This window comes from Coccinella septempunctata, chromosome 5 (genome assembly GCF_907165205.1).
Source record: "Coccinella septempunctata chromosome 5, icCocSept1.1, whole genome shotgun sequence".
Classification (NCBI taxonomy): Eukaryota; Metazoa; Arthropoda; class Insecta; order Coleoptera; family Coccinellidae; genus Coccinella; species Coccinella septempunctata.
The window spans coordinates 23,731,784-23,853,993 of record NC_058193.1 but is presented as its reverse complement, the minus strand read 5'-3'; the positions used below and the strand labels follow the sequence as shown (position 1 = coordinate 23,853,993).

Here is a 122,210-nt window from a genome sequence, read left to right as displayed (position 1 = left end):
TTGGAAGTTCTAAGCAGAAACATCTAGCATTTTAATTCACCATTCATTCCTGAGGCGGCTATAAGTATGAAAAATTGGGAAACGTTACGAAATATTAGAATCTTGAGTAACTTTGCAACAGAAGATAATTGGATCATACTATATACAACTTTTTCGTTACAACATTTCTTCACAGATGCTCGAAACAAAACTAGGTGACCCCTTTTTTTTATTTTTGCCAGTAACTCTTTCGTAGTTACACCCCCTGAATTTCGCCCCTAAAAATAGTCTTGGTGGTAGGAAACCGAAAACCACCACCTCGTGGTTCGACGGCTTTTTTGTTCATATTTTGAGTGATGATAACCACCATCACTCTAGTCTAGTTCGATGTAGATCGTTAAGTTTATTGATTTTCATATCAATGGATGTTATGAATCTGAAATTAATTGCGTTTATTATTTGTATGCTTTAATCCAAGAAGGCTTTATCCATTCTATGATTTCGGAACCTATAAAGTGTGTCCTGAAATTGATACAACAAAATATAGTAACAGATTCTCCAGACAAAATTAGGAGACATCTATTTTTGATTTTTGCTTAATGTTACCCCTAAAAATAGTCTTTTTTTATCTCAGAATCCGGTCCTACGAAAATTGATGAATTTGGTACACAGTAGTTTTTTTATATGAGAAATCTCATAGTCCTTCCTTTATTGGCGATGGACCTCTCTTTTTCCTCATTGGGAAGGTCGGACACCAGTGATTAACATGTAGAAATCTGTACCAATCTGGAGATGCTTTTAATCGCATTTTTGAATTTTTCTCAAAAATGTTTCATAAAAAAATTTCAAGGGACAAGAAAGTTTCTCAATTGAATGGTCTTTCTAACGGTTTAAAAATTTTCCAGAAATTGAAATAAGTACTCCGTTAATGTAGCCTGTTAAAAAGTGTCCATCGCCAAAATAGATAGCAAAATGAGATATCGCATATGATAAAACTTGAGTGTACCGAGGGCCGAAAATCAGGAGGCTGTAACTCCACTTGTCTAAAATCCGAAAAAGAGGCCTCGAAAAATCTGGCTAAAGAGAAACCATATTATACAGGGTCACTGTTTGCATCGTACAAATATTCTTACAGTATATTCTTGAGGTCAAAAGAAACCCTTTTTTTCAACACCATTTTTTCCGATTCAGCCCTGATAAAAAGATATAGCAATTTCAAGTTTTCGTTATTAGATGTGCCACCCCTGGAAAAACAAAATTACCTTCATTTTGCAAATTTCACAGATACTTTTCAATTTTTGAACATCAAATTACTCGAGAAAATGTGAAGAATACTTTTACTTTACAAAACATTCAAAGATTCATATGATAGCGTCCAACCAAGTTTCAAGAGTTAGTTCTTTGAATTTTTGCTATTTTTTGGTACGTTATGGTCATAATGAGAAAACTGGTTAACACAAGATGTTTCGAAAAAGGTACATCAAATACATAAATGAAATAATATATACCGAAATTCATTTCATTCGATGAAACCGAAAACTAGAAATAAAATCACCATTTTTTATGGTTTTTCAACAGCCTGTATCTTTCAAACCGAGCCGATTCGGAAAAAATGGTGAAGGAAAAAAGTGTTTCTTTCGACAAAAGAATCTACTGTTAAAATATTTGTACGAGTGAAAAACTCACCCTTTATAATGTTATCAAAAATCAAACTCAGATGTGATTCCTTATCTTAGTCGCCTGCATCAACAAACTAAATTACACTGGTCGCCAAGTTCAGGTAGTAGGACGGTGTTCGTCAGTAGATATATCAAATTTATATCAATAATCGAATAGCCGTGGAAATGAAAAACGAGTTTTGCAAACTGTTGTTAAACGCTCCCTATAAAGTCATAATTGTAAGATGAGTTCAATGAAAGTGCAAGAATTTATAAAAAAAGTGAATATTTACGGTTAATTGAATTCATTTTTGAAAAATTGAAGAATGAAAAACGGATCAAATTATACTCATCCAAATTCGAATACAATTCCTATAAAAAACAATATACCTACCTACATAGTTTCCTACTTATTCAGATACCAGAAACTGAATCAGAGATTAAAGTTAAAATAAAATGAAATAATCTAACAATAATGAGATGAAATAAATGAACAAAGAGCAACTGAATACAAAAGTGATGCAACTAGACGACATAATCTCTTGCACAGATTTGAATGCGAAATGGTTGAAGTACACCTATATACGGTCTTCTAAAAAAAGCGCTTTTAGAATACCCATATACTGATGAGTTTCAATCAATCACGATATTCAGTTGACCCAGATCGGTTTGAAAAGAACGGAAACTGGATGAAAGTGCAATGTAGTGCAAGTTCCAACACAGGTAGCATCGTATCGAATATCAACCCCTTGCCCCAATTACCTGTTCATTGTGAGCGGAGGGTTGTCCTACTTAAATCGAAGATATTGGCGTTATCCGAAATGTACAATACGTGTGGCGGCTTATCTTTTCCAGCGAATCAATAAATTCCGGCGAAAATTTCAATGAGAATATGGTATGGTTAAATGGGCGGTGAATTCTTTGAGATAGGGTCACACGGACACTTTTTCTTCTCGGGTGGTTGAAATCCGAAAAGCCTATACAACAGGATCGATTGATAAATGAGAGGTATTGGAGCGAAAGATTCCAACAGAATGTTCCTCAATGTCTGTAGAAAAAATATATTATAAACCGATAAGGGTAGGTAGAGCAAATGTGAATTATTGAAAACATGTTTGCTCAAAATTTTAATTCATTATTTCGATAATAATTTAGCACAAAACAACGAAACAAGAACAAAGCCTACGCCTACGTAGTATTGGAGTTAATAGAGAATACAAATTTGAAAATTTGAAACTTCAATAATTTCGAACACGAAAACCTCTCATATCCTTTTTTGTCCTCAAAACTACAGTAACTAGACTCTCGAAACTCTCGAAACCTTCTTCATCCACTATTGTGAGTAGAATTCGGTAACATTATGAAAAACTTAATTTCTTTTTCAGATTTCCAAATATGAAATAAGGTTGTATTTTTTTATATAAACTATTGTTCGTGCTGTCGTCTTCAAATTGGAATAAATCACAATATTCAAAAATATATAACCATATAACCAAAATTTACCAAATGTTGAATTTCTAGTGAAGTGTAGATACTTTAAGAAAAAAACTTGGAAAAATCCGAAATTTAACACCCTATATCCCGAAAACGAATTGTTTATGAGTCTATTTTTTTAAATTACCCAAGGAATTTCCTCTTTTCGTTTGTACCTCCAATTTGGGAACACTCTGTATTATACAGGGTGGGCAAAATTCGTTGTCTACTGGGGGGATCTCGAGAACTATAACGGCTAGAAGAAAACGGATAACACATTCTTTAGCTCTTTTTTCATGACTAATCCAAATCTGAAAACAGAGTCGGACTATCATTTTAAGATTTTGAGTTATAAACAAAAATTGAGATTTTTGACGATTCCGAAATGTTCTCATAACTTTTTTGTCTTTGAAGTTACAGATCTGAAACTTGAACCTTCTTAGGCACTTTCATTCGTAGAATCTACAGAAAAAAATTTTTTTTTACTATTCAAAAATAACAAATTCAATAAAAGTTTGCATTTAAAAAAATGAAAGTTCACCTAATGATTCGAAATGAAAAAATATTTTGAGCTCATCAGTGGATTCTACGTTAAAAAGTGCCTGTAGAAGGTTCAAGTTTCAGATTTGTACTTCAAAGACAAAAAAGTTATGAGAACTTTAGGAAATTGTCAAACTCAAAAACGAAGCATCGTAGGAGTCTGCGGTTTTCACCATTCTTTGTATCTCAGAAAAGAGCTAGGAAATGTGCCATCCGTTTTCTTCTAGCTGCTATAGTTCTCGAGATCCTCTCAGTAGACAACGAATTCTGCCCACCCTGTACAGGTTTAGTCTTTGACTCGAACAAATATTTTAACATTAGATTCTTGAGATCGAAAGAAACACTTTTTCTTTTACCATTTTTTCCGATTCTGCCCTGATAAAAAGATATACGGCCGGTTTCATAATCAAACCTAAAGTCGCTCTAATTTTAAAGCTTCCTTTAACCCTACTAAAAATGACACTAAAGGAAGCTTAAAGTGACTTTAAATTTGATTATGAAACTGGACGTTAGACATTTAAATTTTTCAGATTGAAGCTGTGCCACCCCTGCATAAACAAAATTATCTTCAGAATAACTAGCTAAATCTGTGATACTACACATCTGTGATCTGTGGATCTACAGAATTTTATTCAAAAGTACCCAATTTTTTAAATTTGACACATACTTTTTAATTTTTGAACATCAAATTACTCGAATATTACATTATACGAGAAAGTATGAAGAATACTTTTATTTTACAAAACGTTAATATATCCATTAAATAGCGTCCAACTTAGCTTTAAGACTAAGTTTTTTGAATTTTTGGTATTTTTATGGTACCTAATGGTCATAATGATGAAACAGGAAGATGTGGGTGTTCAAAAAAGATTAATAAAATAAATGAAAAACTATATAGGTACCGAAATTCATTTCATTCGATAAAACCGTTTGTGAGATTTTTTATGGTTTTCAACAGCCTGTATCTTTTAAACCGAACTGATTCGGAAGAAGTGGTACAGGAAATAAGTGTTTCTTTTGACTTCAAGAATCCACTGTCAAAATATTTGTATGAATCAAAGACTCCTCCAGTGCTATATACCATCGACTAAAAAAAGTAGATGAGGAATGAGAGAACCTTCACAATGAACTTCTTTTCCAAGTAAACGAATAGATAGAATCACATACCGTAAAATGAAATATGTAAAAGTAAGAAATTCGCCAACTGAGTTACCCCTTTTTTTTTCAAGTACGCCTAGTTTTCTATCAAGAAATTGTAGCTAGTCATCAAGCATTCGATGTGCTTGATGTGCCTTTGAACCAACAAGTTCAACTTTAATTAATACTTATTCCTGCAATAGAAATCAGAGAGATAAATACTTAAGCCTCAATAGGAAGCTTGTGAATTTCATACAGTTCATTGATGGACCTTTTATTTTTTATTTCAGGAATTTAGCTGAAAAATAATGCAGACCAGGTTACTTGAAGCGCTCTTTAATATTTTTCTTTCTCTCAAATCAAATCACTTTTATTTAATCCTGAAGAATGTGTATAAGAAGGGATCTTCGTGTCAAAGCACTTTTTCACAAATCTCACCCCTCCAACCTACGGAATACTACACGTACTATACTAGCAACCCGAAACTACCGATATTTTTACGATCAACTTCACGAACAAAAAATGAATGCCTTTTGGATGAACAAAAGATCAGCAAGGTTCGACCACCTGACGCCGAAGAATGGCTGACTTCATGAATCGAATTTTATTTGTTGTAGTAATAGAGCTCGTAGTAAATTGTTAGTCCATCATGCTTTTTCGGGGTGCTTGAGGGGTGGGCCGGGAAGGCCTCTCCATGAATGGACACTCGAAATGAAAAGGCGAAAAGAGAGCGTAAGGAGAGTATGAGAGTAAGGATCTTTGTCTGCGATTTTCGGGGTCTTCAAACGTGATTTTGTGCGAGGCAGGAAGTGGCTTATTATTGACTATTTCCAATACTCGAAGTTATTCTTGAATAACAATGATGCAGAGAGTACTCAGGAGACGGTCGGTATCCATCATTTCAGGGAATTCGAATGGTTTTACAGTAGAAGTGTGTTGGAAGGCTTCTGAAACCATTGAATTCGAGTGGAGGTAAACTTATGCACGGTTCATTCATGAGTGCACTCGAGTTGTTCATATCGATGCTAAGAAAATACACTTCGGTTGGTTGGATGAAATTTTTTTTATATTTCTGGATTTGCTGATTCCAGTGAAGAATAATTTCAGAAGAAAATACTGAGAATGTGAAAATAATTTTATATTTATGAGAAATACTTTTTCCAAAAAAGCAGAGGCTTTCGATACAACGCAGTTTACATTATAGAAGATGGTCTAGAAAATATGTACACTGCTTTCTAGAGCTGATAGTACGTCCAAAAATAAGATTACTTCTTTATGTAGGTACACATTTATCTAAAACTTGAAATAAAATAAAATAAAAATAATAAAAAAGGGATAACCACCCTTTGAAGCAGTAAATTAAAAATCTTATTTTGTTAACTGTTAAGTGTTAACTTTCTTATTATTCAGTTTAAAAAAATTATATAAGCTTATTTCTGGACTTATCAGCTAGAAATTAATGTAGGGGGAGTCTGGGAGACTTGCTCAGGAAGGAGACTTGAACCACCTCAAATATTTCAATCCAAATTTCTCGCTACCGGTATCGTAAATAGCTTTGGCGTTACTCGTAACAAGGCACAACTAGTGGCGGCTCCATTTTGGCCGCCATCAGAACAGTTCGGGAGTGAGAGGGTTGAACGTGATTTTGTTGTTAGGAAGTAGGAAATTGAATAACTTTTGTTTGTTACACTGTCTGAAAAGTTTAATAGGTGCTTGGTGTTATTTATTCTTATTGTTTTCATTGATTAATATTTTTTTTACAAACGATGAGCCTTTTTAATAAGAGTTGAAAAAGTTTCAAGAAAACATCTGTTGATAAGATTAAAAGGGAGTGAGGGAGACCCATGTTTGGGTGACATAATCAGTAGTCCAAGTTTCCCTCACTGAGCTTACATAATAGTTTGCTTCAGAAAAAGGAAATTGAATAGTAGAAATGAATATAAAAAATATACTAAGGTTTAAAAAGGTAAAAAACATCTCGGAAATAAGTGAGAGTGATTCTGAAATAGAAAATATGTATTTCATACGCTGATAGATCTTACGATGGAAACCTTGACATAGGCAATCATTGGTCTTTGGAAATTGTTTTCTGATAAACAAACTTATGGTCAAGTCTCTCTCGCCCCCTGTTCAACTCTCCCATGGGTTAGGGAAACATGAGCCAATTTTCGTTTCCTAAAAAAAGAACTGCTGTACTCAAAATCTTCATCTCACCATCACTTTACTATTATCTATCGTAACCTATTTGGCCATGATATCTTCACGCAGAAAAATGAGTTGATACCATTTACAGATACAACTTAGGGGGCTTCAGAGTGAAAAGGGGTTCAACTCTCCCGGACTCCCCATACATATTTCCGGATCTACAATATAGAATGAAAAATTCAAAATTTTTTTTAGTGATAATCTTTCCGATGTGTGCTTAAACATCACTCATATTAATGATATTCTTCTTTCTTCATTGATCTATCTGATGTTTAAGGTAGGAAAGAGTTACTTGGGTGGCTGATTTCATCGAGTTAATCTCACTTTTTACATTATTCAGTTTCACGAAGACGGAATCACGGTACATCGCTCTTCATGTCAAACAAGTAAGCAAAAGAAATTACTGCAGCAAGTGAAGTGGAAAGAAGTACGACTGGGTGGCTTTCAGAAGTATCGTGTGCTATTTTCAATTTCTGATGAATTAAGGGCTATTCCATTTTATAAGTTGAGAATATTTCGAAGAAGAAATATACAATCTTCCTGTCATCATTCACATGCATAGCACCCGCCTATATAAATTCCCACAAATGGAATGCATATGGGGACATATGAAAAAAATTGAAATAAATTTTGAGTTAAATTTTTTATAGTCTTTTTTCGGAGCTGTGCCACATCTTTGAGCAAAAGCCTGAATAACGAACTGATATAGTTGAAAAATAGAAAATACCACGCGAGAGGTAATATAAGGAATATTGAATAGTTTTCAGTTATTCCTGAATTTCAACGTAATTTCATATCACTATGAAAATTTTTGCAGTTACAGGATGTCTGTAAACAAATGCGAAGGACCTAAGGACATGATTCCTCGATGAAAATAAGCAGGGGTAGTTCCTATAAATTTTTTTCGAAATCCACCTCTCTTCCAATTTTTTTTTCGAAAATCTATCCCACGAAAACAATTTTTGGGGGGACATCATAAAGGGTTGTTATTTTCAACCCCTAATAATAAAATTATGAGATCTGAAAAAATTGTGTGAGTAACATCTACTTTAGTACTTAATATTATGTATAGTTTTATGACTCAGTGTTTTTTAGAACCCGTAAAAAAAATTAATTAAAAACTGTCAACTCGTCATCGCCTTCCAAAGGCTGTATCTTGGAAGGGAGGTCGATCACGAAAAAATTTATAGGAACTACCCTTGCTGATTTTCATCGAGAAATCATCTCCTAAGTCCCTTGCATCTGTTTACAGACGCCCTGTATAAAGGATTGAATCGCCGATGTCACCCCGCAGCTATTTTTATCGAAATATGATGAAAAACCGTCGAAAAATGATTGTAAAGACAAGTTCTATAGACAATAAAGATCAACTTTAGTCTCCTCATAAAAAAACAACTAAATTGGAAAAAAAGAGACATCAACACGTCCTTTTACTTCAATTTGAAAAAAAAAAACAAAACTCTATATACAATACAGGATGTTTCCAAATTAGACGTGAACCTTGGAGGAGCTGTTAGTATCACTCATTTGCTGTCGTTTAAGCCATATTTATTGATAACCAAAAATCATCAATTTCCGAGATATTTGAGTTCTTGTGTTTTTCAAAAAATTTCTTACCTTACTTAATTTTTCGTCAATTTTTGTTACGTTGACCAAGTTTGATTATAATTTTGGATTATTTTCAACAGCAAAAGATATGATACGTATGACAAAAGCTGAAACGAAACTAGTGACTGCATTCTAACGAAAACTTTTTTAGGGAATGAAGAAGGAATTTGGCAAGTTTGTAAAATAATTTTTTCATACATGAATTGTGGAATTCGAAAGTTGCAGGCAGATTGATATTAGAAATTGATTTTTCTTTTCTTCATATACCTACCAAATTTTGAATCATACTATTATAATTTATAATTCTTTTTCAATTTCTAATACATGATAGTTTTGCTTTTTTCATACGTATCATATCATTTTCTAATGAAAATAATCCAAGATTATAATCAAACTTGGTCAACGTAGAAACAATTGACGAAAAATTAAGTAAGTTGAGCAAATGAGTGATAGTAGCACCTCCTCCAAGGTTCACGTCTAATTCGGAAACAGCCTGTATATTCAAAAAATTAAAAGCGTAAATTCAGAACTAGTTGAATGGAGATTCTTGAGGTATGTATTACTTCCCCTGAAAATGCGCGATTACTGGCAATACCTAATACAATAATTATTTTCTCCTACAAAAGGGGTTGTATTCTTTGGAATGAACTTCTCGAATATTCAAGAAACCATAACAGACCTTCGTCCATTCAATTTTTCAAACAGGACTTACCCGAGGAGAGTTCATGTGAGAGTACCAATTTCCTGTAGGTCCTCATTTATTTTCCTTCTGCGGACGCTATAAAATATCAGATGGACATCATTAGGGTATATCATGTAACAATAACATACCTTTTAACCATTGTCGATTTGTGTTTAAGCGCCTCTATACCGCCCTTCCGGTCAGTTGTAGTAGTAAACCATTCTATCAGATTTCGATGATTCCCATTCATTATTTCAACTACTGGTTCTTTGGAAAAATAACGAGAAACCAAAGAAGAGCGTGACAGATCGGAAGAGTGCGATGGGACGTGACTTCTTTAGAGTCGCTGGACTAGAATACAGTCGAAAATAATGGATGATTCTGAAAACTAGCATGGATATGAGAATTCTCAAAAGAGGATACTAATATACAGGATTATTCCAAAAAAGCTGGTCAAAAGTTTAAATATAGTGAGAGAGAGAATTTGTACATTCTCTAGTTTTCATTTTTATACAGGATCAAATGAAATTAAATTCAGGCCATAGATTCAAGATTGTGTGAAAATAGGGTGGAGAGAGTCAGGGAATAAAAATAATCCCAAATTTTCGAAACATTTGATTTTTGCTGTTATGGAATTATGAAATTTAAGGATTTGAAACGAATATTCAAAAATAGAGTTCTCGGTTCAAGGACGTTAATTAAAAATCAGTCCCAATTTGTGGAAATTAAATCCGGCATTTTACCTCCATTTCTTGGAAAGTTCCTATCATATCTGAATAACTGCTTTGTGTATGTTTTAGTGTATGAATTAGTTCCTTTTTCTAGACATGGCATCTAAAAATCAAAGATGAGTGAGTGATTTTGCAGAAATTCAAAAAATGCTTACGTATATCACCTCGCAAACAGTGATATTGCGACTTAAATCAAAATTATTGATGAGCCGTTCTAATGTTATAAATACATACCTAAAACCCTATACGAAAAAGACTATCCCATATCACGTCGAAAATATCAATCATTCCTAAAGCTTATTCGTCACTGATCTCAAAATACATAAAAAATAAAATTCGAATTCAATAAGCCAAATAATTTATAAGAATAAAAAAAAGAGTTGGCAAAAAACCTATCCTTGGCCAGATCATCCTCGGTAAAAAAGATCTATATATTTATGGAACAAAAATCTAGGGTTGCCTATTTAGAAACCGTCCACCACAAGTAGAGAGTGCATGACAAACTCTCCAATGAAAAGTGGCAAACATAATTTAAAATAAACATTGACCTGTTCGAGCATTATTCCAAAAACTATTGAATGTCGAACATATGAATTTTTACTCCCTCCTTATATGCCTGATTGAGAAAAATTATCCAATTCTATTCCTCTCATTCATATTTTTATATGAATATCATGACATGTTTGAATCAAATCCGAATTTTCACTATAATAATTCATCCTTACTGTGAAATTATTCTGTCATCGTAACACTCTTATCATATCAACTGTTATTATATTATGTTAACCACTTATTGATCATTATTCAGAACATAATACAGGGTTTTTAAAAATGATCTAACATCCCAATGGGCGTCAATTATGACATCTATTCAAAAACATTTATAGGAGCACAGGATAATTCATTTACATATCTATATAAAAAGGCAAAATTTACAAATTATTCAATACAAAGATTTGTAAATTTCGGCGTTTCTTTGACAGTCTAAATTTTTGTTTTGTTTCAGAAAGATGATGAGATAAAGCTTTGAATATTATTCGAATGGTTTAAAAACGTTGGAACCGATCGACTGAGAAAATCCTTCAAAGTAGGAATAAATAAACCTTTCTGTGAACTATGCTGCTTCTCTGTGTTCATCGGAAAAGCGCAATCCCTAAACAAGGTACCACGTTTTTGCAGCATATTTTGTAAGTCGAAATATTCAAATCCTTCCTTTCGAAGTGACCAGATGGGTGAGAAAAATCCTCCACCCTTTCACACCTTCTGAAGATTATACCGGTCTCCCGTTGTGAGATGATACCTCTAATCTTCCACTGTGAAGATATTCTATGCATTCAGGATCCATGAATCTCCATTGAATTTCGGAATTTTACAACGTCTCGCCGCTCTTTTTGCGTCGGTCGGTGTGATTTCTGAAGACGTTTCGCACCTGATTGGGCGGTATTTTTTGTGATATTTACCTCCGCTTCAGTTCACCTCTGTAGGTGAGGATTAGAAATGTGTACAACGATTTGTCAGAGGGCTGGTCTAGCATTTCGAAAACTTAAGGTGGCTCTCTTAGTGTCATGTATGATGAGCAAGCGTAAGATTGATATTGATCTCGATGGGACTTATAAAGCAGTATTTAATGAGGACTGGAATTTCAGAATAGTTATTTATTGCGAGTAAGTTATATGAGCTACGTATCATATAGTTTGAATAAAGTGCGTTGGTCGGTTTGTAAACTTAGAAATTAATCAACGTAGAGAAAAACTAAATGTCACCATAAAAACAAAACTTTACCAAATAAGGGCGAAAGTTTTTAGGTAGTGGTTCCTTATCGAAATTAAAGGGGTCTTTAATGTAAACTAAAAGTTTTAGTCCTTCCTCTGGAAAATAACACCTTTTAAAAAATGAGTAAACAAAAATATCATTATTTTTTTATTGGGACTGCTGGACATTTAAAGGAATTGCATTATGTGGACATGTTTTACGCCAAAAAAGGCGCTCTATGAATATTTTTTTCAATTTTGTTGTTATTTTTCAAAGGGGTAAAACATGCACCTACTTCATATTCTTAATTCAAAAATATGTGTTGCATACGAGGATATATTGAAAAATTCTAAGCCTACTATAGAACGAAACAAAATTTCAATGTCAAAATATTTTATTACTCAACATATTCTCCTCTTACTTAATTGGATACATTTATTACAGCGAACCTGCAACGTCGCTAGACCTTTAAAAAAAATGTTTCTTTTTGCTCTGCAAACCAAACCTCCACAGCTTCATTACCTCCTCGTTGGAAGAAATTTTACGACATTTTAAACTTCTTTTCAGTTGAGGAAAGAGATGATAGACGGATGGAGCCAAATCTGGTGAATAAGGGGAGTGTTCTAGTAATTCCAATCATAAACCACGAATTTTTTGCATGGCAGTATGAGATTTGTGTGCAGGAGCGTTGTCCTGCAAAAACAAAACACCTTTGGATAGCTTTCCGCGTCTTTTCTCTTTAATTTTTTTCCGTAGAGTGGTCAGTAATGTCGAATAGTAATTTTCGGTTATTGTTCTACCCTTATCCTAAAAATCAATCATGATTACTCCATAGCCATCCCAAAAAACTAAAGCAAGAACTTTTCCAGCAGAGTTTTGGACACGAAACTTCTTAGGACTTGGAGAACCAGAGTGTCGCCATTCCATCGATTATTGTTCTGTTTCTGGATCGTAAAAATGTACCCAAGTCTCATCCATAGTAACAATTCGGTCTACATCGTTTTCAAATCGAGTACAGATCGAACGCGATGCTTCTACCGTTACACGCTTTTGGTCAACATTCAAACATTTGGGTATTCATTTTGCAGCAATTTTTCTTATGTCCAAATTGACATGAACTATATGATGAACGCGTTCGTATGAAATATTCCGAGTGCTTCAGATATCCGTTTTAGCCCAATTCGACGATCATGTCATGAACTGCATCGATATTTTCGGGCCCTGACACAGAAACCGGCCTTCCCGATCGGTCATAATCTTCAATGGAAAATTCACCTCTTTTGAAGCTTGCAGTCCAATTTTTCACGGTCGCATACGAAGGATATTGATCACCAAGGGTATTAAGCTTATCTTCGTAAATCTGCTTACCTCTTAACCCTTTTAAATACAAAAGTTGTCTTCCTTCAATGTTTTTGATGAACAAACTTATGGTCAAGTCTCTCTCATCCCGTGTTCAACTCTCCCATGGGTTAGGGAGACATGAGCCAATTTTTGGCTCCTAAAAATATAATTTCTGTACTTAAAATGTTCATCTCGCCATCACTCAACTATTATCTATCGTTACCTATTTGAGCATGTTGTCTTCACGCAAAAAAATGAGTTGCTACCATTTGCAGATACAACTTAAGAGGCTTCAGAGTGAAAAGAGGTTCAACTCTACCGGACTCCCCATATAGGTGCTCGCTTGTCCTGCAAAAACAAAACACCTTTGGATAGCTTTCCGCGTCTTTTCTCTTTAATTTTTTCCCGTAGAGTGGTCAGTAATGTCGAATAGTAATCTTCGGTTATTGTTCTGCTCTTATCCTAAAAATCAATTATGATTACTCCATAGCAATCCCAAAAAACTAAAGCAAGAACCTTTCCAGCAGATTTTTGGACACGAAACTTCTTAGGTCTTGGAGAACCAGAGTGTCGCCATTCCATCGATTGTTGCTTTGTTTCTCGATCGTAGAAATGTACCCAAGTCTCATTCATAGTAACAATTCGGTTTAAGAAGTCTACATCGTTTTCAAATCGAGCACAGATCGAACGCGATGCTTCTACCCTTGCACGCTTTTGGTCAACATTCAAACATTTGGGTATCCATTTTGCAGCAATTTTTCTCATGTCCAAATTGACATGAACTATATGATGAACGCGTTCGTATGAAATATTTCGAGTGCTTCAGATATCCGTTTTAGTCCAATTCGACGATCAAGTCATGAGCTGCATCGATATTTTCGGGCCCTGACACAGAAACTGGCCTTCCCGAACGGTCATAATCTTCAATGGAAAATTCACCTCTTTTAAAGCTTGCAGTCCAATTTTTCACGGTCGCATACGAAGGACATTGATCACCAAGGGTATTAAGCATATCTTCGTAAATATGCTTACTTCTTAACCCTTTAAAATACAAAAGTTGTCTTCCTTCAATGTTTTTAATGATAAACAAACTTATGGTCAAGCCTCTCCCATCTCGTGTTCAACTCTCCCATGGGTTAGGGAGACATGAGCCAATTTTCGGCTCCTAAAAAGATAAGTTCTGTACTTAAAATGTTCATTTCGCCATCACTCTACTATTATCTATCGTTACCTATTTGGGCTTGATATCTTCACGCAAAAAAATGAATTGCTACCATTTACAGATACAACTTAAGGGGCTTCAGAGTGAAAAGAGGTTCAACTCTCCCGGACTCCCCATGTAGGTGCTCGCTGGAGTATATTGGTCCGAGGAGTTGGCAGGCTGACCTCAAATAATGCCGAATGCCTGATCACCATTCTTGGTACAATAATTTTTGGCTCGGGATAGCAGGAACGGACAGTCTATCCCACAGCTGACGAGCTTCCTAACGAACTTTGCGCTCTGTCGTGATAGAAGAGTCGATATTCTCAGATACCTGCTTGTTTTTCTAAACAAGACATACATATTTCTGGAAATATATTCACAAGTCGAAGAATCACCCTGTATAATAAAAATAAGGTTGCCTAAGGAAGCGAGGGTTGAAATGCCCTCCCCTTAAAAATAACCGATATTCAAATTCCTTCAAACTCAGTCGCTCCTCCACGCGCGCTTGATACCCATACGAAAAAGCACAACCGACTATATCCTTGATTCTTTGATGGAATTCCACCCGTCACAAAAAGAGGAAAAAAAATCGTTATGCTCAACCGATACCTGATGTATTAGACCGCGTCAATTCCATACATGTCTAGTCTTCTTTTACAATTTAAAGAAGACCAACGAACATCTCTTGAAAGCACAGGAAATGGGTGGATCGCGCCCGTAATACGAGAAGAAAACAAGTGAATGTTCCACTTACATTTTCTTTTCGGTTTATATTCCCAGAGGAAAGATACCCGGGGAAGGTCGATTTTTTAAACTTTTATGCATGGGAAATTATTTTCCCACAAGAAGGGTTCGAAGGAGTTGACAGGTTTCAAGAGAAAGTAGAAGCCGTCGAAGCACCACAGAAAGTCAGTTTTTTTTGTTATATGTTCAATATTTCCCATCACCACGATAAAGTGTGTAAAAATGAAGCCAAACGGCTATTTTTTTTCTATTCAAAAGAGGCAATAAATAAGTTCGTTCTGGAAAATCCATACCAAGAATTTTAATTGGTTTTTCGACTATATTAGGAATTAAACTGAATATTTTCAGAATTAAACTTATTTTCTGAGATATAGGTAAAGGGTGTAAATGTTGATGTGATTTCTTGTAAAAAAATAATTTGGGTCCTTCATAAAAAACTTTTAGCAGTCCCTACTTAGGAACACCTCCCTAAAGATATCATTTTATTTTATTTTTCTCAGAAACAAGAAGCTCACAGAAATGAATTTGTGCAGACATTCTAAGGGAGCGAGAAAAATCGGCAAAAAATTTGGGTTGTGTTTCCCTATGTCAGCATGATATCTATAAAGAAATTTTTGTTCAAAGGTATACCTAATATTAATAAGGAAAGCAGTTTCTTGTGTGTGACACAAATTTTGTACCTCTTGGAGGAACCTAAATTTTTTATTGCCCTCTCGCTCCCATTTAGGGTGTTTCCTAATTTAGGGGGGTGATTTTTGAGCCCATTTTAAGAAAAAAAAACTTTATATGAACATTTATCCTAATCGTCTTTTTGAGATACAGGGTGGTAAAATTTCTAAAAAAAATCATTTATTATTGATATCTACCTTACCACTTCAGATATTATAATGAAAAATAATTTTTATTTCGCGAAAAATATGTGGCGTACCAACAATGTTTGCCAAAATAGGTAGGTAAAATTACGTACGAACGCCACTGCTAAAAATTAAAAAAAAAGTGAGACATTAAGAAAGATTTGAAGTGGAATTGTAGATATTAATATAAATGATTAATTCTTGAATACTTTACCACCCTTTATCACAAAAGGTCAGACGTTTAGGACATACATATGTTCTTATAGACTTTTTTTAAAAGCGGGCTCAAAAATCAACCAGATAAATATTGTCATTCAATTAGGAAAGACAATGTGTAATGTCTGCGGAATTTTATTTCTGTCAGTTTTCTGACTTCTAAGAAAAAAATTAAAAATTGTTTCTCAGGTGCCATCTTTAGGAAGCTGTAGGTAAGCAGGGGCTACTCAAAAAAAATGATATGAAAGATCCACCCTATTTTTCTGACAAGTAATGAACCCTCAAGTAAACGAAGTTATAAAATCAGATCATTTACTTAAGGTTGGTTAATTACTCACCCTCAAGTAAATGATCTGAAGTTCATTTACACTTCCAGAAAAACCCTGATGATGGCCTGCTCATGGGGAAAACGGTTTTGGTTATAATGAAGAACACACTGAGGTACCCCTTTTCCATTTTCATCTAAAATAAAGTAGGCACATACCTCGTACAAATTGAGCAGAAAATTTGTCGAAATTGTTTAGAGATACGAAAAAATTTCAACAGTTCAAAAAGTTTTCAACTCAAACCGGTAATGCATTTTGGATTTTTTTTTGGCATGTCCGATTATGCTACACCTTTTGCTCCAATTCGATCCAAATAATATGTCAAAAACTGCAGGAGCTAGAAAGAAAAAACTGAAATAATACATCCCTGTACCTCCGTAACTTAGAATTTATGTTCATTTAGCATTTGTGCTCAAATTAAATTTTTGGCTCGAAATTAGTCAGGAAATATGGGTACTTCTAAAATTTTGCCATCTGAAACACCCTATATAAAGTCTCCTTTATTTGGAATATTCTAAGAGACATTTGAGTCAACATTTAATAATTTAGATTGGAATAAAAAGATTATCCTGAAGTTTATTGTAGATTCGCTTACACCTAATTTATAAACGAATGATGAAGATATCAAAAAAGAATGAAGATATCAAGCTCTTGAACCTTAAAAATTTTGATTCAATTTCATAGCTATTTCAGTCCACTTATAATGTGCTGTATAGAGTTTCAATGGAGTGAAAGCGAATTGTAGAATCCCAATATAAACCGATTCTGACTTCATCTCATACCTTCAAAGGTCCTTTATTCGCATATTTCTATTATTCGCGACAAAGGAATCCAACCAAACGTCAACATATACAGAGTCTGGCGTTGCCATTTTTTCCACTCCATCTCCACTTATATCAAGAATGAGCGATCTTTAAAGGAGACTATTAATTTTTCTAAAGGACCATATTTTAAAGCAATTTGACCATATTAAAGGCAATTGGTTCGAAATCTAAAGGATCCAAGTTTGAAGGAAACATCTGGCCAGGACTATATATCACTTCGGCTAAACGACGAAAAATCTTTTACTAATTGTTCATGGCCAAACCCGACCTTTTGTCCATTCATGGGACCGTCTTTCCGAACCCATCCACCGTCTTCAATGAGCTGTGCTGCTGCCCTTTTTGTCATTTGCTCACGCAACCGTAAACTATATGACTGCATGCCAGAAGAAACGCGTGGTTAGGGGACAGTGTCGACTCGTCAGCAATTCAAGATTGAACAGTAGCAACATAATGGAAGCACAAACAGGAGCAGGAAACAGAATTGAGAAGCCAATTGATCCCTTCCTGAAAAACTCTTTTCCACTTTCCAAGTCATGCGGAAGATGGTGGCTAGTTCTAGCATACAAATATTGAAAATGGAAAATTTTTATCCTTTTCAGTTAAAAAATTTAAACTTCAAGATTTTCTATACTTTGTTTTATACATATTTTGGGGACTCCATGCCCTTTGAGATTTTTCAATCCTTCATTTTTTTATATGTAATGTAACATACAATATACATACTTAATACCTGAAGGGCTCTTAGTCCAAGGGAAAGTTTTCAACTTCTTGAGAAGTTCATACAATCAAGCGTATATGAAAATTTTGAAGCGTGAGAACACTGAAGAGGGGAGAAGCGAACGTACTGAGGGATAATATTACTTGAAGAATTTAGTAACTGACTGAAAAGGAGGCACACAAAAATCTACAAAACAGAACTAATTTCGACATAATTGAAAATGGCAATTTCTCAATTTTTATTCATAACTCAAAATCTAGGAATGATAAGCCGATTATGTTTTCAGATTTGGATTAATGAGGAAAAAAGAGCTTTATAATGTGTCATTCGTTTTCTTCTAGCTGCTATTGTTCTCGAGATCTCCTCAGTAGACAACGAATTTTGTCCACCCTGTACACATTTTCTTTGCAAATAACAAAACAGAAATCGATTCAAATCAAATGATATTTCTTTAAATATATACAGGATCTTTATAATTGATTGTAACATCGCAACTGGATTTAAATCATTCTTTGCTAGTTGCATTTCTATACCTACTAACAAATATGGAATATGATTGAATTTCGTAATCGACAGTCATTGAAATTTTGATATTCTGAATTTTAGTAAAATTTCGTGAATATAATGAAATTTGAATTGAATTTATTCAGACGGTAAAACATATTTTTTTGAATTTTTTTTTGTCGAATAGCTCCATTTTGATTTTTATCAGGGTGTTTTCTTAGTGAGAACAAAGACAGTGCTTGATTTTAATTTTGATGTGCGTAGATGTTGTTGATTGATGACTGATGGTAGCTTTTGATGTATGTTCGAAATCTGTTAAAGAAGCTCAAATTTATAGAGATAAATTGTACCGTACTGTTATGTATGTTATTGTCATCTTTGGTGTTTTTTAGGCCTGATGAAGTGGATGAAAGTCTGCGAAACGTAGCCAAATATATTTTAAGAGTTCTTTGGCGTTTGTCCTTGTTCCCACTAAAAAAACCCCCTTTTTGGTTCAACCGTGGAGGACACAATAACCAACTACCAACTTACTTTCGATTTATATCATCATATTTCGTCATATTTGGCAGAACTTAATAAAAATGTTTTAATTACGCTGATTGCAGATTTCAAGATAGGGATGATGAATTAGTTTCATCACTGATGTTATGTAATCTAAAATAATATTTTCCGAATCATTTTCTGAAAAATTGAATCTAAAATTAATATTCACGAATGGATTCAAATGAAACAAAATTTCCTCAAACATTAATCTGTACCAAATTCATCATATAAGGACCTTTTCACTTTGGAAAACTACTCCTTCAATTTTTTACCATATTGTGAAAAAGGTGGAGTATTAAAAATATGTATTTAAATCTTCATAACACCACTACTTTCTCTTAAAAAATAATAATTTCGTCAACATACAAGAAATCTGTGAATGGAATCTATGGTGGACAAAATGAGCCACAGTTAATTTCCTCCATGAATAAAGTAATTACTACTTAATTTAGAACACTAAATTAACTGTGGTATGGGGTACCCGCCGCTCTTTAAATTCCTACGTCCCTGGATCCATGTCATAACAATTGAAGATGTCATGCTGATCAACAAGAAAAGATGAACAGGTATTGATGAAGCCGCATTGGTGGTAGTAGTGGAGGGGTGGAAGGTCTTAAGAGCACGCTGTATATAGAAAATTTGACATTCAGCTCTCAAAGTGCGACTAGATCAGTTGTCGAAAAATCATCGGAGTTCGATAATTATTAGTGCTTTCGATAGTTATTGGAAAACGTTTTCGAAAATGAAGAGTGTGATTACACATACTACTGCTATAATTTCGGAGAGCAGAAAGGTAGGCACAAAATATTTTTTTTACTTCATTCAAAAAAAAATTAAAAAAAAAAAATGTTAATTCAACATTTGGAATACTGCTTAGATGTCACCCTATCGGAAAATGTTAAACATAAATAAAGAACTAAAAACATCTCTTTATGAAATAAAAAATCATTTCACACTAAACATGATTCAAAAAGCAACATTCAAAAAATGTCATCGTTGATATCAAGATATGCAAGAAAGTTCGTTAATAAATATCTGCCAGATGAATTTCGCACATTACTTATTTCACACAATTCTCATTTTATTTGGTACAAAAATACAGGTGCCCCAAAAATTAGGACGAACTTTTTTTTAAATTGTAGTAAAATAATCCTATCGATACATACATGTACATATATATATATATATATCATATAAAATATGTATATCAGTATATTCTTTCTGAGATACAAAATATCTAAATGAAGAAGAAACTGTCACTTGAATCATTACCGTGAAAAAGTAGATATATCTTGAGATTTCAAAAATTCCTTATCAAAAAATAGGGTTGTACATATAATGTTTAGAGCAGCCCTGCTGAGATACAGCTCCCTAAAGATGCACCTAAGAAGCAATTCTTAATTTTTTTTAGAAACTAAAAAAATGGCAGAAATGAAATTTAGCAAACAAAAAATTTTGATTGTGTTTCCCTATAATATTAGCATGATATCCGCCTACTTGATTCGAAGATAATTCCTGCCTATGCGTCTTACTCTATACGCACCTGTTACAATTACATATTTGTTTTTTAAAAACCGTTACTTTTAGCAAGAAATTAGAGGCCTTATTTGTTCAAAATGAATAAAGCTTTCAAAAAATTTTTTCAATTTGAAATTGCTTCTCAGGTGCCATCTTTAAAAAACTGCAAGCAAGGGCTGCTCTAAAAATTTATATGAAAGACCCACACCATTTTTTGACAAGGAATCACTCCACAAATATTTTCGAAACTATTCATAATATGCACCCTCACACATTAGTGGATCATCATTTCATTTCCTGTATAAAATTTAGTTAAGTTACGACGAGGCGAATAGATGTGTGAAAAAACTAGGAAAAAAATATGGATTAAATCAAGCGAACATTATTGTTGTTTAACTATGAACGATGTATTTATTCTTTAATCACAAAATGATAATCACACTTCTTTTTTTTTCCAGATAAGAAAACCATTGATGGAGAAAAAACGTCGAGCAAGGATAAACGACAGCCTTGAAACCCTGAAACAAATACTCCTGGACTCGAAAACCCTAGTCAGGGAAGGGGCCTGCAAGAAAAGCGGACAACGAACTGCGAAACTGGAAAAGGCGGATATTCTGGAAATGACTGTACGTTACCTGCAGCACCTCCACCAAAAGGTCAACTCAATACAAGATCAAACCAAGCCGAAACAACAAGAATACGTAGTCAGATCAGCAGCAGACAGTTCTACCGAAAACATCAAGTTAGGATTAACTCTCATACCTACAAAGCTCAAAAGTGGAGAGGTGGTTTTTGTTGTTCCCTCTACAGATCTCAAAGAAACGAAAACACACAATACGAATAACGAGGGTTATGCAATGAAAATTGAGGATAAAGTCTGGAGACCTTGGTGACCATCCAAAGCATACAATTGAAACGAACTGGCTGTGATTTTTGTACAAATTGTAAATATGTTGTTAATAAATTGAATTTTTATTTTTCATTTCATAAGTGGTCGTACTTAATTTGAGATTATTTTCTTCCATGTTATTCTTGAGATTAAGATTGAGCAAATATTGGTTGAAGATCGAAAAACTGTTATATCTACTATGGTTTTCAGACCAATCTTGCAAATTTAGGACTTACTGAACTGACCTTGTGTGGGGGTTCAACTGTGCAGTTTTAAAACTTCTCGGTTCAGTTTGTGTCTAGCAAGGGTATATAGCCGTTATATGTTCCTGGTATAATTTTTCTAAATGATTGAGGAGATATTCTTGTAGAAAATTCTAGACACTCATGCGATTGTCCTGTGGCCAAAAATCTCAGGGTAGCAATTAATCTTTCGTGTGGAGATGTTGCAGTTTTCATGACTGTATCTTTTTTCAGAATCAAAAGTAGAAACCAACGATAGTAATTTTTCGCTGCACTAGCGAATAATTGAGAAAATCTAATTCTTCCCTTATAAATTTAGTTTGTGGATCTGCTCGAATCCATGAAACAAACCGAAGGATTGAACAATTGATGAACTGCACCTGTGTGTACATCTTAACCCACAGTTGAATCTGGCAGTTATAACTATGCCGTTAAAACTGACAGTATGTGAGTGGCCGCCCTTATTGACTTAATACGTCCAATTGAAATTGTGATATACATAAGATGTACTTGCCGCTTCCCTCTCATCATTTTCCAAATATCCTAGATAGGCGGGATAGCTTCTCACTAGGGTAGCCACCCTAGGCTCTATGATATATACCCCGCGTGTATCTAACTTGGAATGAATGAAGTAAATCAAACACACAGCTCTTTTTTGCAAATATGCTCAAATTGGTTGTTTTGAATTACGCTCGTTTTGATAAAAGAATATATGTCCCAAATTTGCATAATATATGCTTAACGACGTAGTTTCAATAGTAAAAGGAACATACGAGAGCACCTTATGCGATTTAACTCAAAAGAGCCTCAGTATTATTGAACAATGGAGCTTGTCAGTGGAGCTAAACATTAACCCAATCAAAGCCACAGTAATCCCATTTAATCGGAATTGGAAATTTCCAACTTTCCTGGCAGGGCACAGGAATAGTTTCTTCGCTGTGCTGTGCTAGGCTACGCTGCCCTCGATGTGCGGCTAGACTTACACCAAATAAAGAAAAGGGTATGGAACGTATAGTGAGAATCAACCTCAAATTGGTCCTGAAAGTCTTCCAAAAAATTCTCTACGAAATGGTATTTCTGTTGATACTTTGTGTAATTTTTACCCTGCGACAGCTGCAAAAGAAGGCTCGTGAACAACAATCAAGGATCTATACAGCCTATATGGACTTAAGTAAGGCCTTCGACTCGGTGAATCGGAGAGCGCTATGGAAAATCATGAGACGCCTTGGAGAATACCTACCCGAAAAATTCTTAGCAGTGTGTAAAAGCCTCCATACCAACAACACCGCTAGAATACAACATAATGGCTCTACAACCGACCATTTCTCAACCAACTCTGAAATAAAACAAGGATGCGTGTTAGCGCCTTTACTGTTCAATATTTTCGTTATAGCTGTCTCGATAATTGCTGACATGTGTATGCCTGCAAGAGGGGTTGGAATAAAATTCAGATTTGATGGAGGCCTGTTTAACCTGAAGTGCCTCAGAGCAAAAACCCGTACAGAGTTTATCACGTAACTTCAATATGCAGACGACTGCGCACTTATCGCTAGCAGCCCAGAGGATCTACAGATAATGTTATGGACACCTATAAACATATATAAGAAGCTTTAGGCCCCAAACTCAATATTGACAAAACTAAAATCCTGGTAAGTCCGCCAGAAAACCTTCAAATAGATATCAGCCTGGAGGATAAAACTCCAAAAAAGGTCGAGCAGTTCAAATACTTGGGAAGCTTCATAAATACTAGGTATAACCTGGACACGGAAATACACAACCGTATCAATTCGGCATCACAGACATTCTGGAAGCTAAAGAACAGAGTGTTGCAAAATCACGACCTCAATCTGAAGATCAAGACAGCCTCCCAACGCTCCTTTACGGAAGCGAAAGCTGGACTCCCTACAGGCGACACATTAAACAGCTTGAACACAACAACGTCAACTGAGACAAATAATGCACATCAGTTCCACAAAGTTTCATATGTGTAGAAGTCTTGCAGCGCGCGAGTTTTACAACAATTGAGACTCAAGTAACGAGAGCCCGACTCAGATGGAGCGACCACATTCTGAGGATGCAAGACTCAAGACTCCCCAAAATAGATCTGTACGGCGAATTCACCGAAGAAGTTCGAAAACCAGAAGGCCAGTATAAGCGGTTCAAGGATATACTGCATCAATCCCTAAAATCAGTTAATGCCAATCATAACTGGGAACAACTAGCGTTGATGGGCAGATCACAGTGGCGGTCTTTGGTCCACAGTTATAATGGAGACTCGACGAGAAGAATACAGCGGCGGCCAGATCTGGTTGGTGACTATCCATGCTCAGAGTGTTGAAGGATCTGTAGGTCACGGTTGGGTCTCTTCAGTCACAGGAGGCCACACAGTCGCAAGTAGCCCTAAGAAATTATAATTTTGTTAGCACCGATAATTCGGCTTTTTTAGTCGATTTGTAGCTTTATTCTCGGTAACGAGATTTAGCAATAAAAAATGAATGAATGAATTGTGGGATGGTAGTTTGCTGGTTGATTTTCAATCACCTAATGTTATACATCTTAACTCTAGAACACCCTTGTATGTAGAATTTCTGTTTGAAACACTTTCTTTGATGCATAATTTAAAAAAAATCACCCTTGTGCACAGAGTGTGAATGAGGGACATGTGACATTTCCCTCATGGGTTTAGGTAGATTCGAGCCAGGGAGGAGTTGGCCCGCCCACAACTCTCGGTGGCTCTTGCTCGATTTCAATAATCGATTTAATTTCCAAGGAAGCCAGCAAAGAACTACACTGAGTTTCTCAAATCAATACCAAAAAAAATCTTGGCGTTTTGATCGAACTTTCTCAGAACAGTTTATGTTACTCCATATAACTTTCAATTCATTAAATTCTCATTATTATTATTCGAGTAGAAATCAACATCAAAAACCTTTGTGAATAAAGTGGGTTCAGGCTTTTATTCCCGATATTCTCATTAAAGAATTCGTTTCAATTGAACACCATCGTTTAGCATAATGATGAAAGCGGGTCCGAGAAAATTCACCCCTATCCAATCGGGGATGAAATCCTCAATGCACCCCCATTTCTCCAAATGTTGGGCAACGTAGCGCGCACGTGACACCATGTCCCACTCCGCCAATTGAATGCTGACGTCACTAGAAGGATACTTTTAATGAAGCCGGGAGTTGACCAGCGAGGAAGAGCATCATCCTCTTCGCATTTCCCCCACGTGGGTAACCGTTAGTGCTGTGAAAGAATGCAATAACATTTAACCTTCAAATAATAATCGACAATAATTATTCAACTTAGGCAAACTCCGATTGAAAGTGATATTTTACTTTTCTCAATTGATACTATTGGAAAGGGCGCCAAACTTTGAAAGTTTTGGAGGTAAGTGGATCCAGTGCAACATTATGCAAAATGATTGAATATATTGACACAAATTAATCAAAAATATTCATTTCGTAGATTGATTTGAATTTTAACAGTTTTATTCATAATGTGATAACAAGAAAAATTACCAGGACAAGGGAAATTACCAGAACAAGACAAAACTGCTGATGTTAAATTTTTTTAACTTTTTTTTAATCGAATGTGACGAAATAGAAAAGAAAAATTTTCGGAATTTATTTATCGGTGTGAAAGCAGGTGGAAATAAGAATTCTTCCTATACCCTTATCATTATGCTGATTTAATCAATAAAACTTTCGAATTCAAATCAATTCAAGAAAATTTTTTCAAATTTCGATTAATTATTTAATTTTCGAATGTTAGAAATACTATACAATACTATATGATGAAGTGAAGTGAAATATAAAAATATTTTAATGGAATATGTAGGAGTCAAACATCCACTTCCTTGAAAATTATAGGTTTTCACTTTCAAAATCTGAACCACGAGTAATGGATAATAATAAAAATCAGTTTGTAGAAAAAACTGTTTATGAAAAATAATGCAAAGCTTCTAACGCGAACCATATTTTTTTAAACAAATTTCAATTGCAATATAGGTATCATCCTGTCTAGTGTTTTTAGATGTTGCAAAATCAGAGGAGCCCATAACAAGTTCAAAAAAAAATCTCTGTACCGAAGCACCAAACAAGAATATTTTTCAATCAATATTTGAAATACATAGGTATCCATAAATTGACTTTGTATGTTTAAATTTCTCTTCTTTTCGCCCCTGCTTAGATACGACTCCTCCAAAATGGCAGCTGAAAAGCAATTTTCAATTTTTTCATAGTAACCAGAAAATTGACAGAAATGGATTTGAGCGTTCATTATGGAAGCGAGAAGGTAATCGAAATGAATTTTGGTAGTTTCCCCCTAAAATTGCAAGGGATACCAAAAACCACCCCTAAAATTTGTTTTGCTTTTTTCGTTAAAAATGTAATTTTTGATAGCTTTATTCATTTCGAACAAATAATGTCTCTTGTATAATTTCTTGGTAAAAGTAATGATTTTTGAGAAAAAAAATTAATTCATTTACAGGTACGTATCGTGAGTCCTAAAGGCTGGAATTATCTTCGTACTTAAATTTACCTAGTAGGAGGATATCATGCTGACATTACAGAGGAACACCAAAATTTTTTATTGCCTATTTGCTCCCTGTATAATAATTTCATTTCTATCAGTTTTCTGGTTCATATGAACAAAATCAAAAAATTGCTTTACAGGTGCCATCTTCAGACAGCTGTTTCAAGCTAGGAGCTCCTCAAAAACAAATAAAAATCCATGGATTTTTATGTCAGGTCTTTCATATATGCATATATGAAAGACCCCCACTATTTTTTGACAAGGAATCACAAAAAATTTAAGGGGTGGTTCAATCACGAAACGAAGAATTTAAGAGGTGATTCAATCATCCATATTAGAAATCTGAAAAATTTTGTATTTTCTTCAAGTTAGTGGAAGCGTAGTTTCCCGGCTCGTCCATCCATATCGAGAAACTGGAAACGTGATCGAAAGACCGAGAAGTTGACGCTCAAGATCTACCACTCCAGCACAAGATCGGTTTCTGTGTCTAATCGTAGAGAGCCTTTCAGCACTCGTCGACTCATGGAACAGCGGCTTTTGAACGTTTCTGTCACTGTGGTGTAATCGACATCGATTGGAATTGGGCCAATGAACACGTGAATTTAAACTATAATGTGGAGGTCTGTTATTGTTCACAGATGAGTCGAAATATGAACAGTTTTCGGCGTCTTCGGGTGTGGACCTATCCTCTGGTGATATCGTAGATCCTTTCATCCGTTCAGAGACGATACAGTTACTGTTTGGGGAGACATACCGTCTGTTCCGATATTCCTGAACAGTACTGTCAGTAATTCAGAGACGATGCCTATTGGCCCAGTCGTTCGAGTTCTATTATTATTCGATTGCTGGCCAGTAAAACCAGCAATATCGGAACCATTGAACTCTGAAAGAACTGGAATGGCCTCTTAGGTACCGAAATACGACGAAAACTGTGTCCAACTGAAACGGAAGATGTAGAGCAACCCATCTCTTTCTAATGGTTCGGCAACCAATCGAATAACCGCATCAGACGTCGGACGCAGCAGGCGTCTCGCTTCAAACGCCCCGGGTTGTTTTTGTTTACATCGATATAAACCAATTGTCAGAGCGCAGAGAGAGATAGATTGCTCTACATCTTCCCTTTCAGTCTTCCTCAGTTTGCCTGCATCGAGATGCCATTCCAGTTCTTTTAGAGTTCAATGATCGGAACAGGCCCATAATCGTTGGTCCTGGATGGTATCATGAATGCGCAGATTTACATAAAGCAAGTGATGGGAATATTATTCGTTTTTGTTGTTGCTATTAGGCATTTTTTTTCATTTTTGGACAATAATGCGCCACTCCATCGTGGAAGAATTCTAGTGAAGCTCTGGAAATTCATGGTATTCCGCATTTGGCCCTGCTACCTCGGTTACCAAACCTCAATCCCATTGAGCACGTTTGAGATCCTCTGCAATTATGAGCTTTTACTGCAATTGAATAGAGAAATTGATCTAAAGTATGCAAAAGCGGTGTCAGGCAATGTTGATATTCGGGGAGGCCATTCTCTTCACTTAACTTTTTAAGTGAGAGAACTGATGCTGATGCGGTGTGAAATTTATAGAGAAATGAGCGAAAGAAATGCTTATAAGCATATAGATTCTTCTATTCTTCATATTTAATTTATGGATGAATAAAAATGGAAACTTAAGAAACATTTTCAAAATTTCTGAACTTCCTTAACTTTTGTTGAAATGTATATTCATCATCAAGGACGGCAGTTTCATGAAATGAGAATTATAATGAATAAGAACTATGAGAAGATTTTTTTATGAAACTACGGAATACTTCAATCTTACAATGTCTCTCAACCTCGCTCTCAACCTTCATACAATGTTATACATGTATGTATTAATTCCCAATGGAAAACCTAGAAGTTACTCATGTTTCATCAGACCTCCATTTTCAGATTTGTTTTCGTAATTTCACGTAGAAAAACAATTTTCTGGAGGAAATTCGAAAATTTGAAATTCAAACAACGCAGAATTTTATCAGGAATCAATTTTCATAATGAAATATAGGGTTACCCATTTGAAAAACGAAAGTTGGTGTCATTTCCGGTGATACCGGCAGTCCTACGACTCTCAAACAATTCACAAGGAGTCATCTAACCAGTCAAAGCTTACCTAGGAAATAGCAAACGTGAATTTCCTTCCCAAAAATATTTCAACGAATGGAATTCGTAAGATGTCTGTACAATATAGGTAAAAATTATTTTATGTGTTTAAGTTTATCACGAGTTTCCAGCAGTAGATAATAAATTTCATGAATTATTCTATTTGATCGTTATAAGAATGTTAAAATAGTTATTTTTGTATCTAGTGCGAGAAATGCTACTTTGGTGATCGAGAACTGATTTTTTTTAACGAGGCGCAGCCGAGTTAAAAAAATAGTCGAGATCACCAAAGTATTTCGCGCATGAGATGCAAACAAAATTTTTTCTACAAACGTCAAAAATATTATTCCAAAATAAGTAACATGCTTAGCTTAATATGGAAAAGAGTATTGAAATTTCAGGATCAAGTGCCGTCACCTCTACGGTAGTTGCTTGCAAATCAAAAATGGATAGTCTTATCCAACTCCTAAATCTACGATATCACGAGCTGAATCTGAGTTATCTGGTTTAGGAATACCTAATTATGGGTTAGTGCACTGGCTGCACCATTAATGTTAACATTGTGAATAATAAATAAAATTAGGTAGTGTTAAATTTTCTCACAATTTGAAAGCCTTAATTATTGTTATACATTAATAAATGAATGATTTCTTGGATTTTTGCTTGATTGAGGAACATAAAGGTTAAGATATAAAAATCCCATATAGTTTACATGCAGTGTGCGAAGTAAGTATTTCGCACACTACTTCGCGCACCGTGTCATGGTAACGAAGGAAAATGAAAAAAAGGGTCACTTCGCATATTGTTGTCAATGCGCGAACCTTGTCATTTTTTGACGTTTATAGAAAAATGATATGTTTTCCTCTCGAAAAGTTGTCCGCTTTTTTCTTCGGTGTAGCACATTGTATATATTTGTTGATGAAAATGATCCTCTGGACTAGAATTACTCTTTCCAATGGATGACGAGGTCTTTCTCACGTAGGCGTAGGTGCAATTCACCGATGCAGTCGCGTTCGTCTTGTTTTTGATTAGGAATGTAGGTAATTAGGGGGATGAATCATAATAGTAATAAAAGTCTGATTATTTCGACGAAATATACATTGTCTTTTTCTGCAGATATTACAGGAAGGTTTTCAGGAATGAGAGCACCATTTGAAACTGAATTAATTTTTAAGTATATGGACCTCGAATAATTTTTGAAAATCTGTGCAGAATGTGTGTGGGTTTATTTAAATAAACACATCTCTTCCTGCTTCATTCATAACGAGACTAATCTCACGTACCTTTAATAATTCATTCGCAACTACAGTCCACTGAGACTAGTTCCTTGTGTAGAATACACATTACACACAAACGAGCTACTTAATTTCCCACCCAGTATTTTCATCGAAATCTCACAACCATTTTATTTTATTGATCTATATAATACGTTTTAATTCAAAGTTCTTCAACTCGTGATTCACTTTATTTCGAGCTACTTCAAACTAAAAAAAATGGAAATATTTAAGCACAACGTAAACCCAGTTTTTGGTGTGTCCTTCAACTGCTATTGATTTTTTCTCATCAATTTTTAAATTTTTATTAAATTAATTTATATCAGGGTTACTTTTTTCTCCAGGGTTCCAAAATAAACTTATTTATATTCTAGTCTTATATAGTCGTTATCATGTCGTCTGAAAATGTGATAGTGTGCAAAACAAATAACAAACCATTGGACGATAGTTCCTGATGCGCATTCACTATGTAAGGCAATACAATTGTTTCAAGCGAATGATACATATAAATGATCAAGAGCAAGGATATCTATATTTGAATTGCATAAAAATGATTATCATTCAAGTCTATTCAAGCAGAAAGGTCAAGTTCACGACAGCTGATTATATTGACCCCTTAATGATTTTCCATGGGTTTTACCAAATTTCTAGTTGGAATTTCCGTTTCTTTTTTCACGTTTACTCGAATATAACTCGTAGTTAAACTGAAACTTTGAAGCGAAAACATGACACGATTCTTGAACAAAGTTAGCCAACTATACATGTCTACATGACAACTTTTACACGTTTCTGAATTTGTTCGGATCTGTTGGAAGAAACATCACTCTATTAGGACATCGTTCTTAAAGAATTGGGCATATTTGGATCACAAGAACTTAAGTTTTTCTTGCATAATTCTCTCTAATTAGTGATATAAGTTGAATTACTATTTTGTCAGAAGCAATTTTTTGTAACAGTTGTGATTAATGGATGATATCTAAACAATCTGAATGAGTTATTGAATTCGTTCGGAAGCCTTAATCAGAGAAAAAAAATCTTGGGGAAATTCAGGCTTTATTCGAAAATTAAAATTCTTTAAATTCTTGTTCATATTGTTTTTGTTATCGTTATTAAATCATTCTTCATTAGGATGAAGAACAGTGGCAATCCAGAATTATTGAACTCTTTTTTATTATTGGAGTATTTCAAGAAAATCTCTAATGTTGTCGAATGTTTATAAATATAACAAATTGTCCACTTTTTAATTTTCAGATGAAATTATCAAAGAAGCATTAGTGTCCAGCTATTCGATCCACAAGTTTGATTTTATTATCATATGGAATTTTGTTGTCGATTTGTCATAATTTTTCTGATCAAAATCAAAAGACTGATAATAGTCAAATTGCTTAATTGAAAGCTAAAAGTTCCTGAGGAGATATGGATGAGAATGACAATTTTGGTGTCGATATTCCCTGTTAATTCAAAAGTTTTTCACTCAAATAATTGGCAAATAAGCATTATTTTCTCATAGGTAAATATCCTACTGCACACCTTTAATCATCATGGAAAAATTAAAAAAATATATTGTATTTCCTGGGCAGCTCCTTCGAAAATGATTGGAGAGTCCATGGAAAATAATTTCTAATCAAAAACCTCTAGGTAATATTGAAATATTATTGTTTATTCAAGCAAAGATAATGGATTATCCAAGAAATATACGAACTATTCAAAGATGACCAAAAAATTTGATTAGCACTGGAATTGGAATTCCAGGAAAAAGGATGAATTTCCATCCAGACTGAGATGAAATAAGTGGTCAAAAACAAAAACAATAACTGATGGAAATATTGACCTATATAATTCTCGCTTTTCTACCGTTTCACAATATTGCCGGCCGTAAAGATAAAATGAAAGTTAAACTTGAACACTTCGTTCTAGGTCATGCCGCGTGCTTGCACACTATCCTGTCTAGTATGACTGTGCATCTCGCGAAGTTAGCAGATAGAAGTGATAAATTTAGCCTTTCTAGTTAATTTTCGGACGAGAATGAGCGAATAATCACAGTATCAAATGAACACTGATGTGATACTTTTGGATTAAACTAAGGAATAATTTATGAACATACAGTAAGAAAGTAAACTTTACTTAAAACGCATTTACTCTCATTCATTACAACAGATTCTCAGACTCTATTGAATACCGTTTGTGTATGTTGTGAATAATTGGACAATTTCGTTTTCTTGCTCGTCAAGGTTAACAAATTGTAAGTTGAGTAAGGCAAAAACTGAATGTATCCTTCTTTACCTATTGGAACTATGAAGTTAATTGTTTATAGGAATTTTCAAACTTCATGCACTGAAAATGAACTTTATTTTGGATCAATGTTCGTTTCAATGAAAGGAAGAAATACCATCGAAGACATTTGCGAAAAATAAGTACCTATATACATATACCTAATAAGGGATGAATTATAAAAACGTAACGCACAAAATTTATATCTTCGGTTGGTATTCACTATCTTGTAGAAAAATTCTTGAAAAGGTCGATTTTTACATTTTTTAACATTAAATTACGCAGTTTTTCATGTATATAGCTGAGGATTTTGCCTTGCACCTTCTATGAGGGGTAGAATTTTTTTTATTGTGAACCCTAACTTTTTTACCAGAAATAGAGATTGACTTTTTTGTTGCCGAGGATGGTTTTTCCATTTTAATTTTTTAATAAAATCAAGGATTGAACTTATTTTGAGGTCAATAACATCACTAGGAATGATTGATCTTCTTAAGTGTTATCGAAACTATCAACATAATTAGTGAATGAAAAACATATCAGTTACAGTCCTCAATCATTCATTTTTATTTCAGATAATTCACCAATTACTACTACTCTACAAATAAGCCATAATTTCTACAAAATATAGTAAATATAGAAAACGTGAATTTTGTGCGTTACTAGTTCTTACTTTGTGAAGAAACATCAGCACGCAATATTTCTCGGAACAGAATTTTCGAGAATTTCAGGTTACTGAACAAAGATTGAAATGCTTAAAACCCATAACCCACTTCTTGACTATACTCGTTGGAGTTTAGAAACAGATGACATACAAGCAAATTTATGTGGAATCTCTCATCAGTAACTCAGTATTTCACAGAAACGTTTGCCCATTGAAAATTCACATTCATCAATCGAAAGAATGTTGTTTCACTGTCATAATAGTTTTGTTCGCAAAAGTGCGAAAGTTTAATTCATTTAAATTTTTCTGCTTTTACTTCTGATATCAGGTATTATATTCCGTTGTTGTCTACTTTTTGCGACAAATATATTGGAATGAAGGGTAGGTAATTCAGTATCCATAGATATATGTTGGTCATGAACACTTTCCTTCTGAAAATACTAAACGAATCCATAAAAGTTTGGTTGCGTGCCATGAAAAAGATCTCCGTTGTCTTAGCTGTTATGTTTGGAGCTCACATCCCCTAGCTTTACCAAAATCAATTGTTTCTTCATCCATTAACCTACATTGGCTCATTTCCATTGAAATCTGAGTTCGGTTGGTATTCATTTTTTATGATTAATCAGCGAAAAGTCATTAGGGGAATTTATACAATACACGAATCCACGAGTGTCCAATTTGGAACTGTAGATATAATAGCAGTCATATTTCATTGCATTAGAATTCGAACAAGCTATATATACTCTATAACATTAGCAGTTCTATACCTACCCAAATAGAATAAATTCATCAAAATGATTTTTTGTGGTAATAAGTAGTCTTACGTCAAGATAACGATAACAATTCCAATAATTTCCATCAACTTTCAATCTGGAAAAAATTAATAAGTCAGTTGTAGGACATCATCAGCATAACGGCAGATCTCATAATGCCTGGAATAAAGAAAAATCGATCGGCTATCACATACAATAGAATCCAAACCATTGTATCGCATCGGAATGGCCCCTACGTAATTTTCACCCCACCATTATCTAGAGAGTTTTTTATGTAGATGTAGGTTGTATTGCTGAAAAAATTGTGTTTCCAACATTCCAACCCATTGCCGTTTTACGGAAGGATGTAGTACCCTTGCTCTGGATGGATTCATATGTATTTGATATGGTGGCACCAGCAGGAAACATTTTTCGCAATCTACAATTTCACTGTTCCGGTTCCCCCACCACTGTAGCCATAACTCCTTGTATATTCTCTCAAATTCTCCTTTCGCCGAGATATATTTGATATAGGTATCTTGTCTTATCTATAAAATATCTATTCCCCCTTGTTTCCTTGATGTTTGGAATCATGCACGCTGCAGGAAAGGTGCAGCGCTTTCAAAGAGCTAATAACTATCTGACCCTCTATTGTGTAGTTCTTCCCCCTCCTTTTTTTGTTCATATGAGATAGGTGTGAAAAAACTTTTTTCACTTTTTAGATTATGAAATTGAAAGGGGAAGATATTTGGATGTAATCTTTCACTACTCTGAAGTCTCTATACAAAAAATAATGTCTTATGACTATACTGTTTGTGTAAGGGGTTACCGCCCCTTAAAACCACCCTCTCGTGAGATGCAAATGATGAAACCTCATTTTACGAAAAAAGGTACCAAAACTCTAACCAAGACCGTTTCCAGAATAACATGCTTCAACATGGTCATTCTGTTGCCAAAAAATCAAGTTGAAAAAATTATTCCTTCTGTGATGATATTTCTAATGTCATTGTAATAGGCTTGTTCGTAGAGTGGTTCACAACGGTTGTAAACTGTACAGATCAAGCGCAAGTGGATTTTCGCTACCCTAAAATGGAATTGCGCTTGCTCTATACAGTTCACAACCGTTGCAAACCACTCTACGAACAAACCTAATAAATCAATCTTCCTAATAAAATAAGCTATCCACTTTTGGTTCAAGATTTTCAAATAAAATATTATTTGTAGTTTGTAGTACTTACCCATCGATTCTGCTCTCTCATAAAAAATGCTCGTATTAGTCTTATTCTCTATTTTAATATTCGAATACATTTTTGAATGAAAACTTAAAGATAAGGATGAAACTTTAATTTCTGGAAGCAAATATAAACTGAAAAATTAACGCCATGCGGAAAATTATTGAAATTCTGGAAAAAGCACCTCCCCGAGCAAACCTACGACCCCATTATGATGGTTGGACAGACGCTTTTTCCAGAACTCAAGAACTGTTTGCATGCCGTTAATTTTTTAGTTGAAAAATTATCATCAAATATACACGTACTATCATTATATCGAATAATAAATAGCTTCAAACTCTGGGTGATGAATTTTCTTCTTTTTATTAATTACCTCAATAACGAAACCGAGGACGAAACTCATATTTTTGAAGTTTTCAAAACGATCAAAAAGACAGTCCAAAATGAAATATCTTCTTTGCTAGAACTCCGTATCAAGTTTCTGCGTTTGATTTGATTTGATTTGGGGACTATTTCAGAGGAATGCCCTAGGTTTTCCTATAAATTACAATTTTAAGAATTAATTTGTTGGAATGAGTTGGGATTTCCACGACATCGGCAGAAGCATGAATTAATAATATCTCATATCCAGTGTCCAATATAAATATTGGTATTTTCATTCGAAGCCAATGACAAAACAGGAAGTGGGATAGACAGAAATTCTGGAATACAGTTGGGAAAGATTATATTATATACCTACTCGAAAAGATAATTTGTTCTATTGAAATGAATGAATGTTTTACTTTGGGGGTGTTCCGAAATTGGGTTAAAAAAATATAATGGCATATTCTACTTAAGAAATAGGTCGAAAACTTGAAATAAACGAGCAGAAACCGCAGAGTTTCCAAAACACTCCAGAAGTATATTCCTTGAGAGAGTAATTTTTATTTTATTCGAACATGATGGTGGTGAGTGAGTGAAAATTTGTACATATTCCTCAAATTTCACATTTCTAGTTCGATCTAAATTTATTTTCACCCGCAAGTTTATTATTGATCTTGTTTAAAGTATAATTCTTATATGAAAAGTCCCAATTCCTGAACATATGTGCTGCTTTTTTTCTACCGAGCATTTAAATCTTTAATTCAATTAATTTCACATCGTGCTTCAATTTCAGATGTGTCCTTTCAATGGTCTAACTCAAATCTTATTGCTCATCTTGGCCATTATTCTGATCAACACTGTCGTAATAAATGCCCTGTCCATCAAATTCGAAAATGAGTCTGTTACAGTACACATGGATGAGACCATAAGCGTGCCATATACTATACTCAAAGGTAATTCCAATAGTCTGATCATATTTTGTAACTGAACTGAACTGAACAACGTTATTCTAGACACGGCAGACGAATATGAAGATGATGGGACATACTTACTGCAGTTGAAATCGAATGATGGCAATATAGCAACTATAGATCAAGAAATATATGTTACTTACAACGAACTACCTAAGTATGCTTCAATGAATGTAACTGGAGTATTTTTAGGTGATGAAATCCGTACCCTGAAATCGTAAAAAAATCTAATATTTCATGTTTTTTCAGGAAAAACCTCAGTTTCTTGCAGAAATGTTAAAAAGAACAAAACGTTAGATGGAGCGTTAGATGTAATTGTTATAAGAAAGCATCGTTTAATAGACACAATTTTCACAGTGTCAGTGGCTACTTTAGTCAGTATTATTTATATAAACTTTGGATGTTTTTTAAACTGGGGTGAACTGAAGAGAAATTTGAAAAGACCCGTGGGTCCTGTGATAGGATTGTGTAGCCAGTTTATATTCATGCCCTTGGTAAGTTATGTATGTCTATAATCTACGTTAGTAAGAAGTCTATATTCTACGTTGGTGAGAATTTTATATCCAACTACATAATTTAAATGTAGTCGATTTAGGTATAATTTTGGACCACTTTCATATTCATTTTTTGTGTTGGTAATTTGGGATAAAAATTAGTTGTAATTTATGATCTTAAGATTTTATATGCGATCTTATAGTTATGAGTTATAATCGTTTATAAAGAATAACCTGTTCAGTGTACGTACCTACTCGTTTTTTTTTCACTACATTTTATCAATACAAAAATATTTGAAAAATATAAATAATAAATAAAAAATATTAAATGCATATTTAATTAACGAAAGCTTTCATATTCTTTATCGAAATATATAGTTTTAAATAGTCTCAGTTAAAAATATTTCCAAAATGATTGAATTTTTAATTAATAATTATGTATATTCTTTAAATTTTCAGTTAAGTTATGGACTCGGAAGAGTTTTGTTTCCTGAGAGCCCCGAAATGCAACTAGGAATGTTTTTCACAGGAGTAGCTCCATCTGGGGGAGCCTCCAATATTTGGACCTTAGTGCTAGATGGAAATGTAGATCTTTCCATAACAGTGACTAGTTTGGGCAATTTCGTAGCGCTCCTTATGATGCCGTTATGGATATTCAGTTTGGGCAAACTGATATTTAACCAAGCGAAACTGGTTGTACCGTATCGACACATTGCCACTTCTGCTTTTGGATTAATCATACCATTAGCAATTGGATATTTGCTGACTAGATACTGCAAAAACTTGGCTTCATTCTTGGCTAGGATTTTGAAAGGATTGTCCTCACTTCTGTTACTGTTTATTATTGTATTTGCTACTGTGACAAATTTGTACTTATTCAAGATTTTCTCATGGAAGGTGAGTATACAGAATTGACTCATCAACTATCACTAGTCTTTACTTTCATCATCATTATAAACTTCACTTCGGTAGCCAAAACTAAAGGTTCTATATTTTGAGTATCTACGTTTTGATTGGTACGGATTTGAAGATTATCGTCTTCTTTAGAACTGGCACAATGGTGGTAGCAAGAACTAATGAACGCATTATTTTAGCGATTGTGCGTAAAGGTACTCCTAAAGGCAAAAATGAAAAAGCTTCACCAACCAACGCATTTTCTCAATGGTCTAGCTATCAATGTAGGGAAATTTATTGTGATTTTTTTTTAACAAGCCATCTTCAAAATATAACGACGTCCGGTAGGATCATTTAAAATGTTAATGTCATGAAGCAAAAAAGTCAACACCAAAACATTTCTTATATGTATTCAAAAGTACGCAGTGTTTTTTACGCTTCAACCAAATACATATTGAAAAGGACGACTAACGATAGCTATTTCCCTAGGATTATTCCATAGATTATTCAGGGTAACAATAAAGAAATGTTCATTATACCATGTGTAATGCGAATCAATGTCTACTACCGAGACAATTATGTTAAAATTTTTCAGATCGTTGTAGCAGGGATGGCCTTACCATATTTAGGTTTCACAGCAGCATTCATTCTATCCAAAATATTGAGACAAGCAGATCCAGACTGCCTAGCAATAGCTATCGAGACTGGTATACAAAATACTGGGATAGCTATATTTTTATTAAGGTTCTCATTGACACAGCCAGCAGCAGACTTAACGACAGGTATGCATAAGATGAAGCAGTAGGGCTACTATAACTACCAACTAGTACTTAAATACTTTACTCAATAACATGTATCATTGAAGTGATTTTGAACCAACCAGATTTTACAGCAGCACTTACTGAATATTCGTTGTTACCTAGTAAGAAAGGTATTTACTTATAATGCTACTTTCACACTATCGGATTTTTACCGTAGGTTTTTTTCCGTACGCTACGCATATCCCCGAAAGTATCAGGTTGCAAAAATGAACCTGAACACGTGTATATGATCCCAATATATCAATGTAATTCCGGGAAAAACCAAATGGTGTAAAAGGAGGGTTGAAAATATAGATCATAATGTGCTACGCTGGAATAATCTAGTATTGTTCAGCTCGATGAGCTAAATTTCACCCTCTAATTCAGACCGAAGTAAAAAATTGATTGCTTATTTCTTACCTTCCAGTGTGCCCTGTAGCAGTTTCTATGATGACTCCTATTCCATTAGTAGGGATCTACATTTATAAGAAAATTCAAGCGAGGTATGTTTTCACAGATAATATTCACTTCAGTGGAAATTAATTGTTGATAATAGCAAATACATTTCAGGATACGAGGCCCTTCCAAGCACATGAACAATAATGAGGGTATTCTTAGAAATACGGAAGAACCAGAATGCTACACAATCACTAGGCAAGAGGAAGAAAGACCTGAAACCTGAGAAGGCGTTCATTCCATTGAATCAGTACGAATGAGTATTATTATTGAATGTTGATTTTCAATGAATTTTTATTTAAGTGGTTGATTGTTTTAAACAGAAAGAATTTCAATTGTTGACTTGATTCGCAATTACAGTGAATGTTCAATTTTTAATTTTTTTTTCGTAATTTGTTGGACCTCATCATAAAGTTAAAACTATTTATTCATGATGGTTTCTTCATCGAAAAAACTCTGTGGCAGAAGTTTTTCCACATGGGTCTGGTAGCAAAGTTGCTATATATGATATATCAATTTATAACTTATATTTGATATACATTAAGTAATGTTTTGAAAAAAACAAGTTGCCATTGAGAATTTGTTTCGAAAGAAATGGAAAAGTAGGTAATGGGGCCAAAACGTTTCTAAGCATGTAGAGCCTCAGAAATTGTAAATCCGCCACTGCGCACAAAATATACAAAGGATCAATAATAAGCTCATTTTCGATGCATCCGATTTATTGAATATTGTTTGTATAATCTATCGGAGTAAATACATATAAAACGGTCATGTTGCAAGTATATGGTACTCGAAAACTTCCACTTCTTTTGATAAGTTATAAAATCTATAAGAACTAACTAACGGTATCAAAAGTAATAAAGGCTAAGCTCTCGAAAAATTACATCTTCATCAATTTGCTACCTACTTCTAAACAAATAAATTAAAAATTAATTAAGGCTTCCGCTTTTTTCACTTAAAAATTAAATCTAGAGTTAAATAAGTATTCATCAATGTTACTCAACAGGTTGACTTTCTCCATTCTCCTTTATTCCAAGTGAAAGTTTCTTGGTTATATCGTTATTGTAAAGGGTCTGTAGCGGGACATGAAGAAGCTCGATAATTCGCAGCAATTCTTTTTCTACATCAGAAATAAATCATTAGAATGATTTGCAATCGATTTTGTTAGAGAATTTCTCACCATTTTCTATATTGATTATACCATGCCTAATCAAGAAATCAAGAACAACAGGAGCACTGGTAGTTTTGAAATTTGAAGAACAAATTCTATCTATAGCATCTGCTGCCGGTAGGAGCTCAAATTCATCCACTTCGCCATCTGAGTTTATTGGCTTGAAATCTAAGGGTAGCTCGATTTCAAAAACAAATACTGTATTAGGAAAGAGGCCTCTCTGGGATTCATAAAAAAATCTAGAACACAAGAAGGTGCAACATCTAATGAATAATTATTGGAATATACAAAATGACCGGAATAGTTATTTTCTCAGGACAATTTACGCATGAGCAGTGATATAATGACGACATTATTTGGTATACGATTTTTTCCTCCATTTCCTTCCACTAATTTCACTTCCTAAAATATCAATTTCCTGAACAAGTGGTGAAAAAACACTTTCCGTCAATAACCGGGAAGAAATTTACTCTACTGCACTAGTGCAAAAAAGTGACACTTTCAAAAGTAAAATGGGTGCGGTGAAGTACATAAAAACGCACGGGAACAAAAAGAATGACATTCGCAATGCAACTGGCATAATGATTTTTGCCTATTCATAATTTTGTCCAATTAATATTCAGCAATTAGCGTAAATATGTATTGTTTCCAATTTTTTGCAGATATAAAAACATCTTTCATATCGAGCAATACCAAATAAACAGCCACTTAAATACACTGCTCAACAATAGATAGGAATCAATTCATTTCAGGAATATTCGCTCTTCAAGAAGTTAATTTTGTTCAAATACCAAAGTATTAGTGGATATTCTTTTTTTTTCAGAAGAGAAAAAAGAATGAAAAGTTTCATAAAAAAAATGAAAATAACAGAAAACAACAAATTAAATAAATAGAACATTGAAAATCTCGGTAAAGCTAGTACTTGGTTGGTCAACGAGCTCGTCTCAAGCATTGTACCCTTCTAGGAATACTTGCGATGAAAATTTTGGAACAAATTGGTACAAATATTCAGCAAAGCGTAAGAAAGATGCTCCAGATTGTTGATCGATTGTTTTGAGTTGGACAATTGTCTAGCTCTAGACACTCTATCCAGTCATGCTCAATGGAATTAACGTAGGTATAGCGAGATGCCCAGTCCATCCTTTCAATATCATGAGCTTTCTGACCAAGACGAGTCCTATCCCAATTAAAATGAGATTTTCGCCAATAGCTGCTGCAAGCGGCAATTCTCGCTGAGCTGAGAATACTCTTCCTGTGTTCGCCATATGATTTGGTCAAGTTGCACAGGAGCCAAATGATATTTCTTTCATTCTTTCAATTATTGTCAATTGAAATGGTCATGTACTCAAACAGGAGAAAAAAAGATTTAACAACAAATGCAACATGGTTTTTTATGCTACCATCTGCAGTCTACTACAACTAGTCGATTTCAGAGAGCGAGAGCTATAATAAAATAAAAAATAGGACATAAACAATTTAAAATATATCCCAGTTTTTCCTAAAAAACACATGTTTAACAGATGTTCAAGATAACTTAACAATAGACACGAATGCAGAGAAATTGATATATGATCCCTATCAACTGCTGAGCAGTGTATGTATATACATATAAATGGATGAAAATTATTTATTCGTCTAAACTTCGAAAGAAAAATACTCACGATACTGAACCAGCACTAACTAAATTCTTCATTAATTCTCTAGAAACTGAAGCCTCTTCTTGAGATTCCTTGAGTGCCGTTTCTAATATTCCATGACCAACCGACAGTCCTCCTCCAACCATATTATCCCAATAACCTGTGACATAAGCAATCTATAAATTTTCCATATACCATCTAAATCAAAAATCAAGATCCCCCAGATGAATTTCCAAGCAAATAATAAATTGGTCACAAAGTCCTCATTTTTCATATTTCAATACTGAATTATTGTTAAAACCATACTTCTCCCATATTATGAACTTTTTCGTATTAAAAACATTTCAAGGAATAATATTTTTTTCGTCTAAAACTAAAATACATTTACTTTAACGTGTTATCAAATTTATCTATTGCTAGATGTATGTGGAAAATGGTTTTCCAATGGTGTCAAATTAAGTTCTTTTAGAATTGTTGATGAAATTTATAGAATTTTGTCGTATTCTAGCTCTTTCTACGATGCATGAATTAGGAATCTACAATATTTTCTCAATAAAAAGGTCCCACAAGACGATTTCAGAAGATAAACTCAGATCTTTGACGTCTATATCTCACGCATAAGATTTTTCATTGTGCGAATGATTTTTTCACTTCAAGGTTGGATCGATTACATTTTCGACCTTTTCTAGTATACCTGCCGATTTTGCACTTCTGAAATGACAGAACTGCTGTTTTAGCAAATGCAAATATCAATAAAAAATTGAATTTGAAAGTGAATTTTACAAAGTTTTCTTCAACTTTTATTCTTAAATTCTAATATGTAGATTAGCTCTTACCTGGCCAAGTTTGCTTATCTGCAGCCCTTTTTTGAAACCAAATGCATATACCCAACGTTGGGTGTTTCACATAGCCGGTGATATCAACACCATAATTCATTATTCCAAATAAGCAAGTGGCACATCGGTCCATCTGGAGTAAACTGCTAGAGCTAAAGTGTCTCTTAACTTCATAACACTGGAATTAAAATTTAAAAAACAATTGGCAAAACCATAGAATTTGAAAACTATTTGAAAAATGGAAAACTCCATATTCCATGTTTTTCCATATTTCATCAAATGAATCAAATTATATTCTTTGCAGTGATTTCGAGAAGTAACGAATAAATTAATTATTGTTGAAACGTTGATTTGTTTTAAGAAACGGGACTTCAAGACATACAACCCATATCTGTGACGTCATCGATAATTTTTTTAAATGGCAACACCCAATTTTGACCCTGCCAATTGAATGAATTGAGCGTGTCATTTTACGTACTAACACATTGTCCAAAATTATGGTTGCCCAACAGTTGCCTTAGCCATAGCCTTCTAAAGAATCTATAGACGGTTGTGCCTTGGCGGCCATAATGGTTTGTATTATTGTCAGATAAATACATAAAATCGATAACGTAACAGATATGGGTCGTATGTCAAAAAAGGCATTTGTAAAACAAAAATAATGAATTTATTCGTTACTTTCCTAAAGCACTCTGTCATTTAGGCCGGGTACTTTCACCTTCGAATAAATTTTATTCAACCAATAATGACATACCAACAATCGATCTATGACAAATAAACTCTTCTAATTAAGTTTCAATGACAGATTTATTCGATGAATAACACTATCTGAAAGTGAAAAGACTGCATTTTTACTATTCTTACGAATAAGACTTAATAAATGCGAATAAATTTATTTATTCGCACGTGAAAGTACCGGGCCTTAGTCGAATTAGCTTGATAAGATATATACCTACAGATGAAAATAATTTTTGGTTTTTGTGTGACGAATTCCCATGAGCGAGTCTTTTATTTGTCACAGAAGATACATAGAAATCAAACATTTCTTCGTAAACGGCCAATTAAAAAAAATTCAAGATGGCGGAGTTATCATCCCCGAAGTCCAACGCGATTCTATAATGGCCCGTCCCAATGAACTTGACTCGAAGTTCAAAGTGAATATGAAGTATTTTTATATTAAAGTGTAAATCTAGCGAAATTTCCAAACATACTTGTTATAAAAGTTATGAATTCACGAAAATTTGCTCAATCTGAATATCAATTTTAATTGTTATTATTTTCATCTATATTCAAAAAACGAAGATGCCAATATTTTAAATCATATGGTTGATTCAGTCATAGCGAGATAAAGTGTTTCTACTATCTTTCCGATAATTTAGGCGATCCAGGTTTGTATTAGGATCTATTAAAAAATCTATCATTTTTCTAGGTCATTTTGAGAAAGTTCTGTATAAATGAAACGGTCATCTTGGCCTGTTTTACTTTCTGTGAGAAAAAAAAACACGCATTTGAAAACACTCTGTAATGATGTTAATGGACCATTTCGGAAGAAACTGGCAACATCATAAATAAAACAGACACTCATGAATATAGTTTGTTATAAATAATTGTATGTTGTTTTTACATACACCTAAAAAATTCAATATTGAAAAAAAAATTGAATCTAGTACTAAGTATATCAAATACTGATTATTCATGTAGATTCTCAGCACCATAGGTGTTTAAATGTCTCATCAAACTTATAGTTGATAGTTCAAACATAGAGTGTTTTTGATTTAAAAGATCAAATCATTGTCCATTGAAAACTAAAATGAAAAATAATTGCACATATTCTTGGAGACGTAGTCGTTTTGAAAAATGTCGGAAGTCGGAATCCAAATCAAAACTTGACGCATAAATGAATGTTAGGTACATTATACTTGCGTCCACTGGTTTGCTGAAGCTCTGCTAGCCGTACTGACACATATCTAATGGCCTAGCCCTACAGGAAAGAACAAAAGCAGCCATGATACTATGTCATACATTGGAAATATATGACGTTAAAAATAAGGCTATTTTCACACTTCATGTACATGTATGAAAACATTCAAAAATAAAAAGTAAAAGAGCTACTTGAAGAATTCAAGGAATATATTATTTTATTTTAATGAAAAAAGACAACAGCTTAGATACAGTAGCAAAGAGAGTCACACAGTTAAATAAATCTCAAGGTCAAAAATATAAATAAAACTATTCGAAAAATACTCTCTTAAAAATTGAATGTACAAAACAATTTACAATAAACACAATAGCTGTTTATTAGCAGAGTGGTTCAGAACGGTCACATACAAGCACAGTACCTTGTTAAAAATTGGCAAACGGTATCTGCGCCAGTTCCGTCAGTTTTGACCTATTCTGAACCACACTAAGGCTGATATATAACAACAAAAAATTACATTTTCCTTATGTATTCCCATTGGTTCAGACTTACTTGTTGTGGATTCATGACAAAATTACAGTATACTTCTTTCATTTTAAGAAACAGAAATTCGATATAAAAATCTAGTTGATCTATTGAATAGTATTAATACATTTGACGACAATTCAACCAATAATTCTTAAATTTGTGTTCTTCAATGAATATCGTTTGTGACCCCAAACATTCTACATCAAAAATCAATATTAAATTACACTAGGCTAAATACTGAACACCATAGATATATCAAAAGTTTTTTTTGATTTTAATAATTTTGAAAGAAAATTAAATTTTTCATCTTTTTTTCAATATTAACAAAAGATTTTAGGTTTCCAAGTTTGTGTTGAATTCTTTGAGATGTATGAAATAAAAATTTAGTCCTTTAATAAAGGAATAGCATATAAGCTCTGAACTACAGCAAAGTGAAATGGACAGTTTGAGTTATTCTTATACCTAAGAAATTACAACTTGAGGCTTTCTTCTAGGTGATTTGATATTTCAATAATGAAATTACTTATATTATGTTTATGAGTCCACTTTAATAACGGTGTATTAATTTTAATGACAATATGTCATGTTAAAAAAAAATTTCGAATTGCTGATGCTTCAAAAAAATTCTTTCAACAACAAAATACAATTCCATATTCAACATTGTTTTAAATGGTAGAATTATAAAATTTATATAAATATATTATACAATGAAATGATTAAGTAATAGATTATTCACTCATTGAATCATGATTGTACATATTCAAATTTCATGATTATCATCAAATTTGTACTTGTTTGTCAATAACAAATAAAAAAGTATCATTAAAAAGTAGATATTTTGTACTTTGAATAGAAAACTCATCAATCACAGTAACAGTACATCGAATAGTTCAGTATCTTCTGTGACTTTTGTACTTCACAATATTGAATAAGAGTTTTCAAATTTGAGTATTTATCTCGCACTGAATGAGGACATGTTTCAGAAACATCAGCAATATTCAATAAAATTTAGAAAACTTCATTCTAGAGCGGAGTATCTAAACAGATGATTTTCTTATACTAACCATTTTCACTTCAATGAACTATTGATAGAGAAGATCAATCATACCACGATTCAAGTGTTTCTTCACTTTCACATTTAACACTTTCAAAGTCATAAAGTTTGTTGCTTCAGAATAGTTAACTGACCTTTAACTGTGTGGAACGTTGGCCTATTATCAGGGTTCAAATCCCAAGCCTGCCTCATCATTTCGTAAACTTCAGGAGGGCAACCTTCTGGAGCTTCCATTTTATATCCCTTTTCGACGTGTTTTACCACATCAACGAGGGGTATTCTCGGATAAGGAACCCTACCAAAAGAATATATCTCCCATAGTAATATACCAAAACTCCACATGTCAGACTTGTTTGAGAATTTGTTATATTTAAGAGCTTCCGGCGCGGTCCACTTGATAGGTAGTTTTGCAGATTCAGAACCCGCATAAAAATCTACCCTGGCGAGACCGAAATCCGAAACTTTCGCCATTCCATTCTCTGCAATCAACACATTCCTCGCTGCTAAATCCCTGTGAACCACATGCATCTTCTCGAGATACTCCATGCCTGCACTTGTGTCGGTGGCGAAGTTTATCTGATCTCTTTTGGTAACGTGTAATCTTCCTCTTGACCTCAAATAGTCGACTAAATTTCCTTTGCTCATAAATTCGGTAACTAAATATAAGAGATCTTTTTTCCGTACAATACCTAACAAATTGACGAGATTTTCGTGGTGTAGAGATTTCATAAGTATTGCCTCAGCCTCGCTGGAATCTTTCAAAACTTTCACCGCAACTTTATTCTTTTTCCATTTTCCTAACATGACCTCGCCGAATTCACCTTTTCCAATAGACTCGCAAATTTCTAACTCTTGTTCGGGAATTATACATAAATCGTCCACGTGTAGTGGCTTGACGAGTTGTGTGCACAGTCCATCGGCATCCATTTTATAATGTTGTATTAACTTTTCTAGGTTATCGAAAAATTCTTCATCGTCAATAGTGTGCTTTCCATCTTGAGTTTTAATTCTATAATGTTCTACCTTATTCTGGAAACATACACATAGTGTGTAGTCCCCTGGAAAGTTGGTGGACTCTCTTATGAGGAATAAGCCATCAGTTCGTGGATGTAACACCCGTTCAGCTTCTTCTCTAGAGATTTTACCATGGAACCATGGCATGTGGCTATATTTGGGATTGAGTCTCAGGGGGGTTATCAGGCAATTAGTATTCACATCACGTCTATCGTGCAAATCTTCATTTTTGATGTTCATGTTATTTTCGGTTCTTAACAGTAAGTTGGTGTCATGCATGAGATTATTATCCATTTTATTGATTGGAATCTCACCAGGAGCTATCCAGGGGGCGTCTTCGCTACGGGTTAGAGGGGACGTATCGCTTTGTAAGTTTTTTTTTATTCCTCGGGCAGGAACCATAGGTGGGATGCTTTCCGGGGCCGGTTCCCATTGCTGGCCACCCTCAGGTTGTCGGTACTGGTCAAAAATGTAGGGTTTGTACCTCTGTGTAAACGAAGAGTTATGACTTGTCATATCTCACGCGCTCTTTAACACGTTTATCTGCAAATACGAATGAAAAAACTATATTGGAACGTGTTCGATTAAAATTTCAAATATTAAATTACTGAATTTAATCATTAGGATATAAAGCCTTTCACCCAGCAATAATTAAGGGAATTTCCAATTTCTGGATATAACTGCACTGTTCAGGATCCTCATTATCAATGGAATAATTCGAGGAAATTGAAATTAATTAGTTGAATCAATATCACCGATATTGTAAAACAAATATGACCGGTTTCCGACACAAAATTGACGTATGCACAGTACACCAGTTTGAATACAAATATACTACGAGCCATCAGCGTGGATTGAATTTCCATATTTTCATGACCTCAAGAAAAGAAAATACTCAGACTGATCGTTGGTTTTTGAAAATTTGCCTTGTCATATAGTGAATTACGACTCTTTAATTTTGTGAAGAAAAATTGAAAACGTTGATTAAAAAAATGTTACACTCAACGTTTTCTCGAAATCATAGATCTATTTAATGCATATGCCTATTTACTATTTGAAGGATGGCAAATTTCTAATGAAAATCGACCTATCCGAGCCACTGTCTCTTCAGGACGTCCTAGGAAAAACTGATTTCAATAATTATTGCCCAAATTCGTGAAAGAGAGAGAAGTATTCGTAAATTTTTCCAATATTTGATTAATTATTGATGGGTTGGCCCAAATGAAATCTAGTTTTATATTCAGGTATGTTAGTAAAATAAGGATTCTTAAATCAACAGAAGAACCTGTTAGAAGACACCCCCTGGATTCGCATTCTCAATAGATATATCAACTATTGTTTTCAAATAAATCAACTGTTATATACAATATAAGTGTATTCAGATATATTACAAACGAAATGGTAATGTGAAATATGTTTTAGTGTAAGTAATGTCAGATAGTTAATGAACAGGCAACTCAATATGACGTAATACATAAGGATTGCTGCTTAATCCCAACATATCAATGCAAAAAGGTGAAGGAAATGGCTGATAGCAGGGTATATAATGTATATTCAACAATATGATAAAAAAAAGGAAAGCATCTTAAGGGAATGACTGATAGCAGGGTATAATGTATCTTCAACAATATGATGATCAACAGAAGGAAATCTTTTTAGTTTAACTAGTTTTTCATTACTCGATAATTTACTTTCTAGCCATTGTTTGATTGTAGTTCTCCCGACAAAGATAAAATAAATTATCGAAAGCTCAAGTCAAGAAAAAACAGTGAAACTAAATGTTGGCTTCCTATTATTTGAACATCACATTAATACCAAATCAGCAAAGAATTAGTAATCGTATATTGCAACAATCATAAGAATGATACATATTCAAGTAGATGTAGAAAGTTTATGACGTGGAAAATTGCATCCAGCACTTTGGCACATAAGCATAGAGGAAATGAAATCTTGAGCATGAAGCTCCTCACATGATTGATTATATTCTTGTAGAATTTTTATTCCATTTCAAACTATATATTTTATCAACAAGTATTTCATTTCAATGAATAAAACACAGAAATTTTCCAGCAATATTTGGTAACCAGGTATTTAAACTTTGTTTTGATGTCGATAATTTAATTTTTTTTATTTCAGTTTAGTAATGTTGAACTATTAGCACAAGAGATCCACCTTTTCGGCCGATTTGCCTTAAAAACTCTTTTCATAAATACCGAGACCAAAAAGACAACTCTTTGCTCTATGAGTCGAATCGGTAATACCGACCCCTGTCAGTAATCGACGCTGACGTCACTTTTGTCAAACTTCAATTTCAAGAAGGAATAGAAAAGAGGCGCAATAGGAGTTCGGAAATACTCAGATCCCTTCGTTATCGCCACAAGCCACGTCACACTAGCACGCAATGGCGTAGCTGTCAAAAAGTTACTCGGTGCCGTGCAATAAATTTAATTATCATTCACTAACTCGACTAACTATTGAAAGCCTCTCAAGCACTTCCAGTGATTCATTCATAACATAAAAACGTTTTGGCACAAAAGTTGAAGTTATTATAAATTATCTTCTTTATAACTGTCTATGATGCATCGGTGCTAACGGACCAAGTTCTACAATTGAGCTGGACGTTGCCCCCTTCTACGTCATGACCCTTCCAATCGGTTTTGAACCGAATTTCAACTTCTTTTCTATATCTTCTTGGTCAAACTGATCTAAATTTGTACAGATTTGGTTTTGGTAAACGAAATCTTAATTTTCTCAGGCTTTTTTGGTTTTTTCCGATCTGGCTCTAGGGTTTAGAGTGTGACCTTGGCAGGGTCTGATTATTAAACTTTCGCTTGGTTTCTTTCCCAGCCCTCGAGTCGCAGCGGTTTGGGTAATTAGAGCATTTTCCGAATCCTCTTAATCAGCTGATTCTTCTCCCACTCGGTGCTTACGAAGTTACTATATACCGACAGAGTTATCTTAAGCATTGAACGCACTTAATTTTGGATTTTGTGAGGTATATTATTGTCAGAACTGTTCCATTTGTAACGTCAGTTCGATTCAATGAACTTAGAAGGATGCAACTGATCATAATAATATGTCCTGTGTTTCCACATGATCATTACAATATAAATAGTTGCTTTGGCAGAGTTCATGGAACATTGAAAATCACTCTTCGCTGGAAAAATCATGGAAGGACGATAAAAAATCATGTTTTTTCCTCTAACGTAGTCAATTAATTTAATTCAGTACATAAAAAAAATCACATCACCTTGATAATAATTACCGAATGGTTCCCAGGTATATGTTACGTACCTTCAATAATTTGTACTAGTTTACTTTTGCGTCGAAATTACATTCTGTTTACCAATCGACCGAATAGTAAAGTTAATATAACGATCATTCTGGTAAATAAAAATAATTCATCCAACATCCTCTTACCTGAAGTAACATTGTTACTTCACCCACGTCGTACAACATTAGCAATCAATTTTTCTAATAAATAACATTCAAATCGAAATAATTGTTCTCACCTAATAATTCGGTACATGCCGATGAAATCTTGCGATGTAACATGAACCTTGACAACTTATGAATAATTCAAAAATCACCGAAGCAAAACTCCAGCACAACAGTAACTATTCATCATAACGAACAATCGAGCATACCACATGCATCATCAAAATTTGTGCGGCCATATTATATTCATGCAAGTACTATCGCTACCGTGAAAATAAAAGGTCCGAATTTGAATTTGGTTGAAACGGGAAACGAGCAAATGCCTAGCGAAACGCGGTCTATCGTTCGTCTGGCTGATACAGATACGGTACAAAATAATAGTAGAATGGGTGCTTTAAAAAGACGGAATTAGAAAATTGTCGAACTTGTTCGAGTTTCGCGTTTTATTTCGCGTTACGAATGGAAAATGAGTCATATAAGTTGTATACATACAATACACGTTGTATTCACTGTATCCAAACAATGGTGTGAATTATTTGAAATTTGAACGGAAAAACACCACAACAGAAGTGTTTTCTGGGATTATGATCAATTAAGAAAGAAATCTGAAGTTGGGAATAGTTAATTGGGAACCCATTGTTGAGAGATGCATCTCAGTTTGAATGGCATAAACAAAAAGAAAGTATACAGATTCCTGCAACAGTGTTGCATATCCCTCTTAAGGAAACAGAAATCTCTTGATATTGAATAAATTGATTTGTTTTTTCTCCAGAAAAAAACCTACGTGCTTCAATAACTGCCTGGCATCTTCTGTACATACTTTCCGCACCAAGTTACTGAGAAAACCCTGCTCAATTTGTTTTCAAATTTGTGGGAAAAGATATCGGAGAGTTGAAGAGTTATGGTCAGTGGACTAGTGGGCATCATGGACTCTTTGTAATTTATCACAAGCGTTTGGATTTAGGTCGGGGGATCTTGGTTTCCTCTAGCAGCTATCACCTGGTGGAATCTATATGACTGTCCATTATCATCAGTAAATAGTAATCACTCTTCATCTAGCTAGTGTACCTGCTCCATTGCCCACTTGAATCTTTGACGCTTGTGATCACGAATTGATTCCAACACCCAATATTTTCCAGAAATAAGCTCTTTCCTGAATATTTTAATTGGTATACACAGGATGTTTTCAAAGTTGAGGCTTTTTTTTCGACAGAAAGTCAAAATAAGTCGTTTAACCAAAAATTGTCTACATAAAATATCCAAGACGGCCGAGATACAACCCCTAGAAGTTCGACAAAATTTCATTGAATTTCAAGTGTGGGACATAAACATATGGCTGGACAAAGAATGGTTCAGTACCAAGTTCATCGGATTAGATGCATCAGGTCACTTTTGAGAGAATCATAATTGTTGTATCGTGCAATTTAGGGTGAAAAAAATGTAGAAAACTGAGGCAGTCTCTTAAAAGTGCTAGTGTTAGTTATGTTGAAAAAGTACTATGATATTTCCCCATTTCATCCCATTTTTACGACGATTGTTATAGAATGTTCGAACAAGTAGATTGTGATGCCCATTGTAAAAAAATTCGTGAATAATTTAGACGAGATTGGTGAGATTTTGAAGTATTATTTTATTTTTTACACTTGTGTCCTGAGTCTCTTCTGTCAGTTGGTATCGAAATGAGCCAATTCATAAAATCATGAAGTTACTAAAAAATAATGAGAACAATTAGGCAATCCTAAGTTTCCATTTTTATTACCACGTAAATATCGAACGAGCCAATATCCTAAACGAAATGGTCTAATCAGGAGATAAGTTTTTTCCCACTGCTTTGCTTTGATAATGCAGCTAACAAACGGTCTGGGGTCGTATTAGGATCTATTTCAGTAATCATTTTCAATTTTTTTTTCAACCATGTCATTTTTAAAATTCATTCGCTTCATTTTGACCAGTTCTACTTTCTGTTGAAAAAAGGGCTCACCTTCAAATACACCCTGTAATACTTATTAAACGGGAATACGAATACGTATATCATTTCAGGTAATTTATGTTAAATAATGGAACGCTCATTTGTATGTGCATAGATGACTCATATTACCTAACCGATTACTGTGGAACATTGATTTTGTTCCATCCGAAGTGATATTCAAACTACCATTTAATATTCTCACCGGAAATAACGAAGCTATGGGATTCCATATCAGGAAGTGTCATACTACACCAAGCACATAACGCATCAACCAAAGTGGACATACTAATAACCTAACATATAACATTTTTGCATACATCCTAATTTTCCTCCTCAGAATTTTCTCTTGGATATTCCCAGCAGTTTGGAAAGGAATATGTGAGGTATAGTGTGCATACTTCCTTTCATTTACACTAAACAATATTTTATGTAGACGGAAGGATATCCCAGATATCACAAGGATTAAGCTCTGTTGCAGAACTTTTCCGGTTTCAGGGTGACCATGACCATAGATATTTTTCTTCGAATTTTTTCGTAGTTTCTTCAGTATCAGGCCTGTAGATGACAATATCTTTTAGCATCCATTGTCTCCTAGTTTGTTCCTCGAGATCTTTGTATTTTGAAATATTTTCAATGTGCCTATCTATGCTCCATTCACTTTTATAAAAGCAGTCGGTTGGTCATGGAATAAGCAGCCGTCCTCGCAACGCTTCTTTACGGAAGCGAAAGCTGGACGTCATACATGCGACATAAAACAGCTTGAACTAACGCAACAACGTCATCTAAGACAGAAAATGCACATCAGATGGTTCCACGAAGTTTCGAATGCAGAAGTCTTGCAACGCGCGAGTTGTACAACAATTGAGACTCAAGTAACGAGGGCCCAACCCAGATGGAGCGGTCACATTCTAAGGATGCAAGACACAAGACTCTCCAAAATAGCTCTGTATGGCGAATACCCAGAGGGAGCCCGAAAACCAGGAGGCCAGTATAAGCGGTTTAAGGATATACTACATCAATCCCTAAAATCAGTTAATGCCAATCATAACTGGGAACAACTAGCTTTGGACAGGTCACAGTGGAGGTCATTGGTACACAGTTATAATGGAGACTCGAGAAGGATACAGCGGCGGCCAGATCTGGTTGGTGACTTTCCATGCCCTGAGTGTGGAAGGATCTACAGGTCTCGGTTGGGTCTCTTCAGTCACAGGAGGGCACACAGTCGCAATTAGCTCTAAGAAATTACAAGTCTGCTCGCACCTTAATTTTTTTTCTTTTTGTGGATTTAGTCCCGGTAACGGGATACAGCAATGATGATGATGAATTTTCTTAAGTTTTTGTAACTAGAATGGGGTAAGGTTGGTATACTTGGAATTGCGTTAATGCCAAAACGACGTTGCCACAACCATTGATCAACTCCAATTTTTTTACGCAGCAAAAATGCTTGCCAAAAAGCTATTCTGAATTGAAATCTGCCCGTTCTTATGGTATCGAACATATTCGATGTTAGAGCTTCAATCGATAATCATTTTTCAATACAGAATAACTGCAATAAGGAACCTTTCTTGACCTTAGAAGTTGGTATTCCATTGCCAATTCTTGGTGTAAGCAATATGTCTATCCTGGCACTCCGTGCTTGCGAACTCCTGTCATCCCCTGCTAATGCCATAACGACAGCTATCGTCCGCCACTGATGTATCCTTGGCGATATATTTCATATAATGGTTAAAATCACTTGATCCTGGATGGCAATGATGAAGCCTTCTGTCTTGGGAAACAACTTTCCGGAAGTCAACTAGTAGTTGACGCAAATATGTCGATGTACCTATAATCATGGTATGCAAGGTATGCCAATCAGTTTCTGATCTTTATTATTATCATTAGGTATGTTGAGAATCATCTGTAAACCGGCTAAACCAGGTGACATAGGTTTTTCTTTGCTGAGCGTTCTACCACACACAAAAAATCTGAGCGAAAAGAAAGGACCTCAGAAGAAGAAGCAACTCTTCGAAATAAGCCTTTCAATAACTAACAATTATTGTCGAACCATTGTTCTCCATGTAGGATGTTGTTAATTTTTATCAGCGACAATGCGGTTAAAATCTAAATCCTAAAATGAACAGTTTTCTATTATATCCGTGAAAGAAATGCTCTTTCCGCCTCAGATACTATAGATAGGAATATCAATGGCGTGAAGTAGATAGAATGTCAAGTTCGCGTTGAAGTAAAATCAATAGAATCTTTCTCGCCAGATAATTCCATGTGTGAAAAGTGGGACAACGCAAAAGAATTCACAGATTCTTCGAAACATACTGCTTCATTCATTCAAGATTATGCGACAATCTAATACTTTCGGTTAACATTTCCGGCAATGAACCTTTTAGTTTATTGGTTGAATAAATATCTTCTGAATTCTTGAAAATGAAGAAACGAAATATAATAGTTATTTATACAAAGTGAGTTAAATGATTTATCCATGAGAAAAAAACTTTAACCCACCAGCCCGAAGGGAGAGTAGATTTATTTCTTCGAATAAATAAACATTTATAACTCACGTGTTGTATACAAAATTTTATTTCATTTCAATTAGGATTCGAATTTCCCGAGAGTTATGTTATTTAAGAAATTACATGAAAGGTGTCACTTATATTGATTGATGCTAGAGAACTATTCAATCCATAGCAACAAGATGACGTTTATCCGCACACAATGCAGGAAAGTAGCTTAACCCATAATAACCTAGTGTTACACATACCTATGTAACGCAAATTTCACTGGCAACTCTATTTTATTTCTCAGTAACTGTAGCTATTAGCTCCATATTATTAGCGTTACATATATGTAACACAAATTTTCTCAAAAACTATACATTTTTCAAACAATAATTGAGTTGTTTTTGTCTTGTAAACTCCAATAAAGGGGTTTTATTCAATTAGAATAATCATAGAAACTCAGGTTATTAAGGGTTAAATCCAATATTCGCATATTAATCGATATTCGAATTCAAGTCTGTTCGAATAGTGATCAATTTTTCATTTGCGATTTTTTTCTATTCCCATTCTATTTCATATCCCGGAAATCATTATTATTCATATACGCCGTGCAATGAAAATAAGAGTATAGGATTCATGTTACCGAAATATTTCCGTTACAACCGACCGTTTTTAATTAAGTTAAATATAACATTCTCTTTGTGCAATCCCCGCCTTTCGAAAACTAATTTTATATGCTCTAATTAAACAGGACGAACAGAAAAACATCAACGAATGGTAACTAAAAGCGTATTCTTTAATTGAGAGTAAAGTTAATTTGTTGCAGATTTTAACTTGAAATGTACAAAATATGTAAAATCAGTATCCTCTATCTATATAGTCTTCATGATACTTTGCGTTTGGTATTGAAATACTGTTTATGGAGACTATTTACTCCACAAAGTCTATATAATGCGAAGAATTTTGTCAAAAATTTTATGATATTAGGTCTATCGATACATTTGCATTCATAGTGTATTGTAAATTGCGTACAGTGTACCTACTATACTGAACTGCAATCACACTACATTGCACTGGATTATCCGTGCAGTCAAGAGCAGAAAGCTCTGACCAGAGTAGTGTGACACTCTGTTCGATACTGCTCTAGGTCAATTTCAAATGTTATGTCATGTTTAAAAATATTGATAAAGATAAAATAATAGATAATATTATTTTAGGAATGATCTTATGTATGTAGATTAAGTCCATAGAACAAACTACAACAAAGTGGATAAAATAATTTAACTACACTTTGCCTAAAATGAAATTGTAAAATGTTCAGTTCACATGAAATAAAACTGTCTGAATCCTTGCTCTAGGGAATTCATCAAACTTTTAGCCTCCGATGATGACTCGGTTCCCAGGAAAGACTGTGTATACTGTAAAAGGACACTTCCCTCGAAGTCAATGTAGTTTAGTGGATGACAGGAAATAATTTTGAACTTTACAGTGCTACACGATTTTACAACGAACAGAGTGTAGTGTAGCAACGAGTGTAGCATCGAAAAGACCTGTTATTTCAATATTTGTATGTTTGTTGTATGTGTTCACTAGTGAGAGTTGTTCAATTGTTAAGCGTGGCTTAAACAAACCGTAGAGAACGTTTTGAGGAATTCAATCGCGTAATTGGAGATAAGTAGTGCTTCTTCACTACCTTAAGGAGGTGATAAAATGAATTTCGACTTAATCGACTTTCAAATAAGTTTTTTAGCTCCTCATCTAAAAAACGGCAGTAACAGGAAAAAATGACGACATCATTGACATGATCGAACCGACACATTTATGTCAGAAACATAAAAGAGTGGTGTAGAAGCAGTTACACCATTTCATACATACATATATTTGAAGACCCATAAGCTTTAGTTAAAAATAAAACTTTTTGACGGCTGGCGCATCATGAGAGTTTTCAGTGTTTTTCCACTATAAACTATCTGGAAAAGGTATGGACGTCTATTATATTTCAAACGAAGAAATAGAATAGAAATAGAATAGGAATTTAGCATGTGTTAAAGGAATTGCAAAGGGAAAAATTGTTTGTCAAGAAACGAAATTTCTACCTGATATAGTTTGGTAGATACAATATAACCCACAATAACCATTTCCATTTGAAATATTATCCATATTATGTGTAGTTTTTCAGGTTGAAATAATAAAATTACAAAGAAAAGATGTATCCACATTAACAAAAACACAATATATTTGAAGAAGTATAAAATTTTGCGAAAAACCGAAGTCTGAATGTTTCAATAACAGCTTGGCATTTTTTCTGCGTGCTTTCCATTAAGTTATTGCTCAGTTTGTTGCCAAGGCTTTTGTGAAAGATCTCGAAACTGTTGAACCGTTTCCGGCTGTGGTATGTGGCCATCAGAGGCTCTTTGTTATTGATCCCAAGCGTGCTCGATTGGATTTAGGTCAGGGGATCTTGGAGGTAATGCTAGACTTGGAATATCCTGGTTTTCTTTAGGAGTAATCACATAGTGGGATTTACGTAGCAGTGCATCATCCAGAACAAGTAAATTATGGACTTTTTGTACAGAGCAGTAGTTTCTTCGTATAAGTGGATGTTTCGATACTCGTGCTCGTCGACACTCAGTAAAATGGCCATATCTAGGCTTGTCACTTCACTGCGAATCTTATTTTTGTCGCTTGTGTTCGCGATCTTCTTAACAAGCGCCTCAATGTTAAACTGACTTCATAGAGACATATTCTGACTGCGCTTAGGGAAATTGAAATAACTGCGGCATCTCCAAGACGTTAACTGTAAGTGCTGAGAGGCTGTCTTCTCACCGAAGTCAAAAAATTGACTTATATTTGCACATATAAGTGTGCAAATATAAGTCCACACAAATACATGTCCAACACAAGTGTATTTATTGAAAACGGAATAGACTGTTAAAAAGCGAATTTCTGACACACATGGACACTCGATAAAACTTGTTTCGCAACGAAGAGGTTCCTATAATCTTTATTAGTTTATGTTCACGATCAAATTTAAAGTCCCTTCAAGCTTAAAACTTTCTTCAGTGTCATTCGTGGTAGGTGTGAAAAAAAAACTTTAAAATTAAAGGGACTTAAAGTTTGATCATGAGACTGGACGTAATTGAGAAAAAAAAAAGGAGATGTTACGAAAAATGTGCAACTTCCCTAATTTTTTGTGAGCAATGAATTTTCGGGTAATGAAAACGATTATTATGGCCAATCGGAAGTTGGATTTTCCTTACTGTAATGACCTTAGTCACCGAGGAAGTCTCTATTCATATCAGTGAATAATTATAGTTGGACTTCCTTCTTAAAATGCCGATCGGCGTAAATGAATCGAGTATTCTGAAATTTTCCACTCACCCGAATAAAAACACCAATTAAAACGATCGCTTCCTACATTTCGATGTAGTAAATTTCAAATATCAACATAAAACTCATTGCAACATGTTGAGGTTCTGCGCTTGGAAATTCTTCTAAATTAGCCTTCATTTGATAGGTACACAGTAACGAGTAGAAGGAAAAATATCAACCGTACCGTTCATTCCGCAATCTCCGTCATAAAACTATCGAAATGTCAATAAAACCATAATAATGTACAGCTTTCTACGCGAGCCACATCCGAATAAGTTCCCATTAAATTTGAAGTATACGTACACATATTACCATGCATCTCTATAAGACATGCTTCGCTAAATTCGAGGAGGAAGAGACTAATTGAACAAATAACTGTTAGAATTATCAGCAGTCTAATGCTCACAGAACAGAAACATTTAGGAACGAAGAAGAAAAGACGTTTTAACATATAGGGTTGTAGGCAAACCTGCTATAATATTGAAACTAGTGATTAAATAAGTCATGACCGTTCTGAATATCATAAAACTTCTATCTCACATTCTGGAGCATTTTTGGCCTCGCTATTTATTTAATTCATTCTATTTAATTTTTTTTTAAGGCAAATCGGACAAAAAAGATGATTCTCCTGGCCTGCTAGTAATTTGCTTCTACTGTAAGACATCTCACAATGTAGTTGTGGAACAATTCAATTATCAAGCAGTCACAATTTATCAACAAAAAAATTACTCAACCGAGTAATTAAATTTTAGCGAGAGTTTTTCCGCATTTGCTTTCCAAAACCTCTTAATTAAGAGATCGCATAATTTCAAGAAGATGATCCATTCATAAAAGGGAGATATTTCAAATTTGTTTCATGCTCATCTGTTTACATTTTTTAAGTGAATGCATTCCTTTCTTTATATTAATCATAATGATGTTTAAACTGCACCAATCCACAAAACACACTAACAATAGTTGACATGAAGTCTGCAATTCTTTGAACAACTTTTCGCTTATCACGATTGAAAAAGTATCATCAGCCCCAACACAAATCCCTGTGGTACGCCCAAATTGTCAACTGCGACAAACATAGTCAAAAATCCTCTCAATGTTGTAAGGAAAGGCCATCGAAAAGTAGTCCATGAACAAACTCAACGAAAAATAAAGCGGATATTTATTTCGAATGTCATTCTGAACAAAGTTCCAGCTCAAATATTTTTCTCTTGAGATCTATCGGACGATAAGCTACGCGAATTTCAAATACATACCACACACCACGAGGAATTGAAATATGTAGGTACCTATTCGTTTTTATCACAAGCTGTAGTCGAGCAATTGACGTCTGAACTACTGATAAACGAAAGGAAATTATGCAATTTGTTTATAGCAATTCCACGCCGCCAATAGAATTCTGATTAATTTTTGTCATTAGAAACGAAAACAGAATCGTGTATTAATTAGCTACTTGGACAGCTCAAAATTCGCTAAATCCAGGAAGTATAAGGAGAAACAATGTGGAATGTATACTATTCACAAAAACACAAATCAAGTTCACAACTAGTTCTTGACTCTAAAATATAAAATGAAAAACATATTAAAGGTCCTTTCGTTTGCATAAAAAGTGTAGCACTTTTTTACACTCGATTTGATTTACACTAGTGTAGAGGAAGTGTAGTTTATTTACACATAGTCAAAAGGAGATGTGGATAAACTACACCTCCTCTACACTGGTGTAAATTCAATAAGCAAACGAATACACAAATCGAGTGTAGGAAAGTGCTATACTTGTTATGCCAACGAAAGGACCTATGGATATGTAAACTTTTCCATAAAATACCCTGGATTTTCAATCACACTTCTCTGAATCGACCCTAGCAAGATATTTCCCCTACGACGAATTCAAATCAAATCGTGTATAAAAACAGAAGAAGGAACAATTGCCGGAAAGGGGAAACAACCAAGACACGCATAGGGCCGCTTATTTAAATTGTAATAGGTGTAAAAGGAGTGTATTTCCATGTAAACCAAACATAGAATTAAGTGCAAGAAATGCATTAGCTGATTGATTCATGGTCCCTTCAGGTGTTGATAATTTACAAGCATTAAGAAACAGAAAATGTGATTATGCAGCTCGTAGGTTCGACATATTGTGGGAAATTATGGAGAGGATCGCGAAACAAAAAACTTATAATGTTCTGAGACTTGACCCTAATTTTCAAGCAGGGGAATCGAAAAATTGAGACGAAATACTATCAGACTTCGAAGACGAGAAAGCAGATTGTAAAATTTGCTTTTTTTCGTTTTGTGCCTTGATTTGGCAAACATATTATAATGGTATATTTCTCTCTTACAGTTCAGTTAGGGTGGCAATGATGCAAAGATCAGGGGAAAATGTTAGAAGACGAAGAATACTTGGAATACAGCTGATGGGTTCACTCAAATTGCAGCATTATTTTTAAGTACTCTAAATCTGAGAGTTAGCCAACTGCTAACTGCCTTTCACAAATATGATACATTTAATCGAGTAATACTTCACTCTGTATATTAAATTGCTGTAGTAAAAACTCCTTTTACCATGTGAGCCAAAATTTGTTAGAGAAAGAATTCAAAGTTGAGGCAACAACAAAATTAAGCTAATTATTCAATAAAATAATTGATATTTCTTTAAGTTACTTCATTTGATAGCTGATGAAGTAGAAAAAAGGAAAATCTTCGATAGAATACAGAGGCTAGCCTGTGTTTGCAGCCCAGGAGCTTTGAGAACCTGCCCAGCCATTTCACATCTCACACTCATGAAGAATTCTAAGAATATCCAGGGAAGCTATGAATAATGAGGGAATCAGGTATCTCTGACCAGGTATATCCCATCAGCGAATCTTCCTGGTGACAAGAAGATGATAAATAGTAGAAACAAGTAGATTGGAAAAAGAAATCCACTTCCCAAATTTTCATTAAATGGTAAACAGAGGTATCTTAAATGCAAGCCGCTGTCCAAGCGTCTTTCAGGCATAAATATTCGAAATCGAAAGATGTGTGGAGATGAACCTAGTAAGAAACTATCATAAATGTTACTTTTACATTCTGAACGTCAGGCTGCAATTAAAGAATTGAGCTCTCATGTCATCGATTCTAAGATGGTATGGGGGTGTCAAGAAACTAAACGAAATAGGCAAGAATAACAAGGTCTGTTTAGCCTGGGTTCCAGATCCCTCGGGTATCAAAGAGGCCAATCCATTTGCCAGGAAAGAAGCACAAACCCCTTTGATTGGCCTTGTGTTCGAGGCCAGGAAAAAGAAAAAGCACTTCCAGATCATCTAAAAAGTGTCTGATGTAGAATATGCTTCAACTTCTTACTAGATTACTTACAGAGCACTGCCGCCTCAAGCTAATGATAATCGGTCTAGCTCTAGCAGAAACTGACATGTGATTTTATGGGGAAGAGGAAGAAACTCCAAACTAGAGGGAGAGATCTAGCTCTATGAGCTTGCTTGTGTGCTACAATAGACCGCTTGGTCGCAGTGGCAGGTTTGGGTTTATCCGTCCAACACACCCAGCAATCAGTAATCAGTAACTCCAAACAATCTGGTATCACAATGCTTTGGACAAGAAAGTTGACAACTTGAAATCATCCCAGACACCGGAGTTCATAAGAAGTCTAGAACTTGAGAGTGAGCAGTAGCTTATGTAGTAGCGAGAACAGCTCTGAAGGGGGGCACAATAGATTTTGGATCGCAGTGCAAAAGATCTACTTCATTTGTTAGATGATACAAATGCAGTGTCTGCAGAGAGATTTGTCATTTCTCTTTCTAAATAAGAATCTTCAACCTACCAGGTTAGGGCATGTTGAGTCTTGGAGATAAGTGAAACTATTAATTGTTAAACATTGTACTAAAATAAGGATTATACAAGTTAACACCCAAACTTGACAGAAATAACCCCTAATTGTGATTTTCAGCCCTTCAAATCTGTTTATCTGGGAGATCAATTGTAAATATCATTATCAAAATAAATGTTACCGAATTTTATTCAATTTCATATAATTCCAGAGTGGAATTACTGAGGGAATTACAATGCCAGACTAATTTTCATTGTGATCTACAGAGAAATTTTTTATGCCCATAAAGTATCAACTTCAATATTATCAAAATGAAAAGGTACAAAAGTAACAAATGAAATCAATAATATATACAGTCTGACCATATCAATTTTTTCAAACATCACATCAATGAAAATTATTCATAATGTACTAAGCCACTAGCTGTCCAAGCTAATTTGAATTGCTCTCATAAATTTTATCGCAGGTGAGTTTTATCAACGGGAATAAAGAAGGGAACACTTAGGCTGCAATACACACAAGGTGAAAAAGTTTGAGAACAGGCATTAAAATTGAAGGACTCAAAACTGAATATGAAAGTGGCTGTTAATTCAATGTAGCCTTAAATGCCTCTTGTTAAAAGCTATCTGTACTGAACATGAATACATAATACAAATGAATGGAATATGCAAAGGATAACCTTTTAGGTAACTAACCCTGTGCTATCAATAAAATCAGACTGTACTATAAAATCATTCTATTCCTTTTTAATTTTTATGAACAAATATAATAATGGTTTTTGAAAGGACTATGGAAACCAATCCATTGATTAAACAATCAAAAATAGTCATTATTGGAATATTCACAGTATCCAAAAACATGTAGAAGCATATAAAATGGGTCGATTAGTACTTGCTCAAATGATTTCGAAGGGAAAAACACAGGAACAAATAATTTTCACATTTAATGATGAATAGATTCATGCCAGGGTTTCAAAAGGTGGTGTACTAATTACAAGTGCTCAGCTATGGTATGAGTAAACAAATGTTTTCTCTAATGAAAGTGAAACTACAGTACAAAACAATTTGCATAACTCCACAAACCTCATTCAAACAAGTAGAACAAGATTTCTACCAACATTCAAGAGTCAATGAAAATACTCACTTCATTTCTCCATCCCTTTAAAGTAACAAATTTCTGATCACTATGTAACTTTCTCAGAACTTCATCCACTTTGATTGTTCTTTCTTCATAATTTCTGAATGCTGGATTAAGCTCCACATATTCGGATGTTACAGAGAATACCTATGGAATAACCTTCACTTAGCATATTTATTAGGAAGCATCACTTGTGAGAAAAATACCTCAGGAAAGTTTAGTAATTGCTGCAACACGTCGGGGCGAATTAAACCAACTTGAATTCCTTCAACAATGAATGGTTTGCATTCTCCAGTTGCTAGTCCTAAAAACACAACAATTTTTGCAAAAGCATTTTCGCATCTGACAAGTTTTAGGGTGGGTGACTATCAGATCAATAAGGCCAAAACAACACCAATCACTGAATAGCAGTTTCCATCAAACAATAAAATTACTACGGCACTCTCAGTTTTAGGAAAGTGAAATTATGCACCTTTTAAGTAAAAACAATTGAATTTTTTTGCCAGCAATAACAATTTGGACATATTTGATACACTCGTTTGACGAGTCCGATGACACTGACATTTTTTGATTGCGCCGTCGCTAAATTATTCAATCCCACTTGCATTCTTGCGCAGAAAAACAATGCATTTCCAATTTGCGTCTTTTCGTTTAGGATTTGCAATTTGCACCTATTTGCAGTTAATAATAGATTGAGTTTTAATATAAAGATTTGCTAACAAAAGTTGCTTTGATGATTTTTGAATTTCAAATAAATGAAATCATAGAATTTTGACAAATCGCAAAAAAAAAGAATAGGTACTGAACTTGAAATTTAACTTTAACTTATCTTTTGCAAACATCAATATAGATATAAAAATGAATTTGGTCATGAAATGAACCTATGTAAGTTGAATAAGAAACTCAGAATGAAAGCATTCATGTTTAAGTTTTCCTTCGACTTTTTCTATTGTCATATGTCAAACGTCAAAAAAGATGAGAAATTCTATGGTCCATGTCAAATCGTCTTCTGTTGACGTGTAAATTTGTAGTTTTAAATATTTATTCTGGATTATTCTTGTTAATTGAAAATGGGATCCTTTAAAAGGGATAAAAAAGAAGAGGAAGATGGTATTGATTGAAAATAATATCAAATTTTCCTCTGCTTATGCATGGTTAATTTTCTAGGTGGCGGAAATCCTTTCCAAAATGTTGAAAAGACTACAGTATTACAAGAAGCGAGAGCTTTTAATGATACCACCTTAAATCATCGAAAATGTACCCATATCCTTACAAAATTACTTTATTTGTTGAATCAGGTCAGATTCCTTTACTTTTTATCAGCCCGACTTTTTCACATGCAGATATATTCATATATGACATATAGTATGTAATAACTTTTGATAGCATATCTATCTTACAGGGCGAACAACTCGGTACAAAAGAAGCTACCGATGTTTTTTTTGCTATGACAAAACTTTTTCAATCAAAAGATGTAATTCTCAGACGCTTAGTTTACCTAGGTATTAAAGAGCTCAGTTCGATTGCTGATGATGTTATTATAGTTACTTCAAGTTTAACAAAAGATATGACAGGAAAGGAAGATCTGTATAGGGCTGCAGCTATAAGAGCTCTTTGCAGTATAACAGATGGTGCAATGCTTCAAGCCATAGAAAGATATATGAAACAAGCTATTGTTGATAGAAATTCGGCAGTAAGTTCTGCTGCCTTAGTCAGTTCTTTACATTTAACTAAATTAGCTCCAGAAGTGGTGAAAAGATGGGTAAATGAAGCCCAAGAAGCTGTTAACAGTGATAAGTAAGTGTTTCAAGATGCATTCTTTGTAAGAAATTAAAATAAATATATTTTAGTATTATGGTTCAGTATCATGCACTTGGATTGTTGTATCATATAAGAAAGTCAGATCGTTTGGCTGTCACTAAATTGGTGGCAAAGCTGACCCGTATGAGTTTAAAATCTCCCTATGCGGTTTGTATGTTGGTGAGTTATTTAGAAAATTCATGGGGGTCAAATATTTTTGACTTTATGTAATTTCCAGATTCGTATTACCGCAAAGCTCATAGAGGAAGAGGATTCTGGTAGTGACTCTCCTCTCTTTGAATTTTTAGAGTCCTGTTTAAGGCATAAATCAGAAATGGTAGTTTATGAAGCCGCTCATGCTATAGTTAATTTGAAACGTACAACAAGTAGGGAACTAGCCCCTGCTATCACTGTACTTCAAATCAACTGTGGTTCGCCTAAACCTACAGTTAGATTTGCTGCTGTACGTACATTGAATCAAGTGGCCATAACTCATCCAGCTGCAGTAACTGCTTGCAATATGGATTTGGAAAATCTGATCACTGATTCTAATAGGTCCATTGCTACACTTGCGATAACTACACTTCTCAAAACAGGTTTGTTTAGGAATATTTGTTGTAGTAATTGAATTTGCATTTAAAACAAAATGTATCAAATTTTTATTCCTTCAACTATTCTGAAGTATCAACAATATGATGGAATTCTCCTTTCCCAGGAGCTGAATCTTCTGTTGAAAGACTTATGAAACAAATAGCTACTTTTGTCTCCGAAATAAGTGACGAATTCAAAGTTGTTGTTGTGCAAGCCATCAGAGCATTAGCATTGAAATTTCCTAGAAAGCATAGCTCTTTGATGAACTTCTTATCTGCAATGTTGAGAGATGAAGGAGGCCTCGAATATAAGGCATCAATTGCTGATACTATAATTACTATCATTGAAGACAACCCTGATGCTAAAGAAACAGGGCTTGCACATCTTTGTGAGTTCATTGAAGATTGTGAGCACACTTCATTAGCTGTGAGGATTCTGCATTTGTTAGGAAAAGAAGGCCCCAAAACCAAACAACCTTCAAGGTAACTGAAAAAGCTTGAACACTATTACTGCTATTGATAATTTGAATCATTGCAGTAAGGAATAATATCCCAATTTTCAATTTATGTTTTGAGATATGATGATTCACTATATAAAAAATTCCCTTTAGGTATATTCGTTTCATCTACAATCGTGTCATTTTGGAAAATCCAACAGTGAGAGCAGCTGCAGTTTCAGCAATGGCTCAGTTTGGTGCCACTTGTCCTGATTTATTAGAAAATATTCAGGTTCTATTAGCTCGGTGTCAAATGGACTCTGATGATGAGGTTAGAGATAGAGCTACTTACTATAGCCACATTTTGAGGCAACAAGATAAGAGTCTTTATAACAATTATGTACTGGATACACTTCAGGTAGGGAGACTGGATTTTTACCTTATGTCGAAGAGTTTTGTTATATTTGGGAATTTCCATAGGTATCAGTCCCATCTCTAGAAAGATGCCTTAAAGAATACATCCAAGGAAATAATGAAGAACCATTCGACATCAAAACAGTACCGATTGCTTCAATACCTGCTCAAGAAGAAAAAGAAACCAAACAGAAAACAGACGGTATGCTTCATACTACAGGGCCAATCAAACCAGCCCCTGTATCGCGAGAAGAAAACTACACAGAAAAATTGTCAGCCATACCAGGAATTCAAGCAATCGGTCCTCTTTTCAAAAGTTCAGAAGTGGTCGAACTTACGGAATCTGAAACTGAGTATTATGTCAGATGTATCAAGCATTGCTTTATGCACCATATGGTGCTGCAGTTTGATTGTCTGAATACACTGAGCGATCAACTTTTGGAGAACGTGAAGGTACAATTGGATCCCAGCGAGGGATATGAGATTGTCGGTGAAATAGCTTGCCCTAGGCTGCCATATAACGAAACTGGAACATGTTATGTGGTGCTCAAATTTCCAGAAAATGATTTGCCAAATTCCATTGGAACATTTGGTGCCGTTTTGAAATTCATTGTGAAAGATTGTGACCCTACCACAGGTCTCCCAGACAGTGACGGAGGTGAGTTTTTTTGAATTTCAACAGAGATCATCTACTAAATCCAGTTTTTTGTCGAACAAAAACGCCTAAATTACCGATTTTGTATGGAATGTGGCAGCATCGCAATTTTTTTGCGAAAAAAATATTTCCTCTTTCATAACCTGAATTGAAATTTGTTTGAAAAATCCCCATACCTGATGAGCAAATAATTATTCAAAACGAACCCAAAATTCTGGTGCATTCCATCGATTCTGGACAAAATCCATAGGATTTGTCACAAAATTTTACGTCGACGGATTCGAAAATGCGAGCTTTATCGGACCCACAAAAAAAATTCTAATAACTCAAACACATTTTTTTGATTTCCTCCAAAATCAATAGGTTTCTTTACATTGTGGATGCCATATCCCTGCCGAAATTTAATTTGGTTTGATAGCTTCAAATTTGTGACTTGTAGTGTGTCCACAACAATGCATTACACACAGATGAACTGAATTTTTGACGGAATTTTTTATGTCCTGTGAAACGGATTTCTGAATATTTTTTTTATCGAAGGGGGGCGCATGACAAGCTATGCGGTAGGTGGCGTTTGTAAACAAGGAGGTTGTCAGTTTATGGATAAATGATGGATGATTTAAGAAAATTCAACGCCAGTTTCATTATCAATTTTAAAGTTAATTCATTTTTATTCCTACCAAAAAATATACTGAAGGAGCTTTTAAATCAATGAGAATTTTTCAAGTTGAAATTTGCATTCACGAATAGGATAGTTTTGAGAAACTGAATATCCTCTGATACTTTCTGTACATTTATCAGAAATCAATGTTTTAAATTTTGTATAGAATTATATTTTTCGCTTTTCTTCTGAAGGCTATGATGAAGAATATATGTTGGAAGATCTTGAAATTACACTTGGAGATCAAATACAAAGGGTGAACAAGGTGAGCTGGAATACAGCATGGGAAGAAGCTGATCAAAGCTTTGTTGAAATGGAAGATACTTATTCCCTCAGTTCCATGAATACTTTAGATGAAGCGGTAAAGAATATTATTCAGTTTCTTGGGTTACAACCAGCGGAAAGAACAGATAAAGTACCAGAAGGAAAAACCACTCACACTTTGCTGCTGGCAGGTAATTACAATGCTTTATATCTATTAGGCAATAAAAAAACTTGCAGGATTTGTGAAAAGGAGAAGGAAATTGACGAACAAATAAAGCTGCTTTCCAGACAGGTGCGCGATTCCCCAAGGCTTGATGAATTGCAGCTTCACGCGCCAAAGCTTAACTGTCAAATTAAACTAACCCAACTCTCATGTATGTGAGCAAATATAACAAGTTTAGGATTCCACAGCTGGCAGAATTTCGGAAAAAGGGGAAGGGTCATACCAATGAGTAACAACAAGAGATTCCAATTCACAAGGCAAGACCTCATTCACAGAAATTCAACCTTGAATGCAGAGGCACTAACTCTCACACATTCGATGAGCTATTCCTGACATGGGTGACCAATCAGGGGGCTTACATAGACAGAACTCAAGGTCGTTGACAGGCGTTCTACCCAAATTCATGAGTGAAAATTCTTGTTATTACTCTTTGGTCTGACTCTCCACATATTGGTACAGCTTAATAAACAAATGTGTTTATTAAGCTATTGGTACGGCGAAATTAGGAATGGTGCTCTCCCAGGACCATCCAACTGATGACTGAAATGTGCAAAACCCCTAGGGAGACTGCTAGATTTATAAGGAGATTGATGATCTCCTTAGAAGCTGATCGAACAATAGATTCAACTTGGTCGCACTTCTGAAAGGCTGAACTCTGGCCATTCGACCCATTGCACACTGGATCATCTTGGTTACACTGTCACCTTCTTTTCATGGTGTCTCCATGTCATTAAACATATTTATATTTATTTTCAGGAGTATTCAGAGGTGGTTATGATATACTTGTAAAAGCCAAATTAGCTTTGGCAGATGGAGTTAACATGCAACTCAAGGTGAAATCCACACAAGAAGATGTAGCTGACCTCATTATTTCAGCTGTTGGTTAATTACATTTTACTATTGTTAGGTATTAGTATAATATCGAAAATTTTATTATAAATATTCTATGTTCAACTGTATATCCAAAATAAAGTGATAACAATTTCCTCTTTCTTTGAATTGAAATTTTTATAAAAAAGGGTCTGAAGCACTGTGCTTCTGAGTTTATGCGAAACTTAATAAAACAACAAAAATGGTCTCCTGTTGTTGATGTGAACAAACAAAAGTTTTAACTCTAGTTACAAATAATTACACCAAGTGGCGCAGCGTAGAGAAAAAATTACAAGAAATCTATCAATTTGAGCATCTTCTGAAATGAAGAAATCACCTAAATTTTTTTTAAGATTCTGAATCTACAATTTCTTTTTTTACAATGTTCTCTCTTTAACTCACTCCTGAAAATTTGATCAGTTTTTAGAAATTCACAAACCCATCAAAAAAAAAAAATCATACAGCAAGGTTGAAAGAAAAACTCAATATTACGCATGGAAATGTTTATTTCTAATGAAGAAATTGAGATCTTTGTTTCTTCAATCTAATGAAAAGACAATAGAAGTATCACATGATGATAAATGAAAAAAATTAAACATCAGTGATTCAACTTTTTGTCAAATGATTTGATGACAGCATCAGAACTTTTTCTGTTCTTCAACAATGAGTTCAACCAATAGAGCATTATGCCTCCAATAAGAGAAGCAGTTAGATTTTAATATAATGAAGTTCTAAAACATTTCTCAAATCACAGATTCAATGAAATGATCAAAAACATATAATTAATTTTACGCAAACTGTTGATCTTGTACCTTTGCTATTTCATCTTTAAATTGAGATATTATTTCTCTAGCAAGTTTCAACCTGTTTTTATAAGTAGCTATTTCCATTCTCACTTTTTGTTTTGCATCTAAAATAGTTTTCAGCGTTTTTTCCTTTTTATCTTCAACTGTAAAAATTCTTCATTAATTTATGCAAATCAATATATACAGAATAGTTACAATTTGTATTATGTTCCCATCGTCCAAGTGTAAGCTGTTTTGTGTTTATAAGTAAATGATGCATCAGCTGAGTAGGATCTTGAAATACTATTTCATCATAACTTTCAGACACCAAACCTTTACCTAACTCCATTCCTAGGTCACTAGTACCTCCTGAATGGAACAACTTAAGGATGTGATACATAGTTACCTAAAAACTCGCATTGAACAAACACAGTACCCACAATTTTCAGATGATTTACCGGTCTTTCATTAGGATCGTGAAAATGAATTTTGATAACTATTTCAAACTCTCCCCAACCAGTCTCACTTATTTCATAAGGAGGTTTTACAACTATACGGTTGGGATTTACATAACTTTCATGAAGTTTGAAGTGAACTTTTTTTATATAAGTTGACATATCTTCATTGTTGTAGGGTTTCACATAAACAGTCCATTGATGGGTATGACCATCTTCCTCTCGTTTTTTGCCAAAATATCTAGCTACATTACCATACACTATTGGCTTTACAATGCATACTCCCTGGAAATGACCTTTCGTAAATGCTCCAATTATGAATTAAATAAAGTAGACAGATATAATATAGTACCTTTATCCTACCCCCAGAATCCGGTCCAAAGTCAGTAGGTAAACTCATATCTCTAATCAAAATCTCTCCTTATTCAATAAAAAATCAAAACAAAAATATTTAATTTGTAGCCAAACATAACCAAGAAGACTGCGGCAAAGAATCTACTACAAAGATAATCTTCGATCTACTACCACAGATGGTGTTGATGTTTGGAAAAGTTAACAGTTAATGCCGATCACAGATCTCTGTACAGCAATTTTAACAGTTAAGTCAGGTTAAGTTAATGGCGTAGCTACTTTTTGATAGGTTAATTTTTTCATCCCGCCAAAACGTGGTTTTATATTGTAGAGAGCTCGAATTCGACAATGGATGAGCTAGTAGAAATCATTTCGTTTTCATTATCAATTGTAGCTTTATTTTCGATGTTTACACTGCTGGCTGTGAAAATTTATTTTAAAATAAGGTAAGCATCTTATCTGAAAATGATGCAGTGGGTGTAAAAAGTATAATGAGGAATAGAAAATTCTAAACAAATATTTCCAAAAACCTCACTGAATCTTTTCCTCAAGTCGCCTTTCAATATTTTTCACAATTAGTTGTGTGTTGTAAATACTACAAATAAAATATGATAGATACCGTTCCACACAACAGTTGTTGTCTCTGACCGTACTTAAGTTAGCAGCTTAAATGTGGGTGGTCATGCACATATATGGTGTATCTTATTATGTATAATTTCTGCAGGAGATGTTTTCCAATATCAGTTAATTGTTGGTTCTGCAATACTTGGACCAGGGTGCCTTATGACAATCAGAATTGTTTTGACTGTCCCAGTTGTTTACAATACAATGGATTCACTGAAGATGGTGGATATAACAAAGTTATTGAAGCTCAACATAAATTCATTAAAACACCAAAATCCAAATCTCATAGAAACTCAAATGGACTTTGCACTTCTTGCAACCATAATCAACAGTTAAAAATAAGTCAACTAGCAAAATTCACCCCACTTATTGAAGAGAATTATGATGAGGAAATAGAACATTTCAGGTATGTCCTCTTTGATAATATTGGATAATGGTTATTATTTAAACTGTGTCATTGGCTTTGTAGTCACAGTACTCTATGAAATATCGATACATTTTTACGAAGATATCACAATGTACAAGGCCAGTAATCGAGGCTTATGATGTTTTGGCGAAAATGTATCTTTATAGCAATAGAGCAACAGTAAATTCAAATTGATATATTTTGTTACAGAAACCAACTGGAAAAAGCATATGAATTATGTAGGCCCTGTAAGAAATTTTTAAAAAATACATTGTTGAGGGAAAAGGCTAATTTCCTTGGAAACCATGTCTTCAACATCCAAAAAAAAGGAAGAAATCTTTACGAAAGGCTGATAAAAAAATCTGCTGTTTGCAGTTCAAGACCTCACTTACTAGGGGTTCTCAGGGGTATTCAGGGTCTCTTGGCAATACTCGTTATACTGAAAATTACATCAGATGTTCTGAATAGTTTGCAGCCAGATTGGTTTCCTGTTTACTTGCTGCCATATCTTCAGTTGTATCAAGACATATCAACAAGTTTATCATCCATGATCAAAAATAAAATATTTACCTCATTCAGTCTTTCATCAGGTGATTTTGAATTCAACAACTTATGGGTTTACAGTTCTATTGGTTTCTTTATACATCTTCCCTTGTTATCGATGGAGCAGACTTTGATGTGCATTAAAATAAATCAATTTTTATGCTGGAGCTTCTTGGCACTTTTATCTTGGACCAAATCGCAAGAAATGCTCATGAGTTCATTTCAGGTAAGAATGTATATTATTTAACAATCATATTGAAATGGCTATTATAGATGATGTTTACCAAAAAAGGCAGAGTTGAGTTTGGTAAATGAAAATACACTAATGTTCGCTCATAAGGAACCGTCAAAAACGGTTCGTTATAAGTGAAATTCCCAATAAAGGATAAATATTATACCTATCAGGAATTAATTATTATTTTTATTCTCTAAAAATTGGTTCGTTATAAGCAAAAGTTCGCAAAACATGGAGCCGATATAAGCGAACATTATTGTAGTAGCCATAAGTACTCTATCCACAATTCTGAGAAGATAATTCCTAAAATATCACCTCATTTTCAATAATACCTGCTAAATCAACTTTTGACCATTCAATATAGCTTTATGTTCAGAGCTCTGTCTGTGGTTATGATCATTCATTTTTTTCATAATTCAAGAATAATCTCAGTAGATTTATCATTAAAAAACTTTCATTTTTCATTTCAGATCGTTTGCGCTTGCCTCATATTCTATAATTCATTCTATGAATTCCAAACAACTCTTAGTATTAACAAAACTATGAAGAAACTGCCTCGAAGCTGTAACACCAGCTGTGATAGTGACGATTTTTCTGATAACGAAGAAGATTTCAAATCATATAATCATCATGACTCTATGTTCAATAAGACTGAAAATCTCACTGCCAACAATATATTTAATAGAATGTCCAAAACCACCAGGAGTGGTTCTAAATCGAGCCCAACCTATAGGTCTGACCTACAGAATTTAAATCTGAGTAAGTCAACTTTAACATTGGAAACAGCAGATCCATTATTATTCAGTAGATCATCTTCTCCAAAAAATAAACAAGGCCTTATATCTCCTTCCAAGTTGAGTCATATTGATCAGAATTCATGGGTTGCTGGAGGTTTTTGGAAAAGTGACGATGGAACACTTATACCCATTAATCCAAATGCAACTAAGTCTTACAGTCAGAGTTCAGGTTTTTGTTCACAAGTGAATGGGAAGTTCCCTTCAGTTTTTAATAGTGACCAATTTCATTCACTGCCCACTTCAATTGAAACTTCACTTTCTGGAGATTTTGACAGGCTATCGTTAGCCCCAAAATCGCCCTATGTTTCTCCTTCAGCTTCCCCGCCTGTTTCAAGGATGGAGAATCTCAATTATGCCTCGCCAAATCATTATTCAAGTCCTCATAATTCTTTTAACTCGTGGACTTCCAACCAAAGTTTCGTGAAATATATGATGCCACCAGCTCCTCTGGGTTTGCATAGAATTGATACACCTGTTGGTTTATTTAAATCTTCTCTGGGTTCAGCTGCAAATAGTCCCAATTCAACTTATATTAATAGAAACTTTGGAATGCCTAGAAGTTCTCTGTGAGGAACCCAACTGGAATATTAGATTGATTTTGATATTTTTCTGGTGGAGATCACCACTTGATGATTGATCCAATTTGGGCCTGATTTTTAAGAAAATGAATGTATTCACTTAACTGCCCCTAGAAAAAAGTCAATCTAATTTTGGGGAGCTTGTTATATGATTGGCAAGTAATTACTTTATTTTGTTGCAAACATTATATCCTAAAGTCTTTGAATCTGTGCCAATTTTTGCAAAGTTAGTTATGAACTTTGCTAGTGTTCTCCCTTTTTATGTACTGAAAATATTTCATTTTCTCCTGCTATATTTAGTAAGTGAGTTAGTGAAAATGAGGAACCATGGGGCTTTTTTTAAGTTGAATCCATTTGCATAAAGTGAAACCATAGATTTTTATTAGTTGTGAAAATTGACATGATTTCTTTGGGCGATATTGTATATTTTTTACCCACATTCCCACATAGATGTGAACCGAGTACTTTCAACTCCTATTCAAACCAAATAAAAAGAACCATTAAAGAAGATATTGTACTCAAACATATAATGCACATGGATTCTAACTATACAGAGTGTCACCTACAGATTACATATTGTTGTTGCATGTTGATCAGACAGTCACTGCACTGTGAAGATTAAAATTCACCTTCAGTTAGGAGATACTCTGGATAGCTAAATAGCGCTCCCACAACATAATCAAGATGATTAATATCTTCATCAAAATTCTCCTGGGAGCTCTTGATGTGAATAGTGCAAAATTTCAATTCAACATGATCTTTCTAGAATATTTGTTAATTTAATGTTGTACGAATATTGTACAACTCTTTACAAGAATTAACTTGCCCTTATATGACTTGTTTGTTGTGAATTTTATCAGGGATTTAAGTATTTAAGGCGAAACCTTTTATTTTCTATTTTTTCATTTGTTCGAGTTCTAAGAAGCTTCAATATGTGTCAAGTCACACAATAGGAATAATTCTGAATATTTTAATTTAAGTTTTAAAACCAATTTGTATATTTGATTATCCATGTTATTATGCTGGTTGTAGGGTTTGGTATATATAACTTTCCACCTAAATATTCGGATGAAAACACCCAAAAACATGTCGTTTTTTAATTTGACAGATATTAATTCACATCATTACTCACAAGATATGGTTGCCTCACCTTCATAATTATCAACTTGAAAATTTCTAATGACACTGTAGGACTCGTAATTTTTTGCATGTTCTTTCAGTAATGATCGAATGGATAAAAAAAATTGAGATATTATGATTAGTTCACGAGAAAAGGAAAAGATTGGAATATCGTATTTTTGAATTCAGAATAACGTACGTCCAAAAAAATTCGTCCTCAAGTAGGCTGTGGAATTTTGAAGGTTGTTGTTCGGTGGCTGGGAGTATGTCTTTCCTTGAATTACTTCATCTTCCCAAAATGTAAACAATGATGACGTCAATCTATACAGGGTTAGGATTATTTAGAGGCTGACTATAGGAATATCGAAAACCGTTAAAAATATTTTATATATATATTGCTGTAACTCGATGTCTAGTATAAAAAGTTACAGAGAAGGATTACATTACGTTACATGATAGAAGAAAATAAAGGGATGCTTAAATTACAAAAAAGTAGTACACCAGTATAATCGCTCTATAGGATTATGACTACACACCGAATTTCGTGTAGTTATCTCTAAAAACAAATGAGTTATGAAGAAAAAATGATAATCTCGATTTTCAGTTTTTTCGAGATATCTCAGGAACCATCAGAGATATTTGGGAACTGTTTACACCCACCCACTCATCCTTGAATAACGCAACTTTTTCGTAATTCAAGCTACCCTGTATTTCTAACGGTTTTCAATATCCCTGTAGTCCCCCTCGAAATAGTTCTGACCCCGTATATTGTATTCTTGTATGGAGAGTGGAAAGACACTTTTTAGGAAAAGTTACCTGTAAATTTCACCCAACGTGCGAAAAGCATTTCTGTCATTGAGTCAAAATATAAGAATCCAAACAATCTGAGGCGGCTAGAAATATTCTTGGTAAAACTTTTAACCGAAGTTCATGACTACACTAAAGAACTGTATTAAATGAAGATAACAATTGGACAATTCATCAAAATTCATTTTTGCTATAGAAAGGCATGATGCTTTCTCCTTCATAACATCCTACTGTTAAAGTTCCACAAAAGAAAATAGGTCCTATATTTTGTCTTTGACCGATGCACACCAGACCCCAATTTTTGCTACAAGAGTATATAATCAATCTTTTCAATTTTCTGACAACATGTCAATCTTCATGGAAATAAATTGGATATTTTTTATTCAAAATCGTGGGACATATACTCCAGCCACTTGAGATAAAACCTGAACAGTATTTGTTGAGCTTTTGTCCTCATATTTTCATTATTGCTTAATAACTCTGGGGTTTTCATTTTTGGTCAACCACTTCCTTTTTTGCTTGAACAAACCTGTTTCTCAACATATTGCAAAACAGTATTTTGGAAAGATTGATAATAATCTACAGCAACATTGGGATACTTCTATGAAGTCGCTGGAACATCTAAGAATATTTCCACTCTCCTTCTGTTTTCTCCACAGCTTTGAAGTAGGATTCAATAGTAAAAGCTTTTCACACGTCCGTAAAAACCATCTTTTCAATTTAAATTTTTGTTCAACAGCAATCCAAAATGCTAACTTATAGTTCACCTGAAAAATAGTAGAGCACAAGCTAAGAATTACGTTAAGACACGAAATATCGACGTTCAAAATTCCATAGCCTACTTGACGAATATTTTTGAACGCACGTTTTGTGTCCCAATATACAGAATATCTGGATGAAAAAGAAGAGAAAATTTCGTATTTTTAGCATTTATAATGATGTATGATCAATTTCCGCACATTCCGACTTCTGAAACCACCAATTCAATACCTCACCAATGGAAAAAATTGTTAAATTGAATCCGGAGTTCTAGCTGGACATTCTACAGTTTAAAGTCCACCTATCCTTCCTGAAAAATTCTGTTCCAAAAAAAATGCTAACTTTAATGGGGTGGAGGGTGGAGCTATAAAGGGTTAGAACTATTTAGGGGCTGACTATAGGAATATCGAAAACCGTTAAAAATAAAGTTGTTTTCCATCCGCCTTCTCTCGATGTTTTGTGAGGTGTATTTGTTTCAATTTTTTGATTACATGACTCAGACCATTTAAAACTACCCCCGAGGATGATTTTTGAATAAAATCGAAACTAGTCGGCATTGTTTTAAGGAGTGGTTTTGGTCCTATGAACCTGACCTTTTTCCTGTCAATCAACTGAAGAGTTAAAAATAAAGGGTGGCTTAAATTGCAAAAAAGTAGTATGTACACCAGTATAATCGCTATATAGGATTGTGACTACACACCGAATTTCGTGTTGTTATCTCCAAAAACAAATGAGTTATAAAGAAAAAATGATAATCTTGATTTTCAGTTTTTTCATCAGAGATATTTTGGAACCGTTTACACCCACTCATCCTTGAATAACGCAACTTTTTCGTAATTTAAGCTACCCTATATTTTTAACGGTTTTCGATATCCCCCTCTAAATAATTCTAACCCTGTATTTTGTAAATTTTTCTCAATTCGAGGACCAAAAAGTCCGTGGCCGAACCGATTTTGAAAGCTCAAATCGAATAAAATTCTTAGCAAAATGTTGGTTGGTCTAAGTCGGAAAATTTTGTATAAATTATAAGTGTAATTGAATAAAAATGAAAAGAACTCTGTTTGAGTTTTGGAGGTGTAGGTCATCGTTTTTAAGGGTGAATAATAATTGTTATGATTTTCGGGTAAACTGCACCATGCATCGGAAAAATTTAAAAAATGTATATAATATCGATTACTACAACTGTTGTATTCCTCAAAGTCCAACTTAAATTTATGGAGAAAACGCAAAAAACCGCTTGTTCACTTACGATAAATTCTGCAGCTAAAATGATTCTCACAAACTCGCAACAAAAAAAAACTGCTTCTTTAACACGTGAAAATCTAGATTTTTTGTGATCTAAATATATTTCGCCAAAAAAGTATCGCATCACTGTATTTCAGAAGATTAGGAAGAATTACATTTTTTTGCCTAATTTTTTTACGGTCTGAAAGAAACGATGAAACATTGTGTTTATTCTTTTTTCTCTTGTGTACTGATAACCACATTGTTTACTGAAAATATGAAAAAAGTATATAAATTAGGTACAATGATATAGCGCTTTATATTCATGATGCGATACTTTTTTGGCGAAGTGTAGAAGTATTTTTGCTGCAATAATTATCATAGAAGAAAAATCTGTTTTTTGCGTTAAAAATTGGTGAATACAAAATATAGATTAGCTACAACTTTTACATTAAAATTTTTCCGATGCACGGTGCTGTTTATCCAGAAATCATAACAATTTCAAATCGATGTGCGCCTATAAAAATCTACGTGTTTTTGAAGTGTTTTCAAAACTTCATATTGAACGACATATTCAGGAGGAAAGTTATATTTGAGACTCCAGGGACTGGCCTAAGAGGGGGTGGGGGAGTTGTTACTATAGTAGGAAAAATTTCAAAGCAGTCGAAAAAATTCCAAAGAAGTTCGAATAATTTCTTTTCCCCTCCCCAAAAATTTGGCTTCGGCCCATCCCTGTGAGACAACCTGTCAATAACACTGCAATGATTTACTCGAAATGAAGTAATTCAGATATGTCATGTTAATTTTATGTTGATATATGTTTGTTAACCATAATGTGTGAATATTTTCTTTTGACTTGGCAGTTTTGAATCTTTCATCAACTTGAGTGGGATTTGATTTTTCACTCTGAATTGATTTGTGATATAAACTAGGCAATACTTAGGTTTAAGTGTTATAGCTCTAGATTTTATAATCAACATATTTCTCCTTTTTTAATTTTTTTTAATTTTTACCAAAGTATACTTCATAAACATTTTTCTCTGGAGGAATGAATCATCTAGTCAATTTATAAGGCATATTGTCTTACTTTTGTAGTTATATGTTGGTTATGGAAGTCCATTATTTATTTTTTGATATTGTTTTCAATATCTCTATCTAATTAATTATTTCGACAGCTTTTTAATTTTTCAATAAAAATGTGACATTATATTGTGGTATTTTGTTGAAAGTATATTATTATATCTTTACTTTCCTTTACTGAATGGGCTTGCTGGCATTTTTAGAATAGCCCAAACTGCTGGACAAACACAATTTTCAGGTCAATTTGAGAAACAAATATTTTAGGATTCGATGACGATATAAATGCTTGTCAAGCAAAATTTAAAAGATCATCTGAATTCACACGATTTTTTCTGATTATTTTTGTTCAAAATATTCACCATCTACTAGGTAAGTTTAAAAAAAACTTCCTAGGTACCTATTTTCATATAATTTTTTCTTTGCTACGATCTTCAGAGATATTGTTTCATTTTGTAGGGTTAAGAAGAATTAAGAATATTTTGAATTAACATGTGATTTAGAAAAACTGGTGCACTTGTGCAACTCACATTATGGGCGAAAAGAGTTAGGACAATTTGTTGAGATTAGAACTTCGTGGAGGATAGCAAGTCAGAAATCCCTGCTCCTCAAGTTGGGCGCCAGGTGTAACATAGCCAGGAATGGTTTTATTAAATAATTTTCCCCGTACTACTTGTTTGTTGATTAGGTGAAATGGTTTGACAAAACTTATGGACAACCAAAGAATTGCAATCAGGATAATATTTCAAATTATACCTCACACGTGTAATCTGATTATGTTATGATTTTTTTCTTGTCCATAACCATTTCAACTAAATAAAAAATTAAGTGGTACCAGAAATATTATTAAATAAAGCCACACTCGTGTATAGAGCTATCTTTACAGTACATTTTAATTCTGTAAATTAACTGAGTCCTAGATCTTGGTCTCCTTGGGGAACATAAAGACTTGAAAGTGAGACTTCAAAAAATAATATTTTCAAATTTTATGAATCTCGTAGACATTGATTCTTATACATCATGATCGTTTGGAAAATGGGGTAAAATAATTCTTCATTCTTCTATGAAAAGAATCAAGCAACATTGCCTTCAATTTAATCTACTAATTTATGTTGCATGCTACAGTTCTTCCATTGGTGCTTAGGAACGCATACTTTTTGCTCTGGGGGACATTCCCAAGTGAATATATTGCATGATTTAGGCCTGTTGAAGAATTGCGGATTGCTGGGAGTGTTGATGAAAAACCCTGGGTTCCAACCACGTAACCTCAGAGCTTCAAGAGTTCCTGAAGTTTTACTGATGATGCTTGAAAGAGCTCTGAAATAAAAAACCAATTTCACACGAATAATTTTACAAAATTTATCCTTGAATTATCACCTGGGTCTTCCCCAACGTGGAAATTCATAACAATCTTTATGTGGTGGTGGAAAAGAATCTTTGTATACACTTTTTGTTGCCTTCCTTTTATTGGCCTCTGTTTTGCACCACAATTCCCTTTTGTGATCAACTAAACCAAAATTCGTCAGGTTGTGCTAAAAATAATTGAATTTGAAATAGGATGTCTTCACTTAAACGTAAAAAGTTGAAAAATTCCTACAGAAAAATGTATAAGTGTCTGAAAATTTTTCCCATCTATTTACGATTGTATGAGCTCTTATAGTTTTGACCACCTGCACAAATTTCATTTAAAAATAATAACCCAATCAGAATGATTTATCCACAAAAGGGTATTTGAAGCAGAAACACCGCAATCACCCTGTACCTCCTAAATAGTTGCGTTCAGACCTAAAATATTTTCGGTCCACACGAGATAGGTTGACGAGTTTCTGGATACCCTTATTATCGCAGATACTCACGAAGGGTTCTAAGTATTCTTCCATTGGAAAATATTTATCAAAGCATCCTCTGTAATGTCTCTTTATTTGAACATCGTCATTGTACAACTTTGGGAAGTGATTGTATGACAAATCGCTGGTTGATGTGAAATTCTCGAAAAAATTAGGGTAATCATAACAGCCAGTTTTTGGGTGAACTATTGGATCAACCCCCGCCTTCAAAAAATAATCACAGGTTTATTAAATCCAGATTTTTGCTTCATGATATATTACCTGTCCAGCGGTTGCGATTTTCCATACCTCGTGTGAGTCATGAGAAACAGTTTTTGGAACATAATCAATGTTATACAAACTGTCGTTTTTCTGCTTTGGAAAACAATAATTCAGACGGTTTTCAAACCAATTTCCATGGAGTGTTTTCGCGGAATATTTCTGTTCATTTTCGGGCTAAAACGGAGAAAATAATTGGGTTGAACGGTTCATCTGTTCTTAATTTAACACACTAAATATTTTAATCCACGCGGTGGAGATTTATCGTCCTCCATGACCATATTCGAGTACATTTTGCGTCAATTTTTTTCCCATACATCCGAAGATTGAGAATAACTAAAAAACTTTCGAAAATTATTACTCCTACAGAAGCTTTACTTCAAGTTGACGTGTACTTTGTCCCCAAGTACCTATAATTTTCACGAATACGGTGAAATTAATATTAGGATCACGAATTCTTCATCATTCAGACCATTTTCGTCTCAAAAATCAAAAATAACAGACATTTATTGGGCTCTCTCGTCCCTGATAACAAAAGAAAAGTGCACAAAAGCTGTTTTCCAATTTAGGGTGAATGTCTTCGTTAACCTCAGACCGAAAAAAGTCACCACAACGATTTTCAAAATTTAAAAACACTACAAGTTCAAGTGTGAGCTTTTTTTTGCTTTTTGAACACTAGATAAGGAATAATATTTGCGATTGAAATTTAACATAATTCTTCAGGCATTACAACTGTATTTTACATCGGTTCATTTTAGTGTTAACAAATTTCCACTTCTTGCGTAATAAAATTTCAATTTAAGTGTAAGATTCAAAATTCAGCGCTTAAATATCACCCAATCAGATTCAGCCATTTGTATTTGGAAAGTCCGTAGGATATGCGCTGTTGGCATGAAGCGTGGAACGATCCTATTGGAAGAAAATGACGTTTGATAAATTAATTTCTGCATAAATCTCTTTTGATGATAGGGAATTGACAATTTTCCTTTATACCGGCTTTGGATTTCAGTAGGACGAAACGAAAAAGATCGAATTTCGCTCAACTAATATATTTTGCATTTAACATAACAATTGTATGAGTTTGAAGTTATAAAAATGAAGAAATTCCTCTTTATAGGAGTGTGTTTACTTTTTTTAATAGGTAAGTTTTGATAAATGAAATAAGAAGATTTTGTCTATTAAATGATCAATTTTTTCAACATATTTCAGGTTTTGTAAGATCCGATGAATTAGTAGATGAGCCAGCAGCAACTTTAGATGTAGATTTGGGAGCAAGTAGAGAAGGTTCTAGAACAGGTGAGCCGATAACGGGTTGCAACGTCATAATTTTCTAGTTTCAATCCCTTATTTTTGCGTAATTCATCAAATGTTCAATGATGAATTGATTTTTCTGTATTCGAAAATCCAAATGCATTTCAATCCTTTCTTGTGGAGTTAGATTGGAAATATTTGGTTTGTACCAGCCATACCTGGAAGATGCTCTTATTTGAAAAACGTCAATGAAATTTTTTTTATAAAAAGCCTTAAAAATGCCATATTAAAGCATTATGCTCGATTGTGTCTATAGCAAAAGATTTATAATTTTGTTGAAATCGCTGTTCTTGATCATCATTGTCAATGAAAATCATTTAAACATTTTTTAAAGTCGGGTCTCACTTTTGGTTTTCCGTCTCTGGTTTCTCGAATTTTTCATTGGGTGATGCTGTTTCTAATTTTTTGCGTATTTCTTGGATTTTCTGATCATCTATTTCATTTTCTTGATTGGTGCTATAAAATTTAGATGCTACAACAGGAGCTAAAAGGAAATTAAAATGAGGTTGCAAAGAAATGAATTGCATAAATAATTTTACTGATTTTTGTTGGCAATCCAATGTGGACATAAGAGTTTCCAATCAGAACTTTGGGTTTGAAACATAACTTCATAGGCAAATGTTTCTGCTTCAATTCAGCTTCATCATTAGTTTTCATCTTTTCAACCTCCATTTTGTTTAATCAATAAGATCTCGGGGTTTATGGAAACCATTTATTTTTTCAGATGATGAAGTTGTTAAACGCGAAGAAGAAGCTATCAAACTTGATGGCCTCAATGTGGCTCAGCTCAGAGAACTCAGGGAAAAATCTGAAAAGTTTACCTTCCAAACGGAGGTCAACAGGATGATGAAACTGATCATCAATTCCTTATACAGAAATAAAGAAATATTCTTGAGAGAACTAATTTCTAACGCATCTGATGCTTTAGATAAAATTCGTATGCTCTCTCTCACAGACAAAAATGTTTTGGATACGAATCCGGAGCTGAATATCAAGATTAAAGCAGATAAAGAGGCTCAAATGCTTCACATTACTGATACTGGTATCGGTATGACAAAGCAAGATTTGATCAACAACCTAGGTACTATAGCCAAGTCTGGAACGGCTGAATTTTTGAGCAAAATGCAGGACGCTAGCTCTTCTCAAGATATGAATGATATGATTGGACAGTTTGGTGTTGGATTCTACTCTGCCTTCTTGGTTGCTGATAAAGTTATCGTGACTACTAAACACAATGACGACAAACAATACATTTGGGAGTCTGATTCAAGCAGCTTCAGTATCGTAGAAGATCCTAGGGAGGATTCCTTAAAGAGAGGTTAGGAAATGAAGTGCTCATTTGAATTATTTACATTTAACCTCATTTTAATTCTTTCCAGGTACAACTGTCAGCTTGCAATTGAAACCCGAAGCCAAGGACTTCTTAGAAGAAGAAACCATCCGTAACTTGGTGAAAAAGTATTCTCAGTTCATCAACTTCCCCATTTACCTCTGGGCCAGTCATACTGAGCAAGTGGAAGAAGCTGATGACGATGTTCCAGAAGAGAAAGAGCCGAAAGAAGATAAAGTCGATGGTGAAGATGAAGCAGCAGTTGAGGAAGATAAAGAAGAAAAAGAAAAAACAAAGAAAGTCGACAAGACTGTCTGGGATTGGGAACTACTCAATGATAGCAAACCAATTTGGACCAAGAAACCTGCTGAAGTTGAAGAAAGCGAGTATGAGGAGTTCTATAAGGCGCTTACCAAAGATACTAACCCTGCACTTACTCATGTTCACTTTGTTGCTGAAGGAGAGGTTACTTTCAAGTCTCTTCTTTATGTACCTAAAGTTCAACCTTCCGAAAGCTTTAACAGATATGGAACTAAAACTGATAACATCAAATTATATGTGAGAAGAGTCTTCATCACAGATGAATTCAATGATATGATGCCTTCTTACCTCAATTTCATCAGAGGTGTTGTTGATTCAGATGACCTTCCATTGAATGTATCAAGAGAAAATCTCCAACAACACAAACTGATCAAAGTCATCAAGAAGAAATTGGTGAGAAAAATTCTGGACGCCCTCAAAAAAATCCCTGATGCAGACTACGAAAAATTCTGGAAAGAATACTCAACAAACATCAAATTGGGAGTTATCGAAGACCCAACCAACAGAACCAGGCTGGCTAAGCTTTTACAGTTCTTATCTTCGAACAGCGGAGAGAACACTTTCCTCAGCGACTATGTTAAAAGAATGAAGCCAAACCAGGACAAAATATTCTATGTGGCCGGATCCAGCAAGGCTGAGGTCGAAAAATCACCATTTGTTGAGAGGCTACTCCGTAAAGGTTACGAAGTTTTATATCTGGTCGAAGCTGTTGACGAATACGCCATCTCTGCCATTCCCGAATTCGAAGGAAAGAAATTCCAAAATGTTGCGAAGGAAGGTTTCAGTTTAGCAGATGTTGAAGGAAACAAAGAACAATTGGAGCAGCTCAAAACCAAGTTTGAACCTCTAACCAAATGGTTGAGCTCTGAGGCTCTGAAAGATGACATTTCAAAAGCAACCGTTTCTGAGAGACTCAGCGACTCTCCTTGTGCTTTGGTAGCCAGCATGTTTGGATGGACTGGTAACATGGAGAGGTTAGCTGTTTCTAATGCTCATCAGAAATCTGATGATCCTCAGAGAAGTTATTATTTGAACCAGAAAAAGACATTGGAGATCAACCCAAGACATCCTTTGATGAAGGAGTTATTGAAGAGGGTCAATGATGATCCAGCGGATAAAACTGCTATTGATATGGCAAAGATGATGTTCAGAACTGCAACTTTGAGGTCAGGTTTCATGCTCAGAGAAACAGCTGATTTTGCCCAAAGTATAGAAGGAATGATGAGGAAAACTCTGGGAATTCCTTTGGAAGAACCAGTGGAAGAGGAGGAAGACGAAGAAGTTCCTGAAGATGGCATTCCGGAAGATGAGAAAGCAGATGCGAATGATGAACATGATGAATTGTGAAGTGTGAGTGTGTGTTTATAGACTGTTTATTTAAAATAACTATGAATTATAGTTGTATCCAAGACTGGATTTCAGTTTTCTACTGTTTATTTATATAAATAATTCGAGGATGAATCAATTGTTCAGTAATTAATTTATTAAATAAATTAATTATTTATCTATTCATGTTTTGTTATTTGTTATACACTAATTTAGCCCTTCTCTAATCAACTCTGTTTTACTCTGTCCTGCCCTGTTCTCTTCACTCCACTGTATTCAATTCTTCTCTACTCCATCAAAATCTACTGAGTACTCTACAAAAAGGGCAGACCTTCGAAATTTTAAGTCAGAGGCTTCAATTTTATGTACATTTCTTTCAAAAGTGAATTCTCTGAATTTGAAAGGAATTCAGTGAAATTTCCAGTACAGTCACACGACTGGTCGATTTTTTTCGTTTTTCTTTCGTAAATTCAACAATTACGTTCGTATTTATTAAAATATCGAACTTGTTGACGTGATTCCAGTGATAAGTGTCAGCAAAATGATACCCCAGTAGGCTGATTGCATACAGAAAAATATCCGCTGAGAATTAGTATTGTCCCATTTGATTATTAATTTGGCGCAAAAGTGTAGACACTGGATGGCATGTCGGAAAGCCTGCAAAATTTACAATGCCACATTTCACCTTACCTTTGAAAACACCCTGTTAAAAAACGTAGCTTTGGGTAGTGCGTCAATCATCAGACTCGTGGCCTGAGAAGTTTTTTGAATGCCTTTGGACAAGTGGATTCAAAATGCAAAATCCTTAATTCCAGATATCAATAGGCATCAATGGTCTCTTTAAACCTCTGCTTGCAGTGGAAGGAATCTGAAGGCTCAGAATTGAAGAATAAAACATTGAAAAATATAGTTCCAAAACCGTTGGAGTGGATGTCCCGCTCTGAATTTGCCTTTTGCCTTCCTCCAATAAAATTATATCTGATATCTTGCATGGCATGAAGTGAATGTTTTTCTATTCTTTTATGGTATTTTAAAAATACCTTTCCTTGTGATTACAAAAAAAGTTATTCCGTTTAGGAGTTACTGAAGAATATAATAAATAGAAATTGTTTGCGAATTAAAAATGCATTAGCGCATCCCTTTCCAAATTTGATTCTTTCATTATTCAACGTTTTTAAGTTGGGAACTAACCAAATGAATCCTTATGACATACCTAGGATGAGTATGTTGTTTTGTTCATTTCAAAATTACGATTTTTCCAGCTTATTCGTAATTTATGATAAAGGAGTTCATAAGGTCACTATGTTCACTCAATTTATGACACACATTTCACATGTAATTCATTCTTGTAGAGACGGTATATCCACATCAGTATTATTGCTTATTATTGATATGTATTTTAGGGGCTTTCAATTTGTTTTACCAATATTTATTTCATGTATACTAGCAGAAGAAAGAAATAATGAGAAAGCGTTACTAGTGAAAAAGCATTTGAAAAGATTGAAGAAAGTAGAAGGTGCTATCAAATTGGTTGGTGGTAGGGGGGAATACGAAGGTAATATTTAAATTTAAACCTACACTTGTATTATTTATATATGTATGGTATAATTTTTGTTCAGTAGGCAGAATAAATAAAGGTTTTTAATTTGCTTCTATGTTAGAAAAGCAATATTAATAACTGATTGGTGGAGTTGGCAGCGTTAAATTGCTACAGAGCTACATTTGTGTAGCTCATTCAATCGACTGATTTTGAGGCTTGAAGTACATATTTCCATATACATATGGCGGAGTACTCAAGTACTCTGCCCTCGATAACTCAACGGTTTCAGATTATGCGTGCAAAAACTTCGAAAAGCTTCTCAATTTAATTTTTTAAAAGACAATTGAATATAATTTCTTTTTATTGCATATTTATGTCTTTACTTATTGTTTTTCCTCAGGAAATGTTGAAATTTTGCATGAAGGTAGATGGGGAGCTATATGTGACGATGAATGGGACTCAGCTGAAGCTAAGGTCATATGCAACCAACTGGGATACAAAAACGGAACAAGTAAATATACAGGAAACGCCTATTTTGGTCCAGCCAAACGTAATTATATATTTATTCACTGAAACTTTAATAGCATCCACTTCATAATTAAAATTAAAATGAATGAATTACTTTTATTTGTTTATTACAGGTAAATTTTGGATGGATAACATCTATTGTGAAGGTTCTGAGAAAGAAATTACATCTTGCAGATTCGATGGGTGGGGATCCAATGATTGCGATGTTACTGAAGCAGCTGGTGTCATCTGCGACGAACCTCCTGTCGAAGAAGAGAAGAAGCAGGAAAATCTTATTAAAAAAGAAACACAAATGTGAGCAATGATGATGCGAAAAGAAATTTAATCTTAAAAATATCAACAGAACGGTATACGGTTTATTGGTTGTAGGAAAAAATTACCGGATTCATTAAATCTGAGAATAGTTGGAGGTAGAATAGAACAAGAAGGAAGGGTTGAAGTAAAAACTGATTATGATAACTGGGAACCGATTTGTGGAGACGGATGGTCAATTTTGGAAGCTATGGTTGTTTGCAAAACTCTCAATTATGGTAGGCAAATGCAGATTTAACCAAATGAACCAAAGTATTCCGTTGTAGTTTCAATGTATTGAACATATATTATATAAGTATTAGTTTCGCAATGTAATACTGATTTTATGCAGGCAACTAAAATCTAAGAGAGGAACCAATCTGATTGGCAGATGGCGATCATATGATCCGTATTATTAGGAATATAGAAATGTGTTCAACAAACTTCCTTCTCTACATCTCTGTTTCCTAATCTGCTTCAATGTGCTGCTTAGTTTCAAATATTTTGTTTCCTTTTCCCATTATTTCCAGAAATATGTGTTTCTGCGATGCAGAAGTTTGGTTTAGTTGAGGGTGGCCCGCCAGAGAACAAAACGTCCTATTCAAAATCGTATAGCCCATCCAGCTTGGATGCTTTTGGGAACTTTCAACAGAGAAGCAAGTTTCTTGAACACATTTCCATATTGTTTAAACTAAGGATGAAGGGATACTAGCGCAGAATGAATAAAACGGCTCGCAACAAAACCTGCTTTACTAACCTTAAAACACAATAAAAAACAAGGGATGCTTTTTAGGGTATGCGAATAATGCCTTCCAAACTGACTACTTCGGTGGGAACTTAAGCAATCACAGTTATGCGAATATAAAATGCAGAGGCAATGAGATCTCATTCAGTCATTGCCTTTACGATGTGAATTCTGTTGGTATGTGTCCAGGAAAAGATTTAGCTGCAGTATCTTGCACTTCAAGCTTGCCAGATCTAGTAATTGATCATATAGATATTATGAGAACTGCCCACTTAGAAGACAGACAACTGTTTTTCCTCCAGTGTGCCATGGAAGAAAATTGCTTGGCATCAGAAGCATACAGAATACAAAGGGAGAATCCCAATGGGTGGCATTTAGAAACGAGAAGATTGTTGAGATTCACTGCCAGGATTTTCAATGCTGGTACCGCAGATTTCAGGCCATTTATCCCAAAACATCTTTGGGAGTGGCACATGTGTCACATGTAAGTACTAATACCAATGGCTGTAAAATATCAAATTCAAACAGATTTCAGTATTTGAAAAAAATAGTAATAAATCACGTTGCTCATAAAGCAGTATTTGTGTATTGGCATTTATTGTTCAGAAGTTAAGCGAGTATTAAAGATATAATCTATCACCAGGCTGGCTGACGCTATCATTAGAATGATTAATTCCGATATAAAAACTACGAGTTTTTCACTTGTTCGTGTTAAACAGTTTTTTGTTACTAAACAAACTTATTTTTAGGCATTATCATAGCATGGAAATATTTGCCACTTTCGATATTTTCAACAACAAGGGTATTAAAGTTGCTGAAGGACACAAAGCATCATTTTGTTTAGAAGACAATCAGTGCCTTCCAGGCATCGAACCAAGCTATAATTGCAACAATTTTGGCGATCAAGGGATATCTGTAAATTGCTCAGATATTTACAAATATACTGTGGACTGCCAGTGGATAGATATTTCGGATATAAAACCAGGAGTTTACACAATGAAAGTAGTAGTCAATCCAGAATTCAAGGTGGCTGAGATGTCATATGAAAATAACGCGGCATTGTGTACATTTTACTATTCTGAAACGTATGGAACTGTAACTAATTGTACTGTACAAAGACCTTGAAAAAATTCCTTTTTTTTATGTATTGAATCGCATCCGCGTAGTATTTTAGTTTGTATTTGTTTATTTATTAAAAGTTGCAAACAGAATACCCGTCTCTTTAAACAGCCTGTACATGACTGATATTGTGGAGGAGCAGCCTGTATCTATGGAAATATGTTGACACTATTAACATTTAAACGTCAGAGACGTCAAAATAATACTTAACCTCACTTGTTTTTCCTGACAGTCATCAGAAAATTTAGAATTCATAAATTAAAAATGGGCTCAAGTAAAGATGAATTAGGTAAATATTTTAATGAAACTTATAAGACAGTGCTCATTGAATGTAAAGTCCTCCGAATTCGTTGAGGTTGCCGTATAATGATTTTTCCGAGCATTGAATGAAAATTCATAAATATGATCGTGAATTTCCTTGTAATTTCTTGATTTATTAATAATGAATACTTTGAAATTGAATATCCTATTATTTACAGAGCTCTTTGAGCGTGTCTTCCTCAGACTCGGCTCGACAGAAACAGATCAACAGCTTGAAAGTGTACTGGGAAAGTTTTTAACTCCTGTTTTACTCAAATTAGCCTCTCCTCATGAGCAAGTGCGTAAAAAGGTAACGTTCCATAAATTATTCAACCTAGTTAGTAAAAGAAAATAAATGATCCTAGGTCATGGAGTTACTCATTCACATAAATAAAAGACTGAAAACTAGACCATTGGTTCAACTGCCGGTGGAAGCACTTCTAACTCAGTATCATGATCCTAAAGCTACTTCTTTTGTGATAGTAAGTTGGCAAGTAGATTATGTGACACAAATGCTAATTTCAACTCTTTACATTTCAGAATTTTTCTATTATTTATATCAAAACAGGGTTTCCACGTTTACCAGTAGAAAAACAAGTTGAGCTTGTTCCTGCAGTTCTGAATGCTCTTAAAGACAAACCGCAGACTCATGTTGATAGTTTACTCTTCTTACTTCTGCCTCTTTTAGACAAGGTAAAGGTCCCAACAGACCCAAAACAAACACCTTCTGTTTTTGGTCTGGATGAAAAACAGGAATTGAGCAAACACTTACTCGGCTTCTTATTAGATGTTCTCTTATTACCTTATGGGTAAGAAATAATGAAATATATTACATATTTTTCTTTCAGAAAGCTTCATTAGCATTGTTTTCAATTCTAGTGCTGTGGGCCCTAAAACAGAGTCACAGTCTGAAAATAATAGTCCATCTTTAACTATTCCTCCTGCAATGAGTGAATATTCATTTAAGAGAGTTACTACTGAAAATCCAATGAAGCCAGATGAGTTAGAAGAGGTAAATTTATTATGTGAAATGTAGTTAAAAAGCAATAACTAAGCATAAAGATCCGAACCTTAGATTCGTGAACCATACATTTAACATATAGTCTTTCTTGGGACTTTGTTCATTTAAAGGACTTGGTAGTTCAAACAATGAATTTAATAACATCAAAATTTGAAGGAAAATTTAAAATTGATTTTATCAACCTGTGAGGAAGCTGTGAGATCTTCAAGCAAAAGTAGATTGAAATTTTGATGTTATTTAATTCATTTTTTCAATCAAGCCCTTGAACTGAACCAAAAACCCACAAAAGAATATATTATATGCTTATAAATTTTGATGTAATATTGAAGTAATTTTAATCAATGAAGGAATCAGTATGAAAATGATCTTAAGAAATTTTAGATTGTGAAGTTATTGCTTATTTTATTTTTTATGTTAACAACCATTTTTTATTATTTTTTCCCATTATTTTATTTCGTTAATGAGGTTTAGTTGCTTACTCGATGAAAAACCAATATTTTTCTTCTTGAAAAGCTTTTAGGCTTGTTTCCATATTGATTCAATGTGAATTAATTCAATAGGTTCGAGATCAATATCATCAAACTGAATAAAAATGTTCAAACAAAATTTATCTAGGTGTATATCGCCGTTCAATATAAACTAACAATTTCCTTTCAAGAACATTCATTGAAATTATATCATCTTTTATCTTTTATGTTACATTTTTTCAGGTGAAGTTGGGTATTGTGAAATTCCTTGCACATGGAATTTTTAAAAATGAGGACATCATTTTGCATTTTATTGTTGCATCTTCAGACACAAGATTTAGTGTAGCAAATTTAGCTGAGACTGAAGTAAGGAAAATTATAGGGTAAGTAATGAAAAAAATCTCTAAAATTGTTAATTATGCTTCAAATCTGCATTATCAGTATTTTATTTCTAGGACTATCGATTGGAGTTCTTCTAGTGTTTGCTTACCAATATATATAATGTATTTGGGAAGTCAAGGAAATGTAAGACAGGATCAAAAGAAATCCCCTGCTAGTATAAGAATACGTTTGAAACTACTTCAATACCTGTGTAGAGCAAAAGATAATGGCTTGATTTTCCCGATGTGCATCCAAGTAGTATTTGACTCTTTGTATGGAAATAATACTAACACAAAATTAAAGGGTTTGGCATTGAATTTTACGAATAATATAATAAGAAGGTTAGTTTGACAATGAGATAGGGCACTAAACAAATTGTTAAAATCATTGGTTGTCATTGGTTACCATGAAGCAGACTAAGTGTTTTTTAGAAGTGGTAGGTGTAAAGGTTTTCCTGCCTTACAGTAACCAACGGCAATTAACAACTTTGACGATTCGTTGTTAGAGTGCCCTATTTTCACCCTTTATCTGACTGGATTCTCATTTGAAGTGGCAACATGAGCACTCTTAAAAAATTGGCATCCGTTCTTCTTGGGGGGCTTCAGAAATATACAAATGAAGGTGAAGAAAATCAGAAAGGTCAAGCATATGTCTTGATAGGTCTTTTGGCACAAAAATTTCCGGATTTGGTGTACCATAACCTCACTCTGTTTGAACACTTTTTGCATAACTTGGAAGAAGCATCTGCTGATTTGAAATTGCAAATACGTGAAGGACTTTTGAGCTTTATTATAGCTTTCAAGTATGATAGTAACCCGGATGAAGCAGATAAAGATGGAAGGCTCAATTTAATTTATGCCTTAGTTAAAAATAGGTGCAATTCTGAAGATGTCTTAGTACGATTTGTAACTGTGAAGGTATTGGCCTGTGTGTTTCCTCCCGATCATGTACCATCTAAGCTTCTACTCCTGCAGGCTTGTGGAGATATGTGAGTATTCTTGATAATCGCTTTATCACTGGAAAACATTTGAAACATTTGTCGAAACACAACTTGAAATTTCAATTGAAATTTTGAGTTTAATGTTTCTATATAAAAAAAATAACAATACTGCTAACTTTTCATTGGGACATCCTGTATGGAGCACCTTAAAAACATGAGGATATACTGTGTATAGCTGTATTCAATTTAATTATTTCACTCCATCATTCAATACTTTAATTTATATATTCTAAAAACATTACAGGAAAGATGAGGTGTCTTCAGAAGCATATAAATCTTTGTATGGTCAATCAAGAAAAGCAGACATCAATCTTTCAAATTTGAGTGACAAACATGTTACACTCCCCTCATTCACAGCAATTATTAAATATATTGAGAATGAGGATAAGAGTCAAAGGAAACAAACTTCTGGAAATGAACTACTGCCATATACAGTGGATGTTTGCAAGGAGGTAAATATATCCATTTGATTTTTGATGTGATTGACAATTTTCAATTCCAGGTTCTCATATATGTTAGATTGTGTCTTATTCAAGATGCAAAAGTGCCTTTGGTGAGGGAAATCATGAACCATCCTTGCGATGACACTCCAATAATAGCAGAACATTTGAGAAAAATATATTCTGAGCCTGCTCAAGAAGATTTTGAAGCGTTTAATAATTATCTGAAGCTTTGCAGACAGTTGTTGATTTCAAACTCAGGTGAGTTTTTCCTCATACCATGTATTATTCAATACTTTCTCTCTTTTTAAATTTTATTTACTTTAAATTTTATTTCCTTTTTCAGCAATTGAGGCCCTTGCTTGTTTAGTTGAAGCAATCGGATGTCTTCCTCAATATTCATCCGTTCTCTCTGAAGACACCAACTGGATAAATGATCAGTTGCTGAGTTCTGTCAAAACTGAAGTTAGAGAGTATGCTTCAGTTTTGTATGGACTTCTTCTGATGAATGTAGAACAGAAAAAGTTCGAAGAGGCTATCCAATGTTTAATTAAACAATGTAATCACAAAACACTTGAAGTTCAACATGGTGCCCTACTAGCCCTTGGGACTTGTTTAGAGTCAAGACTACGCAGTAAAACAGGAAAGATGGACAGTCTTGTTTCAAATGTTATTTATATACTAAGTAAGCTCCTTTGACTACTTTCTATATTTCTTCAAATATAGGTGGCCCCACCCCAGACGCGGCGCTAATTTTGGGGGAGTAAATGAAGATATTTTGAAAATCTTTTCTTGTGGTGTGTGTAGGATGTCCCAAAGCACAATTTAAAATTATTGTCATATATACAGGGTGTTCGAAAACAAAGATTTAGACCAAAGTTACACTTTTTTAAATGTAACACCCTATATTTGACCTCAAAAATGGAATGGCAAGTTCAAATTATGATGAGTTTCTTCAGATTACTTTATAGCTCAGAAGCACCCTTTACAGATAATGGCGAAAAATCGAAAATATGGAGTTTTTTTTAAATAGCAATTAATGAAGAAATTGGTTACGCCAGCGATACAGACAGACTTTTTTCGAGTAGACAAGTTGGCTACTCTTACATATAAAAGAAAATTTCAACTCGGTAGTATACACAGTGGTAATAATTAATTCTCAAACATCAACTACAAACAATCGTCGAAAACTTCCTTATTTAAAATGGCACACCCGGTATTTCTATATCTCGTTGAACGTAAAAATTAATTTTGAAACTATATTCATAAAATTTTCCTATATCTAAACCTGATAGTTTCTGAGCAATTTTCGATTTTTGCTTTAAAACTAGCAAACCATTTTCGCCATTATCTCGTAAATGGTCCTTCTAAGGTATAAAGTGATCTGAAAAAAATCATCATAATTTAATTAATTATTTATTTATTTGCTACATTGAGCTTGCTATTCCATTTTTGAGGTCAAATACAGAGTGTTACATTTAAAAAATGGAACTTTGGTCTATATCTTTGTTTTCGAAGACCCTGTATATATGACAATAATTTTAAATTGTGCTTTTAAACACCCTGCACACACCACAAGAAAAGATTTTCAAAAGATCTTAATTTACTCCCTCAAAATGAGCTGCTTCTGGGGTGGGCCACCCGGTATATACATTTTTTAGCCACTTATATGAATTATTTACATGTAAGTGGTTTTTTTACTTTTCAGACGATTTCCTGAAAAACAGCAATCCTCTCTTATCCGGAGCTGCTTGTAGCAGTATAGGTATTATAGCATCCTGTGCATCCTTGCCCATTGATAATGGGAAAATTAATGAAAGTCCAAATGCTAAAAAACCAGCTACTGAAGCCATAACTAAAGTAGACTTGTTTGGAAACCTTCTCAATATCATGAATAATAAAAAATTAAATACCAAATTGAAGGAGAAAGCCGCAAGATCTTTGGGATTGCTTTGTGTTGGTGAACGATTTCCGCATGTCAGACATGTTCTGGAAGGGTTATTGGACACAGCAAAAGAGGTATTGATGTCTTTACTTTTGTTTCTTCTCTATATCAGTTTGAAAATGCTGAAAGGGTATGCTATGAGAAAGGGGAGGACTGTAAAAATGCAATCGCGCAGTTCGAGAATAATTTTATTACAGTTGATAATTTTTCAATAATTAACTGGACTTGTTTTTATGTGAGCTGCGCCTATTTAATCGTGTCTACGAGGTAAGAGTGTTTTCGTCGGGAACGTCACCGGCCACGAATTCTATTTGTTTTGTATTGATGGTGAAAAAAAACTGAATTTCCGAAATTTTCAAAAGTTCGGTTTTTCGCAAAATTTTATAGTTTTTCGATTATTGTATTTTTGTTACTAACTGTTGTGAAATCTTATTAATCTAACCCGAAAAACTCTACATATACCGTCAAACGGGGTGAAGTGGATCAAAAATCGAGATTTTTTAGCAATAAGATTCAAAGTATCAGTGCGAGTGGGCTGGCGTTTATAATATAGATTCTATGATCCTTTTGCTACCGATTAGCCTATTTACCATAATTTTTGGCTGCACAGTTTTTGAAATTTTTTTGGTTGAAGTGCGATCCACACATCATCCATCACATTTTAAAAATCAATGGATATTCAATGGCTATACGAGGGTAGAAGTGGATCAGATGAAATGAAAAAATAATATATTTTGAATCCTTAAGCCCGTTTGCAACAGCCGAGAATTCTCTGGAGAATTCTCTACAAAATTCTCGCAAGAAAAGGGCGGAGACTATTTAGTACGCAACTGAACAGAGAATTCTACCGAAAGTGCGTATGTAACGGTACATAATTCACGGCGCATGAAATCTCGAGTAAATTTTCTAGAGAATTCTCGGCTGTTGCAAACGGGCTTAAGACCAACAGGTGCTGTGAAATCAGACCTAGAACCATTGAAAAAAAAATCTTTATTCTTTCTGTGTAAAACTAAACATGTTTTGTTTCAAAACAAAATACAATAAACAACGAAAATAAATGGATCACGCCTTCATAGTAAAGCAGGTAAATAATAAACAAATTAATTCAGATGCATAACAACCGCAGATAATGAAATTAACGAATGTTACGATCTGAATCGAACTAACAAATTACCATCGCTCGAAGTATTACCAGAAATTTCATTTCGTCGACAAAGAATAAATGCTGACCATGGTTTCGGTCTTATTTGACCTCATCAGAGCAACAAAACTCATTCGTCAAAGAAGTGCTATGAATTGCCGGCTCCTTTTATTCCATTTCTGTAGCGGGTATGATGTATAAATACATCGTACCGACATCTGACAGAGAAACAGGAACCAACCCAATTCAATTTCCTAACTCTCAGAGCGAAGATAGCAGTATGCATGTCTTCATATAGGTGGAGATTCAATTCTCTTTTATTTGGCTTCCAGAGTAAAGATGTGCCAGCCACGTGTAACTTGCTTCAGGTGGATTTTGCTAATTATTTGGTGCCTTTTCACAAGAGCTATATCCTCTGCATGCGGATATACCGAAAGGGTATTTTTGCGACATTGGCCTATACGCAATATGGTCAAAATTGACATATGATTGGTGATCGACTTCACCCCTCACTTTTGAATGATGTAACAAAAACAAATATTTTTTTTCCTAAAGAACTGTGGTGGTACATTTGATTTCAAAATGGGGAATATCATTGCAACTAGTTTTTACATAACTTGTAAAAGTTTAGGTGAGAATAACTATCGTAGTTATCGCCAAATATATAATTGAAGTTGAACAATTGAAAAACTTTTTATTCGAGAGAGTACGAAACTTTTTTTTTGTGAGAAAACTAACCATCCAGAATTGTATCCAAGGCACGAGTTAGCAATCTTAGGAGGTAACAGTAGATCCAGAGTTTTTTTCGCGGCAATTTAGGGTCTTGTCTGTGAGTTACGCTATAAAATATGCGGAAAAATACGGTTGATCCACTTCATCCCGCTATATCCATTTCACCCCGTTTGACGGTAATTATTGCAAAAAGAAACTGGATTTTTGCCGAGAGGTTTATTTTGCACTGTTAGACTATGGCTCTTTTCTATGTATCGTAAGTCCCATATTTACAAGATTTTTCCGAAGGGGTAAATTGGATGTCCTGATGTCGCATGTCGTTTTCATTTCAGACTAAAGATGTCGAAGTCCACTTAACCATTGGTGAATCATTAGTAATGTGCGTACAGACTGTTTACTCCCCGGAGGCCAGAAATAAGTGGTTTGACAGAATTACTGAATACAATCCAGAGGAAAATGATGAATTACCAGATGAAAATCTTGATTGGCTACTGGGTCAATTACTGAAACTAAGTGAAAATACCAATCCAAATTCTAGACAAGCTTCTTCCATTTGGCTTCTGGCTGTAGTAAAAAGTTGTGGTAAAAGAGAACCCATTTCCAATCGTTTGGATACATTGCAGAATACTTTTCTGGGACTTCTTGGAGAAAATAATGGTACCTATTCGTTATAGTTTATCTTACTCATCGAATAATTTAAATATCTGCTTGGTAATGTTTTTCTTCTATAGAAAGGGAACAATTTTTTTTTTTTGGGATAGTATCAAAAACCAATTGATATTTTTTCATTCTGTAGTAGTTTAACCACGAAAAAATTCAACTATTTCCTGTGAAATTTTTTTTCGGTGTTGACATAAAATAGTATGTACCTGTAGATATCTTGCTTATGTTTTGAAAACTGGGTGTATTTTGATCTCATCTTCACGACTATATGTTGGTCAAGTTTACAGTGAAATACCCTGGATTATTACAAAAAATAAGTAACTACTCATGTTTGCAAGATAATGTTTTTTAAATAACTTTGTACTTTTCAGATATTGTTCAAGATGTTGCTGCCAAGGCTCTCTGTGTTTTCTATGATACTTATAAGTCAGAAGAACTTTTATCTGCTCTAGTTCGACAACTAACTACTGGCGCTAGGCAAGTTCAGCAAGTTTCAAGCGATACTAAGTTATTTGAGGCTGGTCAGTTGGGTGCCTCACCGACAGGGTAACAATTGAAACTACAAAATATTGAATTGAAAATTAATATTATCGAAAATTTCAGCGGAAATTTGACTACATACAAAGAGCTGTGCTCCTTGGCTTCTGATCTGAATAAACCCGATTTGATTTATCAGTTTATGCATCTAGCGAATCACAATGCCATGTGGAATTCCAAAAAAGGTGCAGCATTCGGGTTCTCCACAATTGCAAAGAAATGCGGAGAAGAATTGAAGAACTATCTGCCTGTCATCGTGCCAAAGTTGTATAGATATCAATATGATCCGTCGCCTAATATTCAAAATTCTATGCACAATATTTGGAGGGTGCTGGTTTCTGAACAACAGAAAGTGGTGAGTTTATACTTGGATCTTGATTTGTCTTACGATGATATATAATTTAAATATAATTCAAGTTTTAACAGCATGCAGGCAAGAATGGGGAAATCTCCTCAATTTGGGTTATCACAGCATATGCAAGTTTAAACTGAATAATCATGAATGATGCACCGCGAAAACTATCCAAAATCATTCTTCAAATATGAGGTTTTAAAATTTAAATCGCTTGGTTTTAAGTTTACGATTTGGCAACAGCGCCTACTTAAAAAAAAGTACAATGGCTTGTTTATAAAATAACAGCTATTGATTTACAGCCATCATAAGGTGCGTACTCACTGGCAGGCCTCAACAGTAACCGGCCAGTAAATTTTACGACCTTCCTCGTTCGTCGCAGACAGCCATCTTTCTATATATCTTAAAAAGATATCTCATCAAGATAGTGTATTTGTTGTCCTTTAATATCACCCATATTTATTTCCGTCGATGTTGCCAATTTGTGCAACAGAAACGAAACGCTTTAAATTTTAAATACTCATCTTTATTTTTCATTTTTAAGTAATGATAATAATTAAGTAATAATAATTTTTTTTGGGAAACGGTTGAAAGGTTATTTCAAAATGTGACGTTTCAAAGATATTTCATAAAAAATAACATCATTTTCGTCAGAAGGAGTATTCCCTATTGAATTCTGAAAAAAGTACCTCTTGATCAGGGAGTTGGAGGTTCGAGTCCAGCTTTGGGAGGTACTTTTTTCAGAATTCAATTCTTGACTGCATGCCGTTAAAACTTCCATTATACTTGATTTGTCTTTCATGTTTTATGATATTTATGGGATAATACAGGGGCGGTTTCCACATATGTGCTGCAGAGCTGCAGAACCACCGATATCTTTCAACAAAATAAGTGATTTTTCTGAAAAACGATGATAAAAAAATGAAAAACGTTGATATTTTTAAAATTTTTAACATCGCCTGTAAAAGTGTGTTGTTGAAAACTGTTCTGAGCCACTACCGAAGCAATACAAGACATACAGTTAATGTGGTCAATTACAACAAATTTTTTCTGCTCTACAATCATAACACATCAGCCAAATATTGAAAATAGAAATTGATCTTTTTCAGAAGTAAAAGATGTTCGAATTCTTACGTGCTCACTTATATATAAAATTAAAGAGAACCTTACTCAGAATGTACGATCTCTTTCTTTTAAATTCTTAGGTGGAACAATATTTTCACGAAATTCTCAAAGATCTCATCGAAAATTTGAACTCTGGCCAATACAGAGTTAGACAATCTTGCTGTCTGGCTATCCAGGATCTCCTGAGGAGTTCTGGAAATAAGTCTGTTCATGATGCTGTGAATAATATGGGAGAGTTGTGGACCAAGTTGTTCCGAGTAATGGATGATCATCACGAGGAGACCAGAACTGTTGCAACTAATACCGCCAAAGTTTTGAGCAAAGTATTATCCCCATCCATTGTCCAAATAATATGTCGGCTAATTATTTCAATTTTAGCTTTGCGTTCAAGCGTGTGGTGAAGCACAGGGAAAAGATGGGATAAAAATGATGGAAGCGATATTACCGCCTTTGTTGGATGATGGTATTATGAGTAGTGTGGCTGAGATACGTTTAGTGAGGTTAGATTATTTTTGTCTTCTCATTCAAATTGTTTCAGCTCAACTCACATTGCATTCGTTTCTTGATTGTCTTTTTCAGTTTAAAATTTGATAAATATGTAGGTTAAGCGGTTTCCTAGGCCGCTAAGATTTTGGGGCAGCATTTTGAGCTTTGTTAACTAAACAATTCACAAGTGTAGAAATTCAAAACTCCCAATAAAATCAAAGGTGCTCATAAATATCCTGGTCAGCTTCATGACAATGCGGCAAAAATGTAGAACGCATAGACAATTCACTTCCATAAAAGCAGTCGGTTGGCCTTCGGAATGGAAACAATATATACGAATATGTGAGGTTACGACGCTTGTCAAAATCTCTACGTTGTCCGTTCTCAATTAAAGACTTGGTAATAATGTATTTTTCTAATGTGAATTTACATCAGAAGGTAAATGGCTTCGAAAATTTATAACGAACATAATTAACGTTTATATAAACTGATTGAAAGGATTTTTATCTATTTATATGCATATTGAGACCATTTACAACAGCCGAGAATTCTCTACAAAATTTCGGCAAGACAACGGCAGAGATTATTTTGTACGCAATTGAACAGTGAATTCTACCGAAAGTACGTATGTAACTGCAGATAATTCACGGCAATTATCTAGAGAATTCTCGGCTGTTGAACACGGGCTTAAAGTATATTTATTATTTATGAAAGAAAAACATTTTTGACACATAGGTAATATGCAGATGCTTGAGAAGTGTTAAATTTGGTTATTCTCTTGGACGTTACGACATAAGTTTCGGTAAATCCAAGTTTCATCTAGGAACCCAAATCTGATATTTTCAAATTTGAAGGAAATTCATACTCTTTATTGACTATCTTCCTGATAGTAAAAATATAAAGATAAAATATAAGTCGTTTAGATTCATATGAAACATACTATAAATTTACCTACATCGAATATGTTCGATACCGTCTGATAAACGATTTTAAAATATCAGGATTACAATAAGAATGGGTAAATTCTCAATCAAAATAGGAGTTTCTGGTACATTTTTGCAGCATAAAAAACAAGTTGGTAAATGGTTATGGCAACATTAACGACATTTCATGTGTGCATCCTTACCCCGTTCTAGTTACCAAAACTTAGGAAAACGGCCAGCCTACTGCTTTTGTAAAAGTGAATAGACTGTAATTAATTACGATAATAAATCTTATCTCATGTGGAAAGATTTTCAAATCACAAGAATTGTTGAAATGGCCACCTCCAGCTAGGATACAAGCTACCAGTCTTCTCCCCATAACATTTAACGTCCTGTATATTGGAAACAAAGAATTTCCGGACATGAGCATGCAAGACCTTTCTGTCTACAAATCACTCATTTATCGTGAATTTGTTTACCACATTTGGGAAACACCCTGTATACTATGTACTGGACACTTGATCAACGGGTAGATCGTTATCATTTAATGACTATATTATATTTCCAAAAGCTTATAACTCTTGCTATAATTACTCTGACAAAAAACGATTTATTTCAGTCTTCAGGCTATTTCGCAATTGGTAGATTTGTGCGGAAAACAAATCAAACTTTTCCTGCCGACGATTATACCGGCTCTACTGAAAGCAACTGGAGATCTCGAGTCAAGCAAACTCTCCTATCTGAGTACAAGGTTAGGAGGAACTCAGTCACAAGAGATAGTCGATGATGCTAGAGCTTCTATGGCTAAGTCGTACTTCACAACAGAAACGGTTTCAAATGTATGTACCATGGAAAACCTAATTTTCTGATTACTCAAGTTGTGCCGTTCCAGAGCTTACAATATGTAGATAATTCCATACTTGAACAACTCATCCCAAAGATCATTGATTTGATGAAACAGTCAGTAGGATTGGCAACAAGAATTGCTTGTACACACTGTATAACATTGCTAATTGTTCAGATGGACGACGCCATGCAACCATATTCAAAAAAACTAATCTCAGTTTTAACCCGCGGTTTGCGAGATAGGAATGCCGCTATAAGAAAAAATTACGCTATGACCATTGGTTACGTAGCATCTGTAGCTAAAGATTCGACCGTTGAGAAACTGATAGAAGACTTGGATCAGTGGTATATCGAGGGAAAAGGTACATTTTAATCTGAATTGAATCACCCCGTTGATTAATCTACTGAAAAAGTTTCATTTCAGATGCATCAGTCAAAACGGCTGTGGCTTATGCCATTCAGTCTATAAGTGTTCAGAGCCAGAAAACAATGAAGAAATTTTCAAGTGTTCTATTACCTTTAATTTTCTTCGCAATGCACGACGAGAAAACTCCAGATACTATGAGCACCTTGCAGATCTGGGAAGATCTCTGGTCGGATAATACTGTTGGAACAGAAAGTGGAATAAAACAATATCTACAGAATCACATCAGCACTATAAAATTAGCTTTAGAGATGTCGTATTGGTCGACAAAAGCACAGGTGGGATTTTCTTAATACAGTTTTATTTTTTAAGAGTAATGAGTCAATTCTATTGTTTTTTTTAACGCCTCTTATATGGAGTTATATGATCCATGCGGGTTAGACTTAAGTACGGGAAGTAAAGTAAATAAATGGAGTGTAGAAAGAGGGAAGAGTTATTAACAAGGCAGGTGAAGGTTCGCTCTCCGAGAAAGTGTCCGGTAGCTTAGTGTTTCAAAGTCTGGATGCTCCAGGTATAAAAGTGCGGCCCTACCAAGCCGTTCTGGATGTCCGAACCTGTGGGATTAAGCTGTTCGCCGAGTTCCCTTGATAGGTTTCTCGGGCCGTGGCTTAATAGAGTTACGGTAGTATCTATAGAAGTATCTATAGAACAGTGAAAGATCGATCACGTCTGCAAAGGACGTCTGCTTTTTCATTATCGCGTCTGCTTAATCCTTACTTCAACTGAAATATACTAACTGACAAAGAAACTGCAACACCCAGAAAGAGCTGTTTAAATTTGAAATTTTCTTTGGTAAAACATAGTATATCAAGGAGTAAATGATTAAAATTCGAAGAAAAAAACGAAGGGTTTACAAATTTTTTGATTAAATTTGTTATTTATGTGTGTGTCCACCGCAGTTATCTATATACTCCCCAACACGTCCTGGCATTGATGCAAGAAGATGGTCTATTTCTTCTTGAGGGATACTTTCCCAAGCTACCTGTACTTGTCTAAGAGCCGCCGTGGGGGCTGGGGTAAATTTCCAAGCCTTCTACCCATGATGTCCCAAACATGCTCTATGGGCGAAAGATCGGGGGATCTGAGCGGTAATGGCAAAATATTCACATGGGTCGCTTCAAAAGAGTTTAAACTAACTCTGGTACTATGAAGTCGAGCATTATTTTGCTGAAATATTGGATTCTCGAGCCGGTTAAGGTAAGGGAGAACATATGGCTCCACTATTTCTTGAAGGTAACGCAGCGCTGTCATGTTACCTCGAATAAAGACTAAAGGTGACCTACTTCCATGTGCAATAGCACCCCATAACATAACACCTACTGTACGGTGTACATGACGCTCAACATCAAAATGAGGTTCACGTCTTTCTTCTCGACGTCGTCTTACCCTTCTTCGGCCATCATGTGCACCCAAGGAGAATCGAGATTCATCAGAAAAGACGACCACAAGATGGGGTCGATAATGGTGCAGTCCAAAAGACCTTGTACCGGCGGTAAACCGTTCGAACAGTTAAAGGATGGCCTTGTTCTCCTAACCACTCATCAGCCAAAGATCGAGTTGTCGCAAATCGGTCTCTAATGGCCATAAGTCTTAGACGCCGATCTTGAACTTCATTTGTGCCCCTTCGACATCCGGTGCCTACTCATTTTCGATTTTGGCCATTATCAAACCACGCTTCACAACATCTCATAACAGTAGTTGGATTTCTGTTCATACGGTTTGCGATTTCTCGAAATGACAACCCCGCCTCCCGTAAACCAATAATTCGACCTCTTTCAAATTCACATAGCTAGCGATAAATTCCGCGTACACGTGCTCTAGGCATTTTAACAACAACTTAACATCGACATTGGATCTCCTCGAACAGCTGGTTTGCAAAAAACGACTACAATATTCAAGTAACGAAAATGTTATGTTCGAACTTCGTTGGCATTCGAACTGATAATACCACATCTACATTGATGTTTTGGTACAATATTAACTCCTGAACTACATTTCATTTTAAATCAACACATTTCAGGCAGCAAATGCAATTACAACATTGGCCAATAAAATTGGATCAAACTTGGATATGAACAACCTCACTTCTTTGATCGATATTTTATTAAATAATTTGAAAGGAAGAACTTGGAATGGCAAAGAGAAACTTTTGAAAGCTTTAGCTAGCATATGTACCAATTGCAAGTAAGTTCTGAAACTCTGCGCCAAAGTAGAAATCGAACATCCATGATAATAATCTCAAGCTACCAATTACATCATTTCATCTTATATTAAAGTGTAAACATTTTTAAGAGACTCCATAAACTCCTCAGAAGACCTAAAGAAACAAATAGCTGAATGTATGTTGCAACAATGCCAAAAGGATAATATTCCCTACAAAATTGAAGCATTAAAAAGTTTGGGCGATATTCTTTCGTCACTAGAACTTGATAAATTTGAGGAAGTGTATGGCATTGTTAAAAATATACTTATTGAAAACGGGGATGGTAAAGACAAAGATGAGGAAGATTTGTCAGTTGAAGAAATAGCCAAAAACAGGGAAGATAACATACAGTTGAAGTGTGCATCCTATGTAACATTGGGCAAAAGTTGGATTCCGACAACCAAAGGAACTCAGGAAAAATTCAGAGAAATTTTTGTTAGACACTGTATGGAATTCTTACCAAAAATTACTAGAACAATTCAAATGAGTGTTCTGGAGGCCATGTATAACTTTGTTCAAAATTTGAAACTCTTGGAAGATAAGGATTTGTCTGAAGCAGACGAGCGAAGTTTGACGTGCATAGTTGATCAGACGGTATTAATGCTGGGGTATTCCTTGGGTAAGCTTCTCATCACTTTCTGATATAAACTACAAATTCATCTTCAAGTCAAATCTCAATTCGCTTATGTTTTTGGTATTTTCAGCTATACCTAAATATACAAGACTGAGGAAGGAATCTTTGAATATCGTCACATGCCTTGTGAAGAAACTATCGAAACATCGTGAATATATGAAAGTAGCACATCTTTTTGGATCAGCATTGCCCGAATTAGAAGTGGATTCAAGCCCGGAAATCAAAACCAGGATAAGAGATATAAAGTTAATTATTTCTGGTAAACACTTCGAAAAGAATAATTGTTGATATTTTATGTTTCAAATTATTATTCTGTACGATGTAATATATATAGTTCAATGATGTGTTAAGAATTATGATCGATTTAAATTTCACTGTTTTTCGCATTGAATATCAAATGTATTGATTATGGTCAGTATGAAATAAATACTAATAACTAATTGCTTCGATTGAATTAATTTCCAATTAAATCATAAAATTTCATTATCCCAATATTTGAAACAGAAGATATACCTTTGAAGTAGATCAGAACATCGGTAGATTCAAGAAGCTGCTATACTAACTTTGACCCAGAGTACAGTGACTTTATACCCCCCAGTCACTGTAACTCAGAGGATGATAAAGTAAGTCAAGGGTGTGTTCTGTGCAGAGGATTTGCAAGCGCCACAAGCACGGAACTTCATGAGTGAAAACTCCTGTCAAAACACAAAGAATCTTCTCTGTTTGTCTATGTAAACAAACAAGTACTAACTCTAGTTACAAAAATCGACACCAGGTGGCGCACCGTTTGTCTATGCTTTCCAGTCATTAGCTGGCCCGAGAGCGTACCGCTCCGAATTTTGACCGTTCCAGTACGCGGGGCGTGGTTAATTTGACAGTTTGTTAGGAATTCCTGTCAAAGCAAGAGCGTGAAGCTCCACTGCGTCAAGCCTCGGGGTTTCGCGCACCTGACTCGAAAGCAGCGTAAATAAAAGAAGACTATCGATTTGAGCATCTTCTGAAATTTATAAGCAATCTACGAGTACTAAACAAAACGTAGTTTTTCGTCGAGGATATATTGAAATCGGCAGCATGACTTTCCCGTGCCTCGTGAAAATACACTAAAACGGCTTTTCAAACTTTTAAAGCTTTAATCTCTAATGAAAAGAGTATTTGAGTGAATAACTCAATGAACAGCATCTCTTGCTCCATTTTGTCATTTCAGAAACGCTACTTTATCAACTCTTTTTACATACATTTTTTTTTGTGTTGAAAATAGTTACCCAGTAGAGTGTTCGCCATGTTTGGGCACCGTAAGGTTACCAAGAACAAATTCATTCGTATAAATTTATAATTTTCCAAAATAAAAGCGTTAAAAGTCATCATTACGCTTCTCAAAATTTTTTCTACTCGCTTCCTTTACACCAGGTACGGTATGATAGAGGTGTGATGAAACAGCGAACTAAAGGTAAGCGTCACCATCATGACTGATATCATTTACTAGCCCACTGACATGCGTAAGGACGCCTACACACTAGTCCAGTGTTTCCTGACCTTTTTTCTCGGCGTACTAGTTCCCTATAATAAAATGTTTTTCATATCATGTGAAAGAAATTATGGAAGGATTATGCTAATTTTGATTATTTTACTCAAGAAGATAGCCAAGGTGATGCAATAGGATATTGGAATTACTTGGGTCACTTCGGCATCGCCACATGCAACGTCATACTAGCGCGCATTAGCGTAGATATCAAAAAATTGGATATTGCCGTGCAATGCAATTGAAAAATTTATTTTTCATTTACTAACGGCTGGTTTCATAATCAAACCTAAAGTCGCTTTAATTCTAAAGCTTCCTTTAACCCTACTAAAAATTACAGTGACTCTATCAAACACAGTAGCGACAATTGTGGTCTCGTTTTTCATTGTTTTAGCAAGAATATGGCGGATTTGGTCACATGACATGACGTGAGCCAATCCGCATTCCGAATTAGAGATCATAGCATTGAAATCTATGCTTCTAAGCCGCCATATTCTTGCTAAATTTCCAATTGTCGCCACTGTGTTTGATAGAGTCACTGTACTAAAAATGACTTTAAAGTGCCTTGAAATTTGATAATGAAACTAGTCGTAACTACCCATTGTCTGTGCCACCTCACTGATAACGAACCGAGTTCTGGCAGTGAGCTTCACCTTGCCACCTTCTACGTTTTGTTTGTGCAATTAAGTTCAGAACCGAATGGAAAGGTGATGACGTAGAAGGTGGCAAACTTAATGACAGAACTCGGTGCTTTAACGGTGGTGTAGCATAGACGATGAGTGAAGTTATAAAGAAGATAATTGAAAGTTACTTCAACTATTGTGCGAAAACGTTGTTTACCTGCCGATTGATCAATCACCACACTTCCCAGACTTGAGACCTTCAGATTTCTCCTCTGAAGACATTCCCAGTCGGTTGTGTAATAAAACAAAACCCCAGGACGTAGTAGAATTTCGAGAGTAAGAATACGCAAAGCATACCGAGAAATTCAAGTTGAAGTTTTCCAAAATGTCAAACCGAGTTTGAAAGGAGTTTAAATTTTTAACTACAAAATAATGGACAATTTGAAAATCCTTTTATAGTGAAAAATTTTCAATTTTTACATGTTTCATTGCAACTCTTGCTGTACTAATCGATATGGTCCTAATAATATAAGTACTCCTATTCCTAATATGGCTAATTCAAGTTTTCTCTCAAATTTTCGAGGTCTTTGAAGAGGAATCTGATGCATCTTCCTCAAAACTGGTGTATCTTTTATATCAACAGGCCATATCTCCATCAATTTCCAATATATCTGTTTGAAAATTTTTCCTTTTTTTGATGCATGCACTTTGAAACATAGCGTTCGCGAAATTCCAGGAATGTTTATACTTATGTGGCGAACTTTTTGAGTTGCCCGATTTCACGAATTTGAAGAAGTTATGATTACAAATTATGCTCATGAAAAATTGAAATGAAACTAAGGTACTATATTAAAACTTTTTAATTCCTGAATAAATACCTAAAAATCTTAAAGCTTAATTTACAGTTCGTGATGTCCTATAATCTAATAAAAAAAATCAGTCTATGTCATCTTTCCTCATAAATCTTTCTTTTTCTCGTTACCCAGAAAATGTTTTTATCCTGGAAGTAGTCTTCAATTTCTCCCAAAGTTTTCCCTTTAGTTTCTGGTAACATCAGGTACAAGAATATACTAGCTATGATGGAAGAAATTCCGAAAATACAGAAAATTCCAGACACTCCAATCGTTTGCCTAACTAGAGGAAATATTTTGGCAGATAAGAACATTGCGAAATGGAAGATCGTAAAAGATAGACCTCCGGCAAATCCTCGTATTTTCGCTGGAAACAACTCGCCGATAAGCACACCAGGCAGAATCATGAAGCCTACAGTGTTAACCGCCACATAAATGAGTATTGAGAAAGCCGCAAATTGACCGCTTGCTTGACAGTTGAGGTACTCGAAGCAAGCGAAAACCAAAGCTGCTATACTGGTACCAATTCCGGATGTGAGTGCTAATGATCTCCGCCCTATTTGACCCAATAAAATAATAGCTATGATCGTGAAGATGAATCTCGCTACAGCGGTCCATACGGCGGCCAAGAATTTATTGGTGGAGATCGATTGTATTTGTTTCAGGATGTCCACCGCATAGAAAACTACTAGGTAGGTTCCAGATAGGATCTGGAGTAAATTGAACATGTTCATGATGACCAAAGGCTTGAGTACTTCAGGTTTCAGTAATGTACGCCATACAGTCATCTTAGAATCTATTTTTTCTTCTGCATACATCCTTTCCAGTATTTGCGACGCTTCTTTTTTGGCCTGTAATTTAGAAATTTGATTACTAGTTACTATGACTTCACTTAAGGGTAATATGTAGGCTAGTCCAACAGAAACTGTACCTCTGAAATGTTGAATCGAAGTATACTCCGAAAAATTTATAGTAATAAGGCCCTTTAATCATTCAGTTAATGACTGTAGTATTGAGCAATAGGAATATATAGGAATTTACTGAATGAAAATTATTTTACCTACCAAATTCACATTTCCTCCCCTGAGCCAGGTAAGGGCTTGTTTTGCTTCATCTAATCTATTATGGCGCATCAACCAAATAGGACTTTCAGGTAAGAAGAAAAAGAGCAATAGTGAAAGAATCGGTAGAATCGTACTCAAAACTAAAAAAAAATGAGCATTAGGAAAAAAAATTTCTTAAGCTGCGATTTTGTATACCAGCTACATATCTCCATGGCAGAAAGTATCCAAAAGTATAAACCAGCAGAATGCCGAAAGAATAACTGGCAAAAGGAAGTGAACAGAGTATTCCTCTAAGATGGGGCTGTGTTATTTCTCCAACGAGAACCTAGAAAAATGAATATGATCACTTTCATCGGAGTCAAGAATGGAGTTGAGAATGTTTCATCAGCTTTTCATCGTTTTTTGTTTCCAGAAATTCACTCCATTTTTTATTATTGATTCAAATACAGTTTATATACAGAGTGAGCGAAATTCGTTGTCTACTGAGGGGATCTCGAGAACTCTAGCAAACGGATGGCACATTCTCGGGCTTTTTTTCCTGAGTAATCCAAATCTGACAACAGAACCGGCCTATCATTTCTAGGTTTTGAGTTATGTGTTTAGGCATGTTTTCTTCATTTGAGATATTCAACTTGCGTATTCTAAACTTTCCTTCAGCAGATTTTTGAGCAGATGATGACGAACATTGAAGAGACAGGTAATTTGTTTTTATTCAATGTGATTCTTTTGAAAGGAAAATGCACAGAGTGTGGCAATTGAACGAGTACCACACACTTTTTGGTTATTCAAAATATTCAGTAGAAGTTGGACCCAGGAGGGGACTTTAAATCTTGAAAATTACTTTCTGGTAGTAATTACCTGTCCAGTAGCTGCAGTTAGTCCGGTAGATAATCCTGCAACAAACCTTCCAAGTAGAAGAACCATATAATTTGGAGAGAAGCCTATGAGGAACCAACCTATGATCAATGGAAATGAGGCTATTTGGAGGGTAAACCGACGACCACAAGCATCCATGAGAATACCACTAAGAATAGATCCCAAAGGAGTGGCTGCGGAATGTATACTAGCTGTAATATAAAAAAAACTTTATTGTCAAACGGTAGGTAGAGGAAGAGCTAATATTTAGTTCGTTATACGCATATTGTGAAAATTGTGACCAGCGTTTACGCCATTTTGCAACGTTAACTCGACACTTTGGATTACCATCTTATCGAAATTGAAGACACAATGACATGATTGTTGGGTTCAAGTAGTATAAAGGATGTGATCTGGCGATATATGCATAGCAATGCGATGTTAAAAAACTTTTTCGAGGCCTTGACTTTCTTCAGATTTTCAGAAAAATATGGAACTTTTTTGCTTCACCCACCTAAGAAGATATCGAATAAAAATACGTTTCCTTCGAGATAAATCAGGTGAAACCGTTATAAAATAATACAAGGAATGATGAGATGAAAAGTGATTTTATATACACTGCGCAAAAAAATTAACGCACATTCTTAAAATCTCAATTTTAATGAAAGTTAACTCTACATTGACTTTATAACTTATTTTTTATGTTCTTTCGGGAAGGTTTTGATCAAAACAAGACACATTAAATGAAAGAAAAATTCAGGATTTCACCGAAACTTATGTGAAAGAAGAGAAATGAACAATTTTCAAAATACTGAAATGCTGATAAGTGATTTAATACTTGGTATTTCCAACCCTTGCGTTAATTACAGCTCGGCAACGACGGTTCATACTCAAAATGAGTGATCTTAAAATGTTCTGATCTAATCCTTCCCAGATTTCTCCGAGTTGGATTCCTAAGTCAGTGGTCAGTTCTCCGAGTTGGATTCCTAAGTCAGTAGCTGGATGATTTTCTGAACTTCTCAGCCTTCTATTGAGGTTGTCCCAAACCAGCTCAATCGGATTAAGATCTGGACTTCTTACTGGCCATTCCATTCGAGAGACTTCAACCTCTTCAATGTACTCCTGAACGATGCGCGCACGATGGGGTCTGGCATTATCGTCCATAAAAATGAAATTTTCACCAATGTATGGGGCAAATAGTACTACATGCTCTTCAAAAATTTTCCTTGTATACTTATCAGCATTCATAGCTCCATTATCAACGACCACTAGGTATGTGCGAGCAGTCAAAGATATTCCACCCCATACAATAATCGATCCTCCCCCGAAACCAGTAGTATTCAGGAAATTGCACTGAGCATATCTTTCATGTGGACGTTTTTATACAAGGGAACGTCGATCACAATGGTAGGGGCAGAATCTAGACTCATCTGTGAAGAGAACTCTTTCCCAATCGGCCTCTTCCCAATGGATATGCTCTCTCGCAAAATCCAAACGCGCCCTTCGATGGGCTGGGGTAAGAGCTGTGCCTCTTGCCGCGACACGAGGCCTTAAATCATATTCTCTGAGGCAATTTCCTATTGTCTGAGTCACTGAGTGCTAATTTGCACCTCATGAGTTTGCTCAAGCTGAATTTGAAGGAGGCGAGCGGTTGCAAATCGTTGTTTCAACGAAGAAACTCTCAAGTAACGTTCTTGAATGGCAGTTGTTACCCTTGGTCTACCCTGTCCTGGTCTTCGGACATTCATACCAGTCTCCCTGAATCGCTGCAACATTCTGGACACACTTGTATGGGAAACTTCAAACCTTTCTGCAATTCTCGTGTATGTCCACCCTTCTTCTCGCAAAACTACCGCTTGGGCACATTCCTCTTGGGTCAAATTGCGTGTTTCGCGTTTCATAGCGATCGAGTGTAGAAAATCAAACGAAAGAAAAACAATTGATCACTAGAATTGATCTAGAACAACTGATTTTAGAATGGAGCCAATACATTCAAAATCTGAAAATATCATCTTTTTTTATTCCTGCTGGGGAAAAACATCTATATTGAAGAAAACCGTTGAAAGTGGATAACATATGCATGCATAATTCTGATAAAAATAATTATCATTGAGAACACCTTCAGTTGTAGAATAAATTTGAGATTTCCATAATGTGCGTTAATTTTTTTGCGCAGTGTATTTATTATTATACAGAGTGTCCCCTTGGAATATTGAAGAGGGAGAAAACCGCAACGGTGGATATATACAATCTAGTAGAGGCATTTTTTAATGATTCAAAAAACACATATTTCAATTTTTTTCTATATTTGAAAATGTAACAGTAGGTATATGCACTTTTAATTTTCGCATACGATCTTTCTCTATTCCATTTTGGGAATTGAATTAAAAGTTTCATGATTCGAGATGGCACTATGGCTTGTAGAAAGCGTTTTAGGTCAATTTTTCCAATCAGGTTTTTTTCAATACAGAATTTTAAACCTTATTTTCTTCTCCCTGGAGAGGGGATGGAATTGAAGGGGTATTATACACCACGAAACATGGCTACCCTTAACTTAAGTGGGAAACGCTTCAGTAGAAAAGTGAAAGAACTGTTGCTGACGAAGACAATTTATAAAATAAACGAGTTCCTCGATTTATGCATTTGTAGCCCCAATATTTAGTGTTCATTGTTGGTTGTTGTGATGTGTTGCTTTTTTTACAATGTAGGTAGGTATATCTGTATTTTTTTAATTATAGAGTGTATTCAATTATTTAATGAACGCTCATCACAAATTTTGAAAAAATCCGAAAACTTTTCATCAGAAATCCTCAAGAACTATTATTATTGATCGCAGAAGACCTAAGGAATGTAAATTCAGATGAAGATTTAACTCAATGATATTTTTATCTTTCAATGATGTTGCATGATGAATGGCAGCAGATCTTGACCTATTTAACGTTATGATCGGGACAAGCCCATGCAAGGTAATACCCAAGTGGAGGCAAGTCAATGACATTTATGTTTTCTTTATTGAAAAATTGCGGTGATTATTTTTGACTTTGGCTCTTGAGTTTCGGTATGTAGGTACGAGAAAGATTGCACTAAATATTGATGGAAGTGAATCATGAATTTTCAGAATTCATGTAAAAGTAAAAGTAAAAGATTTTTAATAATTCCTAACTCAAATGACAAATGACCTATATTCATATTTCTTAATTCTAAGTTGAGTTTATAAATTCAGCATAATGGGCTATAATTCACTCAATGGTTTCGGATTTAAGAGCATCTGAAATTGTTTTTTTCAATTATAGAACTAATTTTTTAGTGTTCAGTTAGAAAAAAAAAGAAAATTGTAAATTTTTGCTCGACACTTTGGTTGTCTGCCCGTATTCCCCGAATATTTCTAGCTTATACAGAGGTTGTATTGTTGCTTGTGCAATAGAAGTGGAAGAAATTAGGCAAAACATTGCCAACTACAAATGTGTATTGTCATAGATGTAGCTAGTAATTCTGAAGGTAATTTTGTTTTTCCAGGGGTGGCACAGCTGATCATGAAAAGTTAAAGTTGGTATCAGGGCCGCATGGGAAAAAATGGTTAGAAAAACAGTGTTTCTTTTGACCTCAAGAATCTACTGCTGAAATATTTATACGAGTTCAAAACTCACTCTGTATAGAGAGAAAAGTTTCAATACAGGGGATCGAAGAATCGAGGTTTCTGAATTGATTAATCCGTTTGTAATCTTCAATATTAATCAAAATAAAATAAGTATCGTTGAGATGAATGACTCACCTATCCAAGACCCTCTATCTTCATCAATTTGTATGGTATCGTTCTCATGATAAAGTTGCGGAAGGAGTATTGCTGAGTATCCAACGGGCATACCACAACCAGCTGCACTCAACATTACGGCACAAGTAACCATACACTGGGATCAATCACAGAAAATATGAAAATCCAGCAATAAAATTCAGAAAAAAAATCAGAAGGAAGTGGCAGACTAAATAATCATTGAACAGTTTGAAGGAAATGTGGTTTGTCACTGCTTCTCAATTCTGCATTTTAATTTTGTTCAGAACTGTGTTTCATATTTCTTGAAACTTCTTATGGAGTTTCACCCCCTACATTTGAAGTATAAGGATTAAAAATAGTAATTATTTCTAAAAATTGCTTCTTCGTTACAATTTGCGCATTTTTTGTCAGAAGTAATTGTATGAAACAACGTAGTCGAACAGATAATATTGATACAATATAAATGATTGAATAATTCAATGTAACGTTTCGGAGCTCATATCAGTTGACATACCATAAATTCCGAGAAAAATGCATAGGTACCTATTATATACATAAGAAAAATAAAATAATATTTTAGGAACTATAATCATTACTAGACTTGAGAGCGAATTATTATTTTTCTCATATGTACCTATATTCATGGCAACACTTTCTCACATTTTAGTTCACCTCAATATGTCTATTGGCGTGTTGAACTCTTCAATCTCGTTTCTTAATCATTGATTTCAGAAATTTCGTGGACTTCGAAAAATATTAATTGATAATTAATGATTTGAGACTTCAATTAAAATTGTGTATTTTGTTGTAATGGTATAAAATTAGGTTTTTCAGACGAAATGACGAGCCCAAAAAAAAGAACATTTTCGTTTGTACGTACGTATTTTTTCAAATGATTGGATTATCTACCGAATTGCTACTTAGAAATGTGAATTTTTGATGATTCATTTGCATATTTTGTCCTAAGAATTAAGTGTTGACAAGCTCTAGATAAAATTAAAGCGATGATTTATTGAAAGCGTAATTTTTACTTTCAAATATTAAGATATTGCTAAGGCAATAAAATATCATTTATGACAAAATCGGTTGTGAACTTTTAAACATTTGCTCACCTCATTATTACTTTCAGCTAGAAAAATTTTCTTACCTGCGTTAGAATTCCACATTTCTCATTATCGTCAACATCTTTTTTGTCATCCAGGGGCATATATTCTTTATTGTCACATATATTGTTATTGTTGTTATTATTATTAGTCATATCTGCTGCCTCTTCTTTACTGAAATGAGGGAGGAATATGAGTGAAAAAAATAATTTCTATGTGAACGAACTTTCAACAGAGTGGGTTGATTGAGGAGTGACGATAATCGTATGTTGTTAGTGTAGGAAAACATTGAAGTTTTGAAACATCAAAAGGATGCGTATAGTTTACGTTATTAACATAATTCCAAGAAAATGTGCCGGCTTTGTTTCTTCGCGACTTAACTAGGAAATTGTTCGTTAAGTAAATAACGCTATTTATATTCTTTTCCAGTCTCAAATTCGTCCTTATTTAAAGAAAAATGGATATCTGACGCAAAACTTATGTACTATATGTAAAGATTTCATTTTGCAAGATGTGAATACCTATTAGATAATTTTGAATAATTATGCTCCAATTTTTTATACCTGAAATGAAACTGTAGATTATTATTGTGTCACTGGGAAATTTTTTCAATTTACTCCATGAATGAATTTCAGTTGACCTCAGAGGATGATATCATTGATATCAAATAACTGATGTATTACCTAATATAGATTATTGACGATTGAATGATTGTATAAGATAATTTTTCCATGTGTGAATGTGATAGTTATTGATTAGTTCTATTGCCAAAATAGAAAATTCTATAGGAGGGATTCGAAATAATGAGAAGTTTCAGGTTACAAAGGTATTTGTGGTTTGATCTGAAGAACAACAGTCTACTGTTACACATCGTTTAAGGTCTGAAATTTACGTTTGTGATCGATCGGACAATTTTGGTGATTTCAAATAGAAAAAGCCTAGTCTGTGTCTGAACCGTATAGAGAATTAATTCCAGTTTTTGAAACATGTTTCAGTGTTCTGTGTGACCATTGCTTACTGCGATATCGATAAATAATAATCGATAGCAAAATTATCCATTTCCATTCGAATTACTTTGCTAAATTGGGATTTACTCGAGCGTCGTGGAGACCTAGTGCATTTTGAAGATTAAATGGTAGAAAGAAAAAAATTGATGATATATGCACTTCCAGTGGTGGGAAAAGCGTCTACAGGTTCTGAATTATTACAAAAAAATCGTCAGGTGCTGTACATACTCGAGCATGTCATATTAAGATACTGTATATGCCCTACATGTCTCTGACAGTTAATCTACGTGTTAATCTGACAGTTTGCATTGGCTGGCCGTACGAAAGAGTTGAAAATGGTGAAATTTTTTTCCGAGCGTGTTTGATTTTCAGAGGATGCGTTAATTGGACCCAAAGGAAGCTACTTTTCTAGAGACTGACAATTCGGACGTAATGCAAGGTCACAGGGTCCAAGGTAACTCCCCTTATATTAATCTTACACGCTCGAATAAATCCCGAATTTCTCTCTTGGGCTCCCCAACTAATAGATCAACAAGAAGAGGTCCCATCAAGGTCATTGAAAAAAGGAAATGAAGCTGAATGAACAAGTTATATGCTTCATGTGAAAGTGAAGCCAAAAAAATTCCAAGTGCATGTAGCAAAAAAGATACAAAAAAAATAAAATAGTTTTTTGTGGGCGGTACTGCAAGATTAGGTATTTTCCCATAATTTTATTCATAGACGGAATAAATTGACCTATGGTAAAGTACACATTCGTCGATTCGTCCATGAGTTTATCGATGCTTGTGGCTCAACAACATTTCAGGAAGGATCTCATATCCTCTGGCACTCCCCTAATTTGTAATTATATTATCCGTCTACGTTGACCTGTATCTGTCAACTTAAATTTTGGCAAAGCAATTTGCGAATAAATAATACGAGTGAATCGGACAACTCAGCCCATTATCTAATCTGTAAAAACGTCACCCACTTATACAAATATGAGTGTGTACAACCGATCACTACGACAAAAAGTGGGTTAAAACAATCGATACCTTTTAATGAATTGCAAATAATTTCACTCAATATTTTTACGTTGTTATTAAAAAAAAATATTTTCATCATCATAATATATAATTTGCAGTATGGAAAATTATCCATATTAATGAATTAAATATGTAATTGGTCAAGATAAAGTTCTCCATTGAAAAAACACGTTATTCCAGAAAATGAGAATTTAATATGATAATGAAAGAATCTTCACCTATATTTCACGGTATGTAACGAAAATTTTATACATAGCTATCATCACAATCAGTAGGAATACTTTCGTTGGAATTTCGTCGACAGTAAGAACGTTAAAATTATATCAACTGATTGGTAATTTGAGAATACAGTAATAAAGTGTTGAGTGTTTATATGGATTTATGATTTATCGATGACAAAATCATATCTTACAAATAATATACAGTCTTTATAATTTATTGTAACATCACAGTTGGCTTTTAATTACCTACTCTTAGTTGCTCCATATCATTTAGTTTCGAACTGTGAATGTCATAGAATTTCAAAATTGACGCTCACATCAATGATACAATTATTTAAAAAGACCTTGTGCAAGGTCAAGGTGGTTGCATTCAATTTGATAATTGCTGTTGAATTAAAATTTTTGCCAATAAAAAATCGGTGAATGAATTTGGTTTTTTCAAAATACAATAATAAGACAAAAATTTAATCAATACTGAAAAGCAAAAATGTTAAAAAGGAATTTATACTTGCTAAAAGTGACACCTTGTCAAAAAATTTAATCTATATATATTTTTTTAGCAGTTTTGTTCAATTACAGCACCCTTAAAATAAAATGTAACCTTAAAAACAATTTTTAATTGAAGAAAACATTGTTACTGAACTTAATCGGAACTAATGAGTTGCCATAACAAAATGACATCCTCCTACTAAATGAATTTGAGATCGAAAATAATTCCAGCTTATAAGACTCACGCTAATAAATTATATTTTTTTCAAAAACCGTAAAGATTAGCAATGAGTTATAAGGTACAAAATAATTTATTTATTCAAAATGAATGAAGATATCTTAAATTGATTTTTAAATGGTATAGTAGGAATGGGGCAAATTGCGAAACAAATACTGGGGTGGCTCGAAATCGTAGAGAATAGGGAAACACTAACAAAAAATTTTTGAGTGTCCATTCACACGCATAAAACGTCTGATAAATATCATTTCTGTTAGCTTTTTAGTTTTTGGGTAAAAAATCAAAAATAATTATATTTTAGTATAAAGACTACCTGAAGTACTAGTTATACAATGCTACCACTTATATTCTATTTGAATTTTGGATATCTAGAAATGTGTTTCAAATAACAAAATATTGATTATCGTAATTTACTTCTAGGTACTAATATCGATTTGATATTGAACTTGTCGCCTTTTCTGCATCCAAAAATATCAAGGAAGTAAACATCAACAGTCAAATTTAGTATTCAGGTTCCGAGAAGACTATCTCGAGTGCATATCAAATTAATTGATGCAGTTCAATGAATATATTATTGTTGATTTCGTACTTGCACTTCGATGTAATTTCAATCAATATACTCTTATAATTTGCACTAAACATACTGAAAGGGAAATTAAGGACTGAGACTGTTTGATGAATATAAGGATAATATTTTACTGGAATTTCTGGCATAAATGGAATGAACAATTTTGGTTAAAATGCATTAAATGATTTATTTAATTTTACCGGTTGTAATGACATTCATATTGGATGGTAATTTGAAAGGAATTACCAGTAAGCAATTTGAGTTATAAGAATTAATTTCCATACCCGGATTAAATGAAAATAATACTAATAAAACTTTTATTGCAAATCGACAAAATATCTCCAGACAACGAGCGTCGAAAAAACCTACGCGTACAATATTAAAGAAAATTTTTAATGAAATAAGATGAGTGGATTGAGTCATATAGGAATGAGAGATATCGTTAGCTTACCTGATATCCGATTTAGTGGCACAAAACATCGTTCATCCTGTACACTTCCGATTAAAAATATCACACTATGTTTCACTCCCATTGACGTGAACTTGGTTATTGTTTATATACTTCCCCCACGCCCATTTGGAGGTTGCCTTCGCCACAAACTCATCCTCTTCACCATCAATGCCAAACGGAATCCATAAAATACGTTTGCGAATTTTTATTGATACTTCCGTTCCATATTCTTAATGTTACCTATAAGATATTCGCATAATTGGCGATGAGTGCTCTCGGGCGCGATTCAAGTGGCTCTTCTGCAATTCGAGACGTATCGGTTGCTGAAGATGCTCACTTTACTACCCCGCATTTCCGGACGGATAAGGAAGAAGGGGTGCTAAATCTTGGACCGTTGAGTCGTTGAGCTTTGAAGATGATCCGGTTGTTGACTCCGGTGCCAAAGAACTTCTTCGCCGGTCTTGGAGTTTGTGGCAATGCTCGCATAAAATTTAAAGGGAAATTAGCGGGAGTCTTGCTCGTGCAGCTGATTGAAAGGAGGAAGCGGAGGGTTCTTACTACTTAAGAGTGAGAGAATTTGCGCGGAATCTTTTTGGGACACGTTTGGAATGTTAACAAGTCCGTGTCGATTATGCTAAGTGAGTATAAATAAGGGAATGATGTACTGAATTCCTTTCTTCTAATTTTGACATATGAACTAATTGACGTTTTGAAACGTTTTACTTTTCGTTAACAGTTACACAAAAAGTAAAATACTCTTAATTTGAATACATACCCACATCTTATTCAAAATTAGAAAAAATACCGCGTGAAACACGTTGCGAAGCATTATTTTTCGTATTTGGCGTTCTTTTTCGAAAAATAATGCTTTTCCCAAGTCGTTTCGCAAATAATTATTATCGAACTGAACAACTCCACAATTAAAAAAATGAGGCAACCATTGACTTGAGGTCAGGAGCGTCCTACGGCGAATCTTTAAAAGGATAGGAGCTTGTTATCAGTTTTTTTCAGATAATAATAGGTATCGAAATAGTATCGACGTCGTTTTTTTTAAAAAAGGTTATTTCAGTCATTAAAAACTTGAACGTTTCTGCGTAAATCAAAAGTGTAGAGATATATCTTTGTCTTTCAGGAGCAAATCCTCAACAAGGTGTCACTTCTAAAAAGTGCTATGCGTGAATCAAAATCAATAAAAATATTTTAATAATTGATTTGCTCCTTTGCAAATTCTTGCAATAATTTGGCAGCAGCAAATCATAAAGAAAAAATTGTTGCCTGACAATGAACGAATAATGAATCTTTCAAATGATAACTTCGTAACGTTTCGGAGTCTATTATATATCAGACACCTTCATCAGACGAATTCTAAAAAAATCTTCTGAATTGATGTTTCTCAAACAACCTTTCTTTGTTGATTCATTTAAATTTGAAATTATGTCGCTCTTTCCTCAGTAAATCAATTCAAATACGATCTATTCCTACAGAACAATTGGCTAAATTATTATTTTGATCCAACAAAATATACCTACGTGGACTCTTTCATTTTTTGTTTTTTATGATCAGGTTCTATCATTAAAATTTTGTTTCAGAGACTGGGAGTAAAAACCCTAAAGAGTTTCAGAAGATGCAGATCTTCCCAGATTGTATTTCAATCGATGTATGAAAGAAATACATGTACCTATACTTCATTCACTTTTATTTTAGCAGTCGGTTGGCCATGGAAATTTGACACATTTCACTCTGTATAGTACGAAAATGTGAGGTTATGAAGCTTGTCAAAACATTTTTGGGTTTTAAATCAACGCTATGTTGCCCGTTCTACGTAAAAGTTTCTGTTATTACGTATTTAATCACAATGTCGAATCTCTTCGGAAAATATGTGACGAACATAATTGAAGTTTATACAAACTGATTGAAGGCATACCAAATCCAGTTATTTGCATGGAAAATACAAGAGATCAGTATATCATAATATGCACTAGCTTGAGGAGAGTTAATGTTCGTTATCTTCTTTGGCTTACATCATTTGTAGATTTTAAAAATAATAACTCGAAGATGAAATGCATATGATGCAGTGGTTGGGAATGGGTATCTCCCGAAGGAATTAATAGATAATTACAAGAATGTTAAATTCTTCAACAAAAATCACCTTGCATCAATGGAAGTAAAAGGAATTGAAGGAAGTTTCAAGTTAAGATGAACTTCACCTTTGAACAAAAATTTCACATGAATAAACAAGTAACAGGGCAACTTGCGCGTATTTGTGGCTATTCATCTTAATACGTTGATGTAATAATAATAATTATAGGTATTTATTAGTACCTTAAGACATTTACATTGTATAGGACAAGTCAAATGAAAAATAGAAAAATCCATTTTAGGGAACTTATTCTCCGATGACATTTATCGAAAATCGAAAGTAAACTTTCCGCATCAATTCACTCAAACATAAAATTCTCAAATGCCACCACTTTTTTGGGTCTCCCAATAGAAGGAAATTCTTTGTCATCCTCTTCATTCACAATCTTTCTGATTGTGGAAATATCCAGCTGAAATATATGTCGTTTAGATTCAGATGAAACATTATATAAATTCTCTTACATTGAATATGTTCTCTACCGTCTGACGTATTGTGGATTTTAGAATATCAGGTTATGACTATTTGAATGAGCGGACCTGAATTCTAAATAGCACTTCCTGAAATCCTGTCTCTTTTTTCTATCACTTTCGGCATTTTCGTAATAAAAATTGATATTAGTTGTGGCAACGGCGTTATGACATTAACGACATTTCATGAGTGCCAACCTAACTTCGTTCTAGTTACAAAAACTTGAGAAAATTATTTCATGGCCAACCGACTGCTAAAATAAATTTGAATGAAGTATATGTACAAGGTGGGCAAAATTCGATGGGGTTGAATGGCAACTCTGTAACCGTGAGGTGCTAGAGAAAAAATGGATGATACATTTTCGACCCTGATTTTCAAAAGATTGATAATGGTCAAAACCGTATCCCCCTATCTTGTTTTGTTCTCAAGTTATAAGTGAAAAATCATTTTTCGGCTCATTGAATTGGTGCCTATTTTCCAATTATATCGACAAAAAAGTAAATTTTATAGTCACTTTTTATGTTGAAATCAGTGGCGTACTGGAAGATTTTTTCAAATATAAACCCAATGTTTTTCTTACCCCAACCTTTTTTCCGATTCAGAATATAATGTACCTACGTCGTGTCTCGAATTGTTCTTCAAATAACAAAGACTCAAAGATCTTAGGTCAAGTTGGCAGGTTATTTTAACATATGCCCAGTTGCAGGAATGTCGTTTAAATTTTGATGCTCTATTAAAATTTTAATCTTTGCATTATTTCCTTCAAAAATAAGTTTTTTTAATTTTAAGGCGGAATTAACTTTTAATGGATGCTACTGCAACTCACCCTTTGAAGATCACTTTATCTTCGGATATTTGATAAGATGCTTAGAAAATGAAGAAATAACGAGAATTTCGATATACTATTTAACATTTGCACAGATTATCATTTATTTAGATTATCAACTAGTTGAAAAGGTGTCAGAACATATTCATGGGAATTCAGATTCACAAAACTTCC

At 34.3% G+C, this 122,210-nt stretch overlaps 10 protein-coding genes and 1 long non-coding RNA gene across 19 annotated transcripts; 6 read left to right on the top strand and 5 right to left on the bottom strand.

Annotated features, from left to right (window-relative positions):
• Positions 1–9,292: 9,292 nt before the first annotated feature.
• On the bottom strand, positions 9,293–10,065 carry LOC123312763. Its single transcript, XR_006537677.1, has 3 exons — positions 10,026–10,065; positions 9,432–9,670; positions 9,293–9,378 (listed from the first exon to the last, which is right to left on the bottom strand). It is a non-coding gene; the product is annotated as an uncharacterized LOC123312763 (long non-coding RNA).
• Positions 10,066–19,616: 9,551 nt separating this feature from the next.
• On the top strand, positions 19,617–21,547 carry LOC123313492 (protein hairy-like). The gene is made up of 2 exons (XM_044898401.1): positions 19,617–19,832; positions 21,016–21,547. The coding sequence occupies exons 1-2, from the start codon at positions 19,782–19,784 to the stop codon at positions 21,448–21,450; spliced, it is 486 nt and encodes a 161-aa protein (XP_044754336.1). The 5' UTR covers positions 19,617–19,781; the 3' UTR covers positions 21,451–21,547.
• A 3,319-nt stretch (positions 21,548–24,866) lies between these two features.
• Positions 24,867–38,904, top strand: LOC123313856 (ileal sodium/bile acid cotransporter). 4 transcript variants are annotated; one of them, XM_044898931.1, is made up of 8 exons: positions 24,867–25,078; positions 35,705–35,864; positions 35,925–36,074; positions 36,132–36,376; positions 36,836–37,273; positions 37,866–38,052; positions 38,498–38,573; positions 38,641–38,904. In XM_044898931.1, exons 2-8 carry the CDS (start codon positions 35,705–35,707, stop codon positions 38,750–38,752), a joined length of 1,368 nt encoding a protein of 455 aa, XP_044754866.1. In that variant the 5' UTR covers positions 24,867–25,078; the 3' UTR covers positions 38,753–38,904. The 4 variants fall into 4 exon arrangements, with proteins under 4 accessions (XP_044754866.1, XP_044754865.1, XP_044754868.1 ...); XM_044898930.1 differs by lacking the exon at positions 24,867–25,078 and adding an exon at positions 31,536–31,737; XM_044898933.1 differs by lacking the exon at positions 24,867–25,078 and adding an exon at positions 31,536–31,737 and having other exon boundaries at positions 38,627–38,904.
• Positions 38,905–39,227: 323 nt separating this feature from the next.
• LOC123314417 (tyrosine-protein kinase CSK-like) lies at positions 39,228–63,505 on the bottom strand. 5 transcript variants are annotated; one of them, XM_044899705.1, is made up of 7 exons: positions 63,382–63,505; positions 63,116–63,213; positions 62,916–63,056; positions 42,171–42,348; positions 41,359–41,494; positions 39,707–39,936; positions 39,228–39,646 (listed from the first exon to the last, which is right to left on the bottom strand). In XM_044899705.1, the coding sequence occupies exons 1-7, from the start codon at positions 63,431–63,433 to the stop codon at positions 39,522–39,524; spliced, it is 960 nt and encodes a 319-aa protein (XP_044755640.1). In that variant the 5' UTR covers positions 63,434–63,505; the 3' UTR covers positions 39,228–39,521. The 5 variants fall into 5 exon arrangements, with proteins under 5 accessions (XP_044755640.1, XP_044755636.1, XP_044755639.1 ...); XM_044899701.1 differs by lacking the exons at positions 39,228–39,646; positions 39,707–39,936; positions 41,359–41,494; ... (1 more) ...; positions 63,116–63,213; positions 63,382–63,505 and adding an exon at positions 44,283–47,227; XM_044899704.1 differs by lacking the exons at positions 39,228–39,646; positions 39,707–39,936; positions 41,359–41,494; ... (2 more) ...; positions 63,116–63,213; positions 63,382–63,505 and adding exons at positions 44,283–47,227; positions 59,206–59,250.
• Positions 63,506–63,860: 355 nt separating this feature from the next.
• Positions 63,861–68,935, top strand: LOC123314416 (coatomer subunit gamma). Its single transcript, XM_044899700.1, has 10 exons — positions 63,861–64,019; positions 64,077–64,207; positions 64,312–64,706; positions 64,760–64,889; positions 64,948–65,305; positions 65,425–65,782; positions 65,911–66,154; positions 66,217–66,808; positions 67,658–67,918; positions 68,707–68,935. Exons 1-10 carry the CDS (start codon positions 63,980–63,982, stop codon positions 68,835–68,837), a joined length of 2,640 nt encoding a protein of 879 aa, XP_044755635.1. The 5' UTR covers positions 63,861–63,979; the 3' UTR covers positions 68,838–68,935.
• Positions 68,936–69,312: 377 nt separating this feature from the next.
• LOC123313602 (YEATS domain-containing protein 4) lies at positions 69,313–70,570 on the bottom strand. Its single transcript, XM_044898551.1, has 4 exons — positions 70,413–70,570; positions 70,064–70,345; positions 69,822–70,011; positions 69,313–69,769 (listed from the first exon to the last, which is right to left on the bottom strand). The coding sequence occupies exons 1-4, from the start codon at positions 70,458–70,460 to the stop codon at positions 69,609–69,611; spliced, it is 681 nt and encodes a 226-aa protein (XP_044754486.1). The 5' UTR covers positions 70,461–70,570; the 3' UTR covers positions 69,313–69,608.
• Positions 70,571–70,659: 89 nt separating this feature from the next.
• On the top strand, positions 70,660–73,733 carry LOC123313601. Its single transcript, XM_044898550.1, has 4 exons — positions 70,660–70,857; positions 71,136–71,441; positions 71,652–72,210; positions 72,690–73,733. The coding sequence occupies exons 1-4, from the start codon at positions 70,760–70,762 to the stop codon at positions 73,584–73,586; spliced, it is 1,860 nt and encodes a 619-aa protein (XP_044754485.1). The 5' UTR covers positions 70,660–70,759; the 3' UTR covers positions 73,587–73,733.
• A 5,820-nt stretch (positions 73,734–79,553) lies between these two features.
• Positions 79,554–86,504, bottom strand: LOC123313599. Its single transcript, XM_044898548.1, has 6 exons — positions 86,187–86,504; positions 80,919–81,021; positions 80,689–80,862; positions 80,437–80,631; positions 79,958–80,112; positions 79,554–79,897 (listed from the first exon to the last, which is right to left on the bottom strand). Exons 2-6 carry the CDS (start codon positions 80,976–80,978, stop codon positions 79,675–79,677), a joined length of 807 nt encoding a protein of 268 aa, XP_044754483.1. The 5' UTR covers positions 80,979–81,021; positions 86,187–86,504; the 3' UTR covers positions 79,554–79,674.
• Positions 81,603–89,288, top strand: LOC123313600 (endoplasmin-like). The gene is made up of 11 exons (XM_044898549.1): positions 81,603–81,826; positions 81,895–81,981; positions 82,721–83,314; positions 83,376–84,237; positions 84,313–84,326; positions 86,454–86,528; positions 86,914–87,063; positions 87,155–87,335; positions 87,411–87,571; positions 88,126–88,561; positions 88,827–89,288. Exons 1-11 carry the CDS (start codon positions 81,781–81,783, stop codon positions 89,200–89,202), a joined length of 2,982 nt encoding a protein of 993 aa, XP_044754484.1. The 5' UTR covers positions 81,603–81,780; the 3' UTR covers positions 89,203–89,288.
• Positions 89,289–89,331: 43 nt separating this feature from the next.
• LOC123313598 (proteasome adapter and scaffold protein ECM29) lies at positions 89,332–105,256 on the top strand. The gene is made up of 23 exons (XM_044898546.1): positions 89,332–89,485; positions 89,676–89,806; positions 89,862–89,978; positions 90,037–90,305; positions 90,376–90,508; positions 91,228–91,367; positions 91,440–91,706; positions 91,916–92,353; positions 92,610–92,817; positions 92,868–93,066; positions 93,152–93,490; positions 94,514–94,824; positions 96,956–97,280; positions 97,658–97,832; positions 97,890–98,178; positions 99,381–99,623; positions 99,679–99,800; positions 101,329–101,548; positions 101,602–101,917; positions 101,980–102,257; positions 104,000–104,163; positions 104,272–104,801; positions 104,887–105,256. The coding sequence occupies exons 1-23, from the start codon at positions 89,461–89,463 to the stop codon at positions 105,102–105,104; spliced, it is 5,457 nt and encodes a 1,818-aa protein (XP_044754481.1). The 5' UTR covers positions 89,332–89,460; the 3' UTR covers positions 105,105–105,256.
• Positions 105,257–107,805: 2,549 nt separating this feature from the next.
• On the bottom strand, positions 107,806–118,756 carry LOC123313266 (facilitated trehalose transporter Tret1-like). Of its 2 annotated transcripts, none has more exons than XM_044898079.1 (7): positions 118,603–118,756; positions 114,648–114,777; positions 113,501–113,636; positions 109,732–109,940; positions 109,069–109,198; positions 108,874–109,013; positions 107,806–108,660 (listed from the first exon to the last, which is right to left on the bottom strand). In XM_044898079.1, exons 1-7 carry the CDS (start codon positions 118,629–118,631, stop codon positions 107,905–107,907), a joined length of 1,530 nt encoding a protein of 509 aa, XP_044754014.1. In that variant the 5' UTR covers positions 118,632–118,756; the 3' UTR covers positions 107,806–107,904. The 2 variants fall into 2 exon arrangements, with proteins under 2 accessions (XP_044754014.1, XP_044754015.1); XM_044898080.1 differs by lacking the exon at positions 118,603–118,756 and adding an exon at positions 115,167–115,237.
• Between the last annotated feature and the right edge of the window lie 3,454 nt (positions 118,757–122,210).

What these genes read in the sequence shown, in the direction of transcription:
- LOC123313600 (XM_044898549.1), top strand. Translation starts at nt 81,781, where the DNA reads ATGAAGAAATTCCTCTTTATAGGAGTGTGTTTACTTTTTTTAATAG. An exon ending in CTATTTTGGTCCAGCCAAAC is followed by an intron (nt 87,064 to 87,154) that starts GTAATTATATAT and finishes TGTTTATTACAG; the next exon opens with GTAAATTTTGGATGGATAAC. An exon ending in ATTAAAAAAGAAACACAAAT is followed by an intron (nt 87,336 to 87,410) that starts GTGAGCAATGAT and finishes TATTGGTTGTAG; the next exon opens with GAAAAAATTACCGGATTCAT.
- LOC123314417 (XM_044899701.1), bottom strand. Translation starts at nt 47,200, where the DNA reads ATGACAAGTCATAACTCTTCGTTTACACAGAGGTACAAACCCTACATT.
- LOC123313602 (XM_044898551.1), bottom strand. Translation starts at nt 70,460, where the DNA reads ATGAGTTTACCTACTGACTTTGGACCGGATTCTGGGGGTAGGATAAAG. An exon ending in ATTCTGGGGGTAGGATAAAG is followed by an intron (nt 70,346 to 70,412) that starts GTACTATATTAT and finishes GGTCATTTCCAG; the next exon opens with GGAGTATGCATTGTAAAGCC. An exon ending in ATGGGAACATAATACAAATT is followed by an intron (nt 69,770 to 69,821) that starts GTAACTATTCTG and finishes GAATTTTTACAG; the next exon opens with TTGAAGATAAAAAGGAAAAA.
- LOC123313492 (XM_044898401.1), top strand. Translation starts at nt 19,782, where the DNA reads ATGAAGAGTGTGATTACACATACTACTGCTATAATTTCGGAGAGCAGA. An exon ending in TAATTTCGGAGAGCAGAAAG is followed by an intron (nt 19,833 to 21,015) that starts GTAGGCACAAAA and finishes TTTTTTTTCCAG; the next exon opens with ATAAGAAAACCATTGATGGA.
- LOC123313266 (XM_044898079.1), bottom strand. Translation starts at nt 118,631, where the DNA reads ATGTTTTGTGCCACTAAATCGGATATCAG. An exon ending in GCCACTAAATCGGATATCAG is followed by an intron (nt 114,778 to 118,602) that starts GTAAGCTAACGA and finishes CCCTCATTTCAG; the next exon opens with TAAAGAAGAGGCAGCAGATA. An exon ending in AGATAGAGGGTCTTGGATAG is followed by an intron (nt 109,941 to 113,500) that starts GTGAGTCATTCA and finishes TTTATATTACAG; the next exon opens with CTAGTATACATTCCGCAGCC.
- LOC123314416 (XM_044899700.1), top strand. Translation starts at nt 63,980, where the DNA reads ATGGGATCCTTTAAAAGGGATAAAAAAGAAGAGGAAGATG. An exon ending in GAAGCTGTTAACAGTGATAA is followed by an intron (nt 64,707 to 64,759) that starts GTAAGTGTTTCA and finishes AATATATTTTAG; the next exon opens with TATTATGGTTCAGTATCATG. An exon ending in TCTCCCAGACAGTGACGGAG is followed by an intron (nt 66,809 to 67,657) that starts GTGAGTTTTTTT and finishes TTTCTTCTGAAG; the next exon opens with GCTATGATGAAGAATATATG.
- LOC123313601 (XM_044898550.1), top strand. Translation starts at nt 70,760, where the DNA reads ATGGATGAGCTAGTAGAAATCATTTCGTTTTCATTATCAATTGTAGCT. An exon ending in AAAATTTATTTTAAAATAAG is followed by an intron (nt 70,858 to 71,135) that starts GTAAGCATCTTA and finishes TAATTTCTGCAG; the next exon opens with GAGATGTTTTCCAATATCAG. An exon ending in GAGGAAATAGAACATTTCAG is followed by an intron (nt 71,442 to 71,651) that starts GTATGTCCTCTT and finishes ATTTTGTTACAG; the next exon opens with AAACCAACTGGAAAAAGCAT.
- LOC123313856 (XM_044898931.1), top strand. Translation starts at nt 35,705, where the DNA reads ATGTGTCCTTTCAATGGTCTAACTCAAATCTTATTGCTCATCTTGGCC. An exon ending in TGTAACTGGAGTATTTTTAG is followed by an intron (nt 36,075 to 36,131) that starts GTGATGAAATCC and finishes ATGTTTTTTCAG; the next exon opens with GAAAAACCTCAGTTTCTTGC. An exon ending in AGCAGCAGACTTAACGACAG is followed by an intron (nt 38,053 to 38,497) that starts GTATGCATAAGA and finishes CTTACCTTCCAG; the next exon opens with TGTGCCCTGTAGCAGTTTCT.
- LOC123313599 (XM_044898548.1), bottom strand. Translation starts at nt 80,978, where the DNA reads ATGTACTCGAATATGGTCATGGAGGACGATAAATCTCCACCGCGTGGA. An exon ending in CGCGTGGATTAAAATATTTA is followed by an intron (nt 80,863 to 80,918) that starts GTGTGTTAAATT and finishes TCTCCGTTTTAG; the next exon opens with CCCGAAAATGAACAGAAATA. An exon ending in AAGAATACTTAGAACCCTTC is followed by an intron (nt 80,113 to 80,436) that starts GTGAGTATCTGC and finishes AATTATTTTTAG; the next exon opens with CACAACCTGACGAATTTTGG.
- LOC123313598 (XM_044898546.1), top strand. Translation starts at nt 89,461, where the DNA reads ATGGGCTCAAGTAAAGATGAATTAG. An exon ending in GAAGTAAGGAAAATTATAGG is followed by an intron (nt 91,368 to 91,439) that starts GTAAGTAATGAA and finishes TTTTATTTCTAG; the next exon opens with GACTATCGATTGGAGTTCTT. An exon ending in AGCATATGTACCAATTGCAA is followed by an intron (nt 104,164 to 104,271) that starts GTAAGTTCTGAA and finishes AACATTTTTAAG; the next exon opens with AGACTCCATAAACTCCTCAG.